The 144,179-nt window shown below is 33.8% G+C and overlaps 6 protein-coding genes, 2 long non-coding RNA genes and 1 other non-coding gene across 12 annotated transcripts; 6 read left to right on the top strand and 3 right to left on the bottom strand.

The window, feature by feature from the left end:
* Nucleotides 1-26,452: 26,452 nt before the first annotated feature.
* LOC112737075 (type I inositol polyphosphate 5-phosphatase 4) lies at nucleotides 26,453-32,093 on the top strand. Its single transcript, XM_025786821.3, has 13 exons — nucleotides 26,453-27,341; nucleotides 27,459-27,546; nucleotides 27,906-27,983; nucleotides 28,205-28,292; nucleotides 28,409-28,513; nucleotides 28,586-29,201; nucleotides 29,272-29,459; nucleotides 29,540-29,648; nucleotides 29,725-29,873; nucleotides 30,005-30,316; nucleotides 30,792-30,873; nucleotides 30,978-31,074; nucleotides 31,797-32,093. The coding sequence occupies exons 1-10, from the start codon at nucleotides 27,312-27,314 to the stop codon at nucleotides 30,237-30,239; spliced, it is 1,686 nt and encodes a 561-aa protein (XP_025642606.1). The 5' UTR covers nucleotides 26,453-27,311; the 3' UTR covers nucleotides 30,240-30,316; nucleotides 30,792-30,873; nucleotides 30,978-31,074; nucleotides 31,797-32,093.
* Nucleotides 32,094-48,152: 16,059 nt separating this feature from the next.
* LOC140177814 (uncharacterized) lies at nucleotides 48,153-51,255 on the top strand. Its single transcript, XR_011869288.1, has 4 exons — nucleotides 48,153-48,340; nucleotides 48,431-48,485; nucleotides 48,574-48,731; nucleotides 50,923-51,255. It is a non-coding gene; the product is annotated as an uncharacterized lncRNA (long non-coding RNA).
* A 5,150-nt stretch (nucleotides 51,256-56,405) lies between these two features.
* LOC140177813 (uncharacterized) lies at nucleotides 56,406-59,508 on the top strand. Its single transcript, XR_011869287.1, has 4 exons — nucleotides 56,406-56,593; nucleotides 56,684-56,738; nucleotides 56,827-56,984; nucleotides 59,176-59,508. It is a non-coding gene; the product is annotated as an uncharacterized lncRNA (long non-coding RNA).
* An 18,466-nt stretch (nucleotides 59,509-77,974) lies between these two features.
* LOC112737064 (uncharacterized) lies at nucleotides 77,975-80,362 on the bottom strand. The gene is made up of 2 exons (XM_025786809.3): nucleotides 80,060-80,362; nucleotides 77,975-78,829 (listed from the first exon to the last, which is right to left on the bottom strand). Exon 2 carries the CDS (start codon nucleotides 78,730-78,732, stop codon nucleotides 78,151-78,153), a length of 582 nt encoding a protein of 193 aa, XP_025642594.1. The 5' UTR covers nucleotides 78,733-78,829; nucleotides 80,060-80,362; the 3' UTR covers nucleotides 77,975-78,150.
* Nucleotides 80,363-82,423: 2,061 nt separating this feature from the next.
* LOC112737054 (putative disease resistance RPP13-like protein 1) lies at nucleotides 82,424-87,175 on the bottom strand. Of its 3 annotated transcripts, none has more exons than XM_025786788.3 (2): nucleotides 83,323-87,175; nucleotides 82,424-82,807 (listed from the first exon to the last, which is right to left on the bottom strand). In XM_025786788.3, exon 1 carries the CDS (start codon nucleotides 87,001-87,003, stop codon nucleotides 83,341-83,343), a length of 3,663 nt encoding a protein of 1,220 aa, XP_025642573.1. In that variant the 5' UTR covers nucleotides 87,004-87,175; the 3' UTR covers nucleotides 82,424-82,807; nucleotides 83,323-83,340. The 3 variants fall into 3 exon arrangements, with proteins under 3 accessions (XP_025642573.1, XP_025642563.1, XP_072070922.1); XM_025786778.3 differs by having other exon boundaries at nucleotides 82,424-82,881; nucleotides 83,323-87,168; XM_072214821.1 differs by having other exon boundaries at nucleotides 83,327-87,168.
* Nucleotides 87,176-96,277: 9,102 nt separating this feature from the next.
* Nucleotides 96,278-99,747, top strand: LOC112737034 (octanoyltransferase LIP2p, chloroplastic). 2 transcript variants are annotated; one of them, XM_025786750.3, is made up of 6 exons: nucleotides 96,278-96,622; nucleotides 97,224-97,345; nucleotides 97,843-97,935; nucleotides 98,037-98,189; nucleotides 98,268-98,683; nucleotides 99,220-99,747. In XM_025786750.3, the coding sequence occupies exons 4-6, from the start codon at nucleotides 98,053-98,055 to the stop codon at nucleotides 99,591-99,593; spliced, it is 927 nt and encodes a 308-aa protein (XP_025642535.1). In that variant the 5' UTR covers nucleotides 96,278-96,622; nucleotides 97,224-97,345; nucleotides 97,843-97,935; nucleotides 98,037-98,052; the 3' UTR covers nucleotides 99,594-99,747. The 2 variants fall into 2 exon arrangements, with proteins under 2 accessions (XP_025642535.1, XP_025642530.1); XM_025786745.3 differs by having other exon boundaries at nucleotides 96,280-96,622; nucleotides 97,224-97,440.
* Nucleotides 99,748-99,790: 43 nt separating this feature from the next.
* Nucleotides 99,791-101,345, bottom strand: LOC112737050 (non-specific lipid transfer protein GPI-anchored 16). Its single transcript, XM_025786762.3, has 4 exons — nucleotides 100,945-101,345; nucleotides 100,303-100,329; nucleotides 100,077-100,145; nucleotides 99,791-99,923 (listed from the first exon to the last, which is right to left on the bottom strand). Exons 1-4 carry the CDS (start codon nucleotides 101,288-101,290, stop codon nucleotides 99,805-99,807), a joined length of 561 nt encoding a protein of 186 aa, XP_025642547.1. The 5' UTR covers nucleotides 101,291-101,345; the 3' UTR covers nucleotides 99,791-99,804.
* A 979-nt stretch (nucleotides 101,346-102,324) lies between these two features.
* Nucleotides 102,325-103,368, top strand: LOC112737025 (non-specific lipid transfer protein GPI-anchored 15). Its single transcript, XM_025786734.3, has 3 exons — nucleotides 102,325-102,751; nucleotides 102,832-102,945; nucleotides 103,098-103,368. Exons 1-3 carry the CDS (start codon nucleotides 102,415-102,417, stop codon nucleotides 103,226-103,228), a joined length of 582 nt encoding a protein of 193 aa, XP_025642519.1. The 5' UTR covers nucleotides 102,325-102,414; the 3' UTR covers nucleotides 103,229-103,368.
* A 327-nt stretch (nucleotides 103,369-103,695) lies between these two features.
* Nucleotides 103,696-103,856, top strand: LOC112763033 (U1 spliceosomal RNA). Its single transcript, XR_003182805.1, has one exon. It is a non-coding gene; the product is annotated as a U1 spliceosomal RNA (small nuclear RNA).
* The last annotated feature ends 40,323 nt before the right edge of the window (nucleotides 103,857-144,179 follow it).

Raw genomic sequence — 144,179 nt, 5'->3', positions numbered from 1 at the left:
AAATGAAAAACACAAACCAAAGACATTAATGTAGCATTCCGTTTAAATTATAGATAAATATATTGTGTAAGAAGTACAGACACATTGTTAAGCTGCTTTGTTCATGTTGAAGACACTAAAACTAGATGATACTCGACTGACACGCGTCTTTTTTACATCTCAATTTTTTCAAGTTCATAAGTTTCCATATTCATATCTCATATCTATGTTGGTATCAATGCTTCATAGATCATTACTTACCTCTATGATGGATATTGCAGAGAATTGAGCTGATGCATCAATACATTAATGCTCCTAAATTTTGTTTAGTCATTACTATTTCCTATAACTTAAAAACTTTGGTGGTTATATGTCACAATTAAGATTGTCCCATAGTATATGTGACAATGTCCTACTGCAATTAAGTGTGGTCCATGCATGAAAGAGATATGAAGATTCAGATTATCCATTATGTAATCTATATTAATGACCAAATCTGCCTCATTACTTTGATTGAGACAAGAACTGTTACATTGTGGAAAATTCAAAAATTCCAATTTGATTTTAGAGTCTTTGAGTTTTTGGGGTGGGGGTGTCCCACTAGAAAAGAAAATTGATCATGTGTTCAAATTAAATGTGTGCATAAGAATCAAGAATGTCTCTAAATTGTGGGGTAGCATGCTATTGACTGCTGCTGGGTCCAAAATCAGTGACACATGAGGATTTTAAAGAAAATTAAAGGGCATTTCTGAAGCTGATTTTAGTTTTATTTATTTATTTTTTCAATTGACAAGGAATTAATTAAAATATTAATAGCTCAAAATCTAATAGAAGATATGGTTTATCCATTTAATCTATTGACCTTTCCATGGAAATTATGCTAAGAATTGAATTATATTGCCACTTACAAAATTGCCATGTGCTCTATGTTAGTATGTATGATCATATGTACATAGTTTATTGATTATAGGGTTTATATTATGGTGACAGAAAAAGAAAAAAGTGATTGAAAATAGAGAAGGATAATAAAAACATATAACAGACAAAAATAAAAAGATTAAACATTCAAATTAGTTCTTACAAAATTTTAAATCAAATACTTTATTTTTTAAAAATTTTTGGAAATTACCCTTTTTAGGCAGTTTCTTTTCCGTTTTAAAGGGACACTAATTTATTCTTATAATGATACTAAAAATTTGACTAAAATCGACGAAAAAACTAACCTATCATAAAAATTTGTTAAAAAACGAAAGTGTCTGATCTAAAATTCATTAGAATCCATTTGCATGTTTACCCAAATAATGAAAATAACTAATAGCATGTTTGGTTTTTCTTTTGGAAAGCTTTATGTCATGCTTTTGGAGATCTTAAATAAAATTCAAAACATTCTATAACAAGAAGGAAACAGTGCTTAGTCAAGAAGCATAGTATGTTCCTAAGGAAAGATTTATGGTTTCTTTTTGTGTATTGAGTGCATGGAAACAATGAAGCCAAGAATAAAAACAATGCTTCCCTTTACAATAATCCATAATATTGGTGAAATAATTTTTACCTAGAAGGTGACTTGCCAAATCAGGAAAACTGAAATGCTATCCATATATCAATTTTTTTTCTAAGGACAGCATTTTTTATGTACCATTTTTATACAATGTACCAAGTAACTTACCTCTTATAACTTTCAAGCAATTTGTTTTTATCCAGCACAACTTTATTATTATTATTATTATTATTATTATTATTATTATTATTATTATTATTATTATTGTCATTATTGTTGTTATTTTTATTTAGTTTGTTAAAATTTACTACTTGCTATAAATGGAAATTCACTTGGTACATGCTTGTACTTGCTTAAATGTTAAATCAAACTGTTTTCTATAAAATACAGAAGATGAATAATTTTATGATATTTTTATTATAATGTCTAAATTGTCTAACTTATTTTTAAAAATAAAAAATAAAATATTTAAAATAAAATATAAAATATTTAAAAAATTTATTTAATATTATCTAGTTTTTTTTTTAGTAAGTTAGGCATAATATTAAAAGTATCATAGCACTTATACAAATACAGAAATACTTTTGAGATGTTAATAGTTTTGTATTTTTGATAAAAATATATATAAACATCAGCTTGGTAGGGTTAGATAGATGCAATAAATTTTCTCATCAAACAATCCAAATTGTTGAGAATTATATACCATTTTGATAGGGTAAAACTGTAAAAGAATCATGTGATGTAAACATTTTCCAAACTTTAACTTTAAGAAAAGATTGCTTCCGTGGAGTGTGATATGGATAGTGGCAGCAATTGATTCACAAATAAAATGCCCATATAGGCCTCATGATTAAGTAAAAAAAAAATTTAATTTTATTTAAAAAATAAAAGATATGAAAGTTTGGAAAAATGGTATGCAAAATTGAAAGGTTGTGATAAGATCTTTTGCCTAGTTGCTATTTTAATGAAATAAAAGGGAAAATAACAAAAAAAAAGGTGAAAAACTTGAAAAAATTTTCTACCCCAAAGTGAAAAGTTTCACATCAATAATATCAAGCTTTCCCTTCAAGTTCTTGCCATCATCAATAAATAAATTGAGCAACGAAGTCAACTAAAGTGATTTCTTCATTGTGGGGGCATTGCATTGTTTTCATCTAAAAGCAACATTTATTTCATTTTTTGTGTCTCAAATTTGTTAGCTTCTCAAACCATATGATATGATCATATGATATCACATTAAAGGCTTCTAATTAATATATCTTATGCTGAATTTTATGCTAAGGTTTAATTTTCTTTATGCTTTGCTTCACTTCATGCTATTTGCTTCATTCTTTTTTTCCTTTTTGCATTTTCCATTCTTTTGCTCTACCAACTCCTTTTTTCTTTTCTTTTTTTTTTTATTCCAAACATCAAAAAAAATATTTTATTTGGGGAGACAAAGAGAAACAAGTTCTTTCAAATTCGGGAATGTGGTTCATTTTATTTTTTACATATTAAACAGGTGGAAAAATAATATTATAAGCTTTTAATTTACTTTCCAATTTATTTGTATATGTTTCATAAACAAAGAGATACATCCAATCATAAGGCAACCACATAGAATGTATTGTAAATCATATAAATAAATTTCTAGTTTTATAATTAAGAAAAGTGATTAATAATATAATGATATAATAATTCTAAAAGTATTGAATAATGAAAAGGCCCCACATAAGATCTGTTTTAAGCTAAAAAAATAATATAAATTCCTTTCGCCAATAATATGTAATAAATTGAGACGTAATGATATTTAATTTGTGTCTTTATATTGCTGTTTTTTGTTTTCAAATTTTTTGAATTAAAAAAATAATAATAAAGTATTTTTTGTTTTTATTTTTTATTTTCACTTTTTTAATAAAATTTAATAAGAAATAAAAATTCAAAAAAAAAAAGAACTCATAGTGTCATATGACCTGGCTATGATTGATATGATCATAATTCATAAGTTAAAAATATCTTAAAAGTATGAGTGGATAAAACTGGAGAAACTATATTGTTTCTATTATCCAACAACATTAAAAAAAATATCTTTTGATAAAATTTACAGAATTTAAAATAACATAAAAAATAAATCAAAGTCTATTAATTAATGATTCCAACACTTTTTATAAAATCATATATATATATATATATATATATATATATATATATATATATGGTATTTTAGAAAATATTAAAAGTTTGAATTCAAATGTCTGAATCACTAAGTATATTACATGTGTACAATAAATCTAGAGATGTACATACTTTTCATATTTTACCAGATTCTGAAAAAAAAACAAAAATAGAATTAAAACTAAAGATAATTTAAAATAATCCATTCTATATTTTTTTACCAATAATTTAATTTAATTTATACCTGGAAAAATTGTAAACATTAACAAACAAAATGAAACCGGTTTATTTATTCAGCGCATTATATTGTTTATTATTGATATCAAGGCATTCTTCTCTTTGAACATTAAAAACAAAATTGACATTAGATTTAAATTATTTGAATAAATATTTAAAAATGATTTCTTTATAAACAATAGAAAAACAGTTGAAAAGATATTTCATTACAAATTAAATCGTTAGTAATAATAATTATAATTGTTCATATCTGAATTTGTAAAATGAAACTCAACAATACCAACCTATTATCAGTCAAGAGATTTATCCTACAGATGACTAAGTCATTCATGAACTCTATAAATATCTCCACACTTCATGTATATTTAATTCAATTTACACTACATTCTGTTAAAAATCTTGCTGAGTTAAGAATTGGAATTTTTACATGTACGTTCTTCTATTGTAGGCTCAATATCATAATTTCAGATACCATCTCGACATGATAATATGTATTTGAGTGAACTATTAATTTAATTTCTGTTTATTTTTTAAAATGACATGATTCTTCAAGATAAAAACAATCTATTTTATTTTCTGTCTTCTATTTATGTGACACAATACGGTTTTGTAGGTATTTTTCATAAATTTTGAACAAAAAATGTTTATATGTCAGGTTTAGAAATGGATAAGAGTTTAATTATCTCTAAATTCAAATTAGTTAGAGATTTATTTATCTTTATTCTCTAAGTTCAATTAAATTTAGGACAAATTACAAAAATAAATCATTTGCATTTCAATTTTACTAGAAGACAACATTTAAAGATTGCATATGCAAATGCAACTTTCACATTCTTATAAAAATTGCGATAGAAGACCAGCAGATTAGAAATATACGTGAACCGCTAACCGCTAAAGGAGTATAGCGTTTTACGTTCAAACATAATAAAAAAGAAACTGTGGTACTCTTCCAACAATTTTTTCACAAAGTCCAATAATACATAAATTGCGAGAGAAATATAGCGATTTATGCTTGATTGTAATTTTAGCTCTCCATCTTGTCTTAAATTCTATTCATTCTGAGAAACTTCTGCATTAGCTTTCAGCAATTTGTCCATGTATGCAGGCTATCCGGTAAGAATGCATGCAAGAAGCAGGTGAAATTGTATTTGTTCCCAGTGAATAGTACCATCAAGTTCATAATTTGGAATTTTTTTAATTTTTTTTTTAAGTTGAATTTTTTTATTGACTAAATAACTAATGCTTCTTTTAGGATCACTTATATCACTTTATTTACTCCCCTGTGTAAAAAGATGTTAATTGCATTAGATGGTAGAGGCAGTGATATAACTAGCTTATGAAAGATGGAGTTTTGAAGCATATTCAAGGATCAATATGATTTTTTTTTAGCTTTTTTTTCCAATTTTTTTTATTTTCAAAATTTGTGAAAAAAAATGCAATCTTGCTGCTAACATAGGTATTAATGGCATAATCAGTTATCATTCAAAGATTGATTTATTTCATTGAAATAGAAATTTCTGATAATTCAATTATGGATAAGGGACACATTTTATTATTAATAGTAGTGGTGTTGTTATTATTATTTGAAACAGGGATGAACTTTTATGACTTCTTTACTTTCATATCAAGCTTCACCTTGGCCAATATTGTCTTGCTTTGTTATTATATAAATAGAAGACATGAAAATATCACTCAAATCTCATCAACAATAGCTCAGCATTTATTGATGAATCTTGGATCCATAAGGAAGGCTGCATCGGAGATGAAAAACAGGCATGCTCTAAAAGTATAAATCGCTATATCTCTTTTGTAGTTTACGTATTGTTAGATTTCGTAAAGAAACTGCTGGGGAATGTTGCGATTTTTTTTATTGTGTTTAAATATAATAATGGAAAAGTTACATTTGTGTATACAATCTTTAAAAGTTGTAATCCGATAAAATTGAAATGCAAATAATTAGTTTGGTAACTTGCCCTTAAATTTACATATATTTTACTCAAAATCAATTAAAATTTTACGTATATTTTGAGTAAAATATATGTAAATTTAATTGAATTTTAATATACGTAAAATTTTAATTAATCCATATTATTCTTATATTGATAAATTTCTATAACTTTATGATAATATGTATTATTAATAGATTAATAATATTATTGATGTTTTAAGTTTGTTGAGTTTATATATATTATGTTTTATTTTATTTAGTATTAGTAGTCTACTCATAGTGTATTTTAGTATAAAAATATCAAATAGAATTATTAATTTAGATTAAAAAGATAAAAAATTAAATTTATTATTACTCAAAAATTTTTTATGATATATCAAATAATGCGTTCATTAGTTTCCACTTTATTGTGAAAATTATCTAGATCGTAATACTAATAGTATATTAATAAACCCCAATTTTGTAGTTTATCTTGTGCGTAATTTAGGGGATTTTATCAACTTTTCTCATATTTATTCAATGAAATAGCATGGTTTTGTAATTCTCCCTAAATTTGTGCTTAAGTGTAAAAACATGCTTTTTAGGCCTTAAAATAGCTAAATTCAATTCACTTTAATTTCATTCGATGTCTTGATACATTTGTTAAGTGATTTCAGGATTAGAAGGCAAAGATTGGGTTGAAGAAATGAAGAAAAGCATGCAAAGTGGGAGAACTCATGAAGAAATGAAGGAATCGCAAAGTTGTCAAGCCTGAACTCTTCGTACTAAATCGATCATAACTTGAGTTACAGAGGACCAAATGAGGCAGTTCCAGTTGTGTTAGAAAGCTAACATCCGGCACTTCAAAATGATATAAAATTTGCCATATTTTCTTGGCGTTTAGAGAAGCGTACACATGATGCACATGTACGCGTGGGAAGTTGCACGTGACTCACTAAAGGCAACTCGTGGCCAGCGATTTCTGAGCATTTTGGACCCAATCCAACTCATTTCTGATGCTATTGAACCCAATGATTGGAGGGGGATGAACCAAATAGTCATAGTTAGAGTTTTCATGATAGTTTAGGGTAGAATTCTAGAGAGAGAAGCTCTTCCTTCTCTCTAGAATTTAGGGTAGTTTATGTCAACTTCTCTCTCAAATTTATCTCTCAATTCTTGTTTTGATTTCAATTCTCTTTATATTTTAGTGTTCTATTGTCTTAATCTTCTTAGTTTCTCTTGTTAATTTCTTATTTTGCTCTCTTTTATGTTGATGAACCATTGTTGGATCTTAATCTCTTCTAATACAATTTTATGTTTGATGTCTCTTTGATGTTTATCTTCATTGTTATTGTTGATTTCTTGCTTATGTTAGTTATGGTTTCATTAATTCTTGCATTTTGTGATGTTTATTTTTCTTGCACTCTAAGTGTTTGATGAAATATTTTCTCTAATTTTTTAGTAGTTTTCTTTACTCTTAGCCTAGGTTAAGGGACAGTAAAACAATTAATGGCTAATAACTTTTCTTAAAGAAGTAAATCATGAAGAGATAGCTAATATAAATCTAGAGACACATTTACTTGAATAGAAATTACTTTTACCATTGGTTCTGAGGTTTTCGGTTACTAGAATTTTTTCTCCGTACACATACAATTGTCACAAAAAGAGTTTTTGCGGCTAAAATATTTCTGGTGTGACAACTAAGCCAATAGTAAGATAGTATTTAATATTCATTAGTCAAATTTGACTTAAATAGATTAATTACCCTCATAAAATCAAATTTAACCTCGTAACTCTTTTTTTCCTTTTATTTTTTGATTTTGTTAACCAAAAAAATCTATTTATTAAAAATTTGGTTTTTACATTGATAATTCACTCTATATACTTCTATATAAAACAAATTACAGTAAAAGTGGATATAAAATCATTTTTAGTCACTTTCTAATTGATATTTTTCTTCATTTACATGATCGACTTGAAATTAAGACTAATAATTATGAGATTAAACTAACAATTTGGAGTACTTTTGTATTGATTATAATTATTCCACATATTGGTTATTCTTTTAACCAAATATAAATAAAAAAATGGATTCAAATACTTTAATTTACTTTTATTATTATTATTATTATTATTATTATTATTATTATTATTATTATTATTATTATTTAAAAAGGTAATAAAAATAAAAGGGCAAGTTGACAGGTTCAAATGAAACGGTTGCAAAGACGGTCTAAGACAAAAAAGGGAATGATGGCTTAATAAGGGATGTTTCAAATCTGAAAAAGCAAAAGAAACATAAAGAAATCAATGTTTCATCCCACATTCAGAATAATAAGAAGACACTTTAAAGATGCATGCACCCTTTGTCTACCTCCCGAGTTACCCTATTTATTGTCAAACATCCTATGTGTATATTATTATTATAAAAATTTATTAAATTCTATTATGATTTTAACTTTAATTAACATATTAGTAATATTTTTAAATTTCTTTCATACCCTTAATTAAAAATTGTAGACTTTTATAGTTTAATGTATATTTTTTTTATTTTACTATCTCAAAAGTCAAAAAACAGCATGTAAATAAAAAGTAGAGAAAAGGACAATTTAGTCCCTGACCTTTTAATCCGTAGACATTTTCGTCCCTGAGCATTGTAAAATACATTTAAATCCCTGACGTTCCTGAAAATACATTTTAGTCCCCGATGCATGGCACAGTGGCGGCTACTTCTTCCTTGGCTCCCTTGTGCGGCGGCTTGGACTGGATGGAAGGTAAACGACGATGATGAAGCACGAGAACGGTGGCGAGGACCCTCCAGCGGCGCCTCTCTTTAGGAGCGGCAGCGACAACGGCGTGGGGATTCGACGGTGAGGCGTGGCGGCGACGGCTCCTCCCTCCAGCTTGACGATGGCGTGACGGCGGCCCACACCCTACTGGCGACGCATCTCCCTTCTCGGATCTCTCTTCCATGTGTGTGAATGCATTTGTTTTGTGTGTGTATGGTTGATAAGGCAGAAAGAGTGAGGAGAGGAGGGTTGGGGGCTGCGCAGGTGAAGAGGAGATCGACGGTGAGGTGTGGCGGCGACGGCTCCTCCCTCCATCTTGACGATGGCGTGACGGCGGCCCACACCCTACTGGCGATGCATCTCCCTTCTCGGATCTCTCTTCCATGTTTGTGAATGCATTTGTTTTGTGTGTGTATGATTGAGAAGGCAGAAAGAGTGAGGAGAGGAGGGTTGGGGGCTGCGCAGGTGAAGAGGAGAGAGGCGGTGAGGATAGAATTATGGTTAATGGAAATGTAGTCATTTTACTAAAATTACTTGAGTGAGAGGGACTTATGTGTCCCGTTTTCAAAACCTCCATCTCACTAACGTGCCACGTGGGAGCGCCGTTGAGCCAGGTAAGCATAGGGGGAGCCAGCTCAGTATTTTCCGTCAGCACTGAGGGTGGATCATGGACGAAGGGACTGATCGGTCTTATTTTCAGGAACGTCAGGAATTTAAATGTATTTTACAATGCTCAAGGACGAAAATGTCTGCGGGTTAAAAGGTTAGGGACTAAATTGTCCTTTTCTCTAAAAAGTATTTTGACAGAAATCTAATTCTTAAGACACAGTATGTATCTAGTCTAATAAAGACTCAATCTAAAAGGGTTAGCAATTTAGTATACCTTATGTATTAGGGTTTAAACTTTTTTTTCGTATATTTATCTTATTTGAATTTTTTATTTAGTTTAGAGTGTTTTTAAATTTAATTTTACACTTATTATCATATAAAAAGTATTTTAATATTATTTATAATAACATTGTTTTTTATTTTATTTGGTTGTTTCTTTTTATTATTATTATTTTTGTTTTCAATGTTTACATCCACTATTAATCTATTATGTTAGAATTGGTATTGGACCTAGCTCAATTAGAGGATTATGTTATAAATAGAAATATGATGTAATAGTGTGAATAAACATGTTGTAATTGAAAACTCTAATTTTTCTCTTAGTCCTAGTTTTAGGAATTTCTATTCTATTCTCTCTGATTTCTATCTAATTCTCTCTATTCCTTAATACAATATGATATCAAATTGTGCTTTTATTGAATAATTCATCACAAATTTTTTATTCTAAATCTAAAACTAATGGTAATTTAGAGAATTTAAATCACATTATTCCAATCTCTAAGACTATTCCTATTTTGTATGGTGGTAGTGGCTAATAGTGTATTCTTTTATCTAAAAATTTTGGAATTCTTTAAAGGTACCAAAGACCCAAAGATTATAGGAGGCACGCCATGGATTATCTGGCAAAGCTCAGCAATGGTACTGGTTATGGAGGTTCCACAATCCATCATCAACTTGGGATATTTTTGAGGTTGCCTTTCTTTATCGTTACCAATCTGATTTCATCCCTGTTCTGTCAATGATTGATCAACATGAAGCTTTAGATTTAGATGTAATTTTAGAAAAATCAGAGCAAAATTGGAGAAGTATCAATCACAACACATCACAAGAGAAAAATCATCATATTTTAATTTCAAAGTTCAACAACAGCAACAACAAGAAAAATCAACACAAATTCCATTTCAAGCAATAATTTAGTAATCATCGTTATCAATTCGTAGTTACAATGAAGTAGCAACACAATTTCAGCAATTAAAATATTCTTGCCAAAATTCAAAAATTATATATGCAGAAGAAGAAAAAATAATAGGACTGCATATTGAGAGTTTTGATTTAAGGAATTCCATTGAGCAAAACGCAACCTCACTCACTATAAATCTATTGTCACCCAGCGAAGGGACTACCATTGAAGGCAGCAACAGTATGCAGAGCGGCGAAGGTTCGAGTAAAAGTAGCGATACCGAGATCAGAGTTCTCGCGATAAGGAAGGGAGAATCCCAAGCAGAGAGAATCACGTCGAGATCTTACGCGATGCCTACAGAAAAATGATGCGGTGAGGTGCAACGTCACGACCCTCTCCGTCACATTTCTCCTATAGTGTGGCAAGGCCACCGAAGCTCCTAGCGGCAGTGCTCTCTTGGGATTGCGAGAGAGAAACTCCAACCACTAGCCACCTTTCCCTTGTTCTCCAACCTCTGATGGTGGTTGGTGGAATGATGCATGAGAAAGGCCGATATCTAAGGCTATTTCGCGACGACGACAAAGCCAAAAGTAGCGCTAAGGTTGGCACTTTTGCGGAGCAAAAGAGAGAAGCACGCGGTGCTCCAATAATAGTGGTGAGTGCTCACGTCATCGCGACCACCATCGGCGGAAGGGATCTCCAAGCTTGTGGATTCCGTCGAGTCTCTCATATCGTGGCTAATCCACAACCACTCACAGCGGTTATCTTTCTTAGGATTGCGGGGAGGACGGAACAGTGATGGCTTGATGTGGTGAGTGGCGACTTCGACAAAAGACAAAAAGAAAGTAACAGAAAATATAACCAAGGGAAGATGGAGAAGAAACCACTGGAGCCAGACGGTGGTGCCTGGCTCGTTAACGGCTATTCTTCCGACAGCAGCATTGCACATAATTGAGATTTGGCTCTCTATTTTTGGATTGGGTGGAAAAAAAGAGATAACCCCTAATTTTGAGGTGGGCCTTTACTGGTTTGGACTTTTATTTGCAGTACCAAGTCCAACTCAAATTCACAAGTGGGTCAAGTGTTACAAAAAATTAGTTTATATATATATATATATATATATATATATATATATATATAAAAGAGACCCATCTTTTTTAAATAATAGAATCCTGATGGTACAATTTTTATTTTGAATAGTATCATAAAAGATATTATTTTAGAATTAATTATTTTATTATTAATTATAGGATAAAATGCATATTTAAACCAAATAGAGCAAAAAAAAAGTGTTACATGAATCTCTCAATATGACGTTTTTATATAAATCAAACGAGCCCCATTCGAATTTTCTATTTCAACACTAATTCGAATCAAGTCAATTCGAATTACTAGAGAAATATGCAAATTGAATCTAATCAATTTGATTTATTAAACCGAATTACATTGATTTGAATTATGCATGCACGTGAATCCCACTAATCCAAATCACACCAATCCGAATTTCCAATAGTTTTGTGCACATAGTAATTCGAGACAAGCTGTTTCGATTTACCCATAGTAACACTAATTCGAAGTGGCTTGATTTGAATTACCACCAAGGAGCAGCCCAAAGTAATTCAAATTACTAATATTTTCCCTATAAATAGAATTCGAATTGAGTTCATTCGAACTACTGTTCGAAATCCCTGCCCCACCAAGTCCTAGAGAAAACTTTTCCCTAAAATTCCAAGAAAGTGTTCAACATTCGAATATTCTGCTGATGGAGGATAACCCGGACCGGCTTTATCGTTTGGATGGAGTCACCCATATAGTTGGTATCATCAATGAAGAGGTTAGTGCGCATATTTTTTTCGAAAATATGATTTAACGTGTTATTTTATTTTTGTTTCTTATAATGTTAGTCATTATTTACAATTGTTAAGTTAGATAGAGTGGTTATATTAGTGATTTATTAGTTTCTAGAGGTTCGACGGAGCAAGCTCTAATTTGGATAGTGATTACAAATAAGTAGAAGAGTATGAGTAGTAAAGATAACCGGGGTGAAACTTATTTAGAGTAAGATTTTTTTGTTAACATTAAACTTAGTCATTAAGTAAATTTTTTGTTAATGTTAAACTATTTTTTATTAGGCCCAGTTTGATACATATATGATGTTATTTTGTATTTGAACGCGTAACATTATTTGATTGCGTACAAGTTGTATTCTTTCGATTAAGATATGCATTAGTTGATAATGTTATATAAATATGTTTTGAGCTGAGAGACAATTTGTTACGTTCTTTATGTAGCCCCATCGATGTATCACGAGCATGCGATGGCAGCAGGACATGCGCCAGACGAGAGGATCATTCCGTACTTGCAGATGGTCGGTTTATATCATCTTGAGAGGCTGAACGAGACTTGGTTCAGGTTGGATGAGCTGCTGGTTAGTGCATTCATGGAGCAATGGTGTTCGGAGACGAACATGTTTCATATGTCGTTCGGGAAGTGCACGATTACATTGCGAGACGTGGTGTACCAGTTAGGGCTGCTGATTGATGGACATTATGTCAGTGGTTGCCTGACAGATTTCGAGCAATACATTGAGGGTCGTCCCCCAGCTTGGGCGTGGTTCGAGGAATTTCTGAGTGTTTTGCCTCCTACGAACTGCATCGACAAGTTCACAATGGGATGTAGTTGGATTTAGGACACATTCGGAGAGCTTCCTGATGGTGCCCACGAGGCCACTGTTAGGAGGTATGCCCACACCTATATCATGATGCTTTTGGGGACTCAGATATTTGGCGACAAGTCCGGTACTCGCCTTCACATTCGGTGGCTGCCATATATAGCCAGGCTTGAGGATATGGGTGGGTACATTTGGGGATCAGCTGCTCTCTCATAGTTATACCGGGGTATGTGCCGCGTGATAGAAACGTTGTGAAGTTATCCGGACCATTATAACTACTTCAGCCATGGATCTTCTGGCGATTTCCTGAATTCAGACCCGCTGGATATGATACGTTCGCCTGGCCTTTGGCCTTGAGGTAGTATTCTATTCAAATGCTATGTTTGTCACAATCATTTGGTGTTAGTTTCATTTAGTGATAACCTGTGTTTGGGTTGCTGGTGGTCAAGTCACAACCCTACAGTGAGTGAGAAGGGACATCGAGTTGTTCATTGGAGGCTCAGGATAGATCTCCTACAGGCTGGGAATCTGAGTATTTCAACCACTCTAAATAGTTAAAATCTCTCTTAGGTTGGCAACACCGTATATTTAATAATGACGAATTGTAACTATTGCTATTCACAGTTCATTTGGATGCCATATAGCTCTCATGATGTAGTTCAGGTGGTGCATCCAAAGATATTGGAACCTCGGCATACGGCGTTATAGAGGTCTGTGACAGTGTTGATATATTTTGCTATCATAGAGTGGCACCAAGTAGATCGGGTGCTACTGCAGTTTGGTAGAGTACAGCCTCGACCACGAATGAAACTAGCGCGGTATCAGTAATACCAACTTTTTCGTCACCAATGCAGTATAGATCAGCTGCGAAAGACAGGGAGGCAACCACCATTGCCTCAGGTGCAATCATAGGCACGGATAAAGAGGCACCAACAGGTCTCATACTAGAACAGGCTGCCGTTGTCAAAGCTTGGGAATTTCGGTTCGAACCTCATGAGCTAGAGACCACATCTACAAGTTTGGCCAACATCTCGCAAACAAATTGTATTTCACATCATCTCGCAAAACTGAAATCGGAATTCGATAGAATAACTTTTCAACCTGTTTCACGCCTTACAACCCCAGTTTTTGGATTATAGAATTCAGGAACTCAGCGAAGCTCGTTGTAGGTTTTAGAAAAACATTGAGGGGATCCTTATCAGTAAACTTAATTCCAGAGCATTTTTTTTCTTAATCGACCCCCTATAGTGCACCAACACTAAAAAACTATCCTCACTAACCATTGTGTTTCACTCTCATGGCAAGAATTCACGTTCACATCATATTTATATACGTTGGCGTCACAGTAACTCGAATTTATCTTGTTCGATTTATATGTTCTTGATAATTCGAATCAGTCAAATTTAAATTATATAAGGACAATACGAGGTGTAAATCGAAACAGGTTGTTTCGAATCACTAGGCATGTCAGTTGCATGCATAGTTCAAATTAATGTGATTTGATTTAGTAGGACATTTCATGCATGCATAAATCAAATTGGTTAGATTCGATTTGCATATTTCTCTAGTAATTCAAATTGACTTGATTTAAATTAGTGTTGTAATGGATAATTCGAATTGGGCTCATTCGATTTATATAAAAATATCCTATTAGGAGATTCATGTAATTTTTTTCTTTTGGATGAATTATGTAATTTTTGGCTCTATTTGATTTAAATATGCATTTTACTCTTAATTATAATTTGCATTTACAATTTTAACTATGATTTTTTTTTCCTGCAACCTTGGGGTAAAGTTGTGTTGAAGTAGAGAATAATATTAGAATTAGTATTGGACCTAACCCAATTAGAGAATTATGTTATAAATAGAAACTTGATTAATAGTGTACATATGCATTATCTAATTAGAAACTCTAATTTCTTTCTTGATCTTAATTCGAAAAATTTCTATTCTATTCTCTCTGGCTTTTATCTAATTTTCTCTATTCTTTAATACAATATCATATCATATTATATAAAAATTCTTTAATATATTTTAAATTTATATAACAAAATTATTAATACAATTGATTTATATTATTTTATATTTTTTAATAATATAAAATATAAAAATATAATTTACTGTCACAAAAATATTTAATAAAATAAATTAATTAACAAAAAATTATAAAAATTAAGATAACTTATTAATATTTTTTTAATTAAAAAACACTAATCATGATTATATTTACTAAATATATAAAATTATATTTAATTATACAAAATTTTAATTTTTGACTCTCTTATATTACATTTATGAATTTCGAGAGCAAGTCAACTTTTTGTTTCTAGCGCAAGAATTTCACATCTTATGTAGGATTTCTCTTTGCACGAATTGATGGTAATTATCCTCCAATTTTGCCCTCAAATTGGATGACCACTCTATGATCAATAATAGTTTAGGATAAGATTTTATTAAAAAATATTTAAAATTATTAAAATTTATTATTTTTTATTATTATTTTTAATTATTAATCTAATTTTTTAATTTAATAATTTAATAATATATTTTTAATATACACTTTTAAATATTAATAACTAACTATTAAAAAAACTTCTACTGAAATTTTAGTATTTTTTGTTTTACCGACTTAACCCCCCAAATTACATGGAGCTTACCAACTCTTCTATAAATATCTCCATGTACATGAGTTTATTTCAATTACTTATCACCTTCTTATTATTCTCTTATTAATTTGGCCATTGAAATCCCTTTTAAGTATCATTCACCACCTAATCAATTTTAATCGTAGAACTCATTCAACTATTCGCAAAATTTCCAACATTCAACCAAAGTTCATTAATTACCTACGTATTTTTCTCAAATTTCAAGGCATGTCTCTCGTACCAAAAGTATTGTACAACTTTTTTTATATATTAATTATCAAAGTTAAATTACTTTTAAAAATAGTTATTATATGTGTTGAATACTATGTGACATATGTAAAATACAATGAATGATTGATAAATTAAATAACTTGTCACATTTGAAAATTATGAGAATGTCATTCCACCTAGAGAGATAATTAAAAAAATGTCCGCATATATAGAGTATCATATTTATTTAGTGAATTAAATTAAATGATTCTGCTAAGATTCATTCTACCTAACTTCATTTAATTAACTTCTTTAATATGACATATAACTAAATGATGCATTATGACTACCACATGGCATTTGTAATAAGTTCCATCATAGTCCACAAGTCATTTTAAACAAAAACGAAAAAAATAAAAAGAGATAAGAATGAAACACCATTCAATCCAATAATTAGAGTTGATATATCCAATTTTCTTGACAATGTAGTGTCAACTATATCAAGGTAGCAATATAGTTACGTTTATGGTTTTTAGACTATTTTTTATACTTTAATATAGTTTATGTTTTCTTTTTCCTTTTACAATTTAGTTTATGTTTTTTAAAATTAAAAATTTAACAAATTCTTAGTTAAGTGATAACTAAATTCATTCGTTTTACAATAATTTTAAGTTTAGATTTCGAGAAAAATAAAAATAATTAAACAAGTAGTTATAGTTTATTGAGTTAAATTAATTGAATTTTTGGAAAAGTTTAGGGCCAGTAATTTTTGTATTTTTTAGTCAGCACTTAACCATCAAAAGAAAAGTGAGTGATTTCTCACCATTGGATATAATCTCACACTATTAAAAATATTATTGATGGCCAATTAATGGTTACAAAATACGAAAGTTATCGGCCCCTAACATTGCTCTTATATAAATAATGTCTAACTAGATATTAGTAATTAATGAAGAAAAGAATTTTAAAAAAGAAAAAAAAATCAAAAGAGAAAAACTCTTTAATAATTTAGACCTTATTATTGTGCCAACTGATTCCTAAGACAACTGAAATGGAAGGGAAAAAAAAGAGCATTTTGTTTCAAGAACATGGGCAACCACTTAGCAATTAATTAACTAGGCAAGCTCAAGATTAGAAGAATATTAATGATTAATGATTGATTACTGATTAGCCATGCATAGCAACCCTATAATTGTAACAAACAAGATATATTAATAATTGAAAAAAAAAGGTATTGCTCAATATTAATTATATTCCCATACCTTCTATTGTCCTCTATTATTAAATTTTTCTCCATAACTCCATACTACAAATTCTATGGTGGGTTCTTTTTGAGACAAACACGTGGATAATTAAGCCTTTATTCTTAACCTATATATATGAACATTTGGGGCTATCAACTAGGTTTGTATGGTTGTTAGTGGAGGGACTTATTAGCTAGGTTTTCTTGAAAGTTTCTGCTATCAACTTCTTTATTATTATTAGATTATTATTATTAATTTAAGATAAATTCTGTCTCTGATTTAGGGTTTTATTTTTCTTTTTTTTTATCTTTGGATTTTGTGATGGAGATTTTGAAACTAATAAAACTAGCATTAAGTTAAACAACAAAGTTCTTTTTTATTATTATAATTTTATTATTTTATTAATATCTTTTTTAATTATTTATTTTAAATTATTAAATATTTTAAAATAGAACTGAATAAAAATTCTATTTTAGAATAAAAATAAAAAATAGAAATATTCTAAAAACTAGAAATAAAATAATTTAAAATTCTTTTTGGTTCATAAATTCTTTTAAAAAATAAAATATTAAAAATAAAAATAAAAGACAAAGACGCCATTAATCTTTATTTCTTAAATAAAATTTTGATAGATTTGACATTTTCTTAAAGAAAACATATGGGTCTCTTCAGATCTTTGCTTTGCATGAATTGGTGTGAGGTTTGTCATCTATATGCTGGCTTTAATATGAAGATTTGATACCTATATTTAAAAGCTTTGACACTTTTATTCATTATTATTTCTGTCATTCTGTGTGAAGCAAAGCTATAGATCTAAGATTAAATATTTAAATTAGTTTTTAGAAAAATTTTAAATTGGTCATTTCGGTATTTAACTATTTAATAAATTTGTATTATTCTAAAAGTTTTTGAAATAAATTAATTCATCTATAAAGATAATTAATTAATTTTAAAATTTAATTATTTTATAATAAAATTTATTAAGATTTTATTTATCCAACACACACCTATTAAAACTTTTAACATATAAAAAATTAATTTTTAATAAACTAACATTAACCGCGGCACTTCTTCAGCGATTTTTTCCCGAACGGCAACAATGCATAAACTGCAAAAGAGATATAACGGTTTATGCTTGTTTAGGGAGGCCTATAAATACCAAGCAGAAGGGAGTGGTATAATTGTAGAGAGTCATTTTCACAAATTTACAAATGGATAGTGAGGAGAGTTTTTTGGTTCTAATTCATTGCTTTGAAAAAATTTAAAAAAATAAAAGACACGGTATTAAATTTACTGATAGATAACTGGTGAGTGTTTTTATCTGGTCAACAAATACATTATCAGAGCTGAAGACAAGTATATTGCAAAAGGCATAATTGTGTGGGACCAAGTGGGTGAAAAAAGTTGTTCTACAAGATTTCAATTGCGGTTGTGTCAACTGGTGTGAAGTATGAAATATTTGTGATAGGGTCGGATGAAGACATGCATGTTTTGTTTTATTGTCGGCGAAGTTTTTCGGAAGTGAGAATACACGAGCTGCATATCAAGTTGGAAGATGGCGTCGACAGTTCTGGGGCATCAGCGCCGAATCCTCTGTCGACTACGGTGGGAGGTGCTTCAACCTCGATGCCTGTTGTTGCACACGATTGTCTGTTGGCTTCTACCACACCAAATAAAATTCCAATACTTACCAGTTTAAACCATTAATTATAATCGAACACATAAACTACAAGTTTTCTGTTTAGCGAATTCATTGATGTTGCTGGCAACGTGCGCAACGCCATTAAGTCGGTACAGACTGCGTTTTCTCTCTCTTTCTCTCTCTAAATTTTTTGGAACTCATGAAAATTGAAGAATCCGTGACTAGATGAGGCGGATTTATAGGCAAGTATAAACCGCTATACCCCTCTCGCAATTTATGTAGTGTTGGTGTTCGTGAAGAACCTGCTGCAGGGGTGCTGCGGTTTTTTCTTTAATGTGCTCCAACGTAAATCGTTATACCTCTCTAGCGATTTATGTGTAATACCTAATTCACCGTACCTCTCTCGCGATTTCTATAGATCTATGAAAGTTACATTTCCATATGCAATGTTTAAAAGTTGTATTTCGATAAAATTAATTTTTAAACAATTTATTTTGGTAATTTGTCCAATTAATTATGTTAAATATATATTAAAATTTTATTAAATTAATTATTAAATTAACTAGTAATATAAAATATATATTAAAAACAAAAAATAATATATTTATTTATAAAAAATATATAATTACTAATTTAGTAATTAATTTTTAATATATGTGCATAATATTTTTGGCGTAGAATTGTAGATTAATTAATTAATTATGATTTGAGCGTAAAAACTTACAAAATGAGTAATTTATTGATTGCTAAATGCGAACGTCATTTAAAATGGGAATCTCAAGCTAGCTAGCTAGGCAGAGGTTGTAGACACAATCTCCCATAATGTGCCATGTTACTAAGATTAGACCATTAAGATAGCACTTAACTGCATGCTATACTCCATTAATTAAACTATCATTATTTTATTAATTAGTAGCTACTAGTTATTAGTTACACATAACCCAATGATATCTCTCTAGGGCTTAAAAAGTGGGGATGAAACTAGGGTTTAAGAGCACCCCTTTATTGGCCTAACAAGATCCTACATTTATTAATGTGAAATATAATGTTGTAAACAACTAATAAGTTTTTAATTAAAACACAACTCAGTTTATTGAACGACACGACACCTAAAGCAAAATTATTAATTAGTAATTAATATTTATTAATAGTAATCGTAAACATCAAAATTCCATGTGCAAGTGCGAAGTTGATGCAACAAATAAGAAAGCACTCAATACGAGAGGCTCTATATTTGGTGAAAAATTACCTTTTGTCTTAGGCATGTTTGTATTAAGGTTTTGAAAATCGAAACTTCATTTTGACCATCAAAGAAGATGCATGGGAGTGGTTCTTTGGTCTTGATCTTTACACATTGACACATTTTGCCACAAAGGTAATGTTTACTTATCGAGTAAAATTATATATATATATCAAACTTTTATATTATATGAGAAAAAAATTAGAAAATTTAATTTATTCAGATTAGTCTCCAAAATCTTTAAAATTAGATATTTTAGTCTTTTAAATTTTAAAATATACAAAATAATTTCTAATATTTGTTTCTGTTAGACAATGTTTTTTTTTACATTAATCACTAACAGTGACTACTGATGTCGTTAACTCGTACATATAGTCCTTAAATGTTCATATGTACAATCTGAACAAATTAGTCCTTAAAATAAAATACAAAACAATCTTTAAAGAGTTTAAAAAATCTGAAATAGTCTCGAAAAATTTTAAAAATTTTAAAATAATTCTTTTAAATTATTTATTATAATTTTTTTTAGATTAATAAATTTTAATTTCTAAAATTTTTTGTCTATTTATTTCAAATTATATCTATATATTTATATACAATTTTTTATGTCTTTTCAAATAAATTATAAATTAATTTTGAAAATACACTATTTGTAAAAAAAATTAGAATAAATGAACTCATATTTATTTTTGACTATAAAAGATATTATTTAATTTAATTTAATTTAATTTATAAATACTATATTCTATGATTATTCTATAATAATAAAAAAATGAATTAATACTATTATCTAAAAAGATAGGAGAACTCCTATTTAACATAAAAATTTTTAGTTTTCACAAAAATAATTAAAAATATTTGTGTAAATGCTTATGAAAGTAATACTTTAAAATTTGCAGACAATACGAACTAAATCATTTATGAAATCAAATTTGTAAAATTTGGTCAACCATAGAATTAATGTAGATAATTTACAAAATTCCAATACAAAACTCCTAATACTTTACCATACTTAAAAGAAAAAATGTCTTGGCAAATCTAGATATTCTGTTCATATTTTCAAAAAAGTTTTGAGATTCACTAGTTATAATGTTGCACAAAATAAATTTATAGTTAAAGTTGCTTATACTATTACAATTAGTCTTATGACAAAAAAAAATAGATCTTTTTCACTTATAAATTCTTATTACAGTTTATTTGGTGTCAATATTTTAAGATCATAATTTAGGTATATAAATAATAAATTTTATAATGAAATTATCTCTTAGATTTAGTTTTTATTATTTTATTTAATTTTTACATCATCTTAATGTAAGTATCATAGGTTAATGATTAATATATAAATAATATTATTTTTTATAATATTTTAGTATTAATTAATAAAATTATTTTTAGTATATATTTTATTTTTTGTGTTTTTTATTTAATTATATATTTTTAATAATATTTTATTATTTTAATTAATAAAAATATTATAAGATGTTGACTTTTAAAAAAAATATTTAAAGAAAATATTTTAAAAAATTTAAAATTTTTTTACAAATTGTTTTAAAAAAATTTTAATTTTTTAAAAATTATTTTGTTTATTTTAAAATTAAAAAAAATTAAAATGTCCAATTTTAAAAATTTCAATAATTGATTTGGATAATTACTGAAAAAATTATTTGCACATCGGCTTTAGAATGTACGCATTATGTTTGGTTACAAAAATTCTTAGATACATTATAGAGAAAAAGTAATAATTGTTCTTCTATATAATTAGTCACTATAAAATATATAAAAAATTTAAAAAGTGTGAGAAGATATATATAATAAAAAATACATAAATGATTGTAATTAAATGTTGAGTAAAACTTTTGTATATTTTACTAACTTATACTTTACGGATACATTTTAAAAGCACCATAAAAAAATATTTCACTAAAATTATTAAAAATTAATTTTTTTATATTTTTAATATATTGAATACAAAAAACATAAAAAAATTTATTATTATATTTTTAATATGTATCTTTAAAATACAAGTTAGTTAAATCTTTTTAGAAAATGATAGAATCTCTCATTTAGATACTTATTTTGTATTTATTCTTGTTTCTTTTTTGTTGAAATTTTAAATTAGAAGCTTCAACTAAAAAAATGTTTGAAATTGAAATAAAAAAGTTGAATGTCTTACATGTTTGTCATGATAAACACTCTATAACAATACACTCTTAATCTTAGATGATAGTATTAAATTTAGTTATGTTTTAATTTTACAAGAATTCTCATGTATTTTTAATGCATGTATAAAATTAGCATGAAAATTTTACAAATATTTAATAATATATTATCATATTAATCACTCGTCATTTAAAAAATTATATGAATTCAAGTATTAATATACAAAGTTATTTTATAAGAATATTAAATTTAAATATTCATCTCGTTTTGATACAGATAAAATGGCACAATCAATAAATTAAAAGTCTATCATAAAAATTCTAACGAAGCATGCCTTCTAATAGCAATAGAAAAATATTTTGGTGATTTATTTTCTTATATCATCATAAATAATGAATGCTAATGTACTTCAGATAAAATAGGAAATAACATTTCTTAAAAATAATTACTATTAAAAATAATAAATAAATAACATTCGTTATGAATAATTGTGTGTGAAAAAATTGTGAAAATCGGACTAGCTAGCTATTATTAGTTCAATGGTCTAACTATAATTAATCATAGTTACATAAATTTATAGAACCCTATAAAATTATTAATTCAATATAAATAGAATTTAAAATTTTATATTTTCACATTCATCATTAAAATTATATTATAAAAACATAAAAAATTCATAATTAAAATAAAACCAAAAAGTAGAAACATAACCAGATCCACTTTTTATTTCAACTTGAAATTATATTTTTGTTTGTTAGTTTTCTTTGTTACTTTAGAATTTATTGTGATCTCTTATATGCAATTTTATTGTGCTTTCATTTCATCATATAGATAACTTAGAAAGTGATGAAGAAAAGGAAAGAAAGAAAGAATCTATTTGATGCTTCCGTTCTTGGCACCTCACCACATACATCAAAATCTTCTTAGCACTAGCTTGAGATTCTTAGTTAGTTATAGATGAGACCATGATGAGAGACATTATGGTTCTTTCATGATGACTACACTTATTTGATCTGTTCTTTCAAATATGATATTGTTTCGATTCATATAACATAATCTGCAATAAATCCTATTTGCTTCGATTTCTTAAAAGGTTTCTTTGCTGATTCCAAATGAAGTTTGCGAGATTCACTGTTGATAACTTGAGATTAAAATGCTAAATTGATTCCATATTTATTTTCGAAATTTGAAAGATAATTTTAGTTTTTTGTTTTTAGTTAGAGTTTAATTCTTATCTATTGATTGTGAAAAATATTTTATAAAATTATTTAATTTTATCTATTTTTGTATGATTATATGTACATTGAATATATCGGGTATTTTTTTTTAGCATTTCGGGTATTTTGTATATAAGAGTTATTTTGAGGTATTTATCAAAATTTTTATGGTAGATTGGATCGGACGTGAGAGTGATCCAAATTTTTGAAGTACTTTTTAGATGGCGATTAAGAGTTACTTTAAAGAATTCTGCCAAAATCAGCAAATTTTTTAATACAGTATGTCTATCTTAAAACGAAAAATTATATGATGTAAATATTTAGAGTAAAATTTCACCCTAACCTCTAACTATTTCACTCTTTCTCATATTCTCTTTTTCATCGATTGAAAAATGACATTGTGATTTCTAACAATTAATTCCGTCAGATATTGTACTACTCTATTAATGTCTCTATCTAGACCTAACGAATTTTGTCTATGTGTCAGCATATTGTTGACACGACAGGGAACATTTTATCCTTTGGAATGATTCCTTAATATGTCATTAGCTAACGTAACACTTAGACAAAATTCATTAGTTCTAGATGAAAATATTAACGGAGAAGATAAAATATCTAATGAAGTTAATCGTTAGAATCGCAATGTAATTTTCCATCAATGAGAAATGGAATAAGAATTAGCGAAATAGTTAAAAATGGGATGGAGTTTTACTCAAATAGTTATAAGTGAGTTGTAGATAATTAACTATATTAAAGGTCCTAAGAACAATTACCAACCTAAGCTTGGTGATGTGGTTGCATCAAGAAAAATAAAATTTTGCGCTTTTCATAGGATCTTCTCTTAAATAAAGAGCTGTCTGATTGCTTCTCAAGTTATCCTCAAGCTGAGTTGAATTTGAGTTGTGCACTCATGACTTGGACCTAATTTGAGTGGTGTGACTCGGTCTAATTTTTGGGCTCAAGTCGGATAAGGTGTTATCTAAATTAGTGTTGGATTCTATCCTATCGTCGATAATGTAGGTTTTACTTTAAATACAGTAATAAAATTTGATTATTTAGACTGTAAAACCTCTAAAAATAAAATAAATATAAATTTTTAAATAGATGAATAGAATAAACAAACTAGTTCAAGTAACTCTCTTGTTAATGTGATTTTATTAAATGATAGTAAAGTAAAACTCTAAAGGTAGCTATTGAAAGAGAGACCGAAACTGAGAGACAATTTTTTTTTTTTTGAAAAAGAGCTAAACACGCTAGTGGAGCAAGTACAGATAGGCCAGGAACATAAATTACAACAACTCCTATGTCATCTCCGGCATAGCCATCAACAACGTGAGTTATTTCTCACACCACTCTGTAGCATATGTAAACGCTTGATCCACACAATTTGCAACTCCTGTTGTCTTACTCTAAAATATAACTTCATTCCGTCTTAGCCAAATACTCCATATTACTGAGAAAAATTCTACTATCCAACTCTTGCGTTGCTCCTTTTTTACTGGCATATATCTCCAACTCTCGAAGTGATCTTTCAAATTACCAGGAGTAGTCCACTCCTGTCCAAACGATGAGACCATGCACACCACACCTGCCAAGAGATCTCGCAAGTAACAAATAAGTGTTGGATATTTTCAACATCCTTCTTGCACAACACGCACAAGTTATCATTCTGTTGTATGATTCTCAGTCTACTTAGTCGATCCTTTGTGTTGACCCTCCCTACCAAAACAAACCACGCGAACAACTCGACTTGGGATGGAACCAATCCTTTCCAAATTTCCTTTGTGAATCCATAGCTCAGTATCTCCTCATCCAAGGTCTCTTCCTGCAAAACCTACACAAATGAGTTAGTAGAATAAACTCCTTCTTTATCAAATCTCCACATCACTCTATCTTGTACATCTGCTATTAATCTAACAGAATGCAAGACTTGCAGCAACTGGTCCAATATCTCGGTCTCCCATTAGCGTAATTCTCTCCTCCATTGAAAATGCCACACCCACTATATTTCATCCCAAACCCCACAATTCCCGATTACTGATCATTATTGATTTGAAATCAAGAAGAGTCTCGAAAAGGAGTCTTTCAACTTTCCCACTTGGAACTATGTATCCTCCCAGAATCTGATTGAGAGACAGAAATTGAAAGACAGAAGCTGAAATAAGTTTCAGTATTGTGTTTAATGTAAAGTGAAAAATGAGTGTAAACTGAAATAAGAATAAAGTTCTAATTTAATTTGTACAAAAGATAAAGTTAAAATCAATTAATTAAAATGAGTGTATTTTAGATATATAATGTTATTAAAGTTTTAGTCTTTGTCCTAAAAAATTTAAGTCTCTTGTGTTTTCGCTTTTTGCAGATACTGAAATACTGAAATTTTGGGAATAGAAACTAAAATTTTAATACCAGTTTTTAGATCAACAAACATAATACTGAATTCAAATCTCTCCATCTCCATCTCAATACCTAAAAACAAACGTTATTTTTTGTTACCAAATTTAGTAAAATAATAATAATAAAAGATCCTACCATTTGAGTTTTATAAAATAATTAACGTTCTATGTACATCAAAAATTGATCATAGAATAAATTATTATGTACTTATATATATTTATAAATATTAATTTATATATTTTTAAATTAAATAATCAATTTTCAGAATAATTAAATATGTCATAATAGATAATCAAATATATAATAGATAAATAATTAATTTTTTTTACAGTAATATAATAAAAAAAAATTATGAAATATTAAATACATACTTTTATACACAATGAGAATATAAAACATTTTATATAATTATCTAATCATACTAATTCTCTTAAATAACTGTTGATGCAGAGGCGTATATATGATAAATTCATTACAAGGATTCTGATAAACAAAATCTAGTATTTGAAAATTGATATTGTTTCTACTCTATAACTTGAAAGGGCCAAAAGGTGAAGAAGTGGGATACATAGATATACAAGTACACAAGTAGTTGTTGGGTATTCCGATCAACCCTAACTTTACTTTACTGTCCTCCTTAGTTCTTATTATTGGCTTACATTAAAAAATCTGCATACAAGAGTGACTGTGTGAAGTGCACATTTTTAGTTCATCTTAGGCAAGGAAAATATTATTCTTTTTTCTTTTTTTATTTTAAAAACACACTCTTTTGTTTATGTTCCGGACAACAGTGTTGGGTGTGAAAGTGGGTGACCAAAAATAACACTATTCTCTCTCTCTCTCTCTGTCTCTCTCTCTCTCTCAAACACAGATAAACACTGTTCCAAGTCCCTAAGCTTTGAGGTTTTCGGCCTTGGATTTGGGGTAAAGGGCCTCGAGAGATAGCGAACCTTGCCTGCTTCCACCTTTATTCCTTCAAATTCCATTTCTCTCTCTCTCTCTCTCTATCTCTCTGCTTCTACATTGTCTTCTTCTTCTTCTACTACTACTAGTACTACTTCTACTACTCCATCAACCTCAAATTCAAACACCCTTTGTTTGAATATGAAACAATATCATTAGAGTGTCTTTTGATTCGTACCACATTGTCTGAACCGGTTGAAAAACTTGGATTTCCTGTGTTTTTGTTTTGTTTTGTTTCTCTGCTTTTGCTCTGTTTTCTTTCTTTTTCTTCATCAAAGCCTTGTTTGTTGTTGTTGTTGTTCTGTCTTTTTCTTCCTATAACTGAGAGCCACCAGAAGCTGAAAACAGAAACACCCCATTATTCTAAGGGCCTTGAAGTTTCAATCTTTTTTTGTCTTTATTATAGAATACTTGTTTGTTTTCTCATTGAAGTTCGTCACTGAAAGGAAGGAAGGAAGGGAGAGAGAAAAAAAAAAGGGTGTCACCATCACCATTGTTGTTTTCAATTTGTTTTTAGTTTGATGCAGAAAGCTACATGAATTTGTGCCAACAATGAGAGATGAGAACTCGAAGAAAAGCAAGGTTCAACAATGCCACCTCTCTCTCTCTCTCTCTCTCTGTCTCTCTCTCTCTCTCTCTCAATTCATTTGCATTTGTGTTCTTTTCTGTTATTGCTTACACTTTTTTTCTTTTTTGAAGTTTTCATGGCCTAAAACACTGGTCAGGAAGTGGTTCAATATCAAGAGCAAAGATGAAGATTTTCAATCAGATGATGTCTTCTACAATGGTGATTGCTCAATTCCCTTCATTGTTTTTTGATGTAATTTGTGTACTTCCATGATTGGGAATCTAAGGACTTTCATGTCACCAGCAAGTAAAGGAAAAAAATGGTGTTTTTTTTTTAAAAAAAATTTATATGTACTATTCTTATGCAAGTTGGATTTTGTCTGTGTATTACAAAATTCTTGTTTTTGTTTCAAGGGGTTTTCAATTTTGCAATCCAAGATCTGGATTTCTTTTCTGTTTTTCTATCTAAAACAAAATTGTGTTGGGTGTTTGGTTTTTGTGGGGTTATAAATTTTTGACTGTGGAAAGAGCAAAGCTTTATTATTAACCTTTTTTTGTTTAATGGGTTTTCTTTTTCAGGTGTTGATGAAGATTGGAGGAGCAACAACACCAACTATTCACAGAAGGAGGAATGCACTATCAAGAAAAGCAAAGCAGGTTCATTTTTGCACTCATACACACTTAACTATGCTATTTTCTTTTCTTAGGACCACATACACCATTCCCTTAATACCCCACCTACACAAAAGATAAAAGGAAATTTTCTGAACAATGGTGACAAATTTTCAGAATTTTTTGTCTTTGCCTTTTGCTTTTTCCCCCCTTTTCCTTTTTTGAATTACTGGCCTCTCATACATAATATCCGTTTTTATTCAAAGAGAGAGCGAAGAGAAGGCATTCGGATAGAATTCGGCGTAGTAGGATTGACCATGATACGGCTCAGATAATCGATGTGCATAACTATAGGTATGGTTTATTAATCATGAAGTTCTGCATTGCACTTTAATTATTATTGCTTTCATTTGTTATCTTCAGAAGAGTTGTTTGTTATATTGATTTGTTCCTAATTGTTATGGATACAGAATCTTTGTTGCAACTTGGAATGTAGCCGGAAAATCTCCGCCGGATTATTTGAGTCTTGAAGATTGGCTTCACAGCTCTCCACCTGCTGATATCTATGTTCTTGGGTGAGTTACTTGCAATATAGTGTGTCTTACTCTTAATGGTTATGTAAATAGTTAGCCATTTCTTTGACTCAGGTTTCAAGAAATAGTACCTCTCAATGCCGGTAATGTTTTGGGGACAGAAGACAATGGCCCTGCCAGAAAATGGCTGACTCTTATTAGGAAGACCCTAAACAGTCTTCCAGGAACAAGTGGGGAATGCAACACTACTTCACCACTTCCTGATCCTGTGGTGGAGCTGGAAGATGATTTCGAGGGATCGACGAGGCAGAAGGCGACCTCTTTCTTCCATCGGAGGTCTTTCCAATCCTTGAGTCGTAGTATGAGAATGGATGCTGACATGTCAATGCCTCAACCGTGCCTAGATCGTCGTCTCAGTGTCTGCGATAGAATGATATTTTCTCACCAGGCAAGTGACTATGATCCCAGTTACAAATGGGGTTCCTCGGATGATGAAATCGGGCCTGCTGACTCCCCGGTTGCAGCACAGTATTCGCCGGTGTCATATAGAGGTTTCTCCATGGAGAATAGAGATAGAAGGAAAGGGCACTCCAGATACTGCTTGGTTGGTAAAAAGCAAATGGTTGGGATATTTCTGACAGTTTGGGTGAAAAGTGATATCAGAGCCGATGTTCACAACATGAAAGTTTCTTGTGTTGGCCGAGGATTGATGGGATATCTCGGAAACAAGGTAAAAATTTGCTAAATTATCTTCCAAAAGACTCAAGGAGGATGCAGCCTTATTCTTTTTGGTTTTCCAGGGCTCCATATCAGTTAGCATGTTTTTGCACCGAACAAGCTTTTGCTTCATCTGCACACATCTTACTTCTGGACAAAAAGAGGGCGACGAGCTGCGCAGGAATTCGGATGTAATGGAGATTCTCAGAAAGACAAGGTTTCCCCGAGTCAACGGCGACGAGAGTTCTCCACAGACAATTCTAGAACATGAGTTAGTCCTTCGTCTCTTTTCCTAGAATCTTTGCCATGCATGATGCTAAGTCCTAATTTATACTTTGGTAAATGGTGTAGTCGAATAATATGGCTGGGGGATTTGAATTATCGGATAGCCCTTTCTTACCGTGCAGCAAAAGCTCTTGTCGAGATGCATAATTGGAAGATTTTGCTAGAAAATGACCAGGCATGATACTTTGTCCCCTTGTTTCTCAAATTTCTTCGAGTATCAACCTGACCATTCGGTTGTTTTTATCTTTCAGTTGCATATAGAGCAGAGCCAAGGTCGTGTCTTCGAAGGATGGAATGAAGGGAAAATATATTTCCCTCCAACATACAAGTATTCAAACAATTCAGACAGATATGCAGGCGATGAAAGGCACTCGAAACAAAAGAGAAGAACTCCAGCATGGTAGTCTTCTTTCCTCCAAAGTGGAAACAACCACCTGCTATTATTATCAGAAAAATATGTTCAGGCTTATTATTATTTTAAACTATTTTCATTTCTCAATCTAATTTGAATGTGAATCTTTGTTCATGAAGGTGTGATCGAATCTTGTGGTATGGAAGAGGCCTCCGCCAATTATCTTATGTTCGTGGAGAGTCAAGATTCTCCGATCATAGACCGGTTTATAGCATATTCCTGGCAGAAGTTGAATCTATTAGTCGTAGCCGAATAAAAAAATGTTCCAGTTGCACCAGTTCAAGGATTGAAGTAGAGGAATTACTGCCTGATCCAGATGGTTACAGTTACCATGATTTTAGATTCTTTTCATGAATTGTCTAAAGTACTTACCTTGCCGATCAACTTGGCGAAGTTGAAGCTAAGCAACCGAAGTAGCAAGTACATACAGGGTAATTCACCACAGCATAGGAAATTATATCATTGTTTTCTTTCTACAATTCGAAAAGCCGTTCGAGGCATGATACAGTTGCCTCACTAACCTGTTATTCACAGCAACAAAAAAGGGTCAAAGAATCGCTATCTAACGAATTCTTGCTTAAGAATGATCTATGATAGAGGACGATGGCATCGTCTGATCTGTATAGCCAATTGACACTGCCATGTGGGACAAGTTTTAGCAGTTATTGCATTATTGCCCCTAAATTTCTTGAAACAAGAACTTAATTTTGTCTTTTCTTGGGTATTAATTTAAGAACTCTAGGCTAGTTTGGACCATTCTGCATATAGGTTCATGGAATTTTTGGTTCATAGATTTGTTCAACAAAACATATGGAACTGTATCTTACTTCCTAATAAAGATTTTGGTTGAGATCTCATTCATGTCTTTATTCTTATCCTTGGCTTTTGGTCCCCCACTTCTTGTAGGTGGTCACTGATATGAGGAATGATGATAGCCCCAATGGTGATAGAGACATTCAGTTAGACTCTCCCAATTTCCCCAAAGAAGGTTGTAAATTATTCTGTTACCCTTTTCTCTCCTTTTTATTTTTCCTTTTATCATTCTCTCTGAGTAATTTTCTCAAACACCTTCCATGCTTATTATTGTTGCAGCTGCACAAGCTTGGTTGTTGCTAACAACTTCTGACACTTTGGATCTTTTTGCTGCTTCACATTCTTCCTTGGCTCCATGGAAGTTCAATTAAATGAGGTAAGGGAAAATGCTTCAGGGTACAAAATCGATGAGACGATAGTTGCATGAATGTGACATTTGATTCCGGTGTTTTCTGTTTTTAGAATTTTGTAAAAAAAAAAAAAAATTAGCGAAAACAATTAAATTCTATTTTCTATTATCATCCTTTTTTTGTCATCGTAAAATTCTAAAAACAGAAAACACCGAAAATAAAAACGCAAATCAAATGTCTCCTAAATTTTTTCCAATGGGGGTTTGTTCATTGTCTTGTACCGAACTCTAGATTTAAATACATTTTTGTCTCTATTTTCGTTTTCGTATTCGATCTCTTGAAACCAAATACAATACATGATTTTGTGACAAATTTAATTTTGATACATTATTAGTGTAAATTTTTGAAATTTGGATCTTTTAAATTTAAAGGATCTAAATCCAATTTTTTTGTATGCAATTTTACGATTTTGTTATATAAAATGGTTAGTTTAGAGTGTAAAATATTATTATATTAATGGAATATTTCTATAGTTTCAAACATTGGTAGGAACACTTATTGGTACTATTTAGCAGTGTTCATGAGCTAAAGTAATTGTTATTGGTTAGTGTGACTACTTACTAGTGTGGAGAATAACACAAGGAATTGTACCATAAAGTTGAATTTTTTTTCCTTAATTAAAAGAAAATTATTTACATTTTCGCACCCAAAATTAATTATATTAATTCATTATTTGATCTGTTTGCAGGGAAACATGAGAAGAATTAGAGATGTGATGGACACACATTGCTTGTGTTAGAAAAGAAATGTGCAAGTTCTGACGGATATGAAGCTTCTTTTGTTGGCTAAATTTTTTTTAAATATTGGGCGAAAGTTAATGTAATGCAAATTATGACGTGGCTGTGTTTTGCTGAAATATGGGAGCGAAAAACAAAAAATAAAAAAGAGTAGAAATTATTGGAGGCATTTGATGTATGGTGGGAACGATTATTTGATTTGATATAAATGGAGTGATTTGTGAGAAAAAAAAATTTTTTGTCAGCAATTTCAGTCTAGAGGAATTATTTTTCCGTAATCAAATATTACACTGTTGTTGATTCATTTACATGTATTACATATTTATGGGACCAAAATTTATAAAAAAATAAAAAGTCTCTTTTGCTCTTGCTGCCAAATGATTTCACTGAGTAAACCATGGAATATAATGATTATATATTTTTTTATTTATTATACCATTTTTATTACATAATATTTTTAGAATTTAATTTCTGTGTATTTTTATATATTAAAAGCATATTATAGATATTCAATTATACGATGTTATGAAAATATTTAATTCAATTATTTATTAATTTTTTAAATTTTATAAATAAAGGTATTTAATTAACTAAACAAGTAAAACAAAAAGTAAAAGAATGGAATGCACATAACTCATTGCTTTTTAGCTTTTAGGCTTTTACTAGTAGGTCATTATTTGCCCCTTTTTCTTTTCTTTTCTTTTTCCTCCCTATTATTCTCTTTTACTTTGAATCCGATTTAGGTTCGGGTACCATTCTTTGGGATATATCAGTGCCCTTATTATTTTATTTTATTTTATTTTAAGTCAAAATTTACCTTTATTTTATTTAACCTTTATTTTATTTTATTTTATTTTTGAATTTTTTGCTCATTTTCCTGAATATTTATTTATAAATAATATTATACATTTAAATTTTTTGTTAATTAAATTTAATTAAATTAATATAATATAACAAAAAATAATTATTGTTCAACTTAATTAGATTTAATTCATATTTAAATGTGTAGTATTATTTTTTATTTATTTATTTATTTGTCATGTTAAAAAAGGATAAAAGGCACCATAACCTAATAAAGAGTAGCATAATTGTTTTATAGCGATGCAATAGAAAAAAGTGACGTACCAAAGTGCAATGCTGATCGACCTATGTTTATCTTTTCAGGGCATAAATTTTCGGACATATATTAATTAATTAATAATTGTTCTCATTTAAGTTGTCAAAACCTAAAACATGGACCATTTAATTGATTATGCAATCTCATTATTAGCTTATTAATTGACCGACAACCATCTCGGCCTTCACCTTTTTTTTAATCATTGAATTTAGTTAAAGAATGTATTAAAAACATTAAATAAGAAAATAAAATTATTTTTTTAATGTATTGAATTTATAAAATATTTAAGATATAAGAGCAAGTAGCAACATTTTCATTATACCCTTATTTTATTCTATCAAAAAAATTTCACTGTAGTATTAAGACATTTTTAATCTATTTGGATTTTGCTTATAATAAGGATACTTTGTAATGTTACTTCGTACTGATAGAAAATTTTAATTTCTTTTAACTTTTTTGAAATGTATTGAATATTTTAAATTTTTAGCTTTTTCGTGAAAGACATTTCTATTAATCACCTTAATAAGCCTTTTTTTATTTTTAGGATGCTAATAAGTATCTTAAAATATTTATTAAAGATACTACTACAAGTAAAAAGTTGTAATAAAAATTGTAAATCAGATATAAATTCTTAAATATTTTTATGCATAAAATGTATTAAAATATCAAAACTTTCTATATATTTTTACTCTATTTACTATAATGCTTTTAGGAGACACTTTATTTTATCAATTTTTCTTTGTGTAAATGTGTCTAAGTTATCGTTATTCAAAATGTCGTAGCTTTTTTAGAAATGTATTCTCTTCGCAAGTTCTTCTAAATTCTTTCTTAACAATTATATGTGATAATAAGTTTTTTAACACTTTAAAATATTAAAAAATATAAAATACATTTCATTTTATATTTTTAGTGAATTATATAATTATTATTTTTATACTCTAAATATGTTTTAAGGCATTGTGAAGCAAGTATTATTACTGAATAATGTATAAATATAAGTCTATGTAACAATTTTATATATTATTTTTTAAATGATTTATATACTGTCTAAAATAATATTCATAAATTTAAATAATTTATTGTTTAATTTTTATCTAAAAGTGGTATAATAAATTATACTAGATATCTATGGCTAATTTTTTTTATTTGAAAAAAATATTAGTGTTTTTATTGAAAATAGATTATTTGGTGTAATTACAGGTGCGTGAATTTTGTAAGTAGAAAGTCAACACGCAAGGTGTGTGTTGTATATTGGACACATGTTATCATTCCAGTAATACGTAGAGTGCGTGTTAGACACGTGTTATCATCTTATCAATACACAGGGTGCGTCATGTGTCAATATTCTGAATACCTTTTTTACACATCTATAATACTATAATACACTTTAAATATTAATATTCAATTAAAATATTATTTTTATATTTATATTAAAAATAATTTCTGAATATCTAATTATATTTTATTAAGGAATTCTTGATGAATGATGTGACAAACATCTATGGGACTATCTAGCATTATATTATGGGAAATCCACTTGAGAAAAGGACCCCAAATAAAGATACTATATTAGTTAGCTGTTTTGGTTATGGCTGCTTTTTCCAACTAACATTAGTAGCCTGAAAAAGAAAATGTATATATGTCCCTATTTGTTGAATTACTTGGAACTTGAAATCATGAAAAGTTACAATTAGTTACACTATTATTCTCTTTATCTACCAAAGAATAAACTGTCATAATAGTAAAGCTTAATTTAACAATTACAACATCTTCAATAACTCACAATAATTAGATGTATTCTTTGGTACTTGTGTAAAACAAATACCAAAAGGGTTATTAATTAAATGCTATTATGAATTATAATATTTTAACACCTATAAAAGTAAATATTTTTATACTTAAAGATACATTTTAAAAATATTATAAAAAATATTTTACCAAAAAATAGATTTTTTTAATTTTAAATATATTAAACAATAAAAATTTTATTATTATACTTCCAAAATGTACTAATAAGACACTCTGTGACGAAATAAAACTTTTAATAATGTTAGCCAACTAATTAGGGATACAAGTCAATTAGTATTTTTTTTAGAGAGGATGTGAATTCGAACTATCTTAAAAAACATTCAAAATCTAAATAAAAAGAAAGATTCAAAATTTAAAAATAATATATTTAAAATTATTTTAAAAATTCTAAAATTCATTTTAAAAATTCTGAAGAAAAAATATTCAAAATCTAAATGAAAAAAAATCTAATATTTAAAAAAATCTAAATTCATTTTAAAAATTCTAAAGTTCTAAACATGCGGCAATGATCGACGCATGCACGATGCTAAGACGGAGGGCAATTTACGTAAATAAATTGTTACACTTTTAAAATTACATAAATGTATTGTTTTTAAAACGAAGACGCAAATGCATTGTTTTATGTATCTATAGAAACTGCTACTAGCAGTAGCGGTTTACACAAACACAGAATCTGCTGCTGTCAGCCGCGGATTACGTTGAAATGTGGCAGCATGAAAACCGCTGTTGCCTACTGCGATTTCTGCTTGATTGGAGTTGGTCATAAACCGCTACTGCCAGTAGCAGTTTATGTGCATTGGGGTTCGTGCGTAAACCGCTAGAGGCTATAGCAGTTTACGTGGAGAGTGACTGCCTATATAAACCATGGAAGGCAGCCGCGGATTACTCATTTGGAGTGATTTTGAGGTTGGTTAGAGAGAGGAAATTCTAGAGAGAGGTCAAAGCAACTTAAGAGCGGGTCTGAGGTATCTGAGTACCGACTTCCGGCGGGATATCATGGCAGACGAAAGGAGTTTGTACCGACTGAACAGTGTTGCGCATATTGCTGATGTCGTTGGTGACGAGGTAAGTTAATTTATTTAGCGTTAGTATTTGTTAATCAGAAAAATAGTATGTAAGGTATGGGAACTAAAACTTATAGATTAATCCTTATAGTTTGAAATTAGGCTTTGCATGTTAAGATGTTAGTTTAGTCGGTTTGGGTAGCGTTTTTTTTTTCCGTTAATTTTCAAATATGATTAATTAACTGAATTTAGTTCCATTCAATGAATATTATTCTGTGTTGTTGGTTTATTTTATGAAATTCTTATTGTTTAGGCTCATATGAGTCCGTTTTTTTATGATTTGTCCCTTTTTTATGTTTTACAATTATTTTTTGGAACATTTTTTTTGTTTTAACTTAACAAAGTTGTATAGTTGTGCTTATTATGTATTTTATTTTGCGTTATTATATTTTTATGATATGAAGTATTATATTCGCTATTATAATATTTTTATAATTGTGGCTGTTATTATTCTATTTAATGTTATGTTATATTTATTATTGTATTATGTTTTTATAATATGAAGTTTTAATTTGATTTGACGACTCAGTAATAAGTTCATAGTTTAATTGTTTTATTGGTTCCTTGTTTGTTGATGGTTTAAGATATTTGTTATCATCAGATAGGGGGATTTGTTGTGGATAGTAGAATTTAATTGTTTCTTGTATATCTTTTATGTTGTGTGCAGCCAACTAGGTGTATATACAGTGTGGGGGTAGTCTCTACCATTGTATAGTCAAGTTGATGCCTATCGAACACGGTCACGGTGAAACACCTCGAATCCCTCAAGTTTCGCTCAATGGCCTTAACAAGTGCCTGGAAATACTAGTGTCCGGACCCTAACTGTGCCTCTGCCGTCTGTCCCCGGATAACAAACAACTCAGCCAACTGAAGATAGGTTGACTTCACTAAGGACGTCACCAGTAGATTTTTTGTGCCATTCAAAACAGAGTTCACGCACTCAGAAATATTGGTCGTCATGTGACCATATCATCTCCCCCCATCCTTGTGCTGTGTCCACCTCTCATACTCCATCCTGTTTGCCCAATCACACATGGCCGGGTCCTCTGTCCTCATTATATCAAATCAATAGTCAAATTCTACTTTCGTCTTCGCATGATGCGTCGGTGTCGATTAAGGTGCTGCAAGAGGCAACGGAGGCGATTCATGGTTTCCAGCCTAGTTATAGGAAGGTGTGGTTGGCAAAGCAGAAGGTAGTAGCACAGATCTATAGCGACTGGGAGGAGTCATATGGTGATCTGCCCCGCTGGATTCTTGGGGTCACATCCACCATGGACAGTTCCATTGCTCTGCTGAAGACCTCCCCGGTTAGAGTGGGTGATCACGTTGACGAAAATAGAGTCTACTTTTATCGCATGTTCTGGACATTCCCTCCATGTATTGAGTCATTCCGATACTGTAAGCCACTTGTCAATATCGATGGAACACACCTGTATGGCAAGTATGGGGGGACGTTCTTGTTGGCAATTGCTCAAGATGGAAACTCGAATATATTGCCTGTTGCGCTTGCACTCGTGGAGGAGAAAAATGCAGAGTCTTGGTCATACTTTCTATCCAACCTTAGAAGACATGTAACTCCATAACAAGGTATCCTCGTGATTTCTGATAGACACAACGGCATCAAGGCTGTACTGGAGGCACCAGAAAGTGGTTGGCGACCTCCCCATACTTATCAGGCATTCTATATTCGGCATGTTACTACAAATTTCGTCCTTACTTTCAAGGGGCAGGATGCAAGGAGGTGGCTCTGACCAATGGAAAGATCCTCGAACATATGACATGATAATCAAGCTGTTTGTGGTTGCTCGATATCGACGTGGCCATACACGTGTGTGATCCGTTGTACCTCCGAACTTTTCATGTGCTCTTCTGTTTTTGCATGACTATACGAATCAACCACGTGCACCCGTTACCAAACTCCTTACATATCCCTTGGTATTTCAGATTATCTGACTGCATAACTCTGTACTCAACTCCACGCCAAATGCTGTAATATTTTACACTCAGCACAACTTCCTCCTTACTTTGGAACGATTGGCCAATCTGGTATTCCGTCAAAGGATTTGCATCATGCATACCCTGCCCCACGAAGGTTGCCTCTACGTTCTGGTGTTGGCCGATGGCTTCCAAGTTCAATGATGACAGGTGCTGAGGGTACTCTTGTGTTCCAGAACCGAAACCTCCATGGGATGTAGGTAGACCGCTTGGAATATCATCATCACTTTCCTCACCAATATCAACCGGCTCCTCATCTGAATCATCGTCATGCATCGCATTCTCAACTCGATCCGGTCCGGCCTCAAATTCAAAATCAAGCACAACAGGAGGCACACTGGCATGAACAGCCCCAGCATGTTGGGGCTCAGGAATCACAACTTCCGCTGCTATCACAGGCATCGATATCGAGGTACCACCGACCGTCGTCGACTGAGGATTCGGTGCCGATGCCCCAGAGCTGTCGACACCATCTTCCAACTTCGTAAGCATCTTAGGTATCCTCACCTCCGGAAAACTACGCTTGCAGTGAAACAAGACCTGCAGGTTTTCATCCGATCCTATCACAAAGGTCTCATATCTCACACCACCTGACACAACGGCAATGGGAATTTTGTAAAACAACTTTTTTATCCACTTCGTTCCACACGCACCGAGCTTTCGTAATATGCTGAGCTTAATCTCTGTCAATGTACTCGAAGATTGGATAAAAATACTAAGCGATTCTCTATCCGTGAATTTCACACCATGCCTTTTGCTCTTTTGAATTTTTCCAGAGCAGTGGACCAGAGCCACAAAACTTTTCTCCCCTTCCATTTGTGAGGAATAACACTCTTCCTCCACATTTGGCCGCTCCACTGTTTATATAGGCATCCCTGCTCACACATACTGAACGTAAACCACTATAGCCTCTAGCGGTTTACGCACGAACCCCAATGCACATAAACCGCTACTGGCAGTAGCAGTTTATGACTAATTCCAATCTGCGGCTGGTAGCATCGAATTTTGTGTTTCTGTAAACTGCTATTGCCAGTAGCGGTTTTCATAGATACATGAAACAATGCATTTGCGTCTTCATTTTGGAAACAATGCATTTGCGAAATTTTGAAGGTGAAACAATTTATTTACGTGAATTGCCCTAAGACGGAGGTTGCCGCATCCGGTAAGGGAAGATTGCAATGGTGATCAATGGCGCTACGTTCGCGAGGGAAGGGTTGCAGCGGTGATCAACAAAGCTACGTTCGCGAGGGAGAGGGCGCTGCGAGTCGTGTTGTAGGGATTGTCACGCGCAATCGGACTGGGCGAAGATGGAACACGCTGCCAAGAGACGCTGCGGAGAGAGGACACAAGGGCGACTGGCAGACACAGTAAAGGTGTAGGACACATGGGTGAGTGGCACACGCGTTGGACAGAGAGGCTAAAGGGGCTACTCGTAGACGCAAAGGAGGAGGGAGCATGCTGTCACTATGTATCTCTCTTTTGGAACTCTAGTTATATATCTATCTTTTAGTTTTCAGTATAAACTTTTTGTCTTATCATTTTTCGTGAGTGATGCATCTTCGGTTTTGTTTTGCTCATATATTTTTCTTTCAAGACTCCTACCTATATTATCCTTATTATATATGTATGTATTTTAGTTTTAGAGATTGTAGTGTCTCGCCACCTCTGATTTACGTTCTAAACATAAAATTCTATGTGGTAAAGTATTATATTATGGAGGGAGGCACGCAGGGGTGAGGTAAGACATAGAAAGGATGCAGGTGGAGAAATAGGAATTGTCGATGAAGATCGCAGTTTTGGAAAAGAGTGATTAGAAGCGGTCAAAGTAAAAGTTGATATTGGACGATGGCACATCTTTCTCGACCTAATCTTAATTTTTTAAATTTTAAAATTAAAATTAAAAAAAAAGTTGTTTAAGTTGGCTGCACATATAATTGGTTACTAGATATTTTCTAAAACTTTTACAGCTTTTAGATTAATCAAAAATTAATTCTATTTTGGTTGATCCCAAGATTGATTCAGATGATCGGAATATATATTGATGAATTATTGAAAGTCATAAATATGAATGTTATATATACAAGGTAGATTAAGTTGTACAAACCAAGACATTGTTGGTGGAAAAAGAAAAAACAGTGAATGCTGAGAATAATGTATCAAGCGACTTTATATATTAAGTCTATGCATGTCTATGTTATATCAATTGTGTTACATATTATTTATGTACAAACAATACCCAATTTATTATTGTATTCCATATAGTTGGAAAAAAAAATCATATATATATAATATATATGAATAGTGTCCTATAATAATATTCTTTCACCAAAATTAGGTTGTTTTGCAATATGATAATGGCATGTACCAAATATACTAACCAAAGAGGAAGAAGTTGCACTTTTCATGCTAGTAATTAATTGAATTTGATGAATCATGTTATTCATCATACTTCATATATACCCACCACTCCATAGGCAATGACATCATAACCTAATTAATTTCTTGCTGCCTCCATCATCTTTTGCCCTAGTCATAGTCAAAGTCAAAGCCCTATATATATATTAAGGCTTTTGGCCACACTTTAGAGTACATAGTACCATATATACCCTCACTATTTTGCCAAATTGATCATGGTTCTCTGCCTTGTTTTCAATCTATATATACACCTTGTGTTGCCTTATTATTCATGCATGTATGTATGTATGTAGTTTCCTATTCCAACTATATTTTGTCTTATTATTCACATGCATATGTTTTAATTTGTCTTCTATCTCCTTGTTGAAAAAAAAAAAAACACAATAATTTTCGTTTCTAAAAGTAATTTCATGGATGCATACATGTGGGAAATTAGAGGAAACAAATTACTCAAAGTGCAAAGTTCTTTAGATATATTTTCTAAGCCCATTATTATATATCGACTAAAGGTATTTTAAGTTTTTTGAATATGTATTTTTTTAAAGTTTTTTAAAAGTACTAGTTAATACTTTGTGTGATTATGTTTTGCTTTTAAAAGTAAGTAATATTTCTAATTTAAAAGCATCTGTTAAAAAGAAAGAAGGATCAATAGAAAAAATATTTGTGAATATTTAAGTTGTGTAGAATTATATAATATAAAAAGAGATTTATAAGTACTAAGAAAATCAAAATAATAAAAACGTAATATCTTATAATAAATATTCAAATGTATTAAATAATATTAATTAATATAATTGATTCTAATTATATTCTAACAGCATACATGCATAAAATAGTTTCTTATACATCCCAAAATGTGCAACTAGACAATAATAGTATCAAAGATTTTATGACTGAATTAGCTAGAATTCGATCTTAAAAGAACTTTAGTAAAACACAAACTAATTTTTAAAAGAACATTTATAATTTAATCTTAAAAGAGACTCTTACATAAATTAAAGAGTAACGTATTAATTAAATATAATTATTTATATTCTTTTATCTAACTATCAACTTAAATTTTTGAAATATATAGTTTCATGACAAATCAAATGAACGGAAAAATCATTACTAGCAGAAATTAAAACACAATATATAAATATCAATATGAATGAAAATATATATCCTTCATTAATAATTGGTTTTATTTGCAAATTATTGGATTATGATGAATAATTTATATAATTAGCTAGCTCCACTGAGACACCTGATCATTTCATCATCAGCATCCCATCCCTATTCCCATGCTTGGGTGTTAAAACTTAAAAACACAATTTTATATTCATGAGATCATCCAAATAGAGAAAGAGCAATATTTCATATTCTTGATATTTCATATCATATTTATATATGTAAGATGTATAATTATTTGTTTTATTTATACCTATCATCAACTTAAATTTTTATGATATATTTTTTTATATTCGAATTTTTATGACCAAATTAAAAAAATTTTCAATTTTTTTTACTCTTATTGAAATAAAAATTTCAATCCATTTACGATACAAAAAAAAATACTTATATAAAAATTCACGTAGTTACTCAAAAAGATGTTCTTCTGTGAAAGAAATATTAAGATATATAATCATGCATATATTTTTATTATTTATTTTAGAATAAACAATTTGATGACAATATAGCAGATAATCACATATATAGTACAATAATTGTATATTTTTTTTTAAATCAGGTAATTTCGTTCATGAAATGAAGAAACATATAAGTATTCATATATGAGACAAGTAAAAAAAATGGGAGACTTTTAATATTCTATTATGAAAGTAACATCATATCTTAATATAATAAGAGAAATAAAAGAAAGGAAAGTGCTCATCAATTAAAAATTGGGAATTTATTGAAACTCCTTCTGCAATTTTAAAGCCGATGTCATTATCTCTTTCACACTAGTTGATACATTATCAAAAATGAACATGTTCCTAGCATTTCATAAGTACAACTCAAAATTATCATCATTATCCTTTGAGAAGAGCTATTGGATTGGGTACGCAAGACTCTCATTCTCAAGTTTCACTTAACATATAGAAATCAGAGCCTTCAGTGCCCCTTTTAGCAGCCAGTAAATCTATTTTTGACCAAATTTTCTTTGATTTCTTACAGTAGAAGATGCAATAATTGATTGTTTTTGGAAATTATAAACATCTTCGGTAGGTGGGTCGAATTGTTGGATGTGATGATGAAAATTTTCTAGAACTAGAAGTTTTTTATGAAAGTCCCTCCAGAAAAAAAATCTATCTTCGCTGAGATGTTCAGCTTTCACAGTCTTCATCACAAATTTTGTTGTCTCTCATTATTTTTGTGCAAAATTCAATAGAAGAATGCAAGAATTCATAAACCACGAAGTATCCATTAGTAATCATTGTATACTTAAAACTTAATATAATATTTCTTTTGATTAAGTTAGTCTAATGTTTTGCTAGTTGAATATAATTAATTATTATGTGATCATTAATAATCATGTAAAATTCTAGTTAATAAATTAACAATTTTTCATTAGTGAGGAATTAACAAATTTTAATATTTAAAAGTAGCACACTTATTAAAAAATTCAACTAGCAAAATAAAAAATATATAATATATGTGTGAAAAATAAATTAAAAGAAAAACAGATAGATCATCATAAGAGAGAATATATACAAAAGCATATAATAAAAAGAAAAGGCCTGAATTGGACTGTAACAGCGACATGATTAAGAAAAACAATAATGATAAACGTGTATATATATAATATTGTGTCTTTCTCTTCTCATTGGTTATTATACGTAATGCATGCGAGGGTTTTGTGGACTTCAAAATGCATCGGTTAGAGGTAATTTAATAAGTTAGTTTGGGCTTTTTGTTGTGGACCACATAATAATAATAATCATAGCCAAATTGACAAGTGATGATATCACAATTAAAAGATTAAATAAATTAAAAAAAGAAAAAAGAAAAAGAAAAAGGGTTACTACTACCTGCAGAAATTTGATTTCCATTAGCATTGGACTTGATCGATAATAATACTTATGTCTTAAGGTACAGTGGTGGGGCACTATTGAAATTGACTTAGCAAGCTTTGCTATGATTATGTGTGTAGCTAGCTTCTTGTATTATAATAAATTTTTATTATTTTTAATTAATTAATAACAATTTGATACTTGCCAATGAACTATAATTCAAATAACATAATCATTTTATACTCACTTAAAAATCATATGTTTAAATCTCCCAATCTTCGAAAAAAGATAAAAGAACAATTTGATACTTGATAGAAAAATCTAATTATGCTCAGTTTTGTCCTAGTTTATTTTTTTCATTATTAATACTACAATTAATTAATTAATTCTATCATGATACCACTTTTAATCTCTCAAAAATTTAAACTAATACGAAAAAATAACATAAATGTTTATATATTTACCAAATTACATCCTTAAAGAATAGTCAAGAGAACTATATATAATATTCTTTTCATTTAATTTCAAAATATTTGTCGCTTCTTGAATGTTAACTTGTTAAAAGAATTAATATATTTAGACATATTTATACATCTAATATATATAACACGTTTCGTCAAGCAATTTTTTTTAATTTTGCTTAATTTTTTATTTATTTAACATGGCTGAAATTTTTACATCACGGTTGACGTGATCCCAGTAGTGGTTAATTGGTTATTGTGGTAAGTGGTAAATGATGATGATGGTGATGCTTAAATTCTCTTTACTGGTCCAAAATAATTCAGTATCATATTATATATATGCATAGATAGAAGGAGAGGGAAATTCTGATGAATTCTGACAAAATTGACGCACGCTTACTTGAAAGTTTCAGAATGCAAAGAGAGGTTTATTAATAATTAATTATTTATTCTCTATGCTATGTATATAAGGTATGATAAAAGTTCATTGCCTTTGTTGGAAGGCATCAAAATTAAATAATAAAGCTCTTCACTCTGATGACGGATACTCACTACTCATTCATTCCCAATAATAATATTGCCTCATGCTAATGCCAACTTTATTAATAACAAACAAAAAGCGCCATTCTTTGCAGATTTTTTCACGAATTTTGAGTACCTTACAATTGAATTTTGGTGTCTACTATGCCACACTAGACACTATACTACTCAAAATACTGCTCCAACACATATATATTTTTAAGATTATTTAGTTTTTTTTGGGTCCATGGATTGAATAGCCGCTAATCTTAGGCATTACTCATTTACATACATAATTCACGTTCTATCACACTCAGCTATAACTGAAAATTGAACCTGGAATGTGGCTATATGAAGCCAACAAATAGGCCATCGGTGCAAAGATAATATACACGAGCGAGGAAAAAATATATTTTTTGTTCTTAAAATTTAGTAAATATTATAAAAATATCTTTAAATTTTATTTAGTTTTAGAAATTTGTATTAAATATATTATTGATGACTAATTTTTTAATAAATTTAAGACTAATTCAGTAATAATTTTACAAGAATAATCATCAATACAAATAAATTAAAGATAGTTATTATGTATTATTACTGAATTAGTTCAAAAATTTTTCAAAAATTAGCTGTCAATAATATATTTGATGTAAATTAAAAATTTTTAGCACAAAATTAAAATAAAATAAAACTTAAAAAATATTTTTAAAATTTTTGACAAACTTTAAAAATAAAAAATATATTTTATCCTGTGCCTGATGTTTTTCTATTTATTATAAATATGTAGTTATGTACTATATATAATGTTTATAGGATAAAACCAGTTTCCATTCTAATATGTTTTCTTCACTTGCCCTAGCCCCTTTATATCAACTAATTTAACCCCTTCTTAAAAAAAACCAATTTTGTCATTGTATGACATAATGGCAAAAAATTTAAGTAAAATTATTTTCATATGAAATTGATAATTAAAAATTATTAAATAATTTAATATATTTGATAATAACAAACATTTTTAAAAAATCATCCTCTTATTAGACCCAATCCGAAAATTAGATAATAACAAACTTAGTTATATATATTACAAATGAAATTTGCCCATATCCTATTTTTTTTTAGTAGGCCTTCATCATTAGAAGAACTACATATTTCTCATCAAAACAAAAAGTATATCATTGCAACATTTTTTATCTCTTAAATTATCCAAAAAAAATAAAAAATAGTTTAACAAAAATAGCACTTTTTTTTTAGGTTATAAACCCTCCAATTTAGGTTGTGCATACAGTATTCTTAGACATGTGATGAGTGGTTATTAATTTCTGAGATTTCACATGTTTCACCCAAGTTAGTAAAATGTGTGTGTTCAGTAGAAATAGCATGAAAACAGAAAAAGTCCAATATATATATATATACGTAAGCAAGGCGTATATATGTACGTAGCTATATATATATATATATATATATATATATAGCTATCTAAGCTACTAGGCTTTACCCATAATGGGACAATGATGTGGCACAGGTGAAGAGAATGTTATGGTCTTGATTAATTAAGCATGTTTATGTTTATATGTTAATGGTGATGTTACAATTAGGTATATATATATATGTATGTGTCTCTGATTGGTTTGCTTGTTAAACAAGGTGTCAGTTTGCCAGAATACTATACAACAATTTAATCACATTTAATTTTCCCACTGCAACTTTTTTCCTCTTTCTCTTGCACGCAGTTTCGGTGAATAATATGTCAGTATCATTTAATTGACAAATTTTTTTGTGTTTATAAGTTTGGTATTGAATTTGTCAAATAGGTTTTAAATATTTAAAAATTATTTATTTTTATATTTTTTAAATTAAATATTAATTTTTATTTTTTTAGTAAATTAAACAATTATATATAAACACTATAGGTTTTTTTTTTTAAAGCAAACAGTTTTATACAATAGAAATGGAGAAATAGAATCACACAAACTAAAACTAACTTAACAAACCATAAACAACACAAAAATGGTTCTTATGTCATTTTTGGTATAACCATCAACAACTAAAAAAATTCATACCGCTCCATTCGTTAGCACTGTTCGAAGTCATGTTGATAATTTTGTCAACACCTTTGTTTATGTGTTAGAAAATTCTCCTATTCTTTTTCAGTCATATATTCTAGACTATCACACAGAAACACTATAATATGTACTCGTTTAAATTGTTCTTTTATAAAGGTATTTTCTTCTAATTCTTAAATTTAGATATGGTTTTAATTTTTTATTCTTGTTGATATCTCTAAATAATGTTGTAAAATTAGGGTTCAACTCATTTAAAACACAATAAAAGCACTTCACCTTTTAATAATAATTTTTCGTTATTTTTAAAATAAAAAACTAACTTGTTATTTTCCACTTCAAATGTCCTAAACAACAATAAAAAATATTAAATCACCGTTTTATTGACCATGTATCCATGAAATCATGCAAATAGTGAAAGAGCAATATTTCATATAGAAAAAGTCTATAGGCTAGCAGTTTTATTGAAATTTGGCCAACACTTAATCAGCAAAAACAAACTTAGTAATTTTATACTTTTGGATAAAATTTTACACCACTAAAATCACTAATGATGACTAATTAATGACTATAAATCACAAAATTTTCTGGCCCCTAATACTCCTCTTTCATATATTCTTGATTTCCTATCATATTTATACATGATATATAATTATTTGTTGTATTTTTACCTATCATCCATCAGCTTAAATTTTTATGGTATATTATTTTATGATATTCGAATTTCTAGGACCAAATTAAAAAAATTCATTTTTTTTCTCTTGAAATAAAAATTTCAATCCATTTACGACATAAAAAAAAAAAATACTTATATAAAAGTTCATGTAATTACTCAAAAATATGTTCTTCTGTGAAAGAAATCTTAAGATATATATAATCATGCATTTATTTTTATTATTATTGTGTGTGTGATGTCTCTTTAATTTGGGTTAAAATTTTGAAAATGCCTTGGTTCTTTTTTATTTTATAATATGCGAATGTTTAAAAACATATTTCAGGACTTTTTTTATATATAAATATAAAAATTATAATATCTACTATAATAAATAATACACAATTAGGCATGGAAGTTTGAAAGAAATATAATATCATGCCATATATACTATATATATAGTTCATTTTTCATTGTTATATGTAAGTTTTCTAATTGATTTGAAAAACAAATTAAGTTCTAAAAAAAAAGTATTTGCACACTAAAACCAGTCAATAAATTTAGTTATTATGTATTTGTATATAAATACATATATTGTTTAACTTATTTTTAATTTATATTTTATATTTTAATATATATTTTATATTAGTAGTTGACTTTAGTATATATCTAACATAATTGTTTTACAGGTCAAATAATTGAAAAAAAAAGTATTTTAAACTTTTGTTTGGTAGCTGTTCCAATAGCCAAACAGGAGGCCAAGATACTATTTTGGACAACCATACTCCACTTTAACTTATTTTATCTCATAATAAATAATATCGGAAAAGCTCTACATCCATGTAAAAATTACATGGATGGTATCCAAGTACCTTTCATTCCACGTATTTTTCCCCACTCACACATTCGTTTTTTTTACATGCGCCTCATATAACATATAAACGTAATCTTTATTTTGCGTGATCAACCTTTCTCAACGTAAACCTTGTAAAACCCGGTTAATTAATGGCTAATTAACCCATAAATGAGAATTTATTCTAGAAAGCCTAAAATGTGATTTTTATGGCTAAATGTGATAGAGGAGACTGAGACGAGAATTTTGGTACCAATTTTATAGAATTCGGACCAAGATTGGACCGAACGGGCCAAACCGGGCCAATTGGACCCAAAGTGGGCCCTTGGCCCAACATAACTTAACCAAAACCCTAGTTTTCAGCACTCTCTCTCCTCATTTGTTACACACACAAGCTGAAATGGTGGAGAGGAAGGGAAGAACATTCTCTCAACTTCTCTCTCTCACTTGATCTTCAAATCACCATAACTTTTGATCTAGAGCTCCGATTGCCGCCCCGTTTGCGGCCACGCGTTCACCGCGGAGAGCTCTACAAAACCCATATAATCAATCTTGAGGTAAGCCACACCTTGCTGTTCGAAATCTCAGCTCCTATTTTCGAGTTTTATGGGTGAAATGTTGAGATTTTGGGTTCTTTGATGTTATAGGACCCAACCCTCTTGAAGGAGAAGGTTAATCTTGTCTCCTTGGACCTTGGGTGTGGTAAGATTCTCAACCCTAGTGTATTTTTGTTGTTTTATGATGTTTGGGTTTTGAGATGTTGTGTATGGGTATGATGATTGTGGCTTAGGTTGTGTATATGTGAATATTGGAGCTTGATTGGTGACTTTGAAAAGCTTGGAAAGGGTTTGGTGGTGAAAAATCTGTTCTTGGTGGTGTTGAGGCCTTGAGAGCTTGTGGATAAGTGGTTTAGAAGTGCTCCGGTGGAGCTTGGGAAATTCGGCTAAGGTATGGTTTCGGTTTCCCGTATCTAATATGTAATGTGGTAGGAAATACTTAGGCTAGAGGCCCTAAGATAGGCATTGAATGGTTGATGTTATTGAATGATTGAGATATATGATGTGGTCATATATGTGATGATGATTATTGATGCCTTGGTGGTATGATGTATGAGAAATATGCATGTTGTGATATATGCTTGATTATTGGTTATGGTTGAATTGTGGGTTGAACCATGTTGGTGGTGAGTATGATGTTGATTGTGTACCATAATGATTTATTGGAATTGGTGTTGTTGGGAATTGGCATGAGGAATAGTATATGATATGTCAATATGTTTGAGTTTGAGCCACTTAGGTGAAGTGGGCTAAAATGATGAGATAGTGATTTTGTATATTGTGGTAATGTGTCAATGAGTGAGTTGAGGAGGCTTGATGTTGAATTTGATACATTTTGATTGATTTCAAAGAAAAGGGATGAAATTGGCATATTTTGATTGATTTTGGAAAGAGTTGAAAATGGTTTGTTTTGAAAATGGCATATTGTGGTTTTGTATGAAAATATGGTTTTTGGGCATACTTTGACGGGACGTAACTTGGACTACGGATCCCCGTTTTGTACCAAATCTGTTTAGAAATGAAATTGGATCCGGGATGTCCATGCCGTTCGAAGAACGGGTGAAAAACGATTTAAAATGAGGAAGTTATGTCCGTTGGAAGATTGGGGTGAAAATCTGTGAATTCTGCAGCTTTTAACTTAGAAAAATTTTAGCAGAATCACCCCTTGCGCGTAGGCGCACCTGGCGCGTACGCGCCGATCTTCCGAAAAGCGCCATCCACGCGTACGCGTGATGTGCGCGGGCGCGCCGATTGTGCTGCACCCAATGCCCAGCCATTTTCCAGAGAGTTATGCCAGAACTGTGCCGGTGTTGTGCCTGGGGCACGAGAACACCCGCGCGTACGCGTGGTTGACGCGTGCGCGTCGATTGGCAAGTTTTTAACCCACGCGTTAGCGTGCATGACGCTTACGCGTCGATGAGTTTTTGAGGCCATCCACGCGTGAGCGTGGAGTGCGCGTACGCGCGGCCCTGTTTTCATCCCAAAGTTGATTTTTGAGTTTTAAAAGCCAAATCTCATACTTCTAAGCCTCCGATCTCACCATGTATGTCTTAAATCATTATGGCTTGCCTAGCTATTAAAAAGGGGCTAGTGAATGAGGTAACTTGCGAGTGAAGCAAGGAAAATATGAATGATTAATGAGGATCAAGATGATTATGTGAGATGCGGAGGATGGTGGTGGAAGTGCTTGTTATGCCATTGGCCGAAGGGCCGTGATTATTTATGAATATGGCTGGTTATGGATTTAACCGTGAGCCGGAATAGCTGTGTATGCTATGAATATTGGCTGGTTCTGGATTGAACCGTGAGCCGGAATGGCTAGTATGGATGTTGATCCATGGATGAGAATTCACGCATGTTGATGCTGAATTATTGATAATTGTGATTTGCACTTCCACTATCAGAGATACGAGTTTCCCTGGGTAGTAGCAGTGGCTAGCCACCACGTGCTCCAGGTTGAGGCTTGAGACTCTGTTGACCCTATGTCGTAAGTGTGGCCGGGCACTGTGAAAGGCCCGGATGAGCTCGAACCCCCGTAAATATTCACCAGTGAGGGTGATGTATATGGATCATGTTTATGATCAAGTTTATAACGAGTATAACTCGAGTTTGGGGATGCACGACAGAGGGACAGTCCAATGGTTAGCGACCAGGACTTGTCGGGTTGGCTATATAACCGACAAGATGATATCATCGGCCACTAGGGACAGGCATTCATCATATGCATACTATGTGAATTGTTTGAGATTGCCTATTTGACTGCATATTACTTGCTAATTGTCTAAATGTCTTAACTGCTCCTACTTGTATATTCTTTGTCTGATATAACTGTGTTTGCTATAATATACTCCTGCTGGTGGTTGGGAGGTTTGAAGGAATTGGAAAGGGAAGTATTAGTTAGACTGAAGAATCTTTAGTCAGATGCCCTTATATGGTTTAGCTTGTTTATAAGCTTTGATATTTCTTGGAGGGAGTTCTAGGATTGCCTTCGGCTTTCCTCCATTATTATGTATTATATATGTGGAAGCTGTTACCTGCTGGGAACCTCTGGTTCTCACCCATGCGGATTTTGTGGTTTTCAGATGCAGGACGTGAGGTTTCCCGCTGAGGCATGCTGGAGACTTCTTGATTGCGAAGATTCCTTGTTCTTGGGGACCATGTTTTTGGTTTATATGTTTTGTTTAGATACTTATATCTCCATTAAATAATACAAACTGTGATGACTCCTCTTATGGGAGATTTTGGAGAATAGGTTTTCTGTATTTGTGTCCCTTTGGGTTTCCTTTGGGGTTTTCCTTATTTTATCATATGTATATATTGTTATGCTCGGACCGGTTATCTTCGCAGCCGGATCTTGAGTCTTGATATTCCTGTTTTTGACACTCCTCTGTTTATATATAATCACGCGTTGGATTATCCTTTTTCGTTATGTTATCGATCGGAGTGTTGCGCTTTAAGGTTGCGGTTTTTGTTTACCCCTTTTTCTACAAAGGCTCCTAGTTATAATCAATTATTCATACTATTATACGTACTAATTTTTATTTTAGAGGTCGTAATACCTTGCCATCTCTGAATTATGACTTAAGCATAAGACTCTGTATGGTGGGGTGTTACATTATGGTATCAGAGCAGTTCGTTCCTGTAGAGCCTGAGGGATGGACTGATTATGCTTCTGTGCATTCTCTGAGTGTGTGTTATGTGCTATTAGTATATCTGCTTGATATAATTGGCATAAACGTTCATGAGCATGCATTTGGGACTTTGAAGTACTAGACTTCCGATATTGAGACTGATCAACTTAATATCGATTGTTTGGTATGTATAGGAACCAGATGGCGCCTCGTGGACGCGGTAGAGGTAGTGCGAGAGGTCGTACGAGTGCTCGTGTGCCGGAGAATAACCCTAATGACCCGGTGAACTTTATGGCTGCGTTGGAGAACATGGCTGCTGCTATGCAAGCCACTGCTGAGGCTCTTGGTCAACAGATGAACAACCATGGTAATGATGGAGGTGGAGTTCGGGGTCCGATGACCTTGGCAAACTTTTTGAAGGTCAATCCGCCTAAGTTCAAGGGAACTACTAGTCCGACTGAGGCTGACACATGGTTTCAAGCTATAGAGCGAGCGCTGCAAGCGCAAGTGGTGCCTGAAGGACAGCGTGTTGAGTTTGCTACCTATATGCTTGTCGGTGAAGCGTCGCATTGGTGGCAAGGTATCCGACGCCTTCTGCAGCAAGGCGATGACTATATCACTTGGAATGTTTTCCAAGAGGAGTTTTATAAGAAGTACTTTCCGACTTCTGCTAGGACGGCTAAGGAACTTGAATTGCTACAGCTGAAACAGGGTACTATGTCCATATCAGAGTATACTGACAAGTTTGAGGAGCTGTTCAGGTTCTCTCGTATGTGCCAAGGGACTCCGGTGGACTATGAGGAATGGAAGTGTGTTAAGTATGAAGGAGGACTCCGGAGTGATATCTTCAGTTCAGTGGGACCAATGGAGATTAGGACTTTCTCCGAATTGGTGAATAAGTGTAGGGTTGCTGAAGAGTGTGTGAAAAGGGCAACCGCTGAGAAAGGGAGTCAAAGGAGATCATTCCCACAGAACCGAGGGAAGAGCTTTGCACCTAGAGGTCCGTCTTTCAAGAGGGGAAGCTCTTTCAGGAGGCCCAACAACAACAACTCCCAAGGAAAGAAGTTTGGGAAGCAGCCTCAGAATGATCAAGCTTGCACTAGGTGTGGGAGTCACCATCCGGGAGCACCATGCAAGGCCGGATGGGGTTTGTGCTACAATTGTGGAAAAGCGGGGCATAAAGCCGCCAATTGTCTGGAGAGGCAGAAACAAGGTGCTGGGAAGGCACAACAGACTGGTCGGGTGTTCACCACTTCAGCTGTAGGAGCTGAGGGATCTGAGACACTCATTCGAGGTAACTGTGAAATAGCTGGTCAAACTTTAAATGCTTTATTTGATTCGGGAGCATCACATTCATTCATTGCATTTGAGAAAGCCCATGAGTTAGGGTTGAAGATTGCAACTTTAGGTTATGACCTAAAGGTATATAATGCTACCCATGAAGCCATGGTAACTAGGCTAGGATGTCCGGAAGTTTCTTTTAGGTTCAAGCAGCGCGATTTTGTTCATAATTTAATCTGCTTGCCGATGGTTGGACTTGATCTTATCTTGGGATTGGACTGGTTATCTAAGAATCATGTTCTGCTTGATTGTTCTACAAAGTCGGTGTACTTTATGCCGGAAGATACAGAAGAACCGGTCGTGGTGAATAATTATTACTTGAATTCGATGATGGTGAACTGTTCTGGAATCAAATGTCAGGGTATCATGTTGTTAACCGCGGGTGTTTCGGGTGATGATCAAAAGTTGGAACAGATTCCGGTTGTGTGTGAGTTTCCGGAAGTATTTCCTGATGATATTGATGAGTTTCCACCTAACCGAGAGGTTGAGTTTGCTATTGAATTGGTGCCCGGAGCGGGACCAATCTCAAGTGCTCCTTATAGGATGTCACCGTTAGAGATGAACGAGCTAAAGTCTCAGTTAGAGGATTTGTTGGGAAAGAATTTTATACGCCCAAGTGTCTCTCCGTGGGGTGCTCCAGTATTACTGGTGAAGAAGAAGGATGGGAGTATGCGGCTTTGTGTGGATTACAGGCAGCTGAACAAGGTTACAATAAAGAATAAGTACCCATTGCCGAGAATTGATGATCTTATGGATCAGTTACAAGGAGCGGGAGTTTTCTCCAAGATCGATTTGCGATCCGGTTATCACCAGATAAGGGTGAGGGGTGAGGATATCCCTAAGACCGCTTTTAGGACTCGTTATGGTCATTACGAGTACACTGTAATGTCTTTTGGGTTGACGAACGCTCCTGCAGTGTTTATGGATTACATGAATAGAGTTTTCCGTCCGTTTCTGGATAAATTCGTTGTTGTCTTCATTGATGACATATTGATTTATTCCAAGACTGAAGAAGAGCATGCGGAACACTTGAGGACCGTGTTGCAGATTCTAAAGGAGAAGAAACTTTATGCAAAACTGTCTAAATGTGAGTTTTGGAAGAGTGAGGTGAAGTTTTTGGGCCATGTGGTGAGTAAGAAGGGAATAGCCGTAGATCCAACTAAGGTGGAGGCTGTAATGGATTGGAAACAACCAACCACCATAACAGAGATAAGGAGTTTTCTGGGTTTAGCTGGCTATTACCGAAGGTTTATCAAAGGCTTTTCACAGATAGCCTTGCCAATGACCAAGTTAACTCGCAAAGACACTCCATTTGTTTGGACTCCTGAGTGCGAGGAGAGCTTTCAGACATTAAAGAAAAAGTTGACCACTGCACCTGTGTTAGTATTACCCGAGCCGAATGAGCCATTTGAGGTGTATTGTGATGCCTCATTGAAGGGTTTAGGGTGCGTGCTGATGCAGCATCGTAATGTGGTGGCGTATGCCTCACGACAGTTGAGACCTCATGAAGTTAGTTACCCTACGCACGATTTGGAACTCGCTGCGGTTGTGTTTGCCTTAAAGGTGTGGAGGCATTATCTCTATGGGGTCAAGTTCCAAGTTTTCTCCGATCATAAAAGCTTGAAGTATCTCTTTGATCAGAAAGAGCTCAATATGAGGCAGAGGAGGTGGATGGAATTGTTGAAGGACTACGACTTTGAGTTGAATTACCATCCGGGAAAGGCGAACGTAGTGGCGGATGCGTTAAGTCGGAAGTCGTTATATGCGGCTTGGATGATGCTTCAAGAGGAGAAATTGCTCAAGGGATTTGAGAGTCTACAAATTGGTGCTCGAGAAGTATCCGGAACTTTGTGCTTGAGCCGATTAGAAATCTCAAGTGACTTTAAGTCCGAACTCCTAAAGGCTCATCAAAATGATGAAGCGTTATGGAAGGTGTTACCGGCTATTGAGCAAGGAAAACGGTGGAGAGTGTCGGAAGAAAAAGATGGGTTATGGAGATTCAAGGGTAGGATCATTGTGCCGGATGTTGGCACTTTGAGGCAAGATATTTTAAAGGAGGCACACAAAAACGGATTCTCCATTCACCTGGGAAGTACTAAGATGTACCATGATTTAAAGGCGATGTTTTGGTGGCCGGGTATGAAGAATGATGTGGCGGAATATGTTTCAAAGTGTTTAACTTGTCAAAAGGTAAAGATTGAACATCAAAGACCTTCCGGAATGTTGCAACCTTTAGAGATTCCACAATGGAAGTGGGAAAGTATTGCAATGGACTTTGTGTCGGGATTGCCAAGGACTAGAACTGGTTTTGATGCTATCTGGGTGATTGTGGACCGATTGACGAAGTCAGCTCACTTCCTGCCCATTCGGATGACTTACACCCTTGAGGAGCTAGCACGGTTATACATAAAGGAGATTGTGAGACTTCATGGTGTACCTGCTACTATAATCTCGGACAGAGATCCTCGTTTCACTTCAAGGTTTTGGGGTGCATTTCAGAAAGCTTTTGGAACCCGATTAAGCTTGAGCACGACTTACCATCCTCAAACAGATGGTCAATCTGAAAGGACGATCCAAACACTAGAAGATATGTTGAGAGCTTGTGTTTTGGACCAACCGGTGAGTTGGGATCGGTATATGCCATTAGTGGAGTTTGCATACAATAATAGCTATCATGCGAGCATTGGAATGGCTCCGTATGAGGCCTTGTATGGGAGGAAATGTCAATCTCCACTATGTTGGTATGAAGCTGGAGAGAAAAGCTTGTTAGGGCCGGAAATGATAGCTGAGACTACTGAACAAGTCAAGAAAATCCGTGATAGGATGCTTACGGCGCAAAGTCGTCAAAAGCGTTACGCCGATCAGAGGCGAAAGCCCTTGGAATTTGAGGAAGGAGATCATGTCTTCCTTAAGGTTACTCCGACTACGGGAGTAGGTAGGGCGATTAAGGCAAGGAAGTTGAATCCTCGATACATTGGTCCATTTCAAATCCTGGAAAGGATTGGACCAGTGGCGTATCGGATGGCTCTACCACCTCATCTTTCGAACCTGCACGACGTGTTTCACGTGTCGCAGCTTCGGAAGTACACTCCTGATGCTAGCCATGTGTTGGAACCTGAATCGGTTCAGTTGAGGGAAGATTTGACGCTTCCAGTGGCTCCAGTCAGAATTGATGATACTAGTATCAAACGGTTGCGTGGAAAAGAGGTTTCTTTAGTGAAAGTGGCTTGGAGTCGAGGCGGTGTTGAGGAACACACTTGGGAACTTGAGTCAGAGATGCGAACGGATTACCCGCATTTATTCTCAGGTAATTGCATTTGAATTTTGTGGGCAAAATTCCCAATTAGGTGGGTAGAATGTAAAACCCGGTTAATTAATGGCTAATTAACCCATAAATGAGAATTTATTCTAGAAAGCCTAAAATGTGATTTTTATGGCTAAATGTGATAGAGGAGACTGAGACGAGAATTTTGGTACCAATTTTATAGAATTCGGACCAAGATTGGACCGAACGGGCCAAACCGGGCCAATTGGACCCAAAGTGGGCCCTTGGCCCAACATAACTTAACCAAAACCCTAGTTTTCAGCACTCTCTCTCCTCATTTGTTACACACACAAGCTGAAATGGTGGAGAGGAAGGGAAGAACATTCTCTCAACTTCTCTCTCTCACTTGATCTTCAAATCACCATAACTTTTGATCTAGAGCTCCGATTGCCGCCCCGTTTGCGGCCACGCGTTCACCGCGGAGAGCTCTACAAAACCCATATAATCAATCTTGAGGTAAGCCACACCTTGCTGTTCGAAATCTCAGCTCCTATTTTCGAGTTTTATGGGTGAAATGTTGAGATTTTGGGTTCTTTGATGTTATAGGACCCAACCCTCTTGAAGGAGAAGGTTAATCTTGTCTCCTTGGACCTTGGGTGTGGTAAGATTCTCAACCCTAGTGTATTTTTGTTGTTTTATGATGTTTGGGTTTTGAGATGTTGTGTATGGGTATGATGATTGTGGCTTAGGTTGTGTATATGTGAATATTGGAGCTTGATTGGTGACTTTGAAAAGCTTGGAAAGGGTTTGGTGGTGAAAAATCTGTTCTTGGTGGTGTTGAGGCCTTGAGAGCTTGTGGATAAGTGGTTTAGAAGTGCTCCGGTGGAGCTTGGGAAATTCGGCTAAGGTATGGTTTCGGTTTCCCGTATCTAATATGTAATGTGGTAGGAAATACTTAGGCTAGAGGCCCTAAGATAGGCATTGAATGGTTGATGTTATTGAATGATTGAGATATATGATGTGGTCATATATGTGATGATGATTATTGATGCCTTGGTGGTATGATGTATGAGAAATATGCATGTTGTGATATATGCTTGATTATTGGTTATGGTTGAATTGTGGGTTGAACCATGTTGGTGGTGAGTATGATGTTGATTGTGTACCATAATGATTTATTGGAATTGGTGTTGTTGGGAATTGGCATGAGGAATAGTATATGATATGTCAATATGTTTGAGTTTGAGCCACTTAGGTGAAGTGGGCTAAAATGATGAGATAGTGATTTTGTATATTGTGGTAATGTGTCAATGAGTGAGTTGAGGAGGCTTGATGTTGAATTTGATACATTTTGATTGATTTCAAAGAAAAGGGATGAAATTGGCATATTTTGATTGATTTTGGAAAGAGTTGAAAATGGTTTGTTTTGAAAATGGCATATTGTGGTTTTGTATGAAAATATGGTTTTTGGGCATACTTTGACGGGACGTAACTTGGACTACGGATCCCCGTTTTGTACCAAATCTGTTTAGAAATGAAATTGGATCCGGGATGTCCATGCCGTTCGAAGAACGGGTGAAAAACGATTTAAAATGAGGAAGTTATGTCCGTTGGAAGATTGGGGTGAAAATCTGTGAATTCTGCAGCTTTTAACTTAGAAAAATTTTAGCAGAATCACCCCTTGCGCGTAGGCGCACCTGGCGCGTACGCGCCGATCTTCCGAAAAGCGCCATCCACGCGTACGCGTGATGTGCGCGGGCGCGCCGATTGTGCTGCACCCAATGCCCAGCCATTTTCCAGAGAGTTATGCCAGAACTGTGCCGGTGTTGTGCCTGGGGCACGAGAACACCCGCGCGTACGCGTGGTTGACGCGTGCGCGTCGATTGGCAAGTTTTTAACCCACGCGTTAGCGTGCATGACGCTTACGCGTCGATGAGTTTTTGAGGCCATCCACGCGTGAGCGTGGAGTGCGCGTACGCGCGGCCCTGTTTTCATCCCAAAGTTGATTTTTGAGTTTTAAAAGCCAAATCTCATACTTCTAAGCCTCCGATCTCACCATGTATGTCTTAAATCATTATGGCTTGCCTAGCTATTAAAAAGAGGCTAGTGAATGAGGTAACTTGCGAGTGAAGCAAGGAAAATATGAATGATTAATGAGGATCAAGATGATTATGTGAGATGCGGAGGATGGTGGTGGAAGTGCTTGTTATGCCATTGGCCGAAGGGCCGTGATTATTTATGAATATGGCTGGTTATGGATTTAACCGTGAGCCGGAATAGCTGTGTATGCTATGAATATTGGCTGGTTCTGGATTGAACCGTGAGCCGGAATGGCTAGTATGGATGTTGATCCATGGATGAGAATTCACGCATGTTGATGCTGAATTATTGATAATTGTGATTTGCACTTCCACTATCAGAGATACGAGTTTCCCTGGGTAGTAGCAGTGGCTAGCCACCACGTGCTCCAGGTTGAGGCTTGAGACTCTGTTGACCCTATGTCGTAAGTGTGGCCGGGCACTGTGAAAGGCCCGGATGAGCTCGAACCCCCGTAAATATTCACCAGTGAGGGTGATGTATATGGATCATGTTTATGATCAAGTTTATAACGAGTATAACTCGAGTTTGGGGATGCACGACAGAGGGACAGTCCAATGGTTAGCGACCAGGACTTGTCGGGTTGGCTATATAACCGACAAGATGATATCATCGGCCACTAGGGACAGGCATTCATCATATGCATACTATGTGAATTGTTTGAGATTGCCTATTTGACTGCATATTACTTGCTAATTGTCTAAATGTCTTAACTGCTCCTACTTGTATATTCTTTGTCTGATATAACTGTGTTTGCTATAATATACTCCTGCTGGTGGTTGGGAGGTTTGAAGGAATTGGAAAGGGAAGTATTAGTTAGACTGAAGAATCTTTAGTCAGATGCCCTTATATGGTTTAGCTTGTTTATAAGCTTTGATATTTCTTGGAGGGAGTTCTAGGATTGCCTTCGGCTTTCCTCCATTATTATGTATTATATATGTGGAAGCTGTTACCTGCTGGGAACCTCTGGTTCTCACCCATGCGGATTTTGTGGTTTTCAGATGCAGGACGTGAGGTTTCCCGCTGAGGCATGCTGGAGACTTCTTGATTGCGAAGATTCCTTGTTCTTGGGGACCATGTTTTTGGTTTATATGTTTTGTTTAGATACTTATATCTCCATTAAATAATACAAACTGTGATGACTCCTCTTATGGGAGATTTTGGAGAATAGGTTTTCTGTATTTGTGTCCCTTTGGGTTTCCTTTGGGGTTTTCCTTATTTTATCATATGTATATATTGTTATGCTCGGACCGGTTATCTTCGCAGCCGGATCTTGAGTCTTGATATTCCTGTTTTTGACACTCCTCTGTTTATATATAATCACGCGTTGGATTATCCTTTTTCGTTATGTTATCGATCGGAGTGTTGCGCTTTAAGGTTGCGGTTTTTGTTTACCCCTTTTTCTACAAAGGCTCCTAGTTATAATCAATTATTCATACTATTATACGTACTAATTTTTATTTTAGAGGTCGTAATACCTTGCCATCTCTGAATTATGACTTAAGCATAAGACTCTGTATGGTGGGGTGTTACAAACCTTTTCATATAACGTAAACCTTTTTCGCGTTCTTCTTCTTCTTCTTCAACCTAATTAAATTCGTTGTTCTCCTCTATTTGTGTTTTTCTTCTCTGTATTATGGATCTGTAATTAGCTTCGTCGTTCATCCTCTTCTTCGATCTGCACTTCTGAATTCAAACAATAAATCAACTTTAAATAAGTTGAATGAGTGTGATTTGGATAATTCTTCCGAAACACATCAATTTGATGAGGTTTGGATTATTGAATTTTGAATCAAATTCAATAGAATGAAATTGCTAATTTTATTTGAAGTGAATTGAATGGAATGGGGTAATCTATATCTGAATTAAATTAAATTGATAATATATAACTGTGAGTAAATGTGAGTAATTTTTCGGTTCCGTAATTACTAAAAAGTTGATTCACCATGTGCATGTGTTTGGTTCGGTATGCAGAAAGGAGTCTAAAAATAATTAGACGAATATAGTGTTTAGAATTAAGGGTTCAGGGTTCAGGATTTAGGGTTTAGGATTTAGAGTTTAGGGTTAGGGTTTTAGGGGTTTAGGGTTTATGGTTTCAAGGTTCAGTGTTTAGTGTTTAGGGTTTAGTGGTTCAGGTTCAGGGTTTAGAGTTTAGGATTTAGGGTTCAGGGTTTAGAGTTTAGGATTTAGGGTTCAGGGTTTAGGGGTTCAATGTGCTTCCAACTTTCGGTTCACCTAATATATTAATTTCGGTTCACCGTGTTCAGGGTTGAGGGTTGAGGGTTTAAGGTTTAGGGTTAGGGGTTTAGGGTTTAAGGTTTAGGGGTTTAGGTTCAGGGTTCAGGATTCAGGGTTTAGGATTTAGGGTTCAAGGTTCAGGGTTTTAGGAGTTTAGGGTTTAGGGTTTTAAGGTTTAGGTTTTTAAGATTTCAGGGGTTTAGGGTTTATGGGTTCAGGGTTCAATGTTCATGGTTCTGGTTTTAGTGTTTAGGGTTTAAGGTTTAGGGTTCAGGGTTTAGGGGGTTCAGTGTGTTTCCAAATTTCAGTTCGCCCAGTGTATTAATTTCGATTCACTGTATTCTTTTGGAGTTCGTAATGTATTGGTAAATACAGTGATTGCAATCACTGAGAACCTGGAATAAAACAGCAGCCAGACAGTTCTAACAGATATATAAATTAACATCTCAGATGTGTAATCCATCTTGAATCAAATATAAATATTAACATTAACATTTAGATTAATATTCACATATATACATTTGAAGCAAGTATTTTTTGCTTTTTAAACAAGTTAAACAAAATATTGTTAATTACAAACAGCCAATCATAGTATATGCTATTTACTATCTAAATTTTCATATGTGAATTTACAATAAGGGTTGGAGAGGACAGTGAATTTACTATCATAGTATATTTTTTTTGATGATTAAATGCTTATGACATTTTATTCAGCACATAAATGATGTTTGGTTCAGTGGAGTTGGCCATTTCGGTTCATTTCTGCTCTGCACAATTTAAAACTCTTCCTCCTCACCTTCTAATGCTTCTTTACGAGGGAGAGAAAGAGGAAAATACAAAAAAATTATAGCAGCAATAACGACAAAAGAATGAAGATAAGGAGAAAACACGTGAAGAAGAAGGAACGCGAAAAAGAAGGAAGAGAATGAGGAGGAGGAGGAAGGCGAATCTCTGTTATTATTTTCGTTTGTTTCTGGTTGTTCCTTGATAAATCTTCTCGCAATTCTTCTCCAGTAGTGATTTTCACAAAGAACGTGACTGAAGTTTGAGTAATTTTGAGAGAGATTCGAAGAGAATGAGCAGTTTCATATTGAGGAAGAAGTAACGTTTTTTCATAATGAGCGCGAAGTAACAAAAGGTTTTCGAGCGCGTGTTTTCACTCTTCATTAATGCGCGTGACTCTATTTGAATTTGGGCCAACTAGGTTACATGGTTATATGGATGTGTAGCACGTTCCAAATAATATATATAGTTAATTAAGTTAGGGAAAGAAAAATATATAGAATTAATGTTTAGAGAAGTATTATGCCTTACCAATAACTTGAAAAGCTGAGGGTTGATAGCGAACAAAGTTAGCTTAGTAACCACCGTTTAAAATTTTCGGTGACACATGATGATGATTCCATTATGAGTAGTGATTTGGATTGTAGCCAAAGGGAAGAGTATAGTAATTGTTGCTTTGAATTTGGGGTAGTGTAGATAGAACACGATATTGGTAACTAACAAAAAAATAGGGATAAAATTAAAAATAGTGATAAATATGTATTGAAGTTACTGTTTTATATGATATAAGAATCACGTTATTTATAAAGATATTACCAACTAATTTTATAAATATTTATCTATTAACTACTAATTATTACTAACTCATAACTACTTTATTATTATTCTAATATGTCCCCATCAGTTAGAAGATGAAAGATGTCCAAAACTTTTAATTTTGAAAGATTAAGATGAAAAAGATGAAAGGATAATAAGTTAGTAAAGATGTCAACTAATTGTCCTAAAGAGAATGAAAAAAATTTATCATTTCAACTTGAACCTTTTGATAGACCACATGATAATCAACTTTAACATGCTTAATTCGTTCATGAAAAATAGGATTTGCCACAATGTGTAAAGTGTCCTGATTATCGCGGTAAAAAACAGGAGTGCGATCAGTTGGAATTTGAAGAAAATGCAGCATATTTATCAACCATTGGAGTTCACAGGTGATGTTTGCAAGATCCCTATATTTTACTTTTGTTGAAGATAATAGATTGTTTCTTTGTTTTTCAAGAGATCAAAGACTTCCCCAAAAGAAGCAATAACCAGTTAAAGAACGACGAGTATGGACAACCCGCTCAATCAAAATCACTGAATCCACATATATGAACAGAAGAGTCACGAAAAAAAAGCCTCTGCCTGGATTAGACTTCAAGTATCTCACACTACAAAAATAATTACTTTTATCGGCCATTTATTTTACTTTTAGCGGCAATAAAAATAGCCGCTAATACATTTACCGGCAATTAGATATTAGCCGTCTACTAAAAGGTTTTAGTGGCCATTGTAACATTTGCCGGTAAAGACCATTTTAATGGCCGCAAAAAGTATATAACTTTTAGAGGCAATTTTCTTGGCAATTTATATGGCCACTAATAGTAATTCTAAGATAGAAACATTGTTCACTTTTAATTGCCATTACTATTGCTGCTAAAATCTTTTTTACCGACAATTTATATGGCCACTAAAAAAATTCTAAAATTATAATATTATTCACTTTTAGCTGCCATTACTATTACCGCTAAAATCTTAATTTTTTTTAATTATACTCACTTTATTAATTAGAACTAACAACCTATATTTTTCTATAATAATAATAATAATAATAATAATAATAATAATAATAATAATAATAATAATAATAATTTGCATTTGAATTTTGATCAAAAAAATTTGAAATAAGTTTTCTATTAAAATGCTCCTTTTGACAAACTAGAATGTTAAAAGTGATATTTGTCAATACATAATAAAAGTTTATTTGTCATTTCATTGACTTTGAATACATTTTTTAGAAAATAAAAAAGCTAAAATATGCTCAATTCTTCTAGGCCAATGTTACAGCAAAGCCACTAACTATGAATCCTACAGCAGTATAACACCATCTGCATAACAAATTAAAATTTAAGTTAATGATCTAATGCATGATGAGAAAAGCTTGAGTAAGAAACAGGTGCATCATGTGAGAACAGATTCCATTATATCTATTTATTACAAGTGCATATATTCAGGTACCTCATATGAATGGGAGAACAGAAAGCGACAACCTAGAAAACAAGGCATGTCTGCAAACCATATGTTGAAATATTATCACAAAAATAAAATAGAAAGTTTTTCTAACAAAGCCAAGCAAAATTTTCGATAATTTTGGACTTCTTTATCTATATGCAGTTGCACAATGCACTAGCTAGAGCATGCTATTAATAATTAATTTATACCCTTAATACATACTACTTCAAATTCAAATCAAATACCACTCTCTGCATAGACATGTTCAGAATTTATACATATACACGTAGTAACAGAATTTGATAGATGGAGAAGTCTTGTATAATGATTTATAAACATACATTAAAGGAAAGCAAAAGAAAAAAAAGTAATCTTAACGAGCAATTGGTATAATATTATGTATGGTATTAGTTAATTAGTGCTGGATTCAAACAATAATAGATAAAGATATAATCTTTTAAGAAAATAAATATTAGCATCAAACCTGATTTCAAGTGTTGGATGGTACTAACTCATGACCACTATTAGCATCAGGAATCTAATCAATGCAGTAATGTCAAATGAAAAAAATAGCTCACAAAAAAAAATTTCAAATTTCAAAAATGACCTGCATAAAAGAATTTTCATTGAAATCTTGAGTCATAGATGAATTTGTTGAAACAAACTTACACAAAATTTGTCTCATAAAAGATAATTCAGCCAACATTTTATTTTGATTTTCTTTCATCAACTTCATTTTTCTTCATGTTTCTCTTTTAGCACCTTTATTTCTTGTTATAATTTTTGAGCAACCTCATTAGCAAAAACATCTTAAGCTAATTTATCATAAGATGATTTATTACCCCACAATAAAAAAAGTGTTGGACCAAGTTCTAAACCACGTACGTAACCACTTCTATCACTTCTCAATACTTGAGAATAAACATCTCCTTCCCAAGCAACACCATTATTAAATTCTTCATTAGATAGCTTGTCATTATTCAACTTCTCTTCAATTAGTTCCTATATAGAAAGAACTAAATGTCACAATTGAGTGAAGCTAAAAAGAAGGATACATGTATATTCCTATTTTAGAACTAAATGCATGATTTAGTTCCTTTATACTTTTCAATCACAATAAGAAGAAGATACAAATTCATAAATTTTATCACTGCTTTTGCAGATTTCTCATCCAATGGTCTACCATCCTTAAGCCTTTTATAAATTTTGAGAAAAATCTCTGCTCGTGAACGTTCAATTCCATCCTTCGCCTAACAAAATGACAAAGTCAAAAGAGAAGTGCAAATGTGCAAATGTTCAAAAAAGGACAAATTTTCAATGTTCTCATTATATATATGTGCTGCGTTGCTAATGGTTCCAGAAAAAAAACAGTGCATTGTTTCATAAAGGAAACGTATGAGGAGACAATAGAAATATTGTACAATGTATATAATGGAGTTAATTTAAAATTTAAAATATTTGATAGGCAATTAATTAATTTTAAATTATAGGCAACTAATTAATTTTGAATAGTTTCCAATTTGAAATTTAAACCAAATATTAGGATTACCGTCGGTTTTGGAAACAAATAAACTACCTCCCTCTCTTACTTTTCTCTCTTAATACGGTTTGTCAGCATTCTATGCCTTTCTGATGGAGTCTCGTCGGTACACTAACGCCACGGTCACCAGTCGCCATCGAAAATTGCGCCGACACTGTTCCGACTGGCACTGTTGCCGCATAGGCCACCGCCAAGGGAGGACGCATATATTGTGTGGGTCGAAACCCGGACGTCCAGCGCTTCCATCGCAGCCATCCTCACGTCCTCCGATGCGCCTTCTTCCCGACACCATCCTCACGTCCTCCGATGCGCCTTCGCTTTCTCCCATTCCTTCAAGTCTCTTATCACCGATGATACCACCATACTCTTCTTCTTCTTCAGATCCAAGCATGGTTAGCTTCTTTCATGATTTGAGCCCTATGCTTCACAATAGTGCCGCTTTTGTCATGACTAGTCCTTCAAAATTATGTTTTACCACAATAATAATTTTTTTCTGTTTATTCATCATCTTCTTCTATTTTAATGGTCAATTTAGGATGGTTATTTTAGTAGGTATGCGGATGGTTATTTTATTTTTATGTAGATAATTGTTTTGATTGGATTGAGTTTAGTTATATATAATTAAAATATGTTAGATGTTCAATTCATTAGGTATGCGGATGATTATTTTTATCCTTAAGTGGATGGTTACTTTTATTAAGGGTGAGTGGGGTGTGGCAAGCCAAGTAGCGACGGTGAAATGGAATGATTATTGATGAAGGTGGGGTGGTCGCCGGTTGAAAAAAAAGAGAGTATTGAAGGATTTCAGATAGTTATTTTTTTGAAATAACTATCGAAATTTTTTTAAAAATTTGAAATTTGAAATTGAAGAATTTGAAATTTGATGTGAAATAACTGAATAAGAGTTTTTAAATTTATTATTTCGTGGGTAATTTTCATTTTTAACTCATATTGGGCTAAATAAACAGTCTATTGTACACATTGTACAAATACCCCATTGGCTTCCTAACGGGACTCTTTTATAAAATATCTGAAATAAAAATTATGCATAAGTACCTGTTCATCCATCAATATTGCAATGCTTTTGGATCCTCCCGTGTGAGATATTTTTTGTTTTGTGCTATTAATCCTATTTGCTTGGGTACGTTTCTATCATAACACATTATGGATTAGTAAAATACACTACTACACACACATGCCATTATTTTTTATTTCTATACAGTTTTAGTAAAATAGTAAGTTCTATACAATTTCAGTAAAATTTACTTTGACCTAAGTAATTTGCTGCAGTTATGGCAGAATTAGAATTAAAAAAATAAGAAAATGCTAATAAAACAAATGAAGACAACCCTTATCAAATTTGGTAATAATATTATCTTATATTTACATGTTAGTTAAGAATTTTAAAATACCTTTGCTTTATCAGAGAACCAATATGAGACAAGACCAATCCATTGATCTCTTGGGATTCGTTTCGGTCTATTCTTTAATAAAACATCTTTGGTTTGTATTATCCCAAATACATACCCTTTAAGTTACATTTATAATTTTTTTATTTCTTTTCAATTGATTTTTTTACAAATTCCTCACCACGTATTGTGATAGAAAATTTCTTCTACAAAACATTCAAGTAATTTCTTAATGAATCAAATAAAATAAAATTAGAATCCATTAAGAATAAATTCTTACCCTCATAATTTTCAGCAACTTATTTTTCTCCTCTTTATCATAACATCTCCAGTCATCTATGTTTAAAGGTATTATTGAAGAAGTTCTAGTTAGAATACCAAAAAAACTAGCAATTGTCTTTTCATGAGGCATGTTTCAAAATTTTTTTAACAATGTAGGTTTTCTAACCCTCTTTGCCTTTGTATGACCTAACAAAAAAATGTAATTATTTAGTGAAAAGAAATATGAAAATATAATAATATCATATTTAAAGCAATAATAATATCACTTAATTTTTCATCTTGCTCAGAATTTACACTATTAGAAATACTAGGAGTTTGAGACAAATTCTTATCATTCAATAATTGCTCCATAAAAGGCAGCACTTCGTCAGCATAATTTTCCTCTTCAATAAATTTCACACGATTCTTTTTAGGCACTCTTAAATCTGTACTTGAGACAGCACTCTCAAGATCATTATCCTCAATAAATTTGTGTCTTTTGCTTATCATTGAAGCACTCATTTCTTTCGATCTCTTTCTCTTCTTTTTTCTACTGGTGAAGTTATCTTCTTCCCATTTCTTTGTAGCTTCTCCATCAAATTCATGCCTTCTCTTTCTCTTCTTATGTTTTTTCTTTTTATTTGTCTCTAAATTACTTTTCAAATTGTTTCCTTCAATATTTGACTTTTATAATTCTTCTTTGATGTATCCATATCCTACAAAATCAATAAAATTTAAAGTATAAAATCTTTATATTTAACAAAACAAAACAAAAAAATAAATTATGAAAAAGGAAAAAAATTATAAAAAAATAGAACCCAAGGATTCTAACATGAATTTCCAAAGTTTTCATGTAATAATAAGACAAGGGTAAAGTGAATCAAGTTATATTATACCAGCTTTATTAAAGAAATTAGATTCTTACTAATATGAATGTCATTTAACGATGGAGAAAAGAAAAATGTAAAATAATATATAAATTTCTTAGGTTAACATTAATAAACAGAATAAGTAACCAATCTTAAGATATAAAAGATCCTTTAAACTTAAAGGTCAAAATTTAAAACATCAAAGTAAGAATTATATATCAAAGTAAGGGCTGCATCTGCTTCTCCATGCGTGTACCAACACCTCTCCAAACGAGCATGTGCAGAAAAATGCAAATCACTTGGTACACTTCTCTAAATAAAAAAATATAAACTTAATAAATAAAAATAAAAAAATACAGAAAATGAGAATACAAAATGTAAAAGCTCTCAAAATATTACTTAACTTACTCAAAATTGTGATCAATTTGATTTGGTGAATGTCCCTGATCAATTACTATATCATTAACCCCACTTCTAACCCAATCATTATTCCCATTCTCAAAGTGACGAATTTCCTCCAACAAAGTTAAGTCACCATTATCATTTTGCATTAATTGCTCAAACTGCATGATTTTTTTTCTCCCATATTATATATGTCTCGAGGACTAATTAGCCTAGGGATAAACCGTTCATGATCATGAGGATCTTTCACAAATATCACTTGTTGAGCTTGGTTTGTAAATACAAAAAGTTCATCACTCTTTTGATCACCGGTATGTATTAAGTGTGAAAAGTTCACTAGTGTGAAACCTAAATCATCTTTCGTAACTCCTCTACCTTTGGTTATGTCAACCCAGTCACATTTAAACAAGACAACCTTAAATTCTTCAAAGTAATTTAACTCTATAATATCAGTCAACCTTTCATAATAAGAATAAATGACCATTTGTACCCATGAGAGATGAAAACGCTAATATTTGTACCCATAAAAGCTCGAAACTAATCTTGTACCTATGATAGATGCCTTCCGTGTGACAAAAGTGCCCTGACTTGGTTCTGAGCTTAGTTCATGGGTTTCCGATCCTACGTGGCACTCCCTCCCTTATCTTCAACCCCTCTCTCTCTTACTCACACACTCTCTCTCTCCAAACCCCACTCTTCACTCTTCAAACCCCACTCTGGCCCCTTCTTCCTCAACACTTGCTCCCTCACCTTCCATTCCGTCCTTCATGCCGACAAAGCCATCCTCTTCTCCCTCCCCACCATCTCTGACCCCATCAAGGACACCCTCCTCACTCTCATGCTTTCCAGTCACTCTTCATTCATCCTCACCTTCTCCACCTCTCCTTCCTCTTTTGCACCCAAATCTGGGATGGTACTTCTCAACCATCTCTTCATACCGGTCAATCAAGCCAGCCCAGTAAGTAGTAAGAATTCTCAAGGAAAACAACATCATCATCGTCTCCCTCATCTTTATCTATCTCTTTCCCAGACTCATTCTCCTCTTCATCAATTATGGAAAAAATTCAAACTTTGAAAAAAATCAGACACTCCACAAATCAGTAACACAAAAAATCAAAAATAAAGAAGAAAAGGACCCGCGATTGAGAAACGCAGATATGAACGTGTTGGTAATATTTATTTCTCAAATAAAAGTTCTAATTTTTAACAGCATCTCTCTCTTTCTCTGAATACAATTATTCAATTAACCTAAGCAAACGAAGCACCCATCTTTGTACAGAAGAGAGAGAACAAAGAAGAGATTGGAGTTTCTCTCAAAGGCACTGACGATATCATCGCTGTCGATCTCGGGGAGCACCCACTCCTTCTTGGACCAGACGCCGGAGCCGTAGGGCCAGGTGGTGCGGCCGACGTGGAAATCGAAGAGGTTGCGCCAGTACTCGCCGTCGAACTTCTTGAGGGCAGCCATGTCGTGCTGGACGTGGGTGGGCCTTGATAGGGAAGTGGGTGGGCCTGGGCCTGGGGGTTGGTGGGTTTTGAGGGGAAAATGGAAAGATGCATGGAAGAGGAAGGTAGAAGAAGCAGCAGCCATTGAGGGATTTAGAGTGTGAAAGATGAGAAAGCAGCTCCTTTTTTGTGTTTTGTTCTTCTCCTTCATCTTCTTCTAACTTGAAGAACTGCTGCGACTTCCAAAATTTGCATCAAAGTTAAATCTGCATGGTGACATTGCTGGGGTTATGAGTTATCTCTGGGTGCGCTTGAATTTCACCAATATTTCATTTTGGGGGTATGATTCGAATTGGGGAAGAAGATGAGCTAGGGTTTTCATTTCAAGCATTACCTTCATATAAAAAGGTTCAGATCCACGTAGACAGGACTTTGGGAGGTTCGGAGAGCCACGTAGGGTCTTACAAACCCGAAGCAAGTGCCAACCCAAGTTAGGCTATTTTTGTCACACGGAGCCCATCTCTCATGGTTACAAAGTCAGTTTCCATCTACTATGGATACAAATGTCAGCGTTCTGAACTCTCATGGGTACAAATGGTCATTTATTCTTCATAATAATTGATATTTCCCGACTTGGAAACATTGTCACTTGCACTTGCATAGCTAATCACCTTTGAGACAACCATGACTCCAGAATTTTGTGTTGCCTTGGACTTTTCATGCTTTTTTGCTCGAAATCGATACCCATTGTTTAAATCAAAACTTTTGAATCGTCATGCAATGTAACTTGGACCTCGTGAAAGGGTTCTTATATCACTTTGGGTACTAAATGTAATATCCAACTTGTTAATCTAACCAAAAAATAATGTAAAAGCTATAAACTTTTGATAAAATAATATGATATTAACCAAAAAATAATAATTAAATCCTTTACTTACTTCATCCTTGAACCATTCATGAAATGAATTAAAATGCAAGCGATTAAGTTGATGTGGAGAAAGGGACGCTTGCGATGTATCCTCTTGATCTCACTAATATGTTTACTGTACATGTGATCCATATATATATCACTAATAATGTTATATGTGGTAAACAATAAAGAGAGCTAGATGATCACTCACTTTCTATAATCTTTAACCACTTTAGAAGCACAATTGAAGAGCACATATCGATGAGTTTGCAACTATGTTTTATCATCCATTAGAAATGTTTCTTCTTTGCCAAAGGGTTTCCCAATAGAAGAAAAAGACATCCTTCTTGATCAGCCTCGTGCTCAATCTCCATTTTATTTTTTGTTGACCAATAAAATCTTGAATCTCCACCTTCCATATATAGTGAGTAAAATGTTAAACACTCATTTGAAATATATCCCTCTGCTATAGAACTTTCTGGATATGTTTGATTTCGAACATATGATTTTAAAGTGCATAAATACCTATAACATAAGTTAATATTATTCTACTATATATGAAAATAGACTGAACCCGCAATTTAAATCTAATATATATAATTATCTGCACCTTTCTATTGGCTACATCCAGCGATATTGGACTGGACCTGCAATTTTAGCTTCAGTTGCTAAATGAATAACCAAATGGACCATAATTGTGAAAAATGATGGGAAGAAGAGCTTCTCTATATCACACAATATTAAGGTAATATTCTCCTTAAGTAGTGTTAATTTTTTCACTTCAAGATATTTACAGCATATCCCTCGAAAGAATGTGCACAATTCGATCAAAACAGAGCTCATCTTTTTATCTACTGTTCCTCGTAAAGCAAGTGGAAGAAGTTCTTGCATTATAACATGACAATCATGAGATTTTAGCCTTAATATTTTCTGTTTCCAAATGCAACGAGAGATATTAAATGCATAGCCATGTGGAAGCTTAACATTTTTTAGTACTTCATAAAACAACTTCTTTTCGGCAGAAGACATTGAAAAATAAGAAGGAGGGAGAAATGTCTTTCCATTAGCTTGTTGTTGAGGCCATAAGCTAGGTCTTATATTCATCTCTTTCAAGTCCAACCAAGCCTTCAAGTTATCTTTCGAATTTTTTTCCAAACCTAACAATGTATATATCAAGTTATCACACACATTTTTTTCTATGTGCATCACGTCAAGGTTATGTCGCACCAAATTTATTTCCCAATAAGGGAGATTGATAAAAATGCTCCTCTTTCTCCATGTATTTTTTATCACTCCACTAACATCTTCACCAAGCTTACCAAGGAAAAAATTTATGCCTCTAGTTTGATTCAAAATTGATGACCCTAATATTGGATCAGGCGCAACTCTTGATTCCTTAGTCCCATCGAAAGACCTTGCATCATTTCGATATTTATGATTAGAGTTCAAGAAGCTTCGATGACCCATGTAGCAATACTTTTAACTTTTTGTGAGCCTTATAGAATGAGTGTTATATTGCAAGAAGGGCAAGCAAATTCTCCATAAGTGCACCAACCAGATAAGTTACCATATGCTGGAAAATCATTTATTATCCACATGAGCGCTGCTTTCATATTAAATGTCTTCTTATCAAAGGCATGATAGGTTTCTACCCCAACATCCCATAATTCCTAACTCTTCTATCAAAGGTTGCAAGAAAACATCAATATTATTTCCAGGCGCTGTTGGTCTAGGAATGAGTAACGAAAAAATAAAAAACTCTTGCTTTAGCACAGCCACGGTGAAAGGTTATATGGCATTAAAATCACTGGCCATGTGCTATGTTTACTTTACATTTTACTATATGGATTAAATCCATTAGCAGCTAATCCTAAATGAACATTGCGAGGATCTTTAGAAGATTCTTCATGAGAATTGTCAAAATTTTTTCACGCTTCAGAATCTGCAGGATTTCGCAAAGTCCCATCTTTATTGCGTTCGTCATGATGCCATCTCATCAATTTAGAAGTTTTTGAAGACATAAACAGTCTCTGCAACCTTGACTTAAGAAGAAAATACCTTAGAACCTTAGCAGGAATTTTTTTAATTGTTTTTCCACCTAGAAGCTCTACAAATTGAGCATTCGTTGATGTTCTTATTAGCCAATTCATTTCTAAAAAGCATACAATCGTTGGGACAAGCATAGATCATTTTATACTTCAAGCACAATCCCTTGACCATCATTTTAGTATTATAATAAGAACTAGGTAACTTCTCACCATCGGGTAATACTTCCTTTAATAATCCTAGCAATGCATTAAAAGACTCATTGCTCCATTTGAATAATTGTTTTAGATGGTAAAGTTGCAATAGAAAAGAAAGCTTGCTGAATTTCTTGTATCCAATATAATTCTTCATCTGCATCTTTTAGTAACTTGTCAAATATTTCCACTTCTGAATGAGATTCATTTTTTGACGTATGTTTGGCTCCTCCAAATTTGGCTCCTCATCATCAGTTTCTAAAGGGTCATTATCTATGCTTTGAGTAAAACCATTATAAACATCCTCTATCATTCCTACCATATCATCATCCCTAAAAGTTTTTTCTATACAATTAGTTTCTTCAATAGGGGTAGGTGAGTTTAATAATTTTTCATGACAAAACCAAGTGTCATATGATGGTATAATACCATTAACCACAAGGTGATCATAGGCCATTGTCCGATCCACTAAATAGTGTAACACACATTTCTTACAGGGACAAGCAATTGATTCTCCATTATTATGATGAAAGGCATGATTTAAAAACTTTTCTAATTCCTCTGATACTCTTCACTAATTCTATCACATTGCATCCATCTTCTATTTCTAGAATTGTCTATGATCCTTCTATAGATATTTTATATCCTAATTAAAATGAATAAATTAAAAATATATAAGCATCAAACATCAAAGGCTGGGAAATAAGGTAACTAATCTCTAACAAAGGTAAATAAAAAAGTTAGTTAATTATTACTGACTTTAAAATTAGCAAAAATCTGAATTGAGACTGCTTAACTTTGGCATAAGCTGTAGGTACAATAGCTGGTTTTTCTTTTTATTTAAGTTGGGGATTTTTTCCTCTTTTATACCTTCCACCACCCTGTTCTGAAACAATGCAATACAATAATGTTGTAAGATTTTTTCTAATGTTAAAAATTTGAAGATACAGGACCTGGTGCCAGAATGCATATAATTTGCGATGTGTTCTCTTAATCAAGACCCAGTTTGCTGCACGAAAATAAAATTCAGTAGGAGAAGCTATGAATTGACTAAGCTATAGCGTAGCGTATGTAATGTCAGACTGGGTAGTAGTAAGGTAGAGGAGGTGGCCAACTAGACGACAATAAATTAAAGGATCAGAAAGCAAAGGACTATTGTCCTAATACAATTTTGTAGAACTGTCTATGAAATCCCACAAACCAGAATCTTTTAATAAATCAACACAGCACTTTTTTGAGATAAATAAATTTCTTGAGTAGAATGAGCCATTTCAATATTCAAAAAATATTTAAGAATATTCAAATCTTTAATTTTAAAATACTGATTTAAAATAGGTTTAATGGCAGCTCTCTCAGAAATAGAGTTGTTTGTAAAAATGATATCATTAACATACACCAATAAGATAAAAATTTCAGCACCAATAAATTTGACAAAAAAAATTATAATCAAAGAGAGTGCTAGTATCCACAAGAAGTAAAAATTTGGATAATTTTTTATACCACATACAATTTGATTGTTGTAACATACAGTAATTTCAACTGTTTACAATATTGATTTGGATTACTAGATTTAGGAAACAAGGTCATATATATATCTTCAGATAAATTTTTGTATAAAAAAGTATCGTTAACATTTAACTGATGAATTAGCTATCTCTTTATTGAAACTGACTTTATTACTGAAAAAAAATCTCTAAAAAATCTACCATTTCTATTTGAGTGAATTATTTTATTATAAGACGAGTCTCATAACATTCCACATAACTATCAAAGCGATGCTTGATCTGATATACCTATCTATAATCAATGGGTTTTATATTAAGAAAACAATCTAATAGTAGATCAAGTTTGATTCAAATTCAGAACAATTTCAAATTTTATAGCATAACGCCAATAAGAGTATTTATTAGTGTCCTGAAAAAATTTTGGCTCAATTTTAGAATGCTTGGATTAAAAAAAAAAAAAAACATAGGAAGAATAAGATTACTATCCCAATGAGGATTTCTAGAATAGTATCCAACCGAAGGAGTAGTGTAATCATTCTTTTCAATTTTATTCGATGTTAATGGAATAGTCCATTGGAGGTTATTGTTTGTTGAACCTTTTAAATCATCAACCTCTGCAATATATTTTGGAAATTGTTTTAGGGAATAAAAGAGAAATTTGTCATGAACTCATGATCAATATACAATCTTTAAAATTTTAAATTAAACATAAAAAACTTTAAAATATCAAGAAAGTCTATGATGGAGAATTCTTTTTGTCCAATGGAAATTTTTTTTAAACCAATCTTACTTTATGTGCAATAAAATTCAATTACTACTTAGTTATTTATATAAAATATATTAAAAATGTGTAAATCATCACATGTAAAAATATATAAATATATATTGATTGATTTAATGGTTAATTCTTTTGTGTACGTATAATATCTTTTATTATTAATCAAATATCGTATTGGTTACATGTGAAATTAAAATGTTTTAAATTATCAAGTATAAAAAGTATTAATTTTATGTATGATTAATTGTATGATGAAATCAACTTCATGTATGGATTCTTTAACTTAACAACAATTTTAAGATATGTGTCCAGTTTAGTTTGTTATCCAGTATGAAAATTTCGTTCATAGTATCATTATTTGTTTAGCTACTCTTTTAAATAAATTGTTAGTTCTTGTTAGATTAATGGGTTTTTTTTTCGAATAAAATTAAGATATTACTCTCAAAAGCATTAACTAATCTCTTTTCATTTATGATATAAGCATATTTTAACTAATATAAAATAACGTAAAAAGATTATTTTATTACATCTAATTTATTTTCAATTGAACTTTTAAACTTAGACCTCTAATTTTACCATTTAATCCGATTCTCAAAACCTTAAAAATAAGAATGGTGACCATTGTTCAATGTGGCATTTAACCCTCATCATCAGTTGATTAAGGGTTCCAATAAGCTTACCACTATATCACAACTAAATGGATTTAGTCCTTGTTTAATTTTATGTGATTTTAATCCAAAAATAAAAAGTAAGTACTTAATTAATTCTAAGTTAATCTGTATATAAGACGAAAACAGTTCATTTTTAAAATAGTTTTATAGGATTCCAAAACTTATTTAATCATTTACTGAATATATTATAATTCAAAAGTAAATAGCTTCTACTTATTATAATCAAATTATTTAAAATAACATCTTTTAACAAAATTTTATTCTAAAATACATAAAACCATTAAACAATGCAACTAACATTTTACGTTACGCCATTAACAAAAATGAAAGATTGAAATTTTGTACCATTTGAGTGAAAGAAACAAAGAGAAGACTCACCGTTAGAATTCACGAGCTAAGACACTAGAAGAGATGAAGAATGCAAAAAGAAGACTTTGAAGATAAAATTTTGATGTAATTATTTCAAACAGATTAAGGGCTTATTTGGATGAGTTTCTAGAAAAAATATTTTTTGGTTATCTTTTTTTAAAAAATCTTATGAAAAAGTAAAAAATTTTTAAATATCTCATACAAAAAGATCTTTTTATTTATCAATTATATTTGAATATAATAATATAAAAGTACTTTTTTGTTTATTTATTACATGAAAAACATATTTTTTTAAAGAAAAATATCATTTAAAAAAAATGTAAATTACAACTTTTCAAAAAAAAATATTTTTCTAGTGTTTTTACTTTTTCTACTAAAAATTTGCCAAATACACTAAAAAATAAAAAATATCTTTTATTAAAAAAAGATCATTTTTTATCAAAATAATGATGCACATACAAGCACTAAAAAAATAAGACCTTTTTATTTGAAAATTTAGTAATTTAGGTATTGACAAAAGTATTTGAAAAATCAAAATGATAAAAACCAAATATAAGCATTATACTAAGGGAATGAATACTCAAGTGTGAGAAGAATTACATTACAAGCTACCACTTTGTTCTCATTTCCAAATCCCATTGTACACCCTCTTCCATAACTCAAAACTCGAGTATCCCTAGGCTATATATCTTGCATCACTCTTTCTCGACCCACATGAGCCATTGATCTTATTTCTAACCAAGGAAAGCTCAATCATCAAGATAACCAAGCTTATCACATATCCTAGCATAACATAGTTCATATTTGTTAATCACTTTTCCATATCCAAGCATAGTTCAAATCACAATTGTTAACCCCATCAAGATTTCCACATGAACCAGCAAAATCAACACAAAGGACCATCTATTCCTCAACCCAAGTTTGAAGAGGTGCAAGATGAAAATTTCAGATGGAAATTTTCTTACAGGGGTGTAATATGACAAGTTGTACCATTTCAACTTCAAATCAATTCAGTCATTCTAAATTCATAGATGAGTCTACATTCATAGAAATCTTCATCCTCAAATTTCCCCTATCGTTGGGATAAGAACCTAGCTCAAGAACTGAACAAAATTAGGAAAGAACCTTCTCTATATGAATGATTCATAAAACCAGTAACAATCTAAGCGGTTCCACAACAAATGGCAAGTGGACATCAAACTACCTTAACAGATATATCTTGATGCGCCAATCCTTTATTTCGAAGTCACATTCAGGAGGGGAAAAATATACATTGGAACATTATTTCTAAAGAGAAAGGCCCTAAGGGAACATGTCCTGCTAGAACTTGGCATGTCTATGACTATGCTTTAGAAATATAAAAATAGCAAAGCTGGCTGCACCACAGGAAGCATAATCAAATTTTGATTTAGGGTCTCTTTCTACTCCTTATATCTACCTGTAAAGTACTTCACCCTCATAACATTTTTCAGATGCTTTTAGAGGAAAAAACCCCTACCCTGATGGTAATGCTGGGAAGAAAATGATCCAAAATTACTTTATTTAACTTAACACTTCTAATTTCATGCATATAACATCCATAATTACAGACTTATTACCTCTAATAGTACTCAATTATTTCAATGGTAATTAAGAAATGCAAGATAAAGTAAGCAGTAGTTAAGAAATGCAAAATAAGGTAACTTTCGGTTGTTTTGAACTGATTTTCTATTGTCTCCCAAACACTTGGTACATCAGATGGCTAATTGAATAGGCTTACAAAACCAGGCAACCATATTTTCGGATGCAAAGTTGCACACACCTAACACGGCGACACAGTCAGAAACACATGGCAACAAGTACACAATAGAAACTGGACCAACAATAAATATATAATACCATTATTCCAATGTTAGAACAGAAAAGAAAATGACATGGTTGATTGATTGATTCCCTTGATCAACGTGCACAGCTGAGCTGCCATAATTGTTAACTAACCACTAACTAATTCTGTTTTGGCTACTAACTAATTGATCCTTTTCAGTTCAGTTTTGATTAAATAACAGCTTGCTCCCTACCAGGAGTTATGCTGTGCTTGCTTTGCTACTCAAATCCAAGCTTACCACCTCAAATGCCAGGTCAAAATTTTTCATTTCATGAACTATCATCACAATCATAAAACATGTAAAAAAATAAAAATATTAAAAAAAACACATAGCAGCCCTGCATAGTGCCAGAATCACTTCTCAAATTATCAGTCAATAATTTTATTAAGCACAACAATAATTCATCAACAAAATTCACTATCCTACCTTGCAGCTCTACCATCCCTCATGTTGCTCCAAGGGAACTTAGCAGCACCATCACGATCCTCATCACGGTGCCTACGGCTTGAACCACGAACCCTACGGGCCATCCCGCGGTCCCAAAAGAGCGTGTGACCACGATACCCACGGGGTGCCGCCTCAGACGATCCGGCCCGGTCACCTTCAAGCCAATGTCTCTTCCTCTCTTCCTCTTCTTCGTCCTCAACAACGCTTGACACGTTCTTCTTGTTCATCCGCTTCCTGGCATCTTCAACCATTTTGAGCGGGAAAAGATTCATGTCAATTGAAAGAGGGGTCTTGAGAGTGACGTAAGCCTTCTTGTAATCGGGTTTTGCGAAGAGGAGGCCACCACGCTTCTTCTTCTTCCCTTCCATGTTTAGGGTTTGAACCCTCTCGACTTCGAAGCCGTAGACGGACTCGAGTACGCGCTTGATCTCGATCTTGGTGGCGGATGGGATTGTCTTGAGTGCGATTTCTTGGATGTTGGTGAAGCTCGTTGGCAGTAGCAGCTTTATTGGAAGGTTCGCAAACTGCACCACCCTTCTAGCCAACCTGCTTCCCATGGTGAAAGGGGTTTTCTTCTTCTTCTCGATTTGATTCTCTGTATCTGTTGTCTGAGACAGTGTTCCCCTTTTTCTGTTGCTTAAACCCTAGCAAGCTCTGTTGTATATATAATTTCAAATATTTAAATTCAATAATTTCTAAACTAATAAAATTCAAAATTTCACAATTTCACATAATAAATTATCCATAATTTAATATTAAAAGTCCACAATCAAACCAGCCTCTTCGTCTTGTGATGCAGCTGAAAGGAACTCAATCCTTTGAAAGATTGTGTGATATTAATATCTTCTTTCTTTACAAAACTGGACAAAAGGGGTTATCTCAGATCTTATATTTGGGGTTCAGAGACATTTTTTTAATAAAAAAGAACAAAACACAAAAACATCTTTAACAACCCCCCACAACAATAATATTATTAGAGCTTATGATATTTCATGGTGTGCTTCTCATCACATATAGAATATGCCACTACTCACTCTTTTTGTGTCCTTAGTGACAGAAAAATGCATCAACATGTTCACACTTCACACCTCACACACAAACATGTATTACATATAAGTAGTATTAAGTAGTTTAGGAACAAATCTACTTCATAATTCATCTTCAATTTTTCTCTCTTGTTATAAGAAAAAGTCCTTAATAACTGTGAATCAAAACCAGAACCACACAGCAATTTGGGTGTTTTGACCAGAAAGTCAAGACAACACAAGTACACAACACAGTTTCTTCTACCTGTATGCATTCATTGGAGCGAAAAAACAAACAGAATGAAAGCAACGCAAAAGGTTTAGTTTCAGATAAATCAAAGCCACCTTTCTTTTTCTTATCTTTTCTCAGAAACATCTGAAACAGAACAGAAATCACCTGATGAGTTTGTTCCCAATTTCCAAAATTTAATGGAAAGAAAGAAAAAAAAATTTGACGTGCCTGAATAATTACAAAATGGTGAATGCTATAGTGCCTTTGAGATTGTCCCTAACTTACCAAAGGCCAAATAGATAATATTTAATAAATTTTAAATATTTTATTTTTTGTTTTAAACATTTTATTTTTTACCTTTAAAAACAAGTTAGGCAATTTAGGCACATAGAACTCACCTTACAAAATTACCTGACCAAAGACGAAATTCCAATCAAACAGAGGGGAAAAAAAGGAAAAAAAATAAAAAATATGATAAATCAACAATCTCCAGTCAAATTCTAACAAGAACTGTGATATGATAATGATGACAAAAAAATGGCAACCATTTAATTGAATTTGAAGCTACCTGATCAGTCAAAAACAAATAATCAAACTTGAAATTAAAAATAAATAATTAAAAAAAACCTTCGTGAGCTCGGAGGAATGGGAAGTGACGGCGATGGAGGAAGGGAAGTGAGCTCGGAGCCTCGGACAAAGAGCGAGAGAGAGAGAGAGCTCGGACAGAGAGAGACTGACAGAGAGATGTCGAAGGAACGACGACACGAGCTAGACGCAGACCTTCGTGCGACGGCAAGAAGAGAGCCGAGAGAGAGAGAGAGAGAGAGAGAGAGAGAGAGAGAGAGAGAGAGAGGTGGGGGTGGGGTGTGAGACTGAATGACTCTGTTTCGGGGGTGGCTGCGAGAGAGGTAGGGTTTTCCTATTTTTTTCTATAAAAACATTAAAACGGCACCGTTTTGTCTAATGGCCGAACCGGAAATCTTAAAAAAATAGCCGGTTCCGCCGATTAACTACAGTTCGACCGATTCTCAAACCAATTTTTTGCGCTGCACATTACCCGAACCGGCCAGATTTCCGATTAATCCGGTCGAATCAACAAATTCGGTTCAATTTTTAGAATATTACTAAAAAGCAGACTGATCATCAAACCACTCCAATTTAACCGTAATTCAACTAAAATAACAGTTTTATAATAAAATAATAAATTATATATAAACACACAAAAATATAATTATAATTTAATATAAATTTTAAAATAACATTCAAAATACAATATATCTAACTTCATAGTAACGAAACTTGTAACTAAGTCCTGGAAAGCATTTTTTGAATTGTAATTGAAACCAATAGATTACTACCCAAACCATTCAATTGCAAAAACTAGATCATTCTAGATATGCTTCGCTCAAATGTAATTTTTAGCCAAATTGGATTACATGACAGCTGAAGTAATTCTAGATATGCTTTCCTCAAATGTAATTTTTAGACATTTTTATCACTAATAAGATTGCGGAATTTATTTTTCAAACCATAGAACAAAATCAACAGCTGAAGGTAATTCATTACACAGTTGATCTACTACTTAAGTCACACATTTAAATACATCCAAGCCACATTAAGGGCTTGTTTGTTAACTTTGTTATGCGACTCCATTATCTCAATATCTCTGCATCTATCTTAAAACATTTATCAAACACTACTCAAGAGTTTATTCATTACTCTCACTCAATATAAGAAACATTTGGGCTAATAGAAAGATCCATTCTCAGATTCATCATGTCCTAAGAAACTTGACAAATGCTTCCATGTAATCATGGTGAAGCTTCAAATCTCCTACAACTTTAGCAACTTCTCTTGTCTTGATTCTGACCTTCTCTCTTTCCTCCAATACCATAGCTTCTCTAAGGCATTTGGCAGTGTCATCTCAACTAAACGAACCATCTTCATTATTTCTTTTCACTTCAATGGCAAGACCCTTATCAACCAAAGCCTTTGCATTAAGAGGTTGATCGACGTCTCTTAGCTCGGTCACGTTTTCTATGTAATCATCTTGATAGAACGCAATGGCCTCATTTCGCTGAAAAGCCACCGAAGACAGAAAATTCACCCATTCTCCTAGTGATGTTAGGACTTCTGGCGACGTTAGAGCTCTCAATGGACCGGGTGGTCCGAAGAACACAATAGTGGAAGCAGAGTAAACAGAGTAGTACATGAGTTTCACATGAAGCTCTTGTGCAATCTCTACAATCCATTGTGGATGAAAGTAAAAAATGATCCAATCTGGTTGCAACTTAGACACAAATTCCTTAACTGGATTTTGCATGTGATCCCATGCCAACTTCAGGTACTGAATTTTATCAAATGGAATGTCCACAGTAGCTTCACCACCAGAGAGATGTGATGACTCTATTTATGGTGGAAATGGAATTTCAATCAAATGTAGCAAATGAGATAAATCTGAATGTGGTTTTGGATGCCTTTGAATCTTCTTTGGCGTTGAAATGAAGGAGACATGAATTCCTGATTTGGCTATGGCTATATAGAGTTGGAAAAATGGAATCAAGTGGCCAAATGCAGACCATGGAAGCATCACCACATGATGAGTTGCATTCTCAGACATTTTTTTCCCTCTTTTTTTCTTGTATTTATCCTATGAGTTTTGATGGATATATATGTATATAGAAACAAAAAGATATATGCTAGATTTTCTTTCTGTGTATGAATATTCAAGCTTTATTATTAGGAATTGACCAATCAATTTCAAGGTACTATGTTGTCTCTTTTAGCTAGTAGAAGGTAAGTAAAATATTTGTACCTAATTAACTGTCAATAAAAACCACTTATTCTTCTTCTTTTAGAGAAATGTTTTGTTACACTTTCTTCTTCTTGTTTAGAGTGACACTAATATCTCAACTATCAATCTTGGAAATTTGCAATGCATATCCAAGTCATCCAATAAATATTTCTAAAACAATAGGGAAAAAAATGCAGTTACATCAAGGCAATGACACACATTTAATCTGTTCCAAAAATAATGTTTATCATCATACAACATAATAACTAATAATGTTGAACTTAGAGGTACAAATCCATCAAGCAGTTTATCAAAGACAAAAACACCATTTTATAATGGTTTTCTTTCCAAAAATCAAGCTATCATTTTATTTTGTTTCTATGTCAAAAAGAAAACAATTAAAATTATAGAGTAATGAAAAATATACCAACAACAAAAACTTTTCATTGATAGGTGTCACTCCAACTTTCTCCATCTTTTCTTTTGTTTTCTTTCCTGTTCATTCTAGTTTAGATACTAGCATGAAGCCAAAATCAGAAAACACAGCTTCTGGTTCACAACACATTAATCCAGCTTGCCACCTAAAATGAACTTAGAATTAAACAAAGATATAGAACCAATGTATAGGGTTAATCTTGATTTATGCACAAGCTACCTGCAAAAGATGGTAAAAACTGTAATTTTGATTCATTCATTTGTTTAATACATATAAAACAATTCTTAAATGTTGCATTAGGAAAAAAAAAGAGATATTCCATGTCTTCCAATTTTTATTTTGTTGTACTTCTTATCTTCCTTTTTAAATGCAATTTTATTAAAAAATATGAATGTTAATACTTAATAAGTATCACATATAGTAATTAATTAATTACTTTTCTCAGAGCAACAATGGATATCTCTCCAAGTACACCTACGAACTGAAAGATCCCCTGATAAATGAAAGAAAAAATTCAAATTTTCTTGTTGGTATTTCAGTTCAACTACTTAATGTTGCCTAAATAAAGTGAGGATTCCTTTTTTTTTTTGTATCATTAAGGAAAAGGAAATTTGTGCATGTATAAAATACCATAAGAAACATGAAGACTAGAGAAATTACCTACTTAGAAATCTCTATTCAGAAAATTTGTTCATCATCAACTTTAATGGTAAGGATGTGGGAAATTTTGGGCCAAAGTTGTTGATGCTTGTTCTTTAAGTGTTCTCCCAACAAAGGACAGTGTTTAATTTTAAATAGTGAGAGAGAAGGAGGCAGCTTTTCTCCTGTCATATTCTCCAGCTTTGGACACCATCCAATTTTTAATTTCTGGAGGGAGTTGAGGCAGAGAAGCTGGTTGCACTCCAATGTCTCGAGATCTGGAAACCAATACAGACGCAAAGTGATAAGGTAGGGAAGGTGAGGCAGAGAAGCTACCTCTGGGAATGACCTCACACCAACATAACCCTGAATGGTAAGATGAGTGAGGGTGTCGAAGTTGCCCATCGACGATAGACCCCTCAGTTGTTTGTTGACAATAAGCTGCTTCAAGTTAGGCGGCAAACCACCATCTGGCAGCCTACAAATTTTCCGGCTGTTGATAGAATCTAAATTTGGGAGAAGAGAATTCATGTCACTCGGCAATGCCTCCAACTTGTCACACAAGTTAACTTCGAAATGAGTCAAGTTGGGTTCAGCCAGTCCTTCTCCTGTAAATGACACAAATTTGGGGCATTGATGGATGGAGAGATGTTGAAGAGCAGTGTGTGGTGGCTGTGATATTGAAACTGATTCCAGATTCTCACACCCTGATATCTTGAGAGTCTTCAGATTTGGAAAGGCATCCAATGATAATGAGGACAGTGAATCACAGCTGGAGTGTATTTGTAGCTCTACCAAATCATACTTCTGCTGCTGTTGCTGTGGGAATTCCAGTTTTTCGCAATGCCAGATTGTCAGCTTTTGCAAAGATTTATGTAAACAGTTGCCAGGAAAGGATACAGCAAACGAACAATGTGAAATTCGTATTTCTTGTATGCAAGTTAGGCGGTTGATGCTAACTGCCTTAAATGCAGACTCCACCACAGTTTCACATCCCTTAATTGATAAAGTATCTCCCTTAAGTGACACCAATCGAGACCATCCTTCATGATCTTCTGATATATCTAGTTTGTGAACTTTAGAAGCATCCAACAAGGAAGAAACTATTCTCAAGAATAAGTGATTAAGCATATCTCCCTTTAGCATTGGACAGTTTGTTATTTGAAGGCTCTTGAGTTGAGGAAAAGTTTCTGAGTCAGATAAGTGCCACACCTCCCAACATGGCATACTCCAAAACTCCAATGTCTCGAGTGCAGGAAACGGTGCAATGGGAGAAGAATGATGATCTCCTTCATTCTTGTAAAACTCCATTCCAACACTCTTGAGCCTACCAAAACCTTCAATGCGCAAAGCCTTAAGAGATGGAAGCTGTCCAAGTGAAGGCAACATGCAACAATTGTTACAAGACTCCAAACATACACCAGTTATATTTTGGTATGAATAATGTCCAACCCAATTTGGAAATATTGTACCTCTGTATCCCTTGATTTTCAATATTTTCAATCCATTGTGTGGTTGCAAGGTGCCAAGTATATCTCTTTCAGTTTGTGTATTTGAAACCATATCATCACTCGAAGACCATTTCAACACTAAGCGGTCAATGTGCTTCTTATCCAATATCCTTGCACTCCTTGCTTGTCTGACATCCACAACATTCTCCAAATTCTTAATCCCAAATGATCCATGAATATTTAAAAGGCCTCCCAACTCTTGGATTCCATTGTCTTCATGCTTGCCCACAATAAAGTGGTGTAAAATGTGCAACTGTTTCAATTTGCTCATTCCTCCTGGCATTTCTTTTAAACAAGTTCTCCAAATACATAGATGTCGCAAATTAACAAGCCTATGCATGCCATTGGGTAACATAGTCAAACTAGAACACTCATCCAGCTTCAATGTTTGTAGATTGTACAGGTCACACAATGATTCTGGTAGCGTTTTAATACTTGTCTTGGAGAGATTCAAGTAACGCAAGTAAGTCAATTCGCCTATTGTATTAGGCAATACATCAAGTCCTTTGAATAAAGAAAATGACAAAACTCTCAAATATTTGAGCTTCGACATTAAGATAAATGTTACACCATCATTGTTGTCTAAATGAGAAAAGAAATTAATTCGCATGAATGTCCTCAAATATTCAATGGCACCAAAATTTTCTGAGATCAGATGACTCAAGCTTTCAAAGGACAAATGACGAGTCAAAGTAGTCATAGCTTCTACATTACCAAGCTCTAATCTACAATAGAAGTCTCCAGCAAGAAAAATTGCTAAGTCATGCAATAGGTCATGCATCTTATAAAAATGATCATGTTGTTTAAAAAAATGTCTGGATGCTAGTTCATCAAAGCACTCCCGACCAACTTCTTCTAAAGTTTCTCCTTTCTTCAATGGCCTTAAAAGATCTTCTGCTATCCACAACAAGATTAGTTCATCTTTGACAAATTCGTAATCTTTGGGATACAATGAACAATAAACAAAACAACGCTTTAAATAGGCAGGGAGCTGGAAGTAGCTTATTAACAATGCTGGAACAATTTTACTATTTTTCATAGAAAATTCCCAGATGTCACTTGTTAAAACAACATTCCATTCTTTAACATCCTCCTTTCCTCGCAACAAGCGCCCGAGTGTTTCTGCAGCTAATGGCAACCCCTTACACTTCTTGACAATTTTTCTACCAATTTCTTCTAGTGTTAAATTCTCGTTTGACTTTAGAAAACATGAATTATCTGCAAACACTAGCCAACAATAATCTTCCGACAGCTCATTGAGAAAGTAAGAGGGATAGGTTTGAACTACTGAGGCAACCTCTTTGATGCGAGTTGTTAGAAGCATTGTACTTCCCTTAGCCCCACCATGGAAAGGAGTTTTAAATTTCTTCCAGCTATCAGCATCATCGCTCCAGACGTCGTCTAGAACAATCAGAAACTTCTTCTCCGACAAGATTCTCTTCAATTCAAGTTGAAGCGAATTTAAACTCTGAAGAGTACAAGGACTTCTAGTAACTTCCTCTATGATTGTCTTTGTAATATCAGCAACATCAAATGTTTCAGAGATGCAAATCCATGCTTTCAGATCAAATCCCTCTATGACACTGTACACCCATTTAGCTAAGGTTGTTTTACCAACCCCACCCATGCCAACAATAGGGATCACAGATAACTGAGATTCACTGTTGTCACTTATTATTTTGAGTAAGGCTTGTTGATCATCCTCCCTGCCATATATATTCCCCTCCACCAGAGATGTGGATGCTCTCCATGCCAAGTTATTGTCCTTGGGAATCACTTTCAGACCAAGGAAATCCTTTTGTTTTTCAAGAAATTCTATCCTTCTAACCACCCCTTCCATCTTATCTACCATGTCCCTATCTGGGTTGAGGAAGCTAATGGGCCAGAAAGAACGTACCTCCTTTGGAGTGGCGGCTTTCATGAGGACAACGTTCAGCAAGTCATCAGCCATGTAAACAGCATCCCTCAGACAGTTGAGCCAATCCTTCACAGATGGGTTGTCCAGTTGCTTGTACTCAGCATCACCAACCAGAGCTTCAGCAGCATGCAGAGAAATCTTCAGCCTCTCAACCAAGTCAGAGCCGAGCTTCTTGCCCAAGATCAGGTTGACCGAATCTTTTGTAAGGAACCTGTCAAAAACAACGTTAATGAAGCCAGAAAGAAAAGCTCCACCAATAAGTGCACCAGCCATGATATGATCTCAACAACAACAGCCCAAAATGAATGGATTTTCAGAAAAGATAAGAGAACAAAGATTGCAGGGTAGTGAACAATAACACGGGAATTTTCTCAAACAAGTGTATAAGGAGGTGTGTATACTCTATACTGTTATAGTATCGGTCTCCGAAAATTCACTGCACTTTAAATCTTTTTTAATTGGTTTTGCTCTAAGTCTTCTTTTTTAATTCTTTCTTCGCAAGTTTTATGTTTCCGTGTTTTTGTGGATAACTGGATACTAATAATGCTAGAGTGAGACCCCTCCCGAAAAAGTAGATTATTTATACTATATAATATATTTTAATAAATATTATATTAAAATTATTTTAGAGAATATATTATAAATAAATTTTAAATTTATTTATTTTTTAAAAAAATATTGGTTATTTATATTAGTTATACAAAATCGTAGTTTTTTTTTGTTATTTGTATTAATGGCTACACTTTGTCTCTTCTTATAATTTTTCTGTTTGTAAATAATAAAAAAATAAATGAATAAGAATGAAAAACATATAAAAATGTTATATTAAATTTAAGAAATTTTTTACAATTAGTATAAGAGATTAAAAAATGAAGAGTAGTAAGAGCTTTAATATGTATAAATTGTAGAATTTGAATATTTGTAACTGAAATTTTTTATAATTATTATTATTATGACCATTTTTAATATATATTTATTACATTTAATTAGTACTTAATGTTTCAATTGAATAATAATAGATAAGATTTTTGTTTTAATTTTTTTAAAATATTTTACTAAATAATGATTGGTTGATTTTCATCTATCAATTTTGGGTATTAACTATTCCGGTTTGTCATTACCACTGCAAATCCTTCTATAACAAAGAGAATAAGACATGGTCAAAGAATGATAATTCATTCCAAGTAAATTGTAGAAGCAATACTGCACATTTGAAATAACAATTTGAAAAAGAGGAACACGTGAATGTAAATTGTGGAAGAAGTACTCCATATGTAAAATAACAATTTATAATTTGATGATGAAATATTGCAATCGATAGTATATAGGAAGCAATACTTTTAAATGCACATTAATTTTGGTTGTGACGGTTGGACATAACCATTTACAAAAGAGGAATACATAAACTTGTGCTACTTGCAATGAGTTCACAATTAAAATGTTATTATTTATAACAAATAAATAGGGCTATTGAAAATGATATTGAACAATGAGAAGAGTAAACGGAAAAGTTAAAAATCTTTAGGAAGATACTCGGGACAAATTTCCTGCGTCGAATGGTGACGTTGGTCTGAGACCCAGAATTGAATTCTGGCAGAAAAACCGCAAGAGGATGAATGAAATTTGCCCTGGTTTATGCAATGCGGCTTCGCCAGAGATGAACATCGTGATGTACAATTTGTTTTGAGGAAAAAACAATGTCTGATGGGACCGGAAGAGGATGGAGGAAATAGGATGGACTGGAAGAGGATGGAGGAAATAGAATCTTGGTACGGAGAGGTGCTAAGAGGGTGAGGGTTTGAGAAAGCTAACAAGCTCTTTGGATTTGAGAGCTTTTTGTTGGGATAAATGTTAATTTGTGTTTTTGTTGTTTTAGAAATAAGGATTGATTTGGAAAAAGTTAATTTGTTGGTTTTTATTGTATTTTTTAGTTGTTTTTTATATTTTTTATGTGAAAATAAAAGTTGATTTAGTAAGATTTGAGTGGTAGATTTAGTAGAAGAAGAGAAATAACTTAAAAGCAATGTGGATAAACCTATGTATCTACTTTTATATATTAAGAATAGATACTATAGGAACGTTATTACCTATTCCATTGTAAGGATGTGAAGGTTTTCTGTTCCAATCAATTTAGCAGTATATATTTAATATAGGAAATTAGATTAAGATTCGCATGATGTACAAAGAGTTAAATTGATTATACTATATAGTATATATTAAAGATTTTAATTTTGATGTATTGATACTGTAAAATATTTTTGTTGTTTTGGATGACTACCTATGAGGTCAATAAAAAAGACGGTTATTTTTAAACATTATATAATTAGATGTGTGTATAAAATTATTTTACATTGACGTATATCAAAATTAAATTCATATTTAAAATACTATTTATTTTAGAAATAGATTAAATAATATGTAAGTTAATGTTAAACTAAATTCTAATTGTGCAAAAAAAATAGTAAGAATAAAAAGAGAGAAAAAGAAAGAAGTATAAAAATATGTTAGAGGAGATAAAGAAAATGTGTAAAATAAATGTTGATTTATATAGTAAATATTATTAATGTTTTGATAATTAAAAACGATATTCAATTTTCTAATTTTATTTTCATGGATAATGACAAGTGACAACATGTATTTTCAATAATATTATTACAACTAAATGATATTAAAAAATATAAATTGTTAAAAAGAAAAAAAAATAATATATAAATAACAAAGACACTATATAACTTATGAATATAATTATACAAAAAAAATTAATGAATATAATCACCTAATACATACATTATTTAACAATCTAAAAAAATAAAAATTATAGTCATCAACCAAATTTCAGCACACAACACTTAAACACTTAAGGCTACGTTTGTTTATAGGACACTGAGATAGAGACACAGAGACACAAAATTATGTTTGATAGATGAGACATAGACAGAGACCATGTATCCAGAGACACTGAATTAGTGTATTTTGTGTCCATTCTAACAGGAAGGACACAAGAGACACAAATAGTGCTTCAATAAAAGTATGAGAGTAAGTACTCCTTGTATTCTATAATCTATCTATGTCTAATGTAAGGTGGAATAAAATTAGACAGTCCCATGTTGAAAAAAATTTACAGATTTGGAACTAGGAAGCGTATCTCCGATTGGAGAGTGAATCATTCACAATTTTTGTGGATAATTTACCTGGCAATATTTCAAAGAATGAATTGTTTCATATGCTTAAGTGGAAAGGAAGGATAAATGACATCTATTTGGCACGTAAGGAGAAGTATGGTCGGATCCATCTGTTTGCTTTCATTAGGTATACTACAAAAGGAGGGGCATTAAAGGCCATCAAGGAGATGAATGGAATGCGATTAAGGAGCAAAGAGATCTTTGTGGGTGAGGCTAATTTCAGGAGGAGGATTGATGTATGAAAAAAATCACTACGCATGATAAAGATGTGAGGCAGTCTCTTGATGAAAAACAAGAAAAAATTTAAAAAAAGGACATTGAAGTGAACGAGAAAGAGAGAGTTGTCTTGGAACACCATAGAAGTGAAGAACTAGAAATTCAGAGGAAACTGTTGGAGTTAGGATGGGATACGGTGGTAATGATGCCACAAGGGCTACGGGAGGCAGAGCATGACAAGGATAGAAAGGTATTTGCTGTTGAGAATTTGGATGAGTGGCATGAGGATTTTTTGAAAACGCGAACGGATAATTCTTTGGTGTATCCGACAGTTATGGTGAGTGCGGAATCTATGGAATCTCAAACAATCAGTAACGAAGCAATCTCTGAAAGAACGGAGACGTGAAAATACAGGGATAAACGGAAAGAAGGGGTTGATCTGGTGTTAAACAAAAGTTTAGTTGGGGCTAGGTTGAAGCATATAAGGCCCAATATGTTAGTGGGATGTGGCGGTGAAGTGGTTATGTGGTGCGACGGAGAGTACGTCATTGTGCGTTTTAAAAGGGCCTCTTTGCTTGCTGCTGTGGGCAACGGTGAAGAGAGGGGCGTGGCTGGTCATGGAGTTCACGAAGGGGTTGATGACACGGTGAATAGCGCCGACGAGGCAGATCTGGGAGCAGTGCGGAAGTCAGCTGCTAGTGGCAGAGGTGATAATCTCTGCGCTAAACTTGATGGCGTGGAGGGCAGGGAGGAGTGTGAAGCCCCTTATGCACCCTACAAGCAGAATCAAGCCGAAACAGAGATTGGCAGAGGTGTGGAGAATTGTTCAAAAAGTACAGCAGAGAAAAATATTCCACCAAGTGTAGTCAATAAGATCCACGCTAGTTTGGACGAGAGTGGTAAGCATCATGTTGGCATATGTCTGATGAGGGGTGATGCAGTGCAAGATTCAGATTTAGAGGATGGAAATACAGTGGTGCAGAAAACTGGGTTAGATGATGAAGAGGCTGTAAGAAACTTAGAAGATTCAGAGGACTCAGAGCAGGATGCAGACGGTGAAACTAATCAAGATGAACACGAAGGAAGTTGGGATAAAGATATGGCTGAAAATAGGGCTGCTTAGGATTTGGCCGTCAAATCAGGAGCTGTTTTATATGATGAGGATGAGAACATTATGGCTATTCTCCAAGCTCAGAATAAAGTATTGGCACAAAAAAGAAGGCAAGCAAAATAGAAAGAGAAAGCAAGAAGGTGCCACCCCAAAAACCGAAATAAGGTGTGTAATAGAGTTTTTAAATAATTTTAGTTCGTGGAATATGAGGAGTTTAGGGGGCGTGGAAAGTGAAAAATGGTAAAAAATTTAAGCGTAAAAATAATGTGAATATGTTAGGATTGATAGAGACAAAGAAGGATATGATTTCTAAGTTTGATGTAGTACAATTTTGGGGTAATGATGTGGTGAGTTTGGAATTTGTGGGATCAGAAGATGCTTCTGGAGGTTTATTAATAATGTGAGATATTTGATGTTTAGGTTAAGTAATTGTTACAAAGGAGAGAGATGGTTGTGTATAGAAGGGGAATTGACAAACAATAATTTTTATTTGTGCTGGTTGCTTGGTGTATGGTGCGCATACAAGGGAAGAGAAGCTTGCTGTGTGGGAAGAGTTGAGTTTTTTATCGGAAATATGTCAGATCCCTCTTTGCTACATGGGTATCTTCAATGAGGTTGTGCAGTTGGAAGAAAGAAAAGGCGCTAGTGTATTAACAACATTATCAAATTGGTAGATATAAAGATGAATGACCGTAAGTTTACATGGTTTAGGGGGTCAATCGTGCAGTCAAATTAATAAAATATTGGTGAGTTTGGTTTCATTGTTATCATTTGGAACACTTGGTTGAAAAGGAATAACAGAATTTTCAGGAATCAAGAATCAGGTGTTGCAGGAATAGTCAGCAGGTCGATTAAGAGTTACAAAGAGTAGAGTGGTATTTGATCTCTTGGGTTGTTGATGACTTTTGTCGAAGACGATTAGGAATTAGTTTATTTTATCTGTTTAGTACTTTTTTGTTGAGACGTTGATGCTCCACCTTGTTGTGTTGAGCTTTTTATTTCAAAAAAAACTTATTTTTTATTTTTTCTTTCATTATTCTTGTTAATTTTTTATAATTATATTTTTTATTATTATATTTTTCGTCTCAAATTTTTTGAACGAAAAAAAGGAGAATAAATTGGATTTTTATAATTTATTCTAGTTTATCACCAAACAGGATACAAAAACATAAAATTTTGTGTCTCTGTCCTTTATGTTTTGTTCTTAATGTCTTGTCTTATCGTATTCTCAGAAACAAACGCAGCCAAACCTTCGTCTAAAATTTGAATTTCACTTTAGAGAGTAACGTGTGATCTCTTACCATTTATTTCATAGGTGAGACAAAAAATAAATATGAAAGAAAAATTATTCAAGGATAGAAAATCACACTTTACTCTCTAAAGTAAAATTCAAACTTTAGATGATTCAAATCCGTCTAAAGAGATTGTGAGATACTTGCACCTAATTAGAGAAATGTCTTTGGAATCAGCAGTGCACAAATACTCATTTCATTATCATTGAATCTTAATATGATCTTTATTTTTTATGTAAATTAGAGTGAAATCCGCACGATATGTGCAGTGATAAATTAATTATATTATATAATATATTTTAATAAGTATTATATTATTTAGAGATTGATTAGATAATATATAAATTAATATTAAATTTGAATTGTTTATATTAAAAATATTTTTATAATATTTATTTGATAATTTGTAGATAATTTTATATAATTATTTAACTAAAATATAATATAAATTAAAATATAATTTATTATTTTAAAAAGGTATAAATTTTTTATATTAGAGTTGTATAAAATTATATCTTCATTTGTTGCTTTTATTTTTATATTGTTTTAGTTGTCATATTTTGTCTTTCATGTAGTGTTCTTTGGGTTGTAAATATTTAAAGAAAAATAAAAATAAAAACAAATGAGAATGAAAAATACAAAAAATATAAATTAGTTTAATAATAATGATATATTTGAATATACCTAGTAAGGAGACGTGCATGGTTCTAAGAATACAAGTGAACTTTTAGGGTTTTTGATAAGTGCTCTGTTAGGATTTTGACAAGTACTCTTTTTAGGGTTTTTTCTTTCGTTTACTTTCAATTCATCCCAAAATCTCACGATTCTGATTGTTGACTAGGATTGAAATACAAATTCTCCATGATGGAGTAAGCAGGAGGAGAACGAAAACAATATGACTCAGATAGTGAGGAGGAACAGAAAGATCTGGTATGATTGGGAGATGAAAAAATTGCAAAAGGAACTGAAGCGTGCTCTAAAAGCCTTTTTAGAAGACTATTCGTAGATAAACCTTTCTTCCAAGAAACAATAGACAATGCTCTCAAGGTCATTTGGGGGAGACCAAAGGGACTTCATATAGTTGAAAAGGGAAACAACATATTCCAATTCTTTTTCGAGGAGGAACAAGATGCAATAAGAGTGAAAAAAGGAGGACCCTGGCTCTTTGAAGATTATGTGCTCCACCTTCAGAGATTGAATGAAGATGAGAAGGTATGGGAAGAAGGACTCCATTTCTTCCCAGCATGGTCTCAATTCTGGGTTCTTTTGGAGGAATTTAAATCGCTGGATGTATGGAGAAAATTAGGAGAGAAGATTGGAGAGGTTATTGATGTGGGGTTCTTTAATGTCAGAAAAAAAGAATCCAGAATTGTGAAAGTAAGAATCCGAGTTGATTGAGAATGAAAGGTTAGAGATAGCCTGAGACTAGCTGGACTAAAATAGAGAATAATAGAGATTGGAATCAGATATGAGCGGCTGGCCAAATTCTGCACCTATTGTGCGAAACTGGAACATGATGCCAAGCATTGTAACAAACTGATCATAGACTCAACAACAAAGCAGACCAAACAGGACCGCATAGAAGAGTGAGTTAAAGCGAATCAAGTAGGAAAAAGAGTGGACACAGAGGGCGGCAATGACACTACATGGAATAAAAACTCTAACTCAAAAACTGCACAACCAAAGAAGAAATAATCTCCTACATGGTTAATAGAAAGCTTCGCTGAGTTGAGCATGAATGGAACAAAAAATCAGGTAAAAAAGACAGCAGAATCCTTGAAACAGAGGGACGAAGGGGTGCTGAATCAGACTCCAAAGGAGGTCTGGTAGGTTGTGGAAAATGATGGAGCCCGAATCCTATTGGATGATGTTAACCCAATGGAGACACCTATGGAATTAGAGCAGAAAAAGAGTGGTGTGATTAAAGAAGAGAAAAGAAAACTGAAGATTAAACAAATTGCTAGACAAAGAGATGAAAACTACCAGCAAGTATGTGCAGTGAAAAAGGGACTAGCAGGTAGGGAAAATGAACCTAATAAAAAAAATTATGTATGGAAGAAAGACAAGCAGAAAAAGAGAAGGTGGAGGGTGTCAGCCGTACAATGGCACCCCCGCACCATGAGAATCCTTACATGAAATTGTCGAAGTTTGGAGAGACCCCTGACAATCCATAATCTCAAAGGGATTACTCAATCCTACTTCTCCGAGTTGGTTTTTATATGCGAAACAAAAAAACCAAACTCATTTGGTGGAAGCAAAGCTGAATTCGTGTAGATTTAGCAAACGACACATAATCAATCCAAATGGTATTGTCGGAAGATTAGCCATGGCGTGGAAAGAAAAATGTGATGTTAAAGTAACAAGCAGTTCTAGTTTCATATACAAGGTGTAGTGAGGGATGTGGTGAACAATGTAGAGAGGCACATAATTGGTGTCCACTTCAGCTCTAGTGAACACTGAACAAGCAAGGGTAGCCCAATTTCAAGAGATTTCGAAGGGGTATCGAGGTTTATGCTTTTTAAGCATTCCATCAGAAACCGCTAAAGGGGTGTAGCGGTTTCTTCTCACGCGCAACGTAAACCGCTACACCCTTACCGCGGTTTACGTCTAAATCATAATCTACCATACTTCTATTGTGACTTTTATAGAAATAGAAAAGATGCATTTGTGTCTTTATAGATGTTGTATTCTGGTAATATTAAAAGGTAAATAATTTATTTTGGTAACTTGTCCTAGTTATTATACATTGATATATTGATTTTTAAAACTTGATTTTTTTTATAGACATCAAGATTTAAAGCCCAAAATAAAGAAAACTAGACGGAAACTATCCTAGAGAAAGCAGTTTTAATGAAGTTTGCATGAAAATTTAAAGAAATCTACGAGGGAATAGAGAAAAAAAATACATCCAAACTTAAAACTTGATTGTTTTTGTTTTAAGTAGATTTAGAATAAATAAATTGATGTTTATTGGAATTTATATTCATATAAAATGACACTTGAAAGGAAATTTTAAAGCAATTGGAATTTGATGTCAATTAAAAATTGTATATAAATTGTTGTCATTTTAAACTTTTAATGGAGGTTTAGAACATGAATTAGATGCTAGTTGGAATTACTTGATTGTTGCTAGTTTAATATTTGATTGTTGCTATTTTAATGTATATTTAATATTTGATTGTTATTGTGTTAATATTTGGTTATTGCTGTTTTAATGTAGATTTAATATTTAATTGTTACTCTTATTGTTACTAATGTATGATTGTATCAATATAGGTTTAATGCTGATTAACATTTTTCTGCTAGTTATTTTTAGAAATCGAGATTTGATTGATGTTAAAGTGTTAATGAAGATATTTATTTCCTACTAATATAAGTTTAATATTTGTTGACAGACTATTTTATATTTTTATTTAAATGAGATTGGGTTAATTGGTTCAATTAGTGACCTAATGGTTGAACCAGTAATCCAGTGACTTAGTAATTTGACTGAGTCGATTATTGGTTTGATTCTGACAAAAATGATGTTCTTTTGCATGGTTTTGAAAACCAGACCAAATTGGTCAGTTGGACCAATTCAACTGTGAACCGGATGCCTATGCGGTTCGGTTCAACATAAAAACTGCCATGTTAAATTGGATGCAAACCACTGAACCGGATGGTCGGACCGAACTAAGGCCGGCCGGTCTTATTGAAACGGCATCGTTTTTGCGTTTTAGAAGAGCCAGGTTCTCCTCGGTCCTCACCTGAAGCCCTCGCCCCCCTCTCGAGCCCCATTCGTGATTCCTCAGTCTCCTACATACTCTCTTTATTTCTCCCCAAAACACAACCCTAGCCTCCATCGCGCCGCTGTTGGTTTCACCGTCGCCGCCTGGTTCGTCGTGGTCGTTCGCCAATCCTCCTGTTTCGTCGTGCTCGAAGGCCCTTCCATTCCCCCAACGTCAGCGTCTCCAGGTCCTGCTCCGCCGTTGTCTGTCTGTCGTGTTCGTCGCCGGCTCCCCGTCGTCCGTCGCCAGCTCGCCAGTGTTCGTCGCCAGCTTCCCCTCGTCCGTCGCTCTCACTCAAATCTCTGGTCACTTCCCTCGCCGAAGGTAATGCCTCGGATGCTCAGTCAGTGCTCGGTGCTTTCTCTTAGTTGACTGGCTTTGCTCACTTCTTGATGATAAATTTTAACTGTTACTGGCTTACTGATTGATGATAATTTGATCCCGATAAATTGTTACTGGTTTGTTCTTGCTTTTTTTTTCTGTTGTTAAATTTTGTGCTCATTGCCTAAAGGAATACTTGTAATTTAAGTTGGTGCTTAATACTCTTATTGTATCACAAAGCTCACTACTAGTGCCTGCTGTTCGTGTTATTTTTTTTAGTTCAGAAATGATCAAATTATATTGATTATTGAATGGCTCTGCTCACTACTGCTATGCTATGTTGTACTCTGGTTTGTGTCTTCTTTGCTGCCGTGCCGTGTTTTTTGCGCTCTGCTGTTCACTGCTGTGCTTTTTTGTGTTCAATTAAGTCAATTAAAACTATGCTTTGGGCTTAATTGTGCTTCGATTGTTAAGTTAGTTAATTCAGCATATGAATTTTTCCAACTAAGCATTTCTTAGCTTAAGACTTGCACTAGTTTCTTTGCTAGTAACAACTTATGTGACTGATTTTGCACCGTTATGAACTTATCCATTCCCCTTGTAGGCATGCACTTGGTGGCTTTGTTGGAAGCACAATGGTGTCGACCATTGAAGTGTTTGATCCTCGTCGCGAAGCATGGATAACCGGGGAACCCATGAATCATCCTCGTCGTGAAGCACAATATGGTCTCTACTAACCCTTTTTTTTAATTATATAGGCATCTTTAACCAATTCTCCCAAGTCTATAAGTGAGCTACCACCAGTTCCCCCTTCTTCTAGGGTAACCACTTTGTCTACAGGTTTATTGATGACTGCAGTTATGTTTTAGGGTATTAAATTATTTATTTATTTATTATTTTATTATAAAACGGTTTTTCCAGTTGAAACATGGTTGAACCGGTTGAATCAGTGAACTAGTAATTAGAATGGTTCAATGACCGGTCCGGTTTTCAGAACCTTGCTCTCTTGTATTAATTCTTTTCAAAAGTTTAGATACTATTAGAAAATTGTGGGTCTGTGCAGTATAGATACATGTGCATTGATCTGTTTGACTTAAATATGTAAATCTTGAAGTTGTCAATTTATGTTGATTACATAATATAGAACTAGAATACTATTGAATCTTTTTTTAATTATTTTTTTTATTTTTAGAGAATAAATGCTAATCTGTGTCAATTTTTAGGTCATATACGAAACTGAATTTGCAGAAGACCAGGCAGTTGTTTATGCTTCTAAATGGGTTTTTAGTGTTACTCCTGACCATGATTATATAAAGGTAATGAATTCAAATTGGACTTGATACATTGATCGCCTCCTATTGTCCTTAGTTGCCACCATCTTTGAAATCGCCGGTATTTTCATCTCACAAACACGCAGTATCCAGTAATCAGACATGAATTTGTTGAATACAGTACCTTCATCAGCGTCTCCATGCCCTTCTCTACCTTTGCGCACCCACTCCATCCTGTCCAAGTCACTCCAATTCTCATATCCAAAACCATCCAAATTCACATCTTATGGAGCAAGGCTGTAAGTCGCACTACTATTCTGTTTATACACATTTAACACTTGAAAATTCTCACCAACAGTTTTAAGGAAATTGCGCAGTTGCGAGCTCTTTGATTTGCACCAAGAGCAAGTCCCTTATGAAGTGGCATGGTCTTGGCAGAAAGACATTGTGAAGGAAAAGAAGGCTCAGCTTGAGAACGAAGGAGATTGCAGTGACACCCTTATTGTTTTGCAGCACCCTTCTGTGTATACATTGGGTACTGCCAGTACCAAGGACAACCTAAATTTCAACATCAACAATGCACCCTTTAATGTTTATCGTACTGAGCGAGGTGGCGAAGTTACATACCATGGTCCTGGCCAGCTAGTTCTGTACCCTATTATCAATCTAAGAAGACACAAGATGGATCTACATTGGTACCTCAGGACACTGGAAGAGCTTGTCATTCGTGTTCTTTCTTCGACATTTTCCATTCAAGCTTCTCGAGTGGAAGGTTTAACTGGTGTCTGGGTTGGTAAGTCTAAGTTCCTTTTTTTGCTACTATGCAACCTTAGACTTGTATACTTTTGATAATAATACCACTCAAATTTAGGTTCATAAGAATATAATATTATAATTTCATATATCATGAAAGATTAGCTTGATATTCAAGATTATTGGCTTTATCGATTCAATTCAAAATAGGTTGGATAAATTAGTCCTGGTCATGTTTAACATTTTAGATATTGCAGCCAAGTTTACAATCTTTCTAGCTAACTTGTAAACTCTTACAAGTATACCAATTTACATTTCCAATTAAGTTTATGACTTCACGACTAAACTCTCATGAGTTTTAGTCTAGCTTTACAATTATATGTGTTAGATGAACTCTCGGGTTGGATTAATTTGGTTTCAGCTTATAGAATGGCTTCTACAAGGACATATATAAATTATATGCTACTGCCTGATACCTAAGCTTTTACGACATAAATTAGTTGATGGATTGATTAGTCCAAAACCATTGTCTTCTTTTTTGAAATTCTCCTAACTCCTCGTTGAAATTTGCTCCAGGAAATGAGAAAGTTGCAGCTGTAGGTATAAGAGTGTCTCATTGGATAACATACCATGGCTTAGCACTTAATGTCACAACAGATTTGACTCCCTTCAAATGGATCATCCCATGTGGCATACGCAACCGCGAGGTTGGAAGCATTAAAGGGTTGTTACTGAGAGAAGCTCAGTCATCAAATATGGCTGCTAATGGAACAAATGATCTGCATTCTATTATGCATGATGATGGCGGTCTAATTGATATTACTCGCAACTCCTTGATTGAAGAGTTTTCAAAAGTGTTTCAGCTTGAGTACCATCATAGAACTATTTCTGTACCTATGTTGTATGAAAGGAATCAAAGTGATCTTGTTACTGAAACACAGCAAAGTTGAATTTGTTTGATTTCATACTGAGTCCTTGGAAATATTTATCTTAAGGGTAAGCTAAAACATTGCAACTACTTTTTATTTCTTTCAAGTTTCAAATGCCAAAGATGACCAACAAGATAAAACAATACAATAATAACAGGAATCCATTTGTTGTTAATTATTATTATTATTATTATTATTATTATTATTATTATTATTATTATTATTATTATTATTAATGGTAGCTGTATTCCTGGAGTTTTCTTGAGTTCTTATTCTTCTTGAATGGTTTTGATTTTGCTTCTAGTGGTGCCAATGTTGGTTGTGAAGTCTCGGAATTGGGTGCCTCAGAAGCTGCACTCAAGTATAAGATAAATTAATGTCACATTGTTTTGCCAAAATTTTCATGGAAAGTAAGTACATTAACAAAGAGTAATAAATCATTGTCTTTTACACAACTTAGTCATATTATATTTTAATTAGCAAATTGAGGGATTTCATAAATACCTTGTGGGCTGAGTGGAGATTCAGCTATTGGAGGAAGTGATTGGTCATTTGATCCAAGCATTGCTGGACCTGCGAATAAATATTTTCTATATATAAAACAGTTTATCCAAATTGAAATTTAACTCAATATGAGATTTAGACAGATGAAATTTATCATAAGGAATAATGTGAAAACGGAAAACATGCTAAATTACAAAATAGTATAGCTATTGAACAAAGTAACTACCTGGAGCTGGTATAGGAGAGCCAGAAGCTGCAATAATGTACAATAATAATACTTCATTAGCTATTTAAATATTTCATTAAGAAAATAACAATGGGAAAAGGTACGTTTTGACACATTATTATGTAATAAGAATATTAGTAATTTAGATTATTACGAAAAAATATTGTATGTAACTCAATTACACAAGGTAATGTTGAGTTTAGATAGTTTAATCCAATTATCCAAACTTAACCAGCCCTTATCAAACCCCTTTTAGAATATATTTGTGAATTTTGATTTTTGAAGAAAATAACAGGAAATAAATTAGAATAAGTATAGAAAACTAATTTTTAATTAGCCAACATTAGTTAATTTTTTTATTATAAAATTGTTTTTGTAACCATCCGATTTAGGAGGTTTAAGGTTTTAGGGTTTAAGATTAGGGTTTAGAGTATAATATTTAAGATTTAAGATTTAGAGTTTAAAATTAAAAAAAAATGAGGATTTAGAATTTAGAATTAAAAAATTTAGCTGGCTGCAAAATAGCTGTCTTCCTATTGAAATTATGGGATTAGTGTGTAAATTGGATTAAATTTTTTTATATTTTGAAGCCCTTCTTTGCCTCTCCCTCCAAAATCAAAACTTTAAGGAATAAGGACACACCTTTGCACTGTAAAGGAAGTTCATTGATGTTGCATGCTTGTGGAAGAAAAAGGGCAAGAACACTGTTAATAGGTAATGGGATTGGAGCATTGGCTGAAATCACAAGGCAAGCACAATCTATACTATTACTCATCAAAGACCTTAGTGAATCACAACATGAAGATGATGGTGCTAATCCATTACTTGAACTTCCTGTGATGAAGTTTGCACATGGTGTGAAATTGGTTATCATTGATGTTGTGCATGGTGTAGTAATTTGACCCTTAACCAAGTTTAGTGAACCCATAATTATAATTAGTACGGTTGATATCATAGTGATTTGGAAAGCATACGTGAGTTGTCCCATATTAGCCTTTGGTGGGTTAAAGAATGATTTGATTGTAGGTATGTGTCTTTGGATGTTGATTGGTTTGATCATAAGATAAGGACATGATTTATACATTGCAATGACTCAACGAAAAAGAATTGGTAGATTTGAATTTGATGATTTAGGAGTTCAACTACTTTAACCAACATGTATATTGGAATATATTTTGTTAATTCCCATTGCTGTATTTGGTATGGTTGGTTAGAATGCATATTTTCGTTTTTCAAAACCAAATGTGTGAAAAAAAAAATCAATACACTTCTCATTTGGCATCTTTTTGTTTTAGCATATTTTAACACTAAACTATTCTCTTATGTTTCAAATAAGCATCTAACTTTATCTAGGTACACAAATTTTAAAAATAGAACAACTTAATGTTAGATAAATTCACATAAAGGTACAAAATTATCCTTTTTAATGTTTTATACAAAATATTTTTTATAATATCCTTTTATACTTATTTTGTGAAATTCGATGTTCCCTAAACACGCGAATTTAATGAGATAAATACTCTTAATTGTAATTTCATCTTGAACCAGATTAATTAATCTCAATTATAGAATCATTTCTACTAAAAATTAGATCCAAATAAAGTTTTAAACATTAATGTATGTGAGACTAGAAAATGTAGTAAAATAAACAATTTGAAGACAATTTCAAGAAAATACCATATGGTTATTATAAAATTTGGAGTGGTAAAGTCAAACATATTAATAAATCCTATAACATTCTTATTTTATATTATATTTTTTTTAAAGTTAGAAGAGAGACTCGTACTTGAAACCTCTAAATGAAGATAGAAAGTCTATACCATTTGAGTTATAACTCGTTACTATAATACTCTTATTACATTAAAACAGTCCATTAGTTATAGTTATACGACAACATTAACCTTTGTATGTATGATAATGTCATCAAATTAGAAAGGGTTGGCAACCTACATTTACTTGTCCATTTTCTTGAAACATCTTTTCTCTTTCTATATAACTCTTTGTTCAAGTCTCACTCAAAACATCATCAACTAGTTAGTTTCTCAATCCACACACATACACAAGAACAAGAACAAGGCATTGAGAATTCTTAGTATTCTAACATTGGAAGTAATGGCAAGATCTTCTTTGAGCTTAGTTATTATGGTTCTTGTTGTGGGGGCCACAATGTGGAACCAAGAAGCTAAAGCTCAATCATCATCATCATCAAGTTGCACAAGCACATTAACTAGCTTGAGTCCTTGCTTGAACTACATAATGGGGAGCTCATCAACACCATCATCTTCATGTTGCTCTCAACTCTCAAGTGTGGTTAAATCTTCCCCACAGTGCTTATGCTCTGTCCTTAATGGTGGAGGTTCCAATTTGGGAATCCCCATTAACCAAACTCTTGCTTTGTCTCTTCCTAGTGCTTGCAAAGTTCAAACTCCACCAGTAAGCCAATGCAAAGGTAAGAAAATAAAAAAGACAAAAAGACAACAGAGAGAATATAAGGCTAATAACTTATTGGTCATGGCATGAATTTTGTAGGTGTTAATGGAGGAGCATCTTCGGGTTCTCCGGTGGGATCTCCATTTGGTTCCCCAGCTGAATCTCCAGCTGATTCACCTGAAGGTTCAGACTCAGGTTCAGATTCTCCCTCAGGTATAATATTGTAGTAAAGGATCTTTGAAAATGTTACCCTCCTTTTCATGATATAGTAAACTCAGAATTAACAGTTTAATTAAGATTGTTAGTAGAAAAGATGTTTCAATGCATGATAACACTTTTTAGTTTGGTGTATTCTATTGTTGTAGTTGCAGGATCTAAGAGAGTTCCAGGAACAAATGGTGGGTCATCTGATGGAAGCAACATTAAATTCCCCTCCCACTTTTTGCTCTCTCTTCTTGTAATTGTTTCTTGTTTCTCTTCCATCACCAACCTCTGATTTTTGAGTCTTGTCTGTAGAGACTTGAGAGACTTGAGTGCTGAGGTTTTTTAATGATGTTTTGCCTTTTGTTGTGTCACTTCTTGTCTATGTAGTTTGTATAAATAATGAGTTTAATTTTATATATGTTTCCTTTATTATTCAGGCTTGATTATGCCATAGAAACCTACTGATTAATCTAAATTTTCTGAGCTATGAAACAAAACTATGTATGACTCATTAGTTCAACAACTAATTGAAACTGGGTTCAATTTTCTTTAATTTACAAAGCATAGAGCATACGTATTAATCTACTAATGTAACTTACATTGCTTATTGTGGGGAATTGGGTATCTCGAACTGGGAGGAGGAATAAGTATGAGTTGTTAAGTGCTTGCTGAATAATCCTAAAGTCTCACATCGTGGGGATCAGAATGTGAGGGTGATGCATTGGGATATAAAAGAGAAGGGAGTACAACAATTGCAATATACTTACCTGGACGGGGTCGATGGGCGATCAAGAAGGCCCATGGCCTAGGCTGGTGACTTCCACTGCACTTCGGAAGGGTGCCCGCCTAAGGTCTACCCAAGTGGTGGAGCCTACGTCATAATTTGTGGCAGTGGGGGCCTGCGTTCGCGCGGCCCCTTCCAATCCAGTTTAAAAGTGTTCGGGCCTTGGTTCTTTGGGCCTGCTCGTTATTCTGTGCGGTTTTACTAGATCGAAAAGAAACACTGTTAAAGGAAGATAGAGAAATGTATATTAAAATAAAAGGTTACATGTGGATTAATTTTAGGAAATTATTTAATTTAATTAATTAATTAACATTTAAATGTGAAAACAACCCAATCCCGCAAAGTGTCAAAAACACAACTAAATGGGACTGTTTTTAAATAAAAAAATTATTATTTTCAAAAAGAAAATAGAAGAGTATTGTTTATCAGGATATAATTTTTCTTTAAATTGAATAAACACGAGAATATTTTTAAATTGAATAAATATGATTAATTATACGAAAGTAATAATAGGAATATATTTATTTTTATTAAATTAAATTATTATAAAAGTCGTATTTAGTAAATAATGTTCTTTCATTTTTTTTGAAAATAATGAATTTTTTTATTGATTAAAAATGCCCAAGTAAAAGAGCCCCACCCATGAAGGGCATACCCGTAAATATCACCAAAGATGAAAGGGAACAAATCAAGTTGGTGGGCTTAAATCATATTTTTATTTGAAAAAGAAAGTTACAACAATGTTAAATAGATTGATAAAAGCACATTGGACTGAACACACCAACAGAGGTAGAGATTTCTAATAACATAGAAAACTCTTCCAATAGTAGTAATCTACAGAGAAAACTACACCAATTTTATAATTTCAACTAAATTTAAAAAAAAACCCTCAAAAAATAGAACCCTAAACTCTGCAAGAAAGCCCCTCTGCTTATATAAATGCAAAAGTAATATTTTCATAAACAAATTATGCTCTTTTATTTCTTTTTTTTTTCCTTCTTTTACATTTGTGATGTATTTATATTAGTTTTTAATGATAAAGATTTTATAAAGTTAGTTATTTTGCACTAGAAAAAATCACTCTATATTTATTTTACATATTTTTAATATGTATTTTTATTTCTAGCATATATTATAAAAGGGTAAATAATTATTATATACACATAATATAATTAAATATTTAAAATTAACAAATTTATTTCTATAAAAATTAGTTTAACTGATTAATTATTAATACATTTTATCAAAAACTTAAGGAGCGTCACCGTGGCGAACAAACGAGAATCATGAAGTCTATTTGGTTTTTTGGTGTTTCTACAAAAAATTTGGTGTTTCATCTGAAACATGCTTTTTCATTAGGCCACTTGACTCCAGGATTTAGCTTTTTAGTCAAAATAATGTAATTGTGTGTAAGAGAGAGATAATTATGTATTCTGAAAATGATTAGAGAGTTTAATATCAATACTTGAACCTTGTAAAGTTGACGAATTGATAGAAACAACACACTTCCAACTGTTTATGCCTTGAAATTGAAACCTGCCTCTACACTTCAAAATTTAACTTCATAGGACCATGTTTCTTGTAATTTATGCTCCTCCCAGCCAGGGGATTTAAATCCCTTTAACAAGAGACTATAAACTAATTATTCAATGGATTCCATAGAACATTGGATATCAATTTCAATTTACTTACCTGAATGGAGTAAATGCGCGATCAAGATTCAAGAAGACCCATAGACTAGGCTGGTAACTTCCATTGCAGTTGGGAAGGGTGCTAGCATAAGATCTACCCTCAAAAATTTTTAAATTAGCATATGTTGAGTCTTTTACATATCTTTTGGTATGTTTTTTTTTAACTTTAAGCATAGGATCTAGTCAAAATATTTTTAGCATATATATATATATATATATAAGTTTAGCTATAATATAATACATGAATTAAATCTATGATTGATGTCAATGTTGGTGTTGTAATGTCTTGAGAAGCTTACAATTTTGTATAGCTAATTTATATAATCAATTTGTGAGATCCAACATCATTTTTGTAATCTCTTTTACTTAAAAAGGATCTCCTTTACTTGAAAAGGAGAAAATAGTTTTGGTTTCCGCTTCATTTTCTTCTTTACTTTTTTTTAATTACAAAAAAGAATTCTTTTTCAATTTCAACGACAGGTAAAGTATAATATTTTTAGCACGAGTAAAGTCTGCAAAACGATAATAATTTGTTTTGATATACTTTTATTTTTATTATTATTAATAAATAAAAAATTATATTCACCAAAATAGAATTTAGAAGATATATTAAAAGTGCTCATTAGGATTCCTAGTGCTCTTCTAGAATTTTAGTGTCTTTTATTAGAATTCTGATTAGCAAACGGAATGGATGATCTTAGGTCTAATCCTGAACGTCCTAGACATGAGAAGAAGAGCGAGGAGGAAGAGATTATCCTCCTTAATGAAGAAGACATTTCGGAAGGAGTGCAAGCATGTACGAAGAGTCTTTCAAAAAGAATTTTTGCGAAAAGACCTTTTTCTGCGGGAATAATAGAAGGTGCCATGCATGCTATTTGAGGTAGACCTGAAGGATTCAGAGTGGTGAGCAAAGGTAATAATCTATTTCAATTTTTATTTGAGAAAGAAACAGATATGCTGAGAATTGAAAGAGGCTCCCCATGACTCTTTAAGAATTAGCATTGGGAGGAGGACGAGGCCTCACGAGAAATAATGATCTCTGCAATTCTTATTTGGGTTCAATTCTGGGGTTTGTCAAAACAATTCAAAATCCTGAAGGTTGGACGTAAATTAGGGAGTAAATTAGGTTCATCTCTGACATTGATTTTTTCGAGGTCAAAGACAAAAATCTCGGATTATCAAAGTGAAGGTGGAACTGGAGGGTGATAAAAGCTAAGAGACAATATAAAATTGATGGGGCCGAATCAACAACTTCTAGAGATAGGTTTGAGGTATGAACGTATTGGTGTGTTTTGTAATTACTATGCCTCCCTTAGACATAAGACAAGAAATTGTCAATCATTATTGGAAGACTCATCTAAAAATTAGATTAAACAGGAGGGCATATGGGATTGGGTCAAGACAGACTAGGTTAGAAGGAGAGTTGAAAGGCAAAAATATGATGATTTAAGAATAACTAGAGCTGATGGTCATTCTCCTGCACAACTAAAGAAGAAACCAGCCCCAATGTGACTTCTAGAGAGCTTTTCAAGTTTGAGTATGGAGGAAAAGAAGCAGCAACCAACTCCCAAGTAATTAATGACAAATAGTTTTAACGTGCAGGAAGATAAAGATGCAGAAGTAGAGATTGCTAACACTAATTCAAGTGCTGATTTGCTAAATGTTTTTAGAGAACTATCTATTCAAATGAATACTGATGAATATATGGCTATTTCTGAAAATAGAACAGAATGCAAAAATAAGAAATTAAAACTGAAGCAGATAGCTAGAATAAGAGACAATATTATCAAGACTTATGTTGGCAATAAGAGAAATAATAGCGGAAAGGAGAATGAAGGAAGTTGGAAAAAAGCGTGTTTAGAGGAAGAGCGATTAATTGAAAATGAGGTAGAGGGTGCCAGCCGTCAAATGGCACCCAAAAACCCATGAAGCTACTAAGTTGGAACTGTCAGGATTTGGGGAGAACCCTTAACAGTCCAGAATTTTAAAGGGATATGTCAATCCCACTCTCCCGCGAGATTGTGTTCATCTATGAAACTAAAAACTAATCTCGCATAGTAGAAAGAAAATTGAGAAGCTGCAGATTTGTGAATGGAAGATTAATAATCCAATTGGGACAGCAGAAGGAACAATTCTGGCCTAAAAAGAAGACCTAGATCTCGAAATAATTGTTGTTGAAAATTACTATATAGCTGCAAAAGTAAATGACACATCTAATAACTCTTCACGAGGATTGGTGGGTGTTCACCTAAGTTGTTTGGATCATGAAAGGCTAACTCAATTCGAAGAGATCTTAACAGTTATTCAACAACTACCTGAAAATGTCATTGTTTTTGGAGACTTTAATGCCATTGTGAATCAACAAGAGAAGATGGGAGGAGACCTTAAATCCTGGGCTATTATGTCTGAGTTTTCTAATTTCATTGATGGAAATGGATTAATGGACTTGGGCATGGTAGGAAGACCATTCACATGGTCAAATAAAAGAAGGGGTTTGGAGCATATTACCGAGAGATTGGATAGAATGCTTGCTTCAGGGGGCTGGTTGAATATCTACCCTGCTACTTCAGTGATTAAATTGATGGAAAATGGGTTTGATCACGCGCCACTCTTCTTGGATACTAATCCTCAAATGGAGAAGTCCAAGAGAAGATTCAAATTTCAAGATTGTTGGTGTGAAATGGAGGAAATAAGAAATATTATTGCTGCTGCTTGGAACTCCAGGTTTGAGGGTTCATCAATGTTTATTCTTGCATAAAAAATGAAGATGTGTCATCATCAATTAGTGTTTTGGCAATAGTAATCTAAATCCAATTCTAAAAAGGAGATTGAGAACCTTCTTTATAGGATTGAGGCCCTCAGAGAAGCAAGAATTAATGGCGGAAACCAACTGAATGAGTTGGAAAAAGAACTTGAAATGGCGTATTCCAGAAAAGAGATCTATTGAAAAAGCAAATCAATGATAAAATAGTTGAAGGAGGGTGACAAAAATACTAAATTCTTCCATCAATCCTACCAATATCAGATTCGGAGAAATAAAATCTGGAGATTGAAAAAGAATGATAGAAGCTATGTCACCACTCATGGAGAGATTGCTACAGTTGTCGAGGAATATTTTAAGAAAATGTTTACTTCAACTAACAATGTTGATCCAACCCCTCTATTTGAAGATTTTGGTGCTAAAGTTACCCCTGCCATAAATCGCAAATTGTGGCGTCCAGTCTCAATGGAGAAAATTAAGAGAGCAGTTTTCAGTGTCCATCCCAGAGTGCCCCAGGTAATGACGAATTCACTTCTAAATTCTTTTAATTCTATTGGGATATTGTAGCAGAACGTATTTTTAAAGCAATCCGGAGTTTCTTTATTAGTAGTAGAATATTAAAAAGCTTCAATCACACGCCTAATTCCTAAGATCCCAGATGCAAAGGTAATGGGCTAGGTTAGACCTATAAGCCTTTCTTCAATTGTCTACAAATTTATTTCTAAAGTATTGGTTCATCGACTCCAAATTTTTATGAATTGTCTGATTAGTTCAACTCAGAGCGCCTTTGTGAAAGGCCCGGTTAATCTCTGACAATATTCTTATATCCCATGAATGCATGCACTACTTGAACACTAAGAACTTGAACACTAAGAAGAGGAGTTTGGTGAATGAGATGGCGTTGAAACTTGATATGAATAAAGTATATGATAGAATTGAGTGGCAATTCCTATGGTTTATGCTAGAGAAGCTTGGTTTTGATTCAAGATAGATTGGTTGGATATAAGAGGTGGTGACAACCATTTCTTACTCTGTCGTTGTTGAAGGACAACCCTATGACTTTTTCAAGTTAAATAAAGGTATCCGACAAGGGGACCCTCTATCTCTCTATCTTTTTCTATTTTGTGCAGAAGGTTTTTCCTACCTTCTGAACAAGACTGAACAAAACGATATCCTCTCAGGTATTTAAATTAATCGAAGATGTCCAAAATTAAAGATTTTTTTTCTGTAGAAGCATTCACGAGAAGCTCCCTGTCCTTAATCTGCTCAATCAGCGCCTCTCTTCCATTTTTTTATTATATCACCGCTGCCAACAAGATGCAGAATCAATCAATCATTGTCTATTCTTATGTGAAAAAGGAAAAGAGGTATGGAATAAAAGTCTCGTTACTATATATTTTGTCAACAACAACTCACCTTTTTTTTGGTCGGCGTGATAAAAGAGATCTGAGCACTTCAGAGCTCGACATGGTGGGTCATCGCAGTTGATGTTGTTAGCAAGCTGAAAAATTTAGAAATCCAGAAACAACATGATCTTTGAACAAGAATTGATCCCTCTAAAAGCAACGGTGAAGTCATGCTTGAAGCTTGTGAATGAGTGGTCTTCTAATTCCTAATACTGCATTCACTTTCTTTTTTCTAATCTAGTTTCTCTCTTAATGTTTTGATGTTGTATTCACGTTTTAGTGAATTTTGAAAATTTTCTCTTTCTTTTGTTCCATGTCCTAACATGGATCCCATTGTATTTTGCTTTCGTCAACGAATAAAATACATCTATCTTTAAAAAAAAATAGAATTTAAAGTAAAATCCTATCTTATCCTCTAATCATTACTTTAGATAACACTCCTTATTGATTAAAAAATAATAATATAATACCTAATCACTAATTCAGTTAAATATATTTTTTTTTTGCTCTTCTGTTAAATTTTTATTTGGTCTAACATGATTTAATAGAACAAGTTTAATATTCTATTTGTTTACTCAATTCTAAAAATATCAAAAAATTAATATAATAGCTGAAACTAAATTTTGGAACTAATATAATAAATTTTAAATTTAAAAAATCTCTAACAAATTTACTTAATTTTTCTATGTTATCAAATCACATTAATCCGCTATTTGTTTTGTTCATTTTAATTAGTTTACTCTTAAAACTATAAAATCAAAATTAGGACTTCATTATTATTACAAAACATCAAAAGATTTATTACTTTAATTAAAATTTATTTTTTTGAATAAAACTATTCACTTATCAAATTAAAAATAAATTATTCTATGATTTCAATATATTCGAAACATTAAAAAAAATAAATACAAAAAAAATTAGGCTATTGACTAATGTAACATATTTATCTGAATAGGATTAATGAATGATTAAAAAATTTGATGGTTTAGATTGAAGACCTCCATTACACTCTCAAAAGATGTGTTATTCCTCATTACAATTAGTACTTTTCTACATCATACTACCGTAACCATCATATATTATACTTAATCTATTTTATCCTTCTAAGCAGTTCTTGACGACATAATTTCAACATGGTCAATTCTTTATTATTGGCAAAAGAAGTTTGTTATTGTATATGGTATTTTCTCAAGTCTCTATTCCAAGAGGGTCATCTCTGCTACGAGAGTTACACCATAATTTTATTTAAGTAATTAAACTATTTTAAAAGGTTTAAAATTCATTGTTAAAAAACTTTTATATATACTAGACAATACTTTATATAATCAATCATATTAATGTAAAGTACATATTAAATTATAAAATATATATTAAAAATAAATTAAATTATATATATATAATAATTAATTTAGTTATTAATTTTTATAGTATAATATACATTGATATATGACAAATTTTAAAATAATATAATAATATAATTTATTTTTAAAATAATTTTCACTTATAAAATAATTTTAATTTTTAAGTAAGAGTTTTATTTTCAGTAATCTATTTTTTTTTAAAGTATATACTTATCAATGAATTATAAATTTGGTCAGGAAAGCCAAAGGCGAAATGATTGACCAAATTTTTATAATTAATTGAAATTTTGGAAGAGCCACTTTAAACTGTGTTTGATTCTGAGAATAGAATAAAATAGGAGATTGAGAATAAAATATAAATTATATAAAAACATAAAATAAAATTAGTAATTTTATATTTTTATTTAATGATAAATTAAATATAAAAGTAAATAATAAAAGTTTAATTTATTTTTATTTTTTGATATAAAAAATTAAAAAAAAATTATAATGTTAAAAATATAATTATAAAAAATTAATAAAAATAATAAAATAAAAAATTTATGTTTTTTTGTTAGTGTTTTTAAATTTTTTTATATATTTATTGAGTGTCTCTCAACATAACAAAATATAATTTTGTATATCCGTGTCACTTTCTCGTTAGTGGGTACGGATGGCTAAAAACTCGGAAAAAGAACAAAAACAATGCATATGATATATTACAATTTATATATAAATGTTATATGGAACAAGACTAGAAAAGTGAATATACAATAGATGTATTTTTTTCTCTCTTTAAAACGTTTGAACATTGATCATTAATATGTTTAAATAGTGTTAAGAATAAATAATTATCTAATGTATAGAAATTGTGAAACTCATGTACCTGTAGCGATTTATGTGTGTATTGGTTGGTAAAGTTTCTTCATAAATTTTTGCTGCTCCTTAGGCTTATTGACTATAACCTGTAAAACCTGTAAACCTTTTTTTTTATAAATTTTAATTATTAATATTTTTTAATAATTAAATACATATTTTATATTAATTAAAAAATTATTTAAATATCAAATTAATTAATAACAACCATATTTTTTTACTAATATTAAAAATATTTAATATATAAATAATATTTTTCATGCCTTCAAATATTGCGTCATGAAAACGTTTCTATTTCAACTCTTGCTTGTTTTCACAATTTAGTTGTTGACAATAGTAGCAATATTTAATTATTACAAAACTTAGTGTTCCTTATTCTTTTTCTAAATCATGTTTACTTTAAATTGTTACGTCGAATCGATCTGCGTAATTTGTAAAAAAAAAAAGTCGGATTAAAAAATTAGGATCGTTAAAAAGCAAAAATCTACCAAATTTGCGCCACTTAAATCGTGGATTTTGGCGGGACATAATGGACTTTTTCGCTGGCTTAGTTTTTTTTGACAGAAAAATTTTTGTAATTTTTTTGGTCAAAATCCAAGTTCCTCCAACCCAACTTACAAGAGTACGAAGATAAAAATCGAGTGTTTTGAATTATCTTTATATTATTTTGGAAACAATATTTATAATTATATTTTGTTTGGATTATGTTTATTTTGCGTTGGAGACAATATTTATAATTATGTTTTAGATGAAAACTTGGTTTATAATTATGTTTATTAGATATTTATAATTATAAAGACTTTAATATTTATGAACATAAAAAATATAACTTTTTTATGTCTTTAAAAATTATAAATTTATTAATATAATTGTGAAGATATATATATTATTTAGTAGTTAATAATAAAAAAAACTTTAGCAGATTTAACCCGCTAACTCACTAGCCCGCAGTTAGACAAAATGAGCTAAAATTTTAGAATTACCTCACTGTGCAACTTCCCCACTTGGTACCCCTATCTCAAACACATCCTCCTTATCTCTCAAAATGATAATATGTCAATGAATAATTGAAATAAAATCTTTCATGATTAATCGGAGTCGATTATTTTGATCATAATTCTCTCTTAAATGAAAACAAAATTAGATTTTTCTTTTTGCAAATTACAATTACAATTTACACATATCTGCATGTATATCTCTAAGACTACAATGATTATAGAATTTGTTTTATTCATTTAAATATATATGCTTTTTGAAAATATTATTGGAGATCCAAAGTCACACTTTCTAAGATCTTATGACTATTTTTTCTTCTTATTTTGTTACTTAGATTATTTTTTATTAGTTATAAAATAAATTTAATTATAATTAATTTTATAATATAAATATATAAGATATAACTACCTAATAAATAATTTTTTTTAAAAAATGTAATAAAACTGAACCTAACTTTTTTTTAAATATTATAAAACTTAATTTTTGAAGGAAAAAGAAAAAAAAAGAATAAGAGAAAAAAAGAAGAAATTTATTTTTTTATATAACTATTTTTATATATTCAAGAGAATATATAAAAAATTTAAAAATTTTGTCAATTAAAATTATATCTCAGTTAAAAATTTGAAATATTATTTGAACTAAGTTAATATAAATTCTAATAAAAAACCGTCAGTAGATGAAAGTCAGCGAATGGAAGAAGTAATAGTGGGTAGTTAGAAAAAAGGGTAACATGTTAACAGTAGACAGTAGTGGTGAGCACGGGTAGCGAGTATCCAAATATCCGTCCGAATCCAAACCGAATCAATTAAATTGGTTCTTGAATCAACGGGTAATCGGGTCCAATCTAAACCAAACTGATAGTCTTTGTTAGTGATTAGTTCGGGTATCGGTTCTGGAGGTGTGGAACCCGAACCAACTCTCGAACCCGATCATATATTAATTAAATAAAAAAATAAAAAATATATATGACTTTTTCATTAGACAAAGATTATTTACTATTAATATGTTTAGATTTTAATGAGTTTAGTTTTTAATGTATTTGGTATTTAACATGTTTGGATTATTTCTATTGATGTTACGTGTTTATTGTACTTGTTGAATTTTGAAAATAAAAATTTGGTTTTTTTATGAATTTCAAAGTTAGCGGGTACCCAATTACCCGAACCGAACCAATCTATTCTTAATCGGTCTAGTTTGGTTCGGGTACATGTACAAAAAAACACAAATCCGAACCAATTAAATTTTGATCAGTTCGATTCTAATTTTACTATGAACCCGAACCAAACCGACCCGTGCTTACCCTTAGTGGACAGTTTAACGATATCACTTATGTGCTTTCACTTATTTTAACTGTTAGGAGAAGTAAACGTGTTAATAGTGTTAACAATGAAAATTTTAAATTTAAATTGGTTTTTAAAAAAATAATGTGCTGATTTTGAATAGACAGTTTCAAATTACGTGATACGTCTATCAATCAGTTAGTTAAAACACATATGTTATTTTGAAACCGTCCATCTTCTTTATTATTTAAAACCGTCTATCTTCTCTTTGAAACATTCCATTTCTAAGAGTTTTGTCTAATTTAAATTATTAATATTTTTTATTATTTTTGTTATGGCCCAGCACGTTCGGTGTCCGGGTCCAACCACAGATCACCGACTTGTCAACTCAGCCTGCTCTACATGCGGGGTGACCCAATAATGCCTTCCATTCTCTAGGAAACCTGGACAACTAGCGAAAGCTTCCAGAAGGATGGACTTGACCATAAAGGACCACCCGGGTACATGGTATAAAAGGCCGGGGAAGAACCTACCCATCCCCCTAGGTACGTATCCTTTCTAACCCTAATTAACCGCCTCCTAGTACGGACACTGATTTTGGCATCGAAGTATCCTTGCAAGTGGCCCCACCTGCCGTCCAACTAACGTTGCAGCCAAGCTCTGCCCTCCAGCTCGTGCTCAGGTCCTAACTCCCCTTTGCACCTGCTCAGACACCACTTCAACCCGATCCGTGAAGAACCCGACTTAACGAACATTGGCGCCGTCTGTGGAAACCTGGCACGAGGATGGATGACTTTCTCCTTGGAGAAGAAAGAGAAGAGGAGGGGGGACTGATGATTGGATTTTTGACGGTTTAGAATTTCACAAATGAAATCTCGTTGAAGTATAGTCTCTAAACCAACAATAATCCTTTCATGCAAATATTTGTTTGTCACAAGTACAAACCCCTAAAATCTATAAACCGAAGTATTTAAACCTCGGGTCGTCTCTCAAAGGACTTGCAGGGTAGTGTTCTTGTTATTGGTTATGGATTTATTTATTTTGGGGTTTTAGATGAGAAAAATGAATAGAAAATGGTAATGAAATTGTATTAACAAAATGGTCTTGGCAAGGTTTGGTTGTCAAGGGTCTTCATCATTATCACTAGCCACAAGTATGGTAGTTGCAAGGATTAATCTCACTAAGTCATCCTTTAATCAAGTAGCAAAGGAAAGTCAAATGAGCTATATCAATCCAAGTCCATAAGTCCTAACTTTTCACTTATTGGATTATTGAAGACTAGAGTCAATGGCTATCAACTATCAATCAATTGGACACTAGAAACTCAAGAAATCCTAAGTCACCTTCTCAAGCCAAGAACATAGAATTTTACTCTAACATCCTCTCAAGCATTTCATCAAACACTTGGAGGGTAATGAAAGAAAGCATTTTTATTTGTAAGAATAAAAGGAATCAACAACCAACAATTACAAATAATTAACAAAACAACAATCAACAACATCACAATCACATGAATTATCTCAAATTGCATTATTAAAAGAAAACAAAAGAACAAAAGTATCTCAATTACAAAACCTAGAAACAAAATAAGAGAAATTACAACAAGAGGATAGGGATAGAAAGAAGAACCAAAGTGTAGCAATTATCAATTGAAGGTAGAAGTAGAAGGAGACTTGAATTAAACCTAGAACTATGAGATCCTAATCTAACCCTAATTCCTAATCCTAATTCTAGAGAGAAGTGAGAGCTTCTCTCTCCAAAAACTACTTCTAACTACTAAACTATGACTAATGATCTAAAGTATGTAAAGTATCTTCATTTCCCCCTCAATCCTTGGCTTAAATAGCATCAGAAATGAGTTGGATTGGGCCCACAAGGCTTCTAAAATCGCTGGCCACGTGTTGCATTAACTGGGTCATGTGCCACCGTCGATGCGTCCGCGTACCGTGCGCGTGCGCGCCCCTATGCGCGATGCAACTATGACAAATATTATATCGTTTCGAAGCCCCGGATGTTAGCTTTCCAACCCAACTGAAACCGCATCGTTTGGACTTCTGTAGCTCAAGTTATGGTCGTTTAAGTGCGAAGAGGTCGGCTTGACAGCTTTCCGGTTCTTTCATTTCTTCATGAGTTCTCCAACTTTTCATGCTTTCTTTCTTCATTCCATTGATCCAATCTTTGCCTCCTAAACCTTAAATCACTTGAAAAACATATCAAGGCATCTAATGGAATCAAGGTGAATTAAATTTATTTATTTTAAGACCTAAAAAGCATGTTTTCACTCTTAAGCACAATTAAAGGAGAATATACAAAACCATGCTAATTCATTGGGTAAATGTGAGAAAAGGTCTACAAAATACTCTAAATTCCATACAAGATAAACTGTCAAATTGGGGTTTATCAACCTCCCCACACTTAAACCTTAGCATGTCCTCATGCTAAACCAAGAATGAAATAAGGGATATGACACTTATTCAAAGCAAATAAACTATATGCATGCAACTAAATGCAAAATGATTCTACCTACTTGGTTAAAAATAAATCAATCTCCAAGACATACATGCACAAGTAGGGCTTAAGATCATATAACGTTTCATGAGTTCTACCAATTTAAATATAACAGTGAAGTTCAAGAAGACTTGCAAGAAGAATGCTCATGAAAGCCGGGAATCAAGGAATTGAGCATCGAACCCTCACCGGAAGTGTTTGCACTCTATTCGCTCGGTGTTTGGGGTTGATTCACTCAATTCTCCCCTAATCATGCTTTCCAAGATTTATTTTTCATTTAACAATCAACAATTATTTAATGCACGCATACAATTATCATGAGGTCTTTTCTTTAGGTTGTAATGGGGCTAGGGTTAAGGTAGGATGCATATTTGGTCAAGTGAGCTTGAAGTTTGAATCTTTGATAGGCTTAGACTTCCCACCTAACCTATGACATCCTATACAATTAAGTTCTAACCCAACTACCCATTCTTCACTTTTCCACATACTCATGCATTCTCTTTTCATTTCACAACACATATGCATTGACTTTTATTTGAGCTTTACTTTGGGGCATTTTGTCCCCTTTTTTATTTCTTTCTTTTTTTTCTTCTTTTTCTTTCTTTTTCTATATTTTTTTTCTTTTCCATATTGTTTTTTTCTTTTTCTTTTCTTTTTCTTATTTCATTTTTTTTATATACAAGAGCATCAATGCATAAGGTTTTACATTCGATCAATACATGAGTATGTACCCAATTCCCAATATTTACACTAATAATACAAACTACCCTTTTATCCCTCCAATGTCCCAGGATTCCCACACTTGAATGATACTCACACACACTAGCCTAAGCCAATCAAAGATCCAAGTTAAGGACATTTATTGTTTTTCGCTTTAAGGCTTGTAATGTGCTAAATTAATAACAAAGTGGGTTAAGCGTAGGCTCAAATTGGCTAACAATGGATGATAAAAGGTAAGGCTATTTGGGTAAGTGAGCTAATGAAATGATGGCCTCAATCATATAAATGCATGAATACAAAAAATAATGGACATAAAGAATCAAACAAATCAAAGATTACAATCATAGAAAGAGAACAATTCCACATAAGAATGGAAAATAAGTGGTTATAAAATGTAACCACATCATTAGGCTCAAGTCTCACAAGCTTGTGTTCTTAGCTCAAAAACCATGTTCCAAAATACATTCTTTCAAGCAAGTTCAACAAAAAATTTTCAAATTGGTAGGTTGCCCTAAAACAGTTTCTTGGAAAAGAAATCATCATCCTAACCAAGTAGTCCTAATAAGAAGAAGGTAGTAAAATATGTACAAATTCTAACTAACATGCAACCTATCATGCAAATGCAATAACTAACTAACATTGGTGTTGAAAAAGAAAATTGTTACCCATGGAGATCGGTCAGACGACCTCCCCACACTTGAAGATTGCACCGTCCTCGGTGCATGCAAAGAAGAGCAAGGTGGACGGGTTGCTACAATTGATGAGCTCCTTCAAAAGGTTGTGCGGATGACTTGTTTGTTGCCCCATTTAACAGCTTTTCCTTTATCCCTCCTTGGTGGCCAACCTAAAAGGAAAGAAAAGGAAAGAAAATTAAGCCTATAACAAAGATATCAAGGCAAATAGAACATATGCGGGGGCTAATGCCAAATAAGAGTATGATTCCCTACTACATGGTAGCTACAACATGTGAGTGAGAAATCAATATAAGCAAAAGGCATATCAACTGATACTTGATGCAAGAGTAAAGTTAAAGCATGGAGAGTATATTGAGCATCAAGATCAAATAAGAATTGACACAAACAAGATTAGTGATACGCATGAAAGCATTTAATTCTATCCTAACTCAATGATGAAGCGGTACAAGAAAAAAACAAAGGGTAAGGAATTAGGAAGGACTAAAGCACTAATCTTGTGTGTTGACAAATATTACAATTAATGTAACAAGTCATGAAGCACCAAAACAAATGTAAGAAATTCTCAACAATTAAGTGAGAGAATTCAACACCATTATTAAAATGAGAAATTTAGAAAATAAAATGAGAACAAATTATAGAAACAAAATTAAAATGCAAAGAATAAAAGTATGCAAATGTAATAGACAAAAGGAAATGGAAGAAGAGAAATTTTTTTTTTATATTTTTAATAATTTTTTTATATTTTTTTAGTATTTTATTTATTTATTTATTTATTTATTATTATATTTTTTTTATTATTAAAAAAATTTTTTTTTATATTAAAAGAGAAAAGAAAAAAAAAATCTTTCAAGAGAGGAAGAAGAAAAAAAATGAGAAAGAAAGAAGAAGAGAAGAGGAAAGAAGGAGAAAGGAGGAAGGAGAAAAGACGGGAGCAAATCCGCGCGCGCGCACAGCGCGCTTACGCGTGGATGAGGTTGGGACGATCCGCGCGCGCGCACAGCGCGCTTACGCGTGGATGAGCTTGTGCTCCCAGCACAATGCTGGCACAACGCGCGCACAACTCTCTGGTTTTTGTACCAGAAGTTGCGGAAGTGCAATGTGCGCGCGTGCGCACAGCGTGCTAGTGCGCCGATGGCCGTTTTTTTTCCTTATTAATTTTTTTTATTTTTGCCCAAAAAGCAGAAAAAAATGCCCAAGAGCTCCCTATAATATCTAAAACTCTTCTTTATTCAATCAAATATCAAACAATTCACAAAAATGCAATTTGATTTTAGGATTTATTCATCTACTACTAATGAATACAACATACTAACAACCAATCTTTACAAACAAATCAATATGAAATGAAGATCTACCTACAATGGCAACTCAAATCACTTATTAAACAAAACTAAAAGAGGATGGAAAGAGTTTACCATGGTGGGGTGTCTCCCACCTAGCACTTTTATTTATTGTCCTTAAGTTGGACCTTTTGAGGAGCTTATTGTCATGGTGGCTTATGTTTGTACTCATCCTTGAATCTCCAAGGATCTTTGCTTCTCAATTGGTTGACAGAATTTCCAACCATCTTCACCAAACTTGGGTGAGGTTCTCCCCAAGATATGAGCTCCCAAAATTGGTCTTCATGTTGTGATCCGGGATCCCATATCTTATTTTCACACCCATCTTCTAGTTGATCATCATGATTCAACTTGGGTGGTAGGCATATAGAATTCTCCTTTATGCACCAAATTCTCCTTCTAGACCCATACAATTTAGCATTCCTCCAACTATAGTATTTATTCCTTGAGGGTTTAACCTTAATGAGCCTAACATTCTTTTTCCAACCATTACACCACTCCCTCTTACTCTTAACTCCACAAAGAGCTCTAAGTTGACCATCATTTTCAATCAAACCATATTCAAGTGAGAAAGTGAAGCTTAGGGATATAAATTTTACCCACTTGAATGTTATGTTAGGTGATGGTGGCTTGGGAAGGGGGACCTCCCCACACTTAGCCATTGCGATGTCTACGCTCTTGTGCTCTTCCCTTGTAACTTCCACCTCTTGACAACTTATATCAACTTCAACCTCTTCCTCTTGGTAGCTTCCTTCCAATTTAATATTTTCTTTGTGGCTTACCAAGGGTATGGGAGGTGAGGTATCTTCTTCCTTACCCTCTATGTCAAGCTCAATGGGAGAGGATTCAATTGTGGATAGGAACTCATCAATAATTGAATCCATCTCTTGATCAACCTCTTCAAAGTCTTCAACCATGATATGCTTTGAAGGTTGCGCACCCTCCTCAACATCAATGTCAAGCTTCTTGGAAGAGTTTTCCATGATGCTACATTCCCATGGACTCTCAACGTCTCCTAAATCTTCAACCACTTCTTCCTTTTCTTCAATAACCATAGGCTCCTCCAATTGCTCTAATACAAAATAGCCTCCCTCATTTTCCACCGGGTTTTCCAATCTCTCCTTCATGCTATGATCTTCAATGGATTCTTCACATGTGGCCACGGAAGCACCTTGAGTGTTCAAAAATTTGTAGGCTAAGGTAGACACTACCTTGGTCACGTTAGTCACAAACTCTACGGTGTTCCTTTGCATATCCGCTTGTCCTTGAAGTAGCAATGTGAAAGAGTCATCTATTGGGGCTTGGGGTGGATAAGAGGGTTCATTATTTTGGAGAGAGGGTTTATAGTAGGAAGGTGGTTCTTCTTGGTAAGGGTATGGAGATGGTGTGCATTGAGGTAGTTCTTGAGAGTAATTGTGTTGGAATGGTGGTGGTTCCATGTATGGTTCATATGGCTCATAAGGTGGTGGGTATGGTGGATAAGGATTGGGGTCATATGGAGGGTTTTGGTGATATGGGGCTTGTGAGCAAGGTGGTTCAAAATCGTGTTGAGGGGGTGGTTCATAGGCATGTGGTAGTGGTTGTTGACAATCACAATAAGGGTTACCACATCCATTAGATTGATATGCATTAGGATAAGAGTTATACCCATAAGGAGTTGGAGGTTGTTGCCAAGAAGGTTGATCAACTCCTTGAGGCTCTTCCCATCTTTGGTTGTGCCCAAATCCTTGATGCATATTACCATTGGAGTTCCCATTTCTTACAACACAATTAGAGCCAAACTCATAGCCAAAGTGAGAATTCATTATGGAAAAATAAAATAAAACTAGCAAAATCTAGTAAACTAGCAAAAGACAAACTATTTACACTATTCACATATGTACAATAACCAATAACATAACACCATTGCAAATCCCCGGCAACGGCGCCATTTTGATGATTGGATTTTTGACGGTTTAGAATTTCACAAATGAAATCTCGTTGAAGTATAGTCTCTAAACCAACAATAATCCTTTCATGCAAATATTTGTTTGTCACAAGTACAAACCCCTAAAATCTATAAACCGAAGTATTTAAACCTCGGGTCGTCTCTCAAAGGACTTGCAGGGTAGTGTTCTTGTTATTGGTTATGGATTTATTTATTTTGGGGTTTTAGATGAGAAAAATGAATAGCAAATGGTAATGAAATTGTATTAACAAAATGGTCTTGGCAAGGTTTGGTTGTCAAGGGTCTTCATCATTATCACTAGCCACAAGCATGGTAGTTGCAAGGATTAATCTCACTAAGTCATCCTTTAATCAAGTAGCAAAGGAAAGTCAAATGAGCTATATCAATCCAAGTCCATAAGTCCTAGCTTTTCACTAATTGGATTATTGAAGGCTAGAGTCAATGGCTATCAACTATCAATCAATTGGACACTAGAAACTCAAGAAATCCTAAGTCACCTTCTCAAGCCAAGAACATAGAATTTTACTCTAACATCCTCTCAAGCATTTCATTGAACACTTGGAGGGTAATGAAAGAAAGCATTTTTATTTGTAAGAATAAAAGGAATCAACAACCAACAATTACAAAGAATTAACAAAACAACAATCAACAACATCACAATCACATGAATTATCTCAAATTGCATTATTAAAAGAAAACAAAAGAACAAAAGTATCTCAATTACAAAACCTAGAAACAAAATAAGAGAAATTACAACAAGAGGATAGGGATAGAAAGAAGAACCAAAGTGTAGCAATCATCAATTGAAGGTAGAAGTAGAAGGAGACTTGAATTAAACCTAGAACTATGAGATCCTAATCTAACCCTAATTCCTAATCCTAATTCTAGAGAGAAGTGAGAGCTTCTCTCTCCAAAAACTACTTCTAACTACTAAACTATGACTAATGATCTAAAGTATGTAAAGTATCTTCATTTCCCCCTCAATCCTTGGCTTAAATAGCATCAGAAATGAGTTGGATTGGGCCCACAAGGCTTCTAAAATCGCTGGCCACGTGTTGCATTAACTGGGTCATGTGCCACCGTCGATGCGTCCGCGTACCGTGCGCGTGCGCGCCCCTATGCGCGATGCAACTATGACAAATCTTATATCGTTTCGAAGCCCCGGATGTTAGCTTTCCAACCCAACTGAAACCGCATCGTTTGGACTTCTGTAGCTCAAGTTATGGTCGTTTAAGTGCGAAGAGGTCGGCTTGACAGCTTTCCGGTTCTTTCATTTCTTCATGAGTTCTCCAACTTTTCATGCTTTCTTTCTTCATTCCCTTGATCCAATCTTTGCCTCTAAACCTTAAATCACTTGAAAAACATATCAAGGCATCTAATGGAATCAAGGTGAATTAAATTTATTTATTTTAAGACCTAAAAAGCATGTTTTCACTCTTAAGCACAATTAAAGGAGAATATACAAAACCATGCTAATTCATTAGGTAAATGTGAGAAAAGGTCTACAAAATACTCTAAATTCAATACAAGATAAACCGTCAAATTGGGGTTTATCAGGGACCCCATCTAAGGAGCAGGATAGGATCTGCAGCCGCCTATCGCGAACCATCAAGACCGCATTCCCGGCAGAGTGACCCCCCTGAATCTCCCAAGCGACGCCCATTTGGCGAAACAGGTGAAACAGTGCAAGGATCATGCAAAAACTTTGCCACCGAGTACAAAACCTAGAAAGAGAGCTAGCGGCGAGAGACCGATATCGTCCTAAGCATAGTAAGGACCTTCCCCCTAGCTTATCCCACACCCATTCCTCCTCTAGGAGATCGGCAGGAAAGAGAGAAGCCCAGGAGGAACAACGAGAGAGAGCGAGCCGACACCCGGTCTCATTCTATCCGCGACAGGTCGGAAGGTTGCGGAGAGACCAGAAGAGATAGAGCAAGGAGAAGACGCGACCCCGTTATCATGGGTGCCACCCCTTTTCATCCCTTGATCCTCAAGGTCCAGCTGCCAAAGAACTTCGACAAGCACACAGACATGGAGTACGACGGGATGAAGGACCCCAGGAACATCTGATGGCCTTCAAGGCCAGGATGAACCTGGAAGGGGTTGGCGATGCGGTCAGGTGCCGAGCTTTTCCAATAACTCTGGCAGGCCCCGCAATACGCTGGTTTAATGCGCTCCCGCAAGAGTCTATCACGGCTTTCGCAGACATTTCTCGCTACTTTCTAGAGTAGTTCACCACGTGTATACCAAAAGCTAAGCACCTGATCAACCTGTTAGGGGACGCAATGGTCCGGCAAGTCGACTGTCGACCAGAAAATTCCTTGATCGTTTCAATGATGAATGTTTTGAAATCGACATCCTGACGGATTTGGTAGCAAGCTTATGCTTGACAAACGACCTGCTAAATGAAGACTTCAGGAAACATCTCACCACCAAGCCCGTTTGAACCATGCAGTAGATCCAAAATGTGGCTAGAGAATACATTAATGATGAGGAGGTTAGTCAGGTGGTGGCAGCCAACAAGCGGTAGCCAACGAACCCACCAACTCGTCAACTCGGGTACTCTGAAAGATCGAAAGAGGCACCCAAGGAGGCAACGTTGGGGAAACCCTTCAAGACCATTCCCCGAGTGGACAAGTTTACAAACTACACTCCTCTCACAACACCCATAATAGAGGCTTATCAACAGATCGCAGATAAATGCATCTTGTCGAAGCTTCGACAACTGAAGGACAGGACAGGAGAAAATAAGAGCCTCTACTGTGATTACCACAAAGGCTTTGGCCACAAAACTTAAGACTATTTCGACCTGAAGGATGCTTTGGAACAAACAATTCGGGAGGGCAAGCTAACCGAGTTCTCACCGTTTATACGAGAACCAAAGAGAAGGGAGCGAGAGCAGCCCGAAGAAGATTGTAGCGAGCAGTGAAGCTGAGGCAGGGGCCTCCCAAAGACACCGACAACAGCCCGACGGTTGTCATTAATGTCGGGGTCAGGCGAAATGCACCCCTTAAATCGAAGTCAACAGCAAAAAAAGATGCCAAAATTCTGGCTGTGCCATTGGTAAATCCCAAGGCTCAATCCAAGGAACCCCCCAAGATATCCTTTGGCCCAGAGGATCAATGGTGCCACGATCTCTCTGAAAACCCACCCATGGTGATAATGGCAATGATCAAGACGGGACTAGTCAAGCGGATTCTCGTTGATACTTGAGCTGACTCCAACATCATGTTCAAAAACATGTTTGATGCTTTGGGTCTCAGAGAGGCCAACCTGAAAAACCACCAACATGGGATTGTTGGTCTTGGCAACAAGTATATAAAACCTGATGGGATTATCACAGTCCCAATATGTGTGGGGGCCGGAGAGAGAAAGAGATTGGTGATGGCCGAGTTTGTTTTCTTAAGGGATTCCACAGCCTACAATGTTATTGTAGGAAGAAAGACCATTAACGAATTCTCAGTTGTCATATACACAAAGTTCCTGATGATGGAGTTTGTGTCTGATGATGGAACCATTGGTTCCATTAGAGGGGATCTAGAAATGGCAGTTGCTTGCGACAATGCCAGTCTATCATTAAGGAAAAAGTCAAAAGAGGCTTTTGGAGTGTTCTTGGCTGACTTAGATGCCAAAGTGGACGACAAGCGAACCTCAAGGGGACCTAGAGAAGTTCCGGGTAGGAGACACGGAGGATAAGTTCACCTTCATGAACCGAATCCTTCCCCACGAATTAAAGGAATCCCTCATGAAGGCCATCAGAGCAAATGGCGACTTATTTGCTTAGACTCCAGCCGACATGCTGGGTGTGGACCCCAAGTTCATGTCACACCATCTAGCTGTGAAGCCAGATGCCAAGCCCGTGGCGCAACGATGAAGGAAGATGTCACAGGAAAGAGCTAACGAGGTGGCTAAGCAAAAGGCGGGCCTGTTAGAAATAGGATTCATAAGGGAACTAGAGTACTTGACGTGGCTGTCTAATGTGGTTCTCGTTAGGAAGGCCAATAGAAAATGGAAAATGCGCGTCGACTACTTGGATCTTAACAAAGCGTGTCCGAAAGACTCATTTCCCCTCCCGAATATCGATGCCCTGGTAGATATAGTCATGGGGTATCGGTTTCTGAGTTTCATGGACGCATACTCTGGATACAACCAGATAGCGATGCACTGTCCCAACAAAGAAAAAATGGTGTTCATAATGCCAAATGGAACCTACTGTTACAGGGTCATGCCATTCGTATTGAAGATGCGGGAGTTACTTATCAAAGGCTGATGAGTAAGGTTTTTAAGGATCTAATCGGCAAGTCGGTTGAGGTATACGTCGACGATGTCTTGGTCAAGACAGCCAACCCAAACAGCCTAGTAGCTAACCTCGAGACCATCTTGAGCTCGCTTTGAAGACACAATATGAGACTCAACCACCTCAAATGCACATTCGGCATAGAAGTCGAGAAGTTCCTAGGCTTCATGATAACACAAAGGGGGGGGTGGAGGCCAACTTTGACAAATGCGAAGCCGTCCTTCGGATGACAAGTCCAGGTTGTGTCAAAGATGTACAAAGATTAGCTGGAAGGCTCATAGCCTTGTCTCGTTTCCTAAGGGCATCAGTCACAAAGGCACTCCCTTTTTTCAATTTGATGAAAAAGGGAATAACTTTTGAGTGAACCCTGACTTATGAGGAAGCATTCAACCATTTTAAGAGAATGCTATCTGCACCCTCTATCCTCGGGAAGCCGAAACAGGAGGAGACCTTGTTCCTGTATTTGACCATAATGGAGCAAGCCATGCTAGCTGTTCTCATCCAAGAAGAAGACAAGACCCAGTAACCGGTGTACTTCATCAGTAAGGTGCTCCAAACGGGCGGAGTTGAGATACACCAAGCTGGAGAAACTGGCCTATGCTTTATTAATCTCATCTCGAAGGCTAACGACGTACTATAAGAACTGCGATTAATTAACTGCTTAATTAATTAAATTAATTGCCCAAAATAGGATCCAAAAATTCAGAATGTTAATTAGAAAATTTGAATATGATATTTGAACTCAATAGATTTTGTCTGAGTTGGAAAATGTAATTTTCTGTCGAAAATTGCGTAAAAATGCGTACCGGTAAATTAGCCAGTAGTACCGACTTAAATCTGTTTGGTACTATGTAAGAGCAGTAAAAACTTTAGAAAAACTTAGGAAAATAATTAAAGTTGAAACCCGGGCACTAATTTTAAAAGTTTAGCCCGACGTTGGGCCAAACGGGTCAAAAACGCTTACAAGTTAAATCGGGGCCAAATTGGGCCCAAGCCCAACACATATATACCCTTAAGTGAGGCCATTTCAGCCTTATAACCCTTCATAACCTAACATTATAGCTGCATGAAGTGAGAGAAGAAAGGGAGAGTGTCATTATTCATCCACCACTTCTAGTGGCCATAACTCGAGTTACGATGCTTCGATTCATGTGCCGTCAGTGGCTACACCAAGCTTTTGCCAAGCCCATTAGTTTCATCTAACTTGTGTTGGTAAGATTTTAACATTTCTTCTCCTTTCTTAAGCCCTAAGAAATTCGAAAATGTAGGTGTTGGTTTTGAGTGAATTTTTCTGTTTTGATTGTTTAAGTGGTATCTAAGATTGGACTATTGGTGGTTTGTGCCCCAAACACCATCGGCAAAGATAAGAAAACTTTTTACCTTGTGAATTTGTGAATTTGATCAACCCTAGGTGTTGATTTATGATAAATTATGTATGTCTAGCATGCATTGTGAATTATTGGAGTTTTGGATTAATTGTTGGTGATTGGAGGCTTGATTTGGACACAAATTTGGTGTATAGCACATATTGGGAATCGGCCAAGGTATGGCTTCAATTTTCTCTATGTAATATGTAATATTTATGGATACTTAGGCTAGTGGACCATAGGATAGGTTTGAATTATTGATAGTGGATTATGATTCTTGATGTTTGTGATGATTTGATGAGTTTTGATAATTATGATGAATTATGCAGTTGTTGTTAGTAAATGATATTGAATATTGAGATTGAGGTTGAATGATGTTAATTGTGATGATTGGTAATGATAGAATGATATTTAATGAGTGTGTTAGTTGAGAAATGGTTTTAGTATGAAAAATTTGATGATTAGGGTTGAGGATTATGAGGATAGTGTATTGTAAGTGAAAATTTGGTAAGAAAGGTGAATTGAGATAGAAATGATAAGTTCTGATGTGAATTAATGGGTGTTGTAGTTTGGAGTTGATTTGGTTCAAAGTTTTGAAAATTAGAGAACCTTGTTGGATTTTGTAAAACTGATTTTTACTAAACTTTGGCGGATCATAACTTGAGCCTCAATTTTCAAAATTGATTGAAATTTGTCTTAAATTAAAGTTCATTTAATAATCTTTAAACTGATATAAAGTTTGATGAAAATGAATCTTTCTAAAGGAAGTTATGAATGTTTAAAATTTGGTGTCTAAAATTGATTTCTACAACTTTACTGAATTTTGTAAATCTGGGATGGCATGTGTACACGAGCACCCCCATACATGGGCGTGCATCTCTGTCAGGCCCTCATGCATACGCAGCCCTATGCATGTGTACGCGAGATGGGCCAACAGCAGGAAATGCGTATGCGGCCTCCTGCGCCATACGCAGGTGATGGTTTGTGTCTAGCACCCCGCGTACGTGACTCATGTATGCGTACGCATGGTGGTCCAAAAACTGAAGTGTGCATATGCACACTTGGGCGTGTGTACGCACAGGCCTTGTTTTGTTGAAAATTTATTTTTCTCTCGTTCTCAAGGTTTTCCAGCTTTCCAAACATTCTTTGAGTACTATTTATGAATACTATCTAGTACTTAGGCTCTAATACTTCTAAGGAAGAGTTAGTGACTTATTTTAGTAAAATTCTACATGAATTTAGAAGACGGAGACTTAGGGTTCTAGAGTACTAAGGGTGGGTTAGTTGAGTGAGATGGCAGAGTACTGTAATGACGATTGAAATGATGAATTTGTGAATTTTGGGTTGATGATGTTCAGACGAGTCTAGGACTCAGAGTGGACTAAGTACTGAAAATGATTTCTGAAAACCACTGATATACTATTTTATACTGAGACTGTTGATACGCTATGTGCCTGGCAAGGACAGTTGGTTAATCCTGCTTGTCGAGGTCGCGGCGGCGGCATAAGGATGGTTGGTTTATCCCGCTTATGTTGAGATGTAAAGTCTATGGTAGAGTATCCCGCTCACATCCTTTCGGATCACAGGAGTGTTCCCGACACTATATCCGTGGGGGTTCTCGTAGCTATATTCATGATCGAAAGGCAACATTCCCATGGGAATGTGTCGGGTTGGCAGTTGAACTGACGATGTGATATCACAGCCAAATAGGACAGGCATTCATCATGTGCATATTTTATATGTTTGCTTTCTTTGTCGACCTGTATTATTTACCTAACTGTATAACATGCTTAGTTGTTTCTTGAATTACTTGATATACATGATTATACTTGTGTTTTACTTACATTGCTATTACTTGTGTTTTCTGCTGGGATTGAGGAGATTCAGAAGGCGGTGGAGATGGGATCGTATGGAGGTTAGGCTGGCGAAGGCTGTGGGACAGCAGTGTAAATGTCAGATTAAAAAATCCTTAAGTTAGATTCCCTTATTTTCATTATGGAATTTAAAGTGATGGTTTTAAATTTAGTTATGCTTTAAGTTGAATCTCATGATTGATATGAAGCTCTAGAATTGCCTCTGGTGTCCCAAAGTCTTATATCTTACATTACCGGGCACTGTTATCATACTGAGAACCTCCAGTTCTCATTCCATACTTTGTTGTTGTTTTTCAGATGCAGGTCGTAACCCACCTCGATGAGTTGCGTGGTGGTGACAGAGCGGAGGATCTTCTATCACCTTTTGTCTTTTGATTTCTTTTGTTTAGTACTTTCACTTTTGTATTATATTTGCCTTAGAGGCTTACTTTGAGAGAGGTATATTGTATATGCTGGTTTTACTTTCAAAACTCTATATGTCTGTATATAACTAGTCGGCCTAAATTCCGCAGGTTGAGGCTAGTTCCTTATGACTATTATATTCATATATCTATTTATGCTTTCTTAACTTGTATCTATACCTTGTGCCATAAGTTTGTGGCTTCGTGTGAATGTTTGCGCTCTTGTAACTCTGTTTTGAGCTTAATTCTTCATCGGGTTTCTAGAATTATTATTTCTTTCTATATATATTATTGTATAAGCCTTAGAATTATCGTAACCTTTGATTAACCTTTGCTTTACGACATGAGGTAAGGTTTAGGGTGATTAGGGTGTTACACGTACTTCCAGGGGCATCCGGTCACACTGAAAACTGACCAAGCCATTCGCTAAGTCCTTCAGAAACCTGAACTAGTGGGCCGCATGATGACGTGGGCGATAGAATTATCTCAGTACGACCTGCATTATGAGCCCAGATACGCGATCAAGACCCAGGCAATGGCAGACTTTCTAGTGGAAGTGACGGGGGATTTAACGTTAGGATTTTTGCTAGTAAAGAATTTATAAAAATAGTCGCGTTGTAGATATAGTTTCTAAACTAACAGAAATTCCTTCGTACAAACGTTTTGGTTGTCACAAGTAACAAACCCCTAAATAAATTGATAACCGAAGTATTTAAACCTCGGGTCGTCTTCTCAAGGAATTGCAGGGAGGTATGTTCTTATTATTGGTTATGAGTCTTGTAAATTGGGGGTTTTGAAAGTGAGGAACAAGTATGTTAAATGACAAGTAAAATAAATAAATAACTGTAAAATAAACTCTTGGCAAGATATGAGAAATTGAAAGTCCTATCCTTATCAATTGTGATGAGAATTGGATTTTTCTCCCACTTTGTTAACCTCTAACTATGAAGGTAAGTTAAGTGGATGAATTAATTTTGATTCCTCAGGTCCTAGTCTTTCCTTGGGAAAGGCTAGAGTTATTGGAACTCGAATTAATTCTTGAAGAATTCTAATTTTTAGTCAACAATGAGTTTGACAACTCAAGAGTTACCAATTAATCAACCAAAGCCAAAAGGGAAGAAAATCTACTCGAATGAAAATAATTTGGATAGAGCCCAAGCATCAATAACATAAATTAAAGAAAGCAATCATAAGTCTGAAATACCTCAAATTGTAATAAATAGGAAATCAATTTAAACATGAAGAGTTTATAAACTAAATTGAGAAAGCAAATAAAAGGAACATTGAACCTGTAATTGAAGAAGATAAAAATATTCTTAAGTCCTTTAAGAGGAATCCTAATCCTAATCCTAAGAGAGAGGAGAGAGCCTCTCTCTCTAAAAACTACATCTAAAATTATGAAAAGTGAATTATGAGTTGTCTCTCTTTATTCCTCTTTGCAGCCTTTAATCTATGTTTTCTGGACTTGAAACTGGGCCAGAAATAGCCCAGAATTCGCTGGTTATGAAATCTGCCACGCTGATTTTCGCAAATGCGACGCGTCCACATGGAGCGCGCGTTTGCGTCACCTATCTGTACGGCCACTATGGCAAATTATATATCAAATCGAAGCCCCGGACGTTAGCTTTCCAACGCAAGTAGAACCGCATCATTTGGATCTTTGTAGCTCAAGTTATGGTCGTTTTAGTGCATAAGGGTCAGGCTAATAGTTTTGCAGTTCCTTCAACTTCTTGTATTCCTTCCACTTTTGCATGCTTCCTTTCCATCCTCTAAGTCATTCCTGCCCTGTAATCCCTGAAATCACTTAACACACATATCAAGACATCTAATGGTAATAAGAGAAGATTAAATAAAAGAAAATAAAAGCCAAAGAAGCATGTTTTCAATCATAGCACAAAATCAGGAAGGAGAATGTAAAACCATGCAAATCATATGAATAAGTGGGTAAAGACTTGATAAAAACCACTCAATTGAGCACAAGATAAACCATAAAATAGTGGTTTATCAACCTCCCCACACTTAAACATTATCATGTCCTCATGCTAAGTTTAAGAGAAGCTATAAAGGGGTGAAGAGGAATGATAGAGAATATGCAATGCAACCTATCTATGTGAATGCAACTACATGCAAAATATTTCTATCTACTTGGTTAAAAGTAAGTAAGTTCTCCCAGACAAATATGAATCAAATTTCACTAATTCAAATTACACAATAAAAAGCAAGTAAACTTGTAAGAAAATATCTCATGAAAGCATGGAACATAGAATCAAGCCTTGAACCCTCATTGGTAGTGTATATCATTCTAACTCTCAAGTGTCTAAGGTCAATCACTTTATTCTTATCTAATCATGCTCTCTAAACTTCATTCTTCATCTAACCAATCAACAAATATTTAATGTATACATACAAACATCATGAGGTCTTTTTCAAGGTTGTAATGGGGCTAAGGTAAGGGTAAGGGTATATATATAAGGCTAAGTGAGCTAATAATTGAACCCTTGATTAGTCTAAGATCTCACCTAACATATACATACTTTATACAATTTAAAATGCTTTACCTAGCTACCCAAATTTTTCCCACTTTTGTATTACATGCTCATGTATCAAACTTATTTTTGGATTTTTTTTGTCCCATGTACATTGATTCTTTTTATTTTGCATTTGGGGTATATTATATATTTTTTATTTTTTTATTTTTTTGTATCCCCTTATTCAATCACTTAATAATTTTTTTCTTTTTTTTTCTATCAATGCACATGGTAATTTAATTATTTTGATTTCACATGAGCATGCTTCCCAAATTTTCAAATAACTTATTCAATTTAATTTCCTACTTTTTTCTATCATCCCGTGTTCCCATAAAATTCTCCACACTTAAATTATACATAATATCTATCTTAAGCTAACCAAGGATTCAACTTGGGATTTTTAATTTGTTTTTCTACTTAAGGCTAGTAATGTGGTTTATAGAACAAGAGAGGATTAAAAAGGGTCAAGGGGGCTAACAAGGATGGCATAAAAGGGTAGTAGGCTTATTTGGGATAAGTGAGTAAAAACAAGTAATGGCTTCAATCATATGCAAGCATGTAAATACACTAAATAATGGATATATAGAATGGAACAAAATATAGATTACAATTATAGAGAAGAAAACACACAAGAATAAAATATTATGGTTAAATAATGTAACCATACAATTAAGCTCAAAATTTCACAGGTTGTGTGTTCTTTGGCTCAAAAACCATGTTCCAAATACAACTTCAAACAAATTTAACACGAAAAATTTTGATTTTAAATTAGTGAAAAATTTTTTCAAAAATAGGGTCTTAAAAAGAAATTTATTATTTCTCAACCAAGTAGAATATGCATAAAATCAAACAAATATGTAATTAAACATGCAAATGCAACAATGAACTAACAAATAAAATAAAACATTGGTGTTGAGAAGAGAATAGCTAACCCGTGGAGATCGGTATCAACCTCCCCACACTTAAAGATTGCACCGTCCTCGGTGCATGCTGATATGTGCAGGTGGACAGGCAGTTCCAACTGGCGCCTTTCTCCAAAGATCGTGCAGATGGACTTGTCTGTCTCCCCATGTAAACGTCTTCCAGTTCCCTTTCGGGTGGCCATCCTGAAAGAAAAAGGGAAGAAAAGTAACCCAGTAATAAAGATAAGAAAATAAATAAAGTATGGGTGGGTTAATGCCAATTGATAAGGGTCTCATTTACATGGAAGCTTCAACATGTAAGTGATAAAACAGTAGAAGCACATGGCAAATCAAGAGTGCAAAAATTTGCAACATAGGGGAAGAGTGTGGGTAATGAAAGACAATATAAATTCATGTCAATGCAAAATTAATACAAGTATCATAAAAGATTAACATTGATTTAAATAATATTACCCAACAGTGTAAAATAAGTCACTGAGCGCCAAAATAATACCAGAAAAGACACAACAGTTGAATATGAACAAGTAACACCGATGGAAAAATAATAAATTTAGAAAAGAAAAGAAAAATATGCACAAAATTAAAATGCAATGAATGAAATATGCAAATAAATTAAGAAAAATAGAATGAAGGTGAAAAAGAATGAGAAGTGAAAGAAATAAAGTAAGAAAGAAAGAAGAAAAAATAGAAGATATTAGGATTAGAAAAGAAAAGATAAGATAATTGGCACTGATTTGGATAAGTTGTGCGTCGCATGTGACGTGGACTCATGAGTGACGCGGTCGCGTGGTGTGCGATAAGGTCAGGTGACGCGGACGCGTGGATCACGCGATCGCGTGGCCTGATTTGTGCGATTGGCATGAGGGCAGCCTCGCGGTCGCGCAACTCTCTGTTTGAAACTCTTTTTGCCAATTTTTAGGGTGACGCGGTCGCGTGGGTGACGCGATCGCGAGAATGGCCTTATTTCCAATATGACGCGGACGCGTGGGTGACACGTTCGCGTGGAGGGCTTGTGCTGCTAGCATCATTCCAGCCCCGCTCCATCATAACTCTCTGCCATACATTCTTTACGTCGATTTTATAGATCCACGCGTTCGCGTGGGTGACGCGGACGCGTGGGAGATATTTTTCGCAATTGACGCGGACGCGTCAGCGACGCGGTCGCGTGGGGCATTTTGTGCCAAAGGCACGCTTCCAGCCACGCTCTCACGTGACTCTCTGTTCACTTTTCTTTTCTTCCAAACGCACTTGTGACGCGGACACGTCAGCGACGCTGTCGCGTCCCGTGCGAAATTTTTTTTTTTTGAATAAGATGCAAATGCAGATGCAATGAATGTTATGCAAAATTCTAGGTTCAATCAAAACTCAAAAACATACTAAAATTTAAACTGAAAAAGGAACGATCATACCATGGTTGGTTGTCTCCCACCTAGTACTTTTAGTTAAAGTCCTTAAGTTGGACATTCTGGTGAGCTCCTTGTTATGGTGGCTTATGCTTGTACTGATCCAGGAATCCCCACCAATGTACTTCCAATAGCCTCCGGGATCCCAAACTAGGCGCAGAAAGCCTTCAAGCAAGTTAAAGCAAGTGACAAGGCCCCACGAATGTTGATTGTTGGAATGAATTCCGGGGTCCCAAACCTTACTTTTGCACCCGTCTTCTTGTTGATCATCATGATTCCATTCGGGTAGCAAGCAATTTGATTTTTCACTAAAGCGTCCAAACAACTTCCTAGACCTATTTAATTGAGCTTCACACCAACCTTTGCATTTAAACTTAAAGCTTCCAACCATAATGAACCTTGCAGGACAATTCTTACCACTGACCATCTTCCTCTTACTCTTAATGCCACAAAGAGCTCTAAATTGACCATTCGTCTCCAGTAGCCCATATTCAAGTGGAATTAGAAAGCTAAGGGATATGAATTTTACCCACTTGAATGTTGTGAAGGATGATGGCAACTTAGGGGGAGGGGTCTCCAACAACTTTGGCAAGGTAATTGCAGGTTTTACTCCCGTGAGTGCTTTCTTGACACTTTTCATCTTTTTGCAAGCTTCTTCAATATCAACCTCTTCTTCTTGGTAGCTTTCTTCCAATTTAATCTCTTCTTCATTGCTTACCAAGGGCATGGGAGGCTGTGCTTCTGCTTCTTTAATCTCTATCTCTTGATAAACTTCTTCCAAGTTTTCAACCATGATATGCCTTGGAGGTTGTACACCCTCTTCAGCATCAATTTCAAACATCTTGGAAGGAGGCTTTATGAGTGGACTTTCAAATGGAGGTTTAGCATCTCCTAAGTCTTCAACCACTTCTTCTTTTTCAATAATTCCGGCTTCCTCCACTTGTTCCAGTACAAATTCATGCTCCTTACTGTCCACCGGAGTTTCTAATGTCTCCTTCATGCTACGTTCTTCATTAGATTATCCACATGAAATCATGGGGTTCCTTGAGTGTCCGAACATCGGGAAGCTAATTGATTTATCGCTTGATTCAATTGATGAAGGGTTACGTGAAATTGATCCACTATTTCCTTGAGACGATCCGTTGATTCTTGTTGCGCTCGGCTATCATAAGTAGGATCATAGTGCTCTTGGATTGATGGATATGGATATGGTGCATATGGAGGTGGTGGTTCTTGGGAGTAATTGGGTTGGAATTTGGGTGGTTCTAAGTATGGTTCATTTGGCTCATAAGGTGGTTGGTATGGTGGATACGGGTTAGGGTCATATGGAGGTGAATGGTGGAAAGGGGCTTGTGAGTATGGTGGTCCAATGTCATGTTGAGGAGGGGGTTCATAGGCATATGGTGGTGGATGTTGATAATCAAAAGAGCGCTCACCATAGCCATTGCCTTGATATGCATCACAGAATGGTTGTTGATAGTCCATTGGAGGTGGTTGTTGCCATGAGGGTTGATCAAATCCTTGTGGCTCCTCCCATCTCTGATTGTTCCAACCATGGTGCATGTTGTCATTATAATCTCCTCTTCCTGCAACATAATTATAACCAGACTCATAGTCAAAGGGGTGAGAGTTCATAGTAGTGAGAGAAAATAAAAACAAAAATTAATAAAAAAGAAAATATTTTGAAAAAGATAGGATTTTTGAAAAAAAAAGATAAGATAAAAAAATATGATTTTTGAAAAAAAAATAAGATAAGATTTTGAAAAAGATATGTTTTTTTGAAATAAGATAAGATAAGATTTTGAAAAAGATATGATTTTTTTGAAAAAGATTTGAATTTTGAAAAATAAGATAAGATAAGATAAAAAATTTTAAAATAAAAATCTGAAAAAAAAAATTTTGAAAAATATTTACAATAACCAATAATAAGACACATGCTTGCAATTCCCCGGCAACGGCGCCATTTTGACGTTAGGATTTTTGCTAGTAAAGAATTTATAAAAATAGTCGCGTTGTAGATATAGTTTCTAAACTAACAGAAACCCCTTCGTACAAACGTTTTGGTTGTCACAAGTAACAAAACCCTAAATAAATTGATAACTGAAGTATTTAAACCTCCGGTCGTCTTCTCAAGGAATTGCAGGGAGGTATGTTCTTATTATTGGTTATGAGTCTTGTAAATTGGGGGGTTTTGAAAGTGAGGAACAAGTATGTTAAATAACAAGTAAAATAAATAAATAACTGTAAAATAAACTATTGGCAATATATGAGAAATTGGAAGCCCTATTCTTATCAATTGTGATGAGAATTGTATTTTTCTCCCACTTTGTTAATCTCTAACTATGAAGGTAAGTTAAGTGGATGAATTAATTTTGATTCCTCAAGTCCTAGTCTTTCCTTGGGAAAGGCTAGAGTTATTGGAACTCGAATTAATTCTTGAAGAATTCTAATTTTTAGTCAACAATGAGTTTGACAACTCAAGAGTTACCAATTAATCAACCAAAGCCAAAAGGGAAGAAAATCTACTCGAATGAAAATAATTTGGATAGAGCCAAAGCATCAATAACATAAATTAAAGAAAGCAATCATAAGTCTGAAATACCTCAAATTATAATAAATAGGAAATCAATCTAAACATGAAGAGTTTATAAACTAAATTGAGAAAGCAAATAAAAGGAACATTGAACCTGTAATTGAAGATAAAAATATTCCTAAGTTCTTTAAGAGGAATCCTAATCCTAATCCTAAGAGAAAAGAGAGAGCATCTCTCTCTAAAAACTACATCTAAAATTATGAAAAGTGAATTATGAGTTGTCTCTCTTCATTCCTCCACTTTGCAGCCTTTTATCTGTGTTTTCTGGGCTTGAAACTAGGCCGGAAATAGCCCAGAATTCGCTGGTTATGAAATATGTCACGCTGATTTTCGTAGATGCGACGCATCCGCGTGAAGCGCGCGTTCGCGTCACCTATCTGTACGGCCATTATAGCAAATTATATATCAAATCGAAGCCCCGGACGTTAGCTTTCCAACTTAAGTAGAATCGCATCATTTGGACCTCTGTAGCTCAAGTTATGATCGTTTTAGTGTGAGAGGGTCAAGCTGATAGCTTTGCAGTTCCTTCAACTTCTTGTATTCCTTCCACTTTTGCATGCTTTCTTTCCATCCTCTAAACCATTCCTGCCCTGTAATCCCTGAAATCACTTAACACACATATCAAGGCATCTAATGGTAATAAGAGAAGATTAAATAAAAGAAAATAAAAGCCAAAGAAGCATGTTTTCAATCATAGCACAAAATCAGGAAGGAGAATGTAAAACCATGCAAATCATATGAATAAGTGGGTAAAGACTTGATAAAAACCACTCATTGAGCACAAGATAAACCATAAAATAGTGGTTTATCATGATTTCCTTGAGAACTCCGAGATACGGTGGAAGCTCCCTGTTGACGGAGCCTCCAATTAGGCATTCGGGGGAGTAGGAATAATTCTGAAATCTCAAAAGGAATGATTTATGAGCAATCAGTAAAATTCAAATTCCCGGTCTCTAACAACCAGGAGGAGTACGAAGCCTTGATAGGGGGCTTAACACTAGCTAAAGAGGTCGGCACAATAAGGAATGAAGTCAAAAGTGATTCTCAAATCGTGACTTCTCATGTCAACGGAGCTTACCAAACTAGGAACTCCTTACTGCAAAAGTACCTGGAGAAAGTGAAAAGTTTGTGTGAGGGTTTTAAAGAAGTAACGGTGCAACATGTACCCAGGGAGAGAAATGCCAGAGCCAACCTCCTGTCAAAGTTAGCAAGCACGAAACTCAGCACAGGGAACCGATCCCTGATTCAAGGGTTAGTAAAGGAGCCATCAGTAACCCTGTGTGTGATCCAAGTCATGAACTCGCCCTCGTGGATGGAGCCAATTCATCATTTTTTAGAAGGAGGGGAACTCCCTGAAGATGGGAAGGAAGCTAAAGTGATAAGGAGGGAAGCAACCAAGTATGTAACTTCCTGTACAAATGAGGGCTCAACTAACCTCTGTTGAAATGCCACGCCCCGACCAAACGGACGAGCAAAGTCCATGAGGGGTGTTGCAGCCACTACATCGAAGGCAAGGCATTGGCAAGGAAGCTCGTCAGGGCAGGGTATTATTGGCTATCAATGATGTCGGATGCACAATAATTCATAAAGAAATGTAGGAAATGCCAAGAAAATGCCCACTTCCACAAGGCCCCACCAGGAGAGTTAATCTCAATGTTGGCCTCCCGGCCTTTCTCACAATGCAGGGTCGATGTCTTTGGCCCGTTCCCGGTAGGTCCCGGGCAAGTTAAATACTTAATAGTCGCTATCGATTATTACACCAAATGGGGTAGAAGCGGAGTTGTTGGCCGGTATATCATCTGCGAACTGCCGGAAGTTCATGTGGAGGCAGGTAATATCCAGGTTCGGAATTCTGGAGGTTGTGATCTCGAATAACAGGACGCAGTTTGCATATAAAAAATTTGGTGAATTCTTATCCGGTTTGGGAATCGAGCAGAAATTCTCTTTGGTAGAACATCTGCAGAGCAATGGTCAAAAAGAGGCGGCCAACAAGATCATCTTCAAAGGATTGAAAAAGCGACTCGACCAGAAAAGGGCTCCTGGGCAGACGAGCTGGCTTTGGTGTTATGGTCTTATAGGACTACGATGCAATCGTCCACCGGGAAAATGCCTTTTCGACTTACTTATGAGGTCGATGCAGTCATTCCGGTAGAGATTGGGGAGCCAAGCCTGAGGTTGCTCCTCGGCGCTAAAGAAGAAGCAGTCAAGAAAAACTTGATCAATAAGACGAGGGAGATGACCCTTTTGTTGGAAATCGCACTGAAGTAGAGAATGGCACTCAGATACAATGGGAAAGTACTTAGGAGGAGTTTCGAGAAAGACAGCTTGGCCCTACGGTGTAACAATATTGGGACACTGACCCCGGGAGAAGGCAAGCTGACGACTAATTGGGAAGGCTCATACAGAGTAAGGGAAGTCATCAAAAAGGGCGCCAACAAGTTAGAGAGGTTGGATGGAAGCGACATCCCGAGGACATGAAACGTAGAGAACCTAAGAAGGTTTTACTCTTGAGAAACAACACCCCAACTTAGTGGTCCTTTCTTCCCATACTTTGTTTTTTTTTTAATTGTTCTTATTCAGAATATATTGTCCTCTTTACCTTTTCTTTTTAACTATCATCTTGTTAAAGTATCTGAGCATGTGTATACTCTTACATATTTACCGAAAGGTTTTTCTCAAGTTTTCAATTTAAAAGGTGTCATTCTACCTACCTCTGACGTGAGGACACGACAAGAGGCTTTAGCAGGCCGGCCCTACTGTTAACTTACGCCATGGCTGGTACAGTTACCACCATTCTAATGGCAACCCAGGACTATTCACCCCAGAAGCCAAAGCAACTACAACCAACAAGTGGTCGGCGCTATGCGGCTCATGATTTAATGATCCAAGCAAGGAAACGAGTAAAATAACCATTCCATGAATGAAAACGGCTTAAAGCAAAAAGACACCACATCGGCCCAACATACAATCGTCTATACAATCAGGCATTACAAAACAAGTCGCAAAAATATGTTCAAAGTATCCAAAATACAAAACAAAATGCCATACCGGCCCGATTAAAACAGATGTACAAGGTAACATAAAAAATAGGATACAAAGAAAAAGCAAAAACAAGGAAAAGACTTCATGGCTTTGGGATGTCCACGATCTTTCCATCTTGGACCATCTTGAAAGCCCCAACCTGGGAAGTATAAAGATCAGGAGCTAGGACAGCAACTTGGGCCTTAATCCCATCCTCAGTGGCTTTAACGACCTTCCGGGCATCCCTCACAAGATCTTTGTTTTTCTTCTTCAGGATGGTAGCCTCTTGCTGGGCAGCCTTGGCTGACCTTGTGGCCTTGGTAAGCTTCCCCTTCAGTTCTTTAACCTTAGCCTCGGTAGAGGCAGCCTGCCCTCATGCAGTGTTCAAGTCCTTAGAAAGGGAGAGATTGTGCTCCACCAACCTGTTAATCTCCGTAGCATCCTCCTTCGCCTTCTTCTCTTTCTCATCAAGCTGGGTCTTCAGGGACTCTTCCTGAGCCTTCAAGTCGGTAATATCCTTCTGAGAGGCCCGAAGTTTCCCCTCCAAAACTTGATATTGGGTCAGGATGGGCTCCACCTTCCTGGTGATATCTGCGGCCCAAAGGAGATTGCCGTAAGTCCACCTCGCCTGGGCATCAAGGTCCTCCTCTCGGAAGAACTCCTCTGTACTCGAAAGAAGCTGGGAGTTGATAAAGTTCTTGGCATTGAAGTTCTTTTCCATAACAGTCAGAGTCTTGCCGATAGGTCCCTTTTGCTTTTTGGGGTTGATCACGAAGATCAGGTCACAGTCGTCCTGAAGCCCCCCTTCCTCTTCATGAACCGTGTCATCGGCGGCATGGTCCACCGGGGGGTTCTCAGAAGGGGTGTTGGCGGAGTGCTGTGACTCTCCCTGGTCCCCAAGTATGGCCTAACCACTTTTCTCTCTGACGACAACGCTAGGACCCCCTGAGTGGGTCGCCGAGGAGTCGTTATCACTGTCACCAGCAGAAAGGAAGTGGGACATCAACTCCACCATATTAGTCCTTCCATCAGCCATGAAAATTGCAGAGGATAAAACACAAGTAAAGAAGTTAGGAAATTAGGAATTCAAAACGAAGGAAAGATTAACCAAGGAAATGGAAGAAAAATAGCTTACCGACGTGGGCTCGACTAATATCCCGATCCCCCATCACCATATGAGGGTTAATATTTCTAGTGCCAAAAATTGCCAACAAGATGTCGGCTATTCGACGGTCATCTTCACTCAACCCCTCATAAGTCACCTCATAAATCAGAGCCAGCCCCAAAGCTCCAGTAGGTCGAGATTCGTCTTTCCGCTTCCAGGGTCAGCCAGAAGGGATGATGGCCCTAAACCGGCCTAACTTTAGAGAAAGTGCTTTTAAAGCTGTGAAAGGAGTCCTCGAAACGTCCGAAGATCCTGCGGCCCTGAACGGCTCGAAAAGACATATATCCCTTCTTCGTCTTTCCCTCCTGAGAGGGATTTGTTAGTAAGAAAAGATAGAAGAACACGTTGACAGAGGCCGGGAGCTCCAAATACTCGCTCACCATCTCAAACAGCAAATGGCGTCCCAGCTATTCGGGTGAAGCTGAGATGGAGCAACGTCGTAGCGGTTTAATAAAGACATGACGAACGGCAAAAAGGGAAGTTGAACGCCCAGCGAGGTGAACATAGGCTTGTACACCCACATCCAGTCGGCCACTTGGGGGTCGTCATGTTCTTATGACTGACGCGCTCCCGTTCGCTTGGGATATAAACTTGATAATTCGCTTCTTTCGGCCCCCTTCGCACAAGGACCCAGAGTCACGAAGCGCTTGTAGCTCCTCTGGGGTTATCCGGGAAGTCGTGTCCTTGACATCCGAGGTGACCCAGATGTAGCAATCAATAACGTTTGGTGCCGGCGGTGGCTGAGCCATACCTACAGTGAGGGCACCACTTACGTTAACTCAGGAGATTGGAAATAAGGTGGAAGATGAAAAACTGAAAACTGCATCCTACTACTCCACTATTCTACGTCATTTGCACTAATTTGAAGACTAATCCAAAAAGCAAACTCCTAATGGTATCCCTACGAACTATCTAATCGAAGCTATGTCAATCTATCTAGCATAAATCAAAACAAGGAATGTCATGCATTGATAAAAAAAGCAAGAATGACAGACATAAGAATCAGGGACAAATGCTTACTAGGAGAAATGCTGCAGAATTGGTAAAAGAAAAGCAAATAGAAGGTGCAAATGGGAGGAGTGCAGCGAATCTTGCACCAAATCGTGAACAGAGACGGAGATAAGGAGAGGGTACAGAGTGGCAAAAAGAAATTAGTAAGGGAGGAATGTAGGAGATAAAAACAAAGGAATAAAGAATGATAATCGTCAGGAGGAGTGCGAAAAGGCAGAGGCACAATGGCCAAACTCCTGGCTTTCAAATCCGTCATAAAGAGCATTAAATGCTCTCAGCACAGAAACCCAAACGACATCTCAAGACACGAGGTGTCCCACTCACGCACGTAGAAGATGCGAACCCAGCCAGCGGGCTCCCAATCTTGAAAAGATTCGACCAAGGCAAGCGCAAGTAGCTCAAATGCGCCAATCACGAGTTTTTGGTCTCACGGTCGACACGTTGGGGGCACTGTTCCGACCCAGTCCATTTGGCGTCTGGGTCCAACCATAGATCACCGACCTATCAGCTCAGCCTGCTCTACATGCAGGGCGACCCACATAATGCCTTTCATTCCCTAGGGAACCTGGACAACTAGCGGAAGCTTTTAGAAGGATGGTCGTGACCACAAAGGGCCCACCCGAGTACATGGTATAAAAGGCAAGGGACCTACCCCTTTCCCTAGGTACATCTCCCTTTCTGACCCTAATTAACCGCTTCCTGGTACGGACACTGACTTTGGCATCGGAGTGTCCTTGCTGGTAGTCCAACCTACTGTCCAACCAACGTTGCAGCCAAGCTCCGCCCTCCAACTCGTGCTCAGGTCCCGACTCCTCTTCGTACCTGCTCAGACACCACTTCAACCCAATCCGTGAAGAACCCTTGCTAACGAACATTTTTCAAAAATTAATTTTATATTTATAAATACATACGTTTATAGTGTAAACGAGATAAATCAATGTGATATACATTGATAAATACACTACAAATTATTTATTTTGATAATTAAAATAATTAAATTATTTATTAAAAAAAATCCTGTTTTGATAGAGTATTGTTACGATTCAACTAATATTAGACTACTTAATTTGTTTGTTAACACATTAAAGTTTGTTAGGAATGTATAAATAGGAATATTGAGTCACATTGTATTGAGTACAAGAAATTAATAAATTAATATTAAACTTGGTTCAATTTTGAATTTTTTCTTCCCAACTCAAAGAGGGACTAACATAATAGTACAATTTATTTTAGAGTAAAAAACTCAAATAAGTCGAGGAGAGCAAAATTTTACACAAATCCACTAAACTAAAATCTGCTTCGTGAATCTACCAATGCACATTTATATGTAATTCGAACCAACCTAATTCGAACTCCATTTTTACATAATTTGAACCAGCTTGGTTCGAATTATACACAAACACACGCACACACTAATTCGAACCAGTTGGGTTCGAATTATACACTTATAAAAAAAATTAATAATTTAAAAATTAAAAAATATATATTTTATTTTATACATTAAAAAAAAACTAACAAAATATTTAATTACGAGACTTCTTTAAAATAATAATGAGCTATCAATTCGAATTCCATACAATACTCTTTTGTTTATTTTTAATAGCTCATGAATATTTTTTAATAAATTTTTATAATAAATTTATTTAAATTATACTACAAAAAATATTTGATCCTATGCAAAACAATTTTAAAAAATGGCTTAAAAAATGTTAGGAGTACTATAAAAATTTGTAATATCCTAATGACTTAGGACATTAAAGAAATACTCTACATAGTCAATAATAATTTAGAAATTAAAGAAAAAATATTTTTATCATATATTTACTTAAATCACTAGAATATTACAAACTTTATAATACTCATAACATCTTTTAAGCCATTTTTTTAAAATTATTTTGTATAGAATAAAATATTTTTTAAATTGTTTTACATGGAATAAAATATTTTCTTTCATTTCTAAATTTATTATTGACTATGTAGAGTATTTTATTTAAAATTTGAGTACATGCATGTATTTACCTTAAGTTATTAGAACGTTATAAATTTTTATAGTACTCCTAACATTTTTTAAGCAATTTTTTTAAATTATTTTGCATAGGATCAAATATTTTTTGTAGTATAATTTAAATAAATTTATTAAAAAAATGTATTAAAAAAATATTCATGAGCTATTAAAAATGGACAAAAGATTATTGTATGGAATTTGAATTGATAGCTTATTAATATTTTAAAGAAGTCTCGTAATTAAATATTTTGTTAGCTTTTTTTTAATGTATAAAATAAAATATATATTTTTTAATTTTTAAATTATTAAT

Source organism: Arachis hypogaea, chromosome 2, assembly GCF_003086295.3.
Source record: "Arachis hypogaea cultivar Tifrunner chromosome 2, arahy.Tifrunner.gnm2.J5K5, whole genome shotgun sequence".
NCBI lineage: Eukaryota > Viridiplantae > Streptophyta > Magnoliopsida > Fabales > Fabaceae > Arachis > Arachis hypogaea.
This window is presented reverse-complemented; position numbering and strand designations above follow the sequence as displayed.

Bases quoted from the DNA above. Each gene is read 5' to 3' on its own strand.
- LOC112737075 (XM_025786821.3), top strand. From the start codon at position 27,312: ATGAGAGATGAGAACTCGAAGAAAAGCAAG. The intron at 27,342-27,458 runs GTTCAACAATGC...TCTTTTTTGAAG, and splicing joins AGAACTCGAAGAAAAGCAAG to TTTTCATGGCCTAAAACACT. The intron at 29,460-29,539 runs GTTAGTCCTTCG...TAAATGGTGTAG, and splicing joins CAGACAATTCTAGAACATGA to TCGAATAATATGGCTGGGGG.
- LOC112737064 (XM_025786809.3), bottom strand. From the start codon at position 78,732: ATGGGAAGCAGGTTGGCTAGAAGGGTGGTGCAGTTTGCGAACCTTCCA.
- LOC112737054 (XM_025786788.3), bottom strand. From the start codon at position 87,003: ATGGCTGGTGCACTTATTGGTGGAGCTTTTCTTTCTGGCTTCATTAAC.
- LOC112737034 (XM_025786750.3), top strand. From the start codon at position 98,053: ATGAATTTGTTGAATACAGTACCTTCATCAGCGTCTCCATGCCCTTCT. The intron at 98,190-98,267 runs GTAAGTCGCACT...GAAATTGCGCAG, and splicing joins ACATCTTATGGAGCAAGGCT to TTGCGAGCTCTTTGATTTGC. The intron at 98,684-99,219 runs GTAAGTCTAAGT...AATTTGCTCCAG, and splicing joins TTTAACTGGTGTCTGGGTTG to GAAATGAGAAAGTTGCAGCT.
- LOC112737050 (XM_025786762.3), bottom strand. From the start codon at position 101,290: ATGGGACAACTCACGTATGCTTTCCAAATCACTATGATATCAACCGTA. The intron at 100,146-100,302 runs GTAGTTACTTTG...ATTTATTCGCAG, and splicing joins CTCTCCTATACCAGCTCCAG to GTCCAGCAATGCTTGGATCA. The intron at 99,924-100,076 runs GTATTTATGAAA...ACTTGAGTGCAG, and splicing joins ATCTCCACTCAGCCCACAAG to CTTCTGAGGCACCCAATTCC.
- LOC112737025 (XM_025786734.3), top strand. From the start codon at position 102,415: ATGGCAAGATCTTCTTTGAGCTTAGTTATTATGGTTCTTGTTGTGGGG. The intron at 102,752-102,831 runs GTAAGAAAATAA...TGAATTTTGTAG, and splicing joins ACCAGTAAGCCAATGCAAAG to GTGTTAATGGAGGAGCATCT. The intron at 102,946-103,097 runs GTATAATATTGT...CTATTGTTGTAG, and splicing joins AGGTTCAGATTCTCCCTCAG to TTGCAGGATCTAAGAGAGTT.